At 41.8% G+C, this 109913-nt stretch overlaps 2 protein-coding genes across 3 annotated transcripts; both read right to left on the bottom strand.

Annotated features, from left to right (window-relative positions):
- Window positions 1-37698: 37698 nt before the first annotated feature.
- Window positions 37699-39432, bottom strand: fndc10 (fibronectin type III domain containing 10). The gene has a single exon (XM_060852286.1). The coding sequence runs from the start codon at window positions 39097-39099 to the stop codon at window positions 38320-38322; it is 780 nt and encodes a 259-aa protein (XP_060708269.1). The 5' UTR covers window positions 39100-39432; the 3' UTR covers window positions 37699-38319.
- Window positions 39433-49212: 9780 nt separating this feature from the next.
- LOC132833760 (Golgi integral membrane protein 4-like) lies at window positions 49213-108674 on the bottom strand. 2 transcript variants are annotated; one of them, XM_060852289.1, is made up of 14 exons: window positions 108271-108673; window positions 97084-97158; window positions 90275-90324; window positions 84316-84369; window positions 79961-80111; window positions 78955-79037; window positions 73651-73812; window positions 71954-72190; window positions 66055-66215; window positions 63253-63497; window positions 58551-58645; window positions 55918-56064; window positions 54597-54668; window positions 49213-50821 (listed from the first exon to the last, which is right to left on the bottom strand). In XM_060852289.1, exons 1-14 carry the CDS (start codon window positions 108455-108457, stop codon window positions 50705-50707), a joined length of 1836 nt encoding a protein of 611 aa, XP_060708272.1. In that variant the 5' UTR covers window positions 108458-108673; the 3' UTR covers window positions 49213-50704. The 2 variants fall into 2 exon arrangements, with proteins under 2 accessions (XP_060708272.1, XP_060708273.1); XM_060852290.1 differs by lacking the exon at window positions 73651-73812 and having other exon boundaries at window positions 108271-108674.
- Between the last annotated feature and the right edge of the window lie 1239 nt (window positions 108675-109913).

The following is a 109913-nucleotide window of genomic DNA, read 5'->3' as shown; positions in this document are numbered from 1 at the left end:
GCCAGAAACATCGATTCTCCTGCTCCTTGGACGCTGCCTGACCTGCTGCGCTTTTCCAGCAACACATTTTCAGCACATATTTATATTGACCAACTCCAATTTCACACCCCCTCATCACGATCTTCCTCACTGACCTATCCAAACAAATCTTGAATATTGCCACTTTTTCTGCCTCAAGCAAATAGATTTAACCAACTATCTTTCATTCCTTACAATTAATCTTATATCTATAACCATTAGCTTATTAGAAACAGGCTGTTTCCACATACCCTGTCACAGCTTTCATCATTTTGATATTTCTATCATAGCACCCCATAACAAGTTCATCATTAACTCAGTTTAAATCTTTCATACTTTTCATATCTTGATCTGTAAACCAATAGTTTTTCTTGAAACAACTTTATCAACCTGTTATGGTGTCTCTAATGTCTAATCAGGTAATCCCTCTGATCATCAATAGCACTAATAAACAGCCACTAAAAGGATGATGACTGAAAATGTACAAAATCTCATTGATCTAGGCGGACTGGTACTGAATTCCATCTGCCCAAATCCTCCTCTTATTAATTTCAGTTTTATTTAAGTCTTCTAAATTATTAACAAAAACTTCTTTTTTTGCAGTGAATAGAAGTAGCCCATAATGAACATAGGGAGACCGTAATGCTGGAGATCAGAGTTGAGAGTGTGTTGCTGGAAAAGCCCAGCAGGCCAGACAGCATCCGAGGAGCAGGAAAATCGACATTTCGGACTGGTGCCCTTCATCAGGAATGAGGCATTCAAATCTCACTGTTGGCAGATTTAATTGAATTCTATAAAAAGCTGGCCTGATGGTAAGTATTGCCCTTCAGGGGAGGAAATCTGCCAGTCTTATTTGGTCTGGCTCATGTGAATCTGAAGGGATGGACAATAAATATTGGCCTAGCTATTAATGCCCATGTTCCATGAATGAATTACAACAAAAGTGAGGAAAATGGCTTGATAGGTTTGAAGGATATTGTACAAAAAGGTATGGTGAGAAAAGTTGAGGGATGCTGAAAAGCTAGGCAGGATTGAAGGGAATGATATGAACACAGGGTCAGGCACACCACTAGCCATTTTCAATTGCCTTGAACTCCTACACTCACTTTTCTCCTTTCCTGCAATTTTTAATCCAATTTGCCATTCTTCATTGAGATATTTTCAAATCAGTCTGTTCAGAGATGTTATTACACACCTCCTGGAGTAGGTGGGACTTGAACCTGTGGTTCATAATCCAGAGCCTTTAACATCCTTCATTGATTCCATACTGCTTAATTTTCTGAAGTTATCTTCTGTTTCTTGTTAAAGGCTTTTCTTAAATACTTTGTACACTACATCCAGTGGATTATATCCATCTAGCGGAAAGACGCCATTCAGCCTGCACCAACTCTCCAAAGATTAACCCACGCCCAACCTCATACTTACCATTGCTAATCCACCTAATCACAACGGAATAATTTAGCATGGCCAATTCACCTAACCTGCAGACCTTTGGACTGCAGGAGGAAACCAGACCACCTGGTGGAAATCCATGCAAACACAGGGAGAACATGTAAACTCCACACAGATAGATTCCGCTCAAAGCTGGAATCAAACTTGGGTCCCTGGCACTGAGGCAGCAGTATTACATACTGTGCCACCCATTTTAATAAAGTACAATGAAAGGGACATTAATAGCTATTACAAAGTTTGAATTTAGTGTACAAATTGACAATTCCATCCACACAGGTTTACGTTCTGCTTTTAACAATTCTGCCTTTATTGGTTTATTTACAAATACACATCTTTTCAGCATTTATAACATTTTTCCTAATTTCCTTTGCTTTCCTTCTGTGCTTTCAACCTTTTATTTTCTCTTTCTCTGTTTTAATATTATTATTCTTCTTAGAAGTTCCCCTTAAACTATAATTAAATTTGAACCGTATTTATATATCATGGGACTACTTGTTGCTTTCTTCTTTAATAAAATGTGCTTATTCTGTGCTTCTCCAGTTTTTCAGATTAAAAATATACCACAGCTGCTTTGCTGACCTGTGTGCTAATTTTTCTCCTTCCACCATAGCTCAATGGCACATTTCTATTATCTGTCAATTTTGTGTTTGAAATGTTAGAATGTAGATAGCAATGTCAGCCTTCTCAACATATCTAAAACTCCAAACTAGTAATGCCATTGGGATTCTTGTAAGCAGTAAAGGTTATTTGCAAAGGCTCCTAAAATAAAACGCTATGTTCTTTACCCATTAACTAACCGATTATGTATGAACCGATTAGTGTTTTCCACTTCTAAATAATTAGTGCAGAATTTGAGACAATGGAAACCTTCAATCAATTATCTCTAAATTAGATTGTGAAAATGTAGTAACCGTCAATGCAGCAGCTCTTCAAATTAAATTGTTCCTCGAAATCAGATTATGTTAAAGGAGTTCTGTTCAAGCAAATACATTCCCTCTCCCAATGTAGATGGATTAAAAGGAGAGAATTTTTTTAGTAGTCTGGGCCCACTGAACGCAAGACCATGCTGCACTTTCGCTGATGGAGCATTTCAAATTAATCAGCCAGAAATGTAGCATTGTTCCTTTGTATAACCACACAAGGACTGTGCTGACTCAGCCATCAAAATTCCAATAAGATCTGTGATAAAGCAAGATACATTGTGGCTGGAACTTACACTCCTACCAGATCCAGTGCATTGTTGCAAGAAGGCTCCCTTCCTCTGTGAGTGGGAAAGAACCTGCTCCAAAAATGTCACTTCTTGCATTCCTATCTACAGTATTTGGAATCTAGTTTTGCTTTGAAGGGAATAGATTTGCTTTTCAGCTAAATATAATTCATCATCTTCAGAGAGTGATAAAGTTAAACATAAGAATGAAGGAACAAAGTGAGACAGGTAGTGATAACTAATGAAAAACAGCATTTCATCCTGCTGATTGAGGTAGTTTCTAAGATTCATAGATCTCCCTCTATACTTTTTTACAATATGTAGCAGTAGGAGTAGGCCATAAGGCCCACTGATGCTGTTCTACCATTCAATGAGAGAATGGCTAATACGATAATCCTCAACTCCACCATAACCCTTGATTACCTTACTGATTAAAACTCTGTCTATCTTAGCTGTGTAGTAAAGAATTGCACAGTTTTAATATCCTCTGAAAGATGAGATTCCTCATTATCTCTCTCTTAATTGAGCAATCCCATACTGTAAGATTATGCTATCTGATTCTAGACTGTCCCACAAGAGAAACAATGTCTCAACAGCTACCCTGTCAAGCCTTCTAAGGATCTTGTATGTTTCAATAGTTTGCCACTCATTTTTCTGAACTCCAACCTGTTCAATCTCAGCTCATATGAAAATATATCCATACTCTAGACCAACCTAGTAAACTTTCTCTGGGCTGCTTGCAATGACAGTACACCTTCCCTTAGATAACAGGACCAAAACTGTTCACAGTATTCTAGGAGTGGTCTGGCTGGTGCCTTATATATTTTAGCAAGACTTCCCTATTTTTATAGCTGAAAATGTGTTGCTGGAAAAGTGCAGCAGGTCAGGCAGCATCTGAGGAACAGGAGAATCAACATTTCGGGCATAAGCCTGAAGAAGGGGTTATGCCCAAAACGTCGATTCATTCCTGAAGAAGGGCTTATGCCCGAAATGTCGATTTTCCTGTTCCTCGGATGCTGCCTGACCTGCTGCGCTTTTCCAGCAACACATTTTCAGCTCTGATCTCCAGCATCTGCAGTCCTCACTTTTCCCTATTTTTATACCCCTTTCCCTTTGAAATAACAATCAATATTCCATTTACCTCCCCTGTTACCCTTGGAACTTGATGCTAGCTTTTTTTGTAATTCACATACTAGGATCCCCTCTCTGTTTCAGGTGTCTGCCATCTTTTTCCCCGTAAATAAGGTTCATATCCTCTATTGTTCCTGCCAACGTGCATAACTTCATATTTTCCCACATCATATTCCACTTGGCAAGTTTGTGCAATTCACATATTTTGTCAATATCCCTGTGCAGACTCTTTATTATCTTTACCACTTCCCATCTATTTTATGTTATCATTCACTTCCCTCATCCAAATCATTGATATATTTTGTAAACAATGGTGGTCCCAGCATTTCCCAAGTTACAGGTTGCCATCCTGAAAATGACCCTTACTCCAACTCTCTTCTATTAGTTAACCAATCACCTATCCAGACTAATATACTTCTCTAACACCATGAGTTCTTTACTAAGTAGGCTTATGTTTGGTACCTTATGTGAATGCCTTTTGGAAATTCAATCAGGTTACTGGTTCCCTTTATCAATGCTGCTTTTTATCTTCTCAAAAATTTCTAATAAATTTAAGGAGCATGATTTCCCCTTGATGAAGCCATGCTGATTCTATTTGATTTATGTATTTCTAAATGCTGTGCTATTACTTCCTTTATAACAGACTCTAACATTTTCCCAATGACTAACGTTTATTTTAATTGACCTATAAAAACCTGTTTTTGTCTCCCTTTTTGTTTTAAGATGTTACATAGACATTTTTCCAATCCTCTGAGAATTTTCTAGAAATCTCAGGGTTCTCAGAAAATTACTATCAGTACACCCTAGGATTCAATCCAATGCGCCAAGGGAACTTATTAATCTTTAGTCCCATTAGTTTCCCTAGGACTTTTTCTCCAGTTATATTTATTTCATCCTCCACCATTGCCGTGATTACTTAGCATTGTTGGAGTACTATTAGTCTCTTCTACCATGAAGACTGATGCATAGTATTTCTTTAACTCCTCTGCCATTTCCTGATTCCCCATTATTGCTTCCCCAACTTCATCCTCTAAGGGGTCTATGATCACTTTGGCGTCTCCCTTTATTATATATTTAAAGTTCATTTACTGCCCATTTTTATATTACTTGTTAATTTAACTTCTAAGTTTATTTTCACCTTTTTAGTCATCTTTTGTTAGTTTTTAAATTTTCCCAGTCCTCTGGGTTATCACTACTCTTTGCCACATTGAATGTTTTTTTCTTTCAATTTGATACTATCCTTAACTTTCCTAGTTAACCATGATTGACTTATCCCCTTTCCAGAATCCTTCTTCCTCACTGGGATATATATTTGTTGCGAGTCATCTGTTTTCTAAAACGTCCATCACTGCTCATCAACTGTGCTTCTGCAAAACCCTATTCCTCGTCTATTTCTTCCAAATCTGCCCCCATTCCTTTCCAAATACTCTTTGTAAAGTTTAGCACAGTTGTTTCTGACCCAAGTTTGTCACCCTCAAATTGGATGCTAAATTCTACCACATTATGGTTACTGTTGCCTTGGGAATCTTTTGTTCTAGGATCATTTATTAAAACTGCCTCATTACCAGATACAAAATAACCTAAAGCTTGGTTGGATCAACAGCATGTTGTTCTATGAAACTGTCCTGAATGCACTCTATGAAATCTTCCTCCTAGCTACCTTCGCCAGTTTAATTTTCCCAATCTGCAAGAGGATTCAAGTCATTAGTCTACTGTCTTTTTAACATGCCTTCATTATCTCCTGACTTATTCTTTGTTCTACAGGTAAGGGACCACTCCCATCTTTTGTCTTCTTCCCCATGTTATTTCTTACCTCCACCCAGATGGATTCTACATCTTCTCATTCGAGATCATTTCCTGCTACCATACATATTCTATTCTGTATAAACAAAGCAGTCCCACACCCCTTTGTTACTGCCTGTCCATCTGAAAATTCACATATCCCCATAATATTTAGTTCCTAGCCTTGATCTCTTTGCAACCATGTCTTCATAATGGTTATGAGATCATACCCTTTAACCTGTATTTGTGCCATTAATTTACATGTTGTGTTTGTACACTCTGACCCTTTCCTTTTATAACTCTTTATATCTTTTGATTCTATTTAGAGACAAAAATTTCAAAATATTAATTATGTCACCATTCATTTCATTATGGATTTATCCACTTATACAAATAAGTTAACTAAAGAATAAGTAGATGTAAAGTTAAATGAGAATAACAATGTAAAATAATTAAGTGTAGAAATGAAAAACATCCATTGTCCTCTGCCTCACTTCTTGGATTACCATTACAAAACCTAGTTATCTAGTTCGGTCAATTTAATTTTATTCCTTCAATTAGTCAATATGGAAAGGATGATAAAGGTGCGGAAATAGGAGTTGGTCAAGAAAACTGTCAGAGAGTGAAAGGAACAACACTTCTCCTTTCTCTTTTTCTCTCAACCCGTCTGATCAATAGATACTACATTTTAATTAAACGACTAATATTTTTAAACAAAGTAAGCTTTGACATATAATCCTAAAAAAAATTCTCTAGATTGGGGAAGAAGCTCTAAGGAAGGAATTATAACATTTTTAATTCCATTCTCTTCTGCTTGGATTTGTACTGCAGTTAAAATTTGCAAATTGTCATTTCTGCAATCATAAACTAACATTCCGTTCATTAAGCTGCTTTTTACTGTTGCCGTAAATGAGGTAAAAACAATGACTGCAGATGCTGGAAACCAGATTCTGGATCAACGAGCAGCGAAATCGACGTTTCGGGCAAAAGCCCTTCATCAGGAAGAATGCTGCCTGAACTGCTGTGCTCTTCCAGCACCACTGATCCAGAATGTTGCCGTAAATGGACAGCCTGCAAATATACTGCCACTGCCCCCTACTGGCACTATGGAACAATGCCGATGAAAATATTCTCACGGCTTCAATTGGGAACGAAGTGATCAGACTCCCTCAACAAGATGACTAAAACGTTGAGACAAATCCTGATTTCACTGACAGTTCAAAGAAATGGTGGAGCCAAAAACTGAGCAGAACATTGAAGTTGTGATTAGAATTGTAATCACATTTTAAAGAAGCAAATCTAATTGCTGTACTCATTGTTTGAAAATTGGCTCATATTTATACAGCTGACATGTTGAATCAGGTCTACAAATATAAACCACATAATTTGCTCCCTTCCTTCTCACTCCAATCCCACAATTTATATCACTGCTAAAGGTTATGACAGAATTACTCTGAATATCCATCATGGGAACAGACCTTTCAACCCAGCCCATCTGAACTGATGATGTGCTTCTGTAAAACTTTTTATTCCTACATGTTCATGTAAGTGTCTGATTTTCTTTTGAAAGCATCGTGCAACTTGCCTCAAATTACTTCCTGTGGTTGCAGATTCTACATTCTAACCACTTTTTCTTCTTGATTTATCGGTCAATGTCTTGTAATTATGTTCTCTAGTTCTGTATTCTCCCATAAATGGAATAATTCTTTCCACATTCACATTCTCCATGCCAATAATAATTTTAAAGACTTCCAAGAGGTTACTTTCAAGTCATCACTTTTCTAAAGAAAATTGCCTCAGTCTACAAGCATAAGTGATTATAGTTCCCAATAGTTATAATAGCCCAGTTCTGGTACCATCCCTAAATATTTTGTTTGCAATTTCTGTATTTTTATTTTATTTTTATGTTATGTAAACTAGAGCAATGCAGGGTAATCAAAACCAAAGTCTTATACAAAATTAACATAACTTCATCATTTTTGAATTCCATTCTTCACCATTTATAATTGTTTGCTGATGTGCAATCTGCTATTAATATAATGTTCACCTTTCTCTCTAAATTTCTTGCTCTTCTACAATATTTAGTTTCTTATTTTCTAAGGTATCAGTGATATTTCTGTTTTACCCCTCCATCTGTCTATGGTAAAGCCAATTTGTCTGGTCCGCCAGTTTTCTAATGTTTCACAGTTGCTTTCTTCAATTGTTATGTGCATTTTCCCAGACTGGTATCACTCACAAATTTTTATATTGAGTTACTTAGTCTTGAGTTTAAACAATTAATAGAAATTATGAATAAATGTCCAAGCACTGATGCTCAGGAAAAATTATTTTCTACCTTCTTCTAATGTGGATAATTATTCTTTGTTCCTCATTTCAATTTTTAATCATTGATTTAATGTCATTTCTGGAGTTCTGAAAGTGCACTTTTGGTGCAGGCCATCAGTCACATATCTAGAGCTATTTTCTAATGCCTAGCAACCTGTCAATGAGATATAATATATGGCCTTGAGGAAGACTTGATATGGTTGTTATGCCTTGCACTATTGCAAATGTGTTACTAGAATCCGAGATACAAATATAGACTATTTAACCCCTCATGACAGTACCGGTAGAATTTTCCAATGAAGCTTATTCCCTGTTCTTTCTCCACATTACCTTCATGAGGTTTATTTATCGAATTTCCTATCAAATGTTATCATTCAATCTGTTACTCTGCCCTTTCAGGCTTTGCATTAAGATTTTTGTAATTCCTTATCTAAAAATGTATTTCCTTGTGTCATCTCTGTTTGGACTTGGAGGGCGGCACGGTGGTTAGGAGGGCGGCACGGTGGCACAGTGGTTAGCACTGCTGCCTCACAGCGCCAGAGACCTGGGTTCAATTCCCAACTCAGGCGACTGACTGTGTGGAGTTTGCACGTTCTCCCCGTGTCTGCGTGGGTTTCCTCCGGGTGCTCCGGTTTCCTCCCACAGTCCAAAGATGTGCGGGTCAGGTGAATTGGCCACGTAAATTGCCCGTAGTGTTAGGTAAGGGGTAAATATAAGGGTATGGGTGGGTTTCGCTTCGGCGGGTCGGTGTGGACTTGTTGGGCCGAAGGGCCTGTTTCCACACTGTAAGTAATCTAAAAAAAAAAATCCTAGTTTCTTACATAAGGATTTTTAAAAATCACAGTAGCTTCTTTATTAGAAGTTATCTGTCATTTCTGTTTCCCAAGGATCAATCTATCTAAAGAGATCAAGTATTACCAAGTGAACTCCAACATTACCCCAAGAGCATAGGGGTTATTTACTGTGCCGAGGTATTTCTTGTCCTCATGTATCAAAGGAACCATGAACACCGATATTCATCTTTATCTGGCATTTATGTGATCCATAAAATATATAGAAAATGAAAATTGTAGAATCCAAGAGAAGATAGAGACTACTTGTTGATAAAGGTAACATGATGCAGGTATCAGAAATATCTAAGCCCAGTGTCAAATATGTACTTAAGATTATATCCAATGAATTGAGAGATCAACTAAAGCAAATAAATTGGAGGAGGTGGTTCAACAACACCTCAGCAGATGGAATACCTTTAAAGTTGTTATGCTAAACCTGCAGGCTAAATATATTTCTAAAACTCACACAGTCAGTAATGTGACCCTAAGTCAATTCATGACAAATTAAGAGATAATGGAAGGAATTGGCCAGCACAAATACTCAGAAAGGCAAGGTTTAATGAATGTAATCGCAAAGAAAAATCTGAAACACATTAAAAAAGGTGATGTTTAAAGCAAGAGGAGACCTTAACATTGTAAATAAAGCCATGTGTGATTGTAAAAAGAAATCATTAACATGACAGCAAGAGAGCACACAGAAGAGATGAAAACTTTAAGTATGGAAACTGGTTTGAAAATGAACATGAAAAACAAAACTCTAGATATTCTAAATAACCACCTCCTCCATTTGCAAAGAGAGACATAGCAACTCACCACCACCTTCTTGAGGGTAACTAGAGACAGGCAATACATGCTGGCCAGCCATCAATGCCCACATCCCACAGTAAATAATTTTTAAAATCTCCAAACAAAGACTTCACAAATAAACTAAATGGGATTGAATTGTCTTGGAACACAGAGTCATATTGTCAGCTGTATAGATTGTATGAACAAAATCTGTGAGTTCCTCATTTTTGGTGCATAAAGTCAAAGGATTAATGAGAGGCAATAGAAGCCAGAGGAAAAGTGCTGAGGTTATCTTTGCTCTCCAGGATGGTCTTGTAGTGGGCTGACTTGTTTGCAGAGAATGAAGCACATATTTTGGTCATACCAAATCTGACAACGGCCTACCAGACCAGTTCAGCTGCAAGTACATTAGAACTTGTGATCCTCAAGAGTTGAGAGAGCACAGCAGTGGCGCCTGTGTCAACGCAATTGCAAGGCTGGAATAAAGTCTTGGTTTGAAATATTGAACCTAGAGGTAAGGAAGTGCTTAAACAGGCTAACTAGTACATGGAAAAGTGTATTGGAAAGTGGAGGATCAAAGGCAAGTAAAGTTGAAATTTGGATTGTAAATTGATATTTAATTTACTTTTCATGAATGTAACGGTGAAAGTGGTGGGACTGCATGACAGAATGGCTTTGGATGTGGGTGGCATTGGATTGTAAAGGATATGAGAAATTGGTTTAGAGTTCAAGACTAGGGTACAAAGAGCCCAGGTGAGATGGTGACATATAAGCAATAAAGAGGAGTTTATCTTAATTAGGACATTAAAGTATGGGAGATTGGTGACTCAATAGGACAGTAGGTTACCGGAGTTGAAGTGAAGCTTATAATTACCAATGATGAGAGATCACTCACTGCAAAAGATTCCAGTAAGTGTAAAGGGTATTAAATGGAACGCCATTCTCTCTCACTCTGCTTTTCTATGATCCATTTACAGCACAGAGAAAAATGGATTAAAAGTAAACTTCACCAGAAAAGCTCTGTCTGAATGTACGTGTTCAGTGATTAGAACATCTGAATTTGTTTGTATACTGGGAATGTCAGGTGGATTTAGCCTCCGACTTAGCTTGAAAGGAAACATAACTTGATGAATGGTCTCTTTTATTCCAAGCCAATATGAATGCCATTTTCTGAGAATGACCTGCCACAGGCACAATGAATTATCCTGTGTGAGAAATGACGTGTGCTTAAACAACAGACCCTGTGGGACCTCAGAGAAAATGAAAAATTAAGAGTGAGCTTTTAATGAAATTAGCCCTGCCTTATTGAGAACACTGGCAGATGGAAACGCTTCTCCTCAAGCAAACACAGACTCATCTAAGTGAACACAAGTTATTCATAGAACACATTATTGGAAACAACATCAAATGAGAGAAGCAGGCCTTGCACAATGAACGGCTCAGTCTGATTCACCATAATTATTAAGCCCAAGACAAACATTAGTTTTTCTTGTTCTTATTTTTCTAGATATTTTGTTCCCTTCATGTGAGTGCTTAGATTTTCTCATTGATTTCACATTAAAATGTTTTTTTTAATTGTCAGTATTGTTATGGACTAGGCCAGATCACTCAAAACACTCTTAAGCAGGCAGCCCAGACCATAACTTTGCAATTTGTTTTGGTAAGTGTACAGTGAAAATTACCCAGGGTAAGTTACATAGGGTGACTACTAGGTTTTAAAACAGACAGAAATTTATTCACAAAATTACACAATGAAACTCAAAGAACAGAATAAAGTACTCTACAGAACTCAGTCTGTGCAAACTAGACTTATTTATGCTGTTCCAAGTGGACACAACAATCCCAAAAAGCAAACCCCTTAAACATAGTAAAAATGAAACAAAGGCTTACAGGTCCAACTAGTTCTGGACTGAACTGCTCAGCTAGAAAGCTGGCCATGCCCTCCCCATCTTCACTTATACAGGTTACCTCTAAAAACATAAAAGCTTTGGCCTAAAGTCTCATCTATTTATGTATAAACCAAAAGACCTCTCAATACCCTTTAATCTCTATACCAAACCAGTCTAATTGGAGTCGGGGCTGTTTATGATCCCTCTGAAAAAAATCAAGGATACAGTATCCTTGAGAAAAGGAACAATGTTTTTAAAAAAAAAGGACCATCAATTTCAAGTGATGTAGCTTCATTTTTAAAACCCCTCAAAAACAAACTGGTTAGTAGTCTAAAACACACATACACACTATAACACCAATATACATGCAAACATGCACAACCACATGCGAATTCAAGGTGTGACACACCTGCCACCGAGTGCCTCTGTATCTCATTCGAATCTCGATAACGCATCAACAATCACGTTTTTGTGACCTGCCACATGCACAGTTGTCAAATTGAATGGCTGCAACAACAAGCTCCATCTAAACAGTTTGACATTGTTGTCCTTAAATTTTGCACAAACATCAATTGGTTATGATCAGTATATATGATTGTCTCAGATGCATTGCTGGTAATATAAACACTGTAATGTTTTAATGCCAACACCAAGCTCAAAGTCTCTTTCTCCACTGTTGAATATTTCTGTTGATGAACGTTCGATGTCCTGGAAAAGTACCTGATGGGTCTTTCTATTCCCTTGTCATCCTCCTGCAGGCGCAAACACCAACACCCACATCACTGCATCGATAGCCACCTTGAAAGGCTTCATGTAATCCGCTGTGGCTAATACCGGGGCAGTGGCTAACACAGCTTTTGGGCTGTCAAATACCTTTTGACAGTCCACTGTCCACTGAAACTTGTTGCGCTTTTTAACTATTCGGCAAGTGGAGCAGCCACATTGCTAAAATTTGGCACAAACTTTCGGTAAAATCCACTCAACCCCAGGAACCGTAGTACTACTCTTTTCGTCGACTGTGTGGGAAATTCCCCAATTATTTTTGTTTTCACATCCCATGTGGCCATTGATCCGCGTCCAATAACATGGCCCAGGAAGATGACTTGGGCGTTGGAAAATTCACTTTTAGCTAGGTTTACCACCAAGCCTGCCTTCTGGAGTCAATCAAACAATTCCGATAAATGCTGTAAATGTTCTTTCCATGAGTGACTAAAAATCACCAGATCATCAATATACACCACACAGTTGGGTAATCCGACAATGACCTTATTAGTTAGTCTCTAAAATGTGGCTGGAGCGTTTTTCATACCAAACGGCATGACTTTGAACTGATTTAGTCCACTTGGCGTCACAGAAGCCAAAATTGCCTTTGCTCTCTCTGACAGAGGTACCTGCCAGTAGCCTCTGAGCAAGTCCAACTTAGAAATCTAAGTTACTTGTCCTTCCTTTTCAACACCGTGGAATTGGATATGCATCAGTCTTTGTAATGGCCTTGATTTTGCAATAATCTATACATAGCCGTTGGGTACCATCTGGCTTTGGCACCATGACTATGGGTGAGCTCCAGTCACTGTAACTTACTTTAATTATGACATCTTGGAGCATGTGTTCTATCTCCTTCTAAACCTGTGCCAACTTTAGAGGGTTATGCCTATAAGGATGTTGCTTAAATGGAACAGCATCTCCTATATCTACATCATGCACAATTAGGTTAGTACTTCCCAGTTTATTTCCATATATCTCCCCATGTGATAGTAATTACTCTTTCAGATCATTTCAATTTTCTTGTGGAAGGTAACTCAACAATTTATCCCAATTTTTGACAACTTCGTCATTGTCCAATTTGATTTGAGGAATGTCCAATTCAGAATCCTTTGAACTCGGTTATTCCTTCTGTGCTGTAATCATTAACACCTCCTCCACTTGCTTTCTTTCCCTGTCAAAATACCTTTGAGTATATCCACATGACACACTCTGTGAGATTTCTTCCTGTCTGGAGTCCTTATCAAGTAGTTCATCTCGCTCAATTTCCTCTCGATTTGATAAGGTGGCTTTTAAAGGTGACTGAAGCTGGCTTTTAAAGTTTAACCCCCTGTTGCTGGAAGTAACACCAACACCTTATCCCCAATGGCAAAATTGTGAATTTGTTATTTCTTGTCTGCTTCCTGTTTCAATGTATGCTGTGATACTTTTAAATCCTGTCTAGCCAACACTCCAGTTCTATTTAGTCATTCTCTAAAATTTGACACATTGTCCAAATGTGTGGTCTCTGAATTCTGACTTATTAATTTATCCTTGATCAATTTTAATGGTTCACTTACTTCATGCCCAAATATTAATTCAACTGGACTGAATTTGGTCAATTCATTGGTGCATCTCTGATCGCAAAAAGTACAAATGGAACACCTTTATCCCAATCATCTGCATAATCCTGACCAAAAGCCCTCAACATAGTCTTTAATGTTTGATGCCATCTCTCTAGCATTCCCTGTGATTCTGGAGGATACACAGTAAATTTGAATTGCTTTATTCCCAAGTTATCCATAACCTCCTTGAATAGCTTGGATGTGAAGTTTGACCCTTGATCTGACTGGATTATATATTGGCAGTCCTTTTCTAGTAAAAATTTTGATTAATTCGTGTACAACCCTTTTAGCTGTGATGTAGTGTAATCGGATTGCCTCTGGAAATCTAGTCAACGCATCCATTATTGTTAATAAATACTTATTCCCAGTTTTTGTTTCAGGTAGGGGTCCTTCGCAAGCAATCAAGACTCTTGTGAAAGGTTCCTCAAATGCTGGAATAGGTATTAAAGGTGCAGGTTTTATTACAGTTTGTGGTTTTCTGATTAGCTGGCATGTATGACACATCTGACAAAATTCAACTATGCCCTTATATAGTCTAGGCCAGTAAAAATGTCTTTGTATTTTACCCTATGTTTTCCTCACTCCTAAATGACCTCCAAGTGGTAGCTCATGTGCCATTTGCAGCACCTCCTTTCTATACCCTACTGGTAAAATAATTTGATGAACCTCTGCCCATTTCTCATCTGCTTGAATATGTGATGGTCTCCATTTCTTCATTAAAACATCATTTGTTACATAATAACACAGAGGAATGCATTCACTCTCCTTCTCTGTATATGCCTCTTGATATAACTTTTAAACTTTCATCTTTCTGCTGTAACTCAATCAGCTTAGCAGAGATAAAGATACTTGCATGTTTACCAATTTGCTCCTGCTTTGTCCCACTTATCTGATCCAAAATAATGTCCACGATAAAGCTATGTCAGCTTACTTATCTGTGCCTTTTGATCTCTCCTGCTACAGCTTGTGCCTCTGTGGTCTTATGACGACACAATCTGGGAAGATCTCTGAATAAATGCCTTGCATTTCTTCAGTTGCCTGAGTTTTGACTGGTTTTTCAACTAGAATAGGCAGCATGCCTACAGGTGAATCAGCTACATCATTTGCAAGGACAAATTATATTCCTGGAGCTGAGAATTTGATCAATACTGCTACCATAGATTCTCCACTCTTCTCTGGACTATCTAGCCTGACTTTATATAACTGAGCACTTTTTGCCTCACCATGAATTCCTGTTACCAGTACCTTTTCAGGCAATAGTCCTTCAGGAGTACATATTTCCTCATCTTTCAGCACCACAGACTGAGAGGATCCTGTGACCCTTAACATTGTAACCTCTTTAACTGCTACTCCTGGCCCACGTGAATAAACTTCACCCTTGCATGTACATTTTTCAAGCAATCTTGTACACACTGAGGCAGTTGTCTAACTTCCTTGTGCTTTTTGTTACTAGTCCAACAAAACTTCCAGATTTGTCTGGTTTTCCTACAGCTGGCTTTCTCCTAGCCCACCAACACTGTTGTTTCATGTGGCCCACTTTATTACAATGAAAACACTGGAGCTTTTTAACTTCGTTGTCCACATCAAGGGTTTCTTTTTTACTCTGTCGCAAGTTCTCCTTATGACCTTCTCTTTGCCCCAATTTCAATCTCTCATGGCCTGAAATTGATCCTGGAAGCCAAACCATATTTTATGGACCAGCTCATAATCTATCAACCAGTTCAGTTGCTAACCTTGCCATTTTAACTCTCGGCTCTTCCACATTAAGCTTACCTTTAGCCTTTATCTCCAGCCTTTTAAGCTGTCTTCATTGTTTAAGTGTCAATTTTTGAAGTTCAAGCTCTCTCTTTTTCTTTCTCTTCTGCTAAAGCCCTTCCTTCTTTTCCTTTCTCTTCTGCTTCTAACCATAACTCAAACTGATTCATTTCTGCTGCCCTTTCCTTATCCCTCACCTCTAATTCAAGGTGCTTCATTTGCAATTGAATTTTTGCCATCTCTATAGATTCTGATGGTTTCTCCAGCAAGTTTAAATGCTAAGCTACTGCTGTAATTATCTCTCCTTCCCTCTCAGAAGGAGGCAGCACCAATCCCAGCTTGTCTGCTCATTCCCGCAACTGGTCTTATTCACCTTTCGCAAAACTTCCAAAGTCACTGCATCCACTTTGGGCAACTGAAAGAGCCACTACTATCCCAGGTTTTGTCTACCCAACCAAACTAACACCCAAAATAAATACTCTAGCACCCACCACTCACTGTTTAAAGTCCTGCAAAGAGCCCCCAATCTGTTATGGACTAAGCCAGGCCACTCAAAACATTCCTAAACCAGCAGCCCAGGCTGTAACTTTGCAATTTGTTTAGTTAAGTGTACAATGAAAATTACCCGGAGTGAGGTAGCCGGGTTTGACTATCAGGTTTTAAAACAGATAAAAGTTTTATTCACAAAATTACAGAAAGAACAGAATAAAGTACCCCTACGGAACTCAGTCTGTCCAAACTAGACTTAATTATGCTGTTCCGAATGGACATAACAATCCCAATAAGCAAACCCCTTAAACACAGTAACAGTGAAACAAAGGCTTACAGGTTGAAGTTAGAAGGGCAGAAGGAGAGAGAGTTTGGCAGCTTGTTCCCACACAGCCCACAGCTGAACTCTCCAATTAGTTCTGGACTGAACTGCTCAGCTAGAAAGCTGGCCACACCCCCTTGATTTACACAGGTTACCTCTAAAAACATAAAGGCTTTGGCCTAAAGTCTCATCTGTTTACGTATAAACAAAAAGGCCTCTCAATATCCTTTAATGTCTGTACCAAACCCATCTAATTGGAGCTTGGGGCTGTTTACAACTCATCTGAAGAAATCAAGGACACAGTATCCTTGAGAAAAGGAACAGCTTTTAGAAAAAAGGATCAGCTTTGTGACAGTAAGCTCCAGTGAAAGTACATTAGAACAATATTTGGCCACAGCCAATGTTTCCACTGAAACAGATGTGGGCATTAACTGCACTACATAGTTGGTAGGCTCAAATTAGCTGATACACACATAATACCTACAACATAAATGACTGACTTACATTTAGCTGTATTAAATCTTATGATTTCATGGTCTAGACAGGTGTGTACAACAGAGTTTCTAGAGCCACACATTCTGTAATACGTACCATTATACCACTGGATATTAAGCCCTGTAAAACCTCCAGCTACTATTTTGATCTGGATATTACCTCATTTTGAATCTTCAACATGGATTCACCTATCTCATCAAGGATACCCAATGTTCCAACCAGGATATCAGAGCAGCAACTTACCACTCTGATCTAGGGCATTACTGGTCCATAAGCCAATATCTCACCAGACATTCATAGGAGATCATCCCATATTGACAAGCAAGTCAGGAAAATGTAGACCCTGAGTTCCTTTCTGATGGTGCCTACATGTTGCTGAGAACGGCACCTACACCAGCTATGCTGGGTCTATCAGGGTTGTATCCAGTGGGAGTAGTCATAGAATTCACTTGGATACATCTTCACATTCTTTCTTGGACGTGAGAAGGTGAACCCATTGGCTCTTGCCCCCCCGCCACCCACCGCCCCCCCCCCCCCCCCCCCCCCCCCCCCCAACTCAAGCATGGAATTTCTAAGCAATTTTAAATCAAAAATTGGCATTTATCGTAGTTTTCTCAGCAAAATAGATTGGCCTATGCTCCTTTAGAATTATTCTGCCAATCTGACTATTGTATTAAATGCCACCCTTTCCCAAACATCCAGTCATCATTTGCCTGGGCTTTGAAGTCCAGATCATCAGGGTTCAGAATTTATCTGTGGTCCTAGAGCTTCAGGCTAAACAACCACAACTAAAAGAGAAGAGATAATCTAAGGGCGAAATCGATGGCAGAATGTGCTACCTAGGCGTACAGACCAGGTGGAGTTTTATTGTCCCAGCATTACAGCAGTTGCCTTCAAATGCTCCTGGATTAGAAATAATAACCAATGATCCAAGAATCCAGCCTTTCCTGTCAAGTGGACAGGATAGACCTCCGTAGTGATATCTACGATAGTTGAATTGCCTTTAAGAACTTAGTGTCTTGAATGAAGGCAACTTGAAGATTTGAATGAACACTAGCATGCAGTAAATATTTCAGTAAGGTCTGACTGGGAGAGTTGGGAGATGAGCAGAAGAAGATTGGTCAGTCCTGAAGTCTGGGTCATGCCTCATACAGGCATGAAGATATTACAAAATTTGAAGGTGTATTTTTGAAAAATGAACACCATCTTTTAAAATCGCATAATGCCATAGCATGTGACTTTGGTAATATTAGCTTCAGACAAGCAAGTACCTTATTAAATATGAACAATCCCAGCCACTTAAGTCATTTTGCTAATGATGAACTTTAAACAAGCTGGTGTAAGATATCCAGCTGAGTCATCTTCCTGCCTACTGTGAACAACAGGCAATTGACAGTGGTTGCATGGCCATGATTAGACTAATGATTTTTTTATTTTGGAGTTTTATTGATTTAAAATTTCATCACAGAGTCATACAGCACGAAATAGACCCTTCGACCCAACCAGTCCAAGCCGACCATAATCTCAGACTAAACTAGTCCCACCTGCCTCCTGTTGGCCCACATCCCTTCAAACATTTCTTATTATGTACTTACCCAAATGTCTTTTAAATGTTGCAAATGTATCCGCATACAACACTTTCTTTGGCAATTTGGGGTGGCACAGTGGCTCCGCAGTTAGCACTGCTGCCTCACAGCACCAGGGTCCCAGGTTCAATTCCAGCCTCGGGTGACTGTGTGGAGTTTGCACATTTTCCCCTGTGTCTGCGGGGGTTTCCTCTGGGTGCTCTGGTTTCCTCCCACAGTCCAAAGATGTGCATGTGAAGTGAATTGGCCATGCTAAATTCATGCGGGAGATGGGTCTGGGTGGGTTAATCTTCGGAGGGTCGGTGTGGACTGGTTGGGCCCAAGGGCCTGTTTCTGCACTGTAGGGAATCTAATCTAAAACAAAAGTTCATTCCACATGGGAACCACTGTGTGAAAAAAAGGTTGCCACTCAAGTCTTCTTAAAAATCTCTCTCCTCTCACCTTAAAAATGTGCCCCCAAGTCTTTTAAATCCCCCATCCTTCTCTATACCCCTCATTATTTTATAAATCCCTGTAAGATCACCTCTCAGCCTACGCTGCAGTGAAAAGAGTCCCAGCATGTCCTCATAACTAAAGTCCTTCATTCCTGGTAAATCTCTTCTCCAGCTTGATATCCTTCCTATGACAAGGTGATCAGAAATGGACTCAGTACCGAAGGCCTCACCAATGTCCCATACTCAAAGTTCTGAGCAATGAAAGCTAGCATGTTAAACACCTTCTTAACTACCCTACTTATATGTGATGCAGACTTCAAGAATTACATACCTGAACCCTATGTCTCCCTGTTCTACAACACTGCCCAAGGCCCGACTTTTAATTGTATAGGTCTTGTCTTTATTTGTTTTACCAAAATGCAATATCTCGCATTTATCCAAACTAAATTCCACTCTTCAACTCTTTGGCCCAATTGATCAAGATCTCTTTGTAATCTTAGATAACTTTCTTCACTGTCCACTATACCATCAATCCTGGCGTCATCTGTAAACTTACTAATCATGTTTTCTATATTCTCATCTAAATTATTTATATAAATGACAAACAAAAGTGGGCCTGGCACAGCTCCCTGTGGAACACTGCTGGTCATAGGGCTCCAATCTGAAAGTCAACCTTTCACCATCACTCTCTGTCACCTGCCATTAAGCCAATTTTGTATCCTATTTGGCAAGCTTAATCTGAATCCCGTGTGATGTAACTTTACTAATTACTCTACCATGTGGAACCTTGTCAAACGTTTACAACTTCAGGTTCATCTGCTAGCTAACCTCCGAGTAATTCTACTGCAAAAAAACTTTGCTGTGTACTGAGTTTAGTCTGCTCCTGCCAGGCTCCCCTTCAGCAAAAGCACCAATCCATCTAGAAAACTACAGGCCTGCTATGAAACAGAAATCATTATAACTTGCAACTGTATTTTTCCCCACCTTATTTATACCTAATCTTTGTTTGTTTGGTAGTGTCTGATATGTTGCATCACCACATCTGGAGCATATGGGTGATAATAAATACTTTATTTATTTTTAAACTCACAAAACATTATGCTGGAAATTGTTTAAATTGGGACAAAGCACCCTAATGGTAAACAAAACATTTGAGGAACAAATAATATAATACCCTCAGTTCACAAATACACAAATCAAATAAATAGATTAAATCATAAGATTTAGAATGAAAAACAGGCCCTTCAGCCCATTGGACCATCAACAAGACCATAGCTGATCTGATAATCCCACTTTCCTGCATTTTCCATTGTCCTTTATTCCCTATTGAATTAAGATCTCAGCCTTGAATGTACTTAATGATCCAGTCTCATCCGCCCTTTGCAGTGAAGAATTCCACTGATTCACTACCTTCTGAAATTCCTCCTCATCTCTGTCTTAAGTATGTGAACCTTTATTTTAAGATTATGCCCTCTGGCCTTGGACTCTCCCATAGAGGAAACAACTTTTCCAAATCTACCCTTTCAAGTCCCCTAAGAATCTTGTGTGATTCAATAAGTTTGCCTCCTATTCTTCTAAATTCCATAAGTACAGGTGCAACTTACTCAACCTCTCCTTATAAAACAGTCTCTCTATACCTGAATCAACCTCGTGAGTCTTCTCTGGCCTGCCTCCAATGTCAGCATTTCTTTCTCTGGATAAGGGACCCAAAACAATTCACACTATTCCAGCTATGGTTTTACTAGTATCTTGTGTAGTATTAGCTACTTTCCATTGAAATACAGGCCAACATTTCACTTACCTTCCCTATTACCTGCTGAACATGGATACTAGTTTTTTTTGTGTGATTCATGGATGATGATCACCAAATCCCACTCTTCCATAGCTCTCTACAGGCTTTCCCCATTTAAATAATTTTCAGCTCCTCTAGTCTCCCTGCCAATTTGCATAACCTCATATTTCCCCACATTATATTCCATCTACCAATATTTTTGTCCGCTTACTTAACTTGTCTATACCCCTACTCTTTGTATCGTCACCACTTGCCTTCACACCTATTTTTGTGTCATCTGCAACCTTAGCTACAGTATATCCACTTTCCCCTTCCAAATCATTCATATCTATTGTAAATAATTGTGGCCCAATATTGGTCCCTGTGGCACTGCATTACTTACAGGTTGCCTCCCTTGTCTAATCCTCTATCTATGCTAATATGCTACCTACAGCACCATGGGCTCTTATTAAGTAGCCTAATGTGAGGTACGTTGTCAAATGCCTTTTGAAAATCCAAATATATTACATCCACCACCTCCCCTTTATATGGCCTGCTTATTACCTCCTCAGAGAATTAAAGTGAAATTTTAAGGCGTGATTTCCTCTTCATGAGGCCATGCTGACTCTACCTGATCATATTATGATACATGATATGTATTTCTAAATGCCCTGCTATTACATCCTTTTTAATAGACTGTGTAGAGATTTTGCTGCTTCAATGTCATCCAATAGCCTTGTGATAAGCAATACTAGTTTGTGCCAATGATTAAATGCAGCATTCCACTGATCCCTGACCTGGTAAAACATGTTTGGCTCTGGATCTTGTTAAACTTTGGATTAAAAATTGCCAGTGTGATCATTTTCACAACCTGAACCTTTCAGTCATTCTGTCTGTGATTTAATCAGAATGACAGCAATGCAGAGGTGTTTTCCAAAATAATATTTCATTCAGAATTTCTGGCACTGTTGTCTTGAGGTGAATTTGGCAACAGCAACAATACTGCAGGCGCAGGGTTTATATTTACATTAGGAATTCTGTCAACACAAGCAAATATTTGATGAATTGGAACAGTTCAAGTCTGCAGTATTTTATTTCTTTTGAGTATTAATCAAATTCCGAAGAAATAAGTTTGCTTTCTAAACTGTACCTTGTTGCCTGTCTGTGAGAGATACATACATAGATGAAGATACAGTGGAGACACTTAGAGCTCTACAAAGCGACAATTAATTTATTAATTCTTAAACGAATAACACATACTTTTAACTACTAGAGATATCTCAATCACTGTCTTTCGCTTCCCTAATTTCTGTAACTAAACCCAAACGTTATTACTTGGGCAAGTTTGCAGCTCAACAGGCTGAAACTACTCAGTGTCTTCATCACGCCTCCTGATGTAGGGTACCTCTTTCACAAAATTAATTTTCAAAGTATTGTTGAACAAAAGGGATTTCTTCAGGCTCTTTATACATACAAGTCTCTGTGCCATGTATATGCCTTATTTGGAATTTTAGTGACCAATTCTAAACATTTTGTCCAAATGCGTGTCTTATTTGGATTTATCCATGCACATGAGCAATCCTGAATGTTTTGTCCAAATGTGTATCTTATCCGATATAGCCAGCAGTTCCTGATTTCCTGTAGTTTTAGCTCTTAGCAGATCTGACTGATACAGTGTAATTCCATTCACAAAGCAGCCCATTGTTAGGCCTCTTACCAGTCCCTGTTATCTTCGGCCTTATCCAATGATCTGTAGTTGTTTAAGGCAGCATTACTCTTTCCAGAGAATATTCTGTAATTCTTGTTTCAAACACAATTATAACCCTCACCAAATCTTATTGCTTTAGGGCAGTATAGTTCCTGGGCTAGATAGTAAACCTTTGTAGTCTTAGGATATAAGATATGTTTAATTACATACAAATCTACATGAGCAGCATACTAAGCATTATACTTACAAATTTAGTATAATCTATTATAAATAATTCCCTCGGGATCTCCAGAGAATATTTGATTGATGTTCACATGAACTATTGCCATCCAGCAGTCTAACAAAATTGAACTAGTGTAACTAAAAATCTCTCCAACTGAAACAAATGCCCCACAAGAATTCCATTGCTATAGAAACAGGGCAAGCATGAAAGCCAGTTTGCGGTTGGAAAACATATTTGTGTGAATTTCAACCTGTATACGGCAAAGGTCTAATCAACTTATCTAATTCCTTGATTCCACTAGGGCTAGCTGGTTGAGGTATACTTCACCTCGCGGTGAGCCATGTGGGGAGACAGTGTGCAAGCACGGATACTCTGAGGTACGGTTTCATGCAGGCCTGACTGGGAATCTTCACTTGACACTCATTTCCACAGTACAGATTCCTGTTCTTAGGTAGCTTCCCCACTGCTAATCTGCCAGAGTTTGTGTCTCTATTTACTATATGCTGCAATACAACTCCCTTGACCTTGACAAATGCTATACTAAAGCTGTGTAAATAATCCCAATGATCCATTGCCAATTCCTTGCCTGGAAAACTAATACCCTCACCATCCAAAGCAGTTGAAAGTTAAGTGGAACTTTACCCCACCCGGATCTTCTTTGTAAGCCTCCATTCTGTAGGTGGACAGAATGTTTGCCCACTGACCATCAGGCTGATTATATAAATAATAGCTTATGTCTTATTATTGACCAATGAATATTGAGAGAGAGAATAGTGGGATATGTACATAGTAGATGCGTTCATTCCAGCTTCATACAATTTGTCAAAAACTCGTTGCTATGCAGTTGACAAGGGCAGCGTTATGATGCATTATGAGGCATAATCTGATCTTTATTACCCTATTGATTCAAGGATTGGTGCTGATCCTTGTGATTTGCAGTAATGAATACTTAGCATTCTGCAGCAATGTTCCAATCAAAAAATAATGTTATTTAACGCTCAGAATTCTGATTCCACCCTCCAACAGCTCCCTATTGCAAATTCTCTGCGAAAACCTTTTGTTTTAGAATTAGACAATAGTAAAGTACTGTAAGGCCTGTGTATTGTTTACTTTATTGCTTTTTAGGATTGTGCAGTGAAATGAGGAAGAACTGTTTTCAAATCAGTGTTTTGGAACAATGGCTACATGCTTTGAAAAGCAAACAAATTGGCATCCATGGCAAGCATTGTAAGTAGTTATTTGTACAAGGAGTAATTGAAGTGGTTGAAGATGTATAAGAGATGAGGAGTTCTGTATTCAGATAAAACTGGTTGGTAACAAGACCTTGATTCGTCTATGGACTACAGACCAGTTACTGATAACAAGGGCCTGTTGCTTGCCAACAACTCTTGTGATTCATTCTCAGCTAACTGGACAGTTTGGAGTTAAGAGGAAGCTCAGAAATGGATTTGATCTCCACTAGCACACAAATGGTCTCTCTTTCCCTGCAGTTAATATTCATTTAAAATCCGAAGATAAAGCTCATTTTTCCTTCCACAATTCATAGAATCCCTATAGGGTGGAAACAGGCTACTCAGCCCAACAAATCCACAGAGTATTCAAATAGCATCCCAATCATACTCACCCTCACCACCACCCCCAACCCCCTCCCCCCCAACCTTATCTCTGCATTTCTAATCCACCTAACCTACACATCCCTGGACACTGTGGGCAACTTTAACAAGGCCAACCCACCTAACCTACCCATCTTTGGACTGTGAGAGGAAATCAGACCACTCAGAGATAACACAAGCAGACACGGGGAGAATACTGCAAATTCCACACAGTCACCCAAGCCTGGAATCACACTGTGAGGCAGCATTGCTAACCAGTGAGCCACCATTCTGCCCCATGCTATTTTGTAAGCTTTTAAATTGATAAGACAGAAACAAGACCTTTATAAGCTAGCCAGCTGCTTGGTAGGAGAATCTGAAGAAAGATGACAAATCAACGATGTTCTGACCAGCATAAGAATCATTGCAACAACCCGCAAACAGAGACCACTGAACTGTGTCTAGATTTACTCTCCCCATAACCAAATTTTCCCTGTTTGCATGTGTATGTACGCATGTGTGAGAGCATGAGCAAGGAAGCATTTATAAGGAAATTAGCATTTTAAAAATTAGTGTTACTAAGATGGCTTCTAACTGTTTACCTGTAGCAATGCTGTTATGCTTACCTGATCTTTGAAATAGTTTAGTAAATGAGTCAGTTCAAAGGCAATTAGGGATGGGCAACAAATGCTGCCTTTGCCAGTGACAATCACATCCCATTAAAGAATAAAGAAAAGGAATAAATTTCAGCTTGCATCGAATCTGCATAATACCTGACCTGGAAGTGCTAATTCACAAATAGTGCCAAAAGCTTAGTTTTTATTTGTTTTTGAATGCTTAATTGGTCCCTTAAAATTGGACTTAAATTGATTAAAAGAAACACAATACCACCAAAATCAGAATTCACTGTTTCATTAATCTGCTGTTTACCAAACCACACTTGAGATTGATTGGCACCCGATATTCAGACATTAGCATCATGCGCAAGATTATTGGTCAAATTCCTAACACGAGCAGCTGCACACAGGTCAATTCGCACGTGAATGCACTTTCAATGACAGGTATTGGAAAACCAAGAGGATAATTACAAGGAAATGCAGTATTTAAATGAACCCTTAAGTGATTTCAATATGCGTAATTAAGGGTGCTCCATCACTGAATGAACTGTTATCTACACAGATACATTTTGATGAGCAGAGATGGATTATTCATAGCAGCCAGTTCACAGACCAAGTACTTCACTCTCCCAGATGATCGAGAGCTCATACTTGGCTCCAGCTGGCTGGTTTGGATTCATGTCAACATTCAGGACTCACATTTTCTCAACATTTGTTTTTTGGATATGTTTCTGTCTCTTTCTCTCTGACTTACAGATGATTAGTGTTCCATTTTGCAGCCCTAGCAGGAGCTGAGAAAATGGGATGTGTCTCATTTTCTGAGAAAGCCAGATTTAATTGAATCCAGAGAGGGTTCAGCATCTTTACAAAAACAAATTCCCTAAAGGGTATACAATTATTATACAGGGGATTGTGACTTTGACTAGATTATAGTCAGGGGTTATCATGGTCATTCAGCTATCGCATTTACATATTCTTCTCCTGATTGATGGGGATGATGTAAAAATAGGACCAGAAGCCAAATACTTAATGTTATTCAGAAAAAAAATATGAAACAGAGGCCCTGGCTCTCACATTAATGTAAAAGATCCCATGACACTATTTCAAAAAACAGTGGGGTTATCCCTAGTGGCCTGGCCAATACTTATCCTTCTCTCAACATCATTAAAACATTTAATATCATCATATGGTTGTTGTGGGAGCTGCCATTCCCAACCTCACTTCAAAAAGGACTTAATTAACTATAAAATGAACTTCTGAAGTTATGAAAGCCAATATACAAAGGCAAGATATATATTTTTCATTGAGCAAGCATTTCAGAAATCCTATTTAACTCCCCATTTCCTTCATTTTTAGTGAGCTTTCATTAAAATACATAGAAGAAAGTAACCAATGAGATTTATTAATACAGCAACATCATCTCTTATTGGTGCAACAGAACAAGGGGCTATAGGGTCAGTTGAGCAGTTTGTTGCTGAGTCATCTTTACCAGCAGGACGAACAAGGTTGAATAAGAATGTGTTACAGAGAGGTAAGATGTAATCTGGGCTTTAGTTCTGGACTGACCCAACCCAAGGAAAAGACTTTGTCTATTTACCTTATCCATGCCGCTCAAGATTTTATAAACCTCTATAAGGTCACCGCTCAGCCTCAGACGCTCCAGGATAAACAGCCCCAGCCTATTCAGCATGTTCCTGTAGCTCAAATCCAAAAAATGTGTTGCTGGAAAAGCGCAGCAGGTCAGGCAGCATCCAAGGAGCAGGAGAATTGACGTTTCGGGCATAAGCCCTTCTTCAGGAATGAGGAAGGTGTGCCAAGCAGGCTAAGATAAAAGGTAGGGTGGAGGGACTTGGGGGAGGGGCGTTGGGAATGCAATAGGTGGAAGGAGGTTAAGGTGAGGGTGATAGACCGGAGAGGGGGTGGGGGCGGAGAGGTCGGGAACAAGATTGCAGGTCAAGAAGGTGGGTGCTGAGTCTGAGGTTTGGGACTGAGATAACATGGGGGGAGGGGAAATGAGGAAGTTGGAGAAATCTGCATCCATCCTTTGTGGTTGGAGGGTTCCTAGGTGGAAGATGAGGCACTCTTCCTCCAGCGTCGTGTTGCCATGGGTTGGCGATGGGGGAGTCCAAGGACCTGCATGTCCTTGGTGGAGTGGGAGGGGGAGTTAAATGTTCCGCCACAGGGTGGTTGGGTTGGTTGGTGCGAGGGTCCCAGAGGTGTTCTCTGAAACGTTCCGCAAGTAGGCGGCCTGCCTCCCCAATGTAGAGGAGGCCACATCGGGTGCAGTAAATGATGTGTGTGGAGGTGCAGGTGAATTTGTGATGGATATGGAAGGATCCCTTGGGGCCTTGGAGGGAAGTGTGGGCACAAGTTTTGCATTTCTTGCGGTTGCAGGGGAAGGTGCCAGAGTGGAGGTTGGGTTGGTGGGGGGTGTGGACCTGACGAGGGAGTCGCGAAGGGAGTGGTCTTTCCGGAATGCTGATAGGGGAGGGGAGGGAAATATATCCCTGGTGGTGGGGTTTGTTTGGAGGTGGCGGAAATGACGAAGGATGATACGATGTGTCTAGAGGTTGGTGGGGTGGTAGGTGAGGACCAGTGGGGTTCTGTCCTGGTGGCAATTGGAGGGGAGGGGTTCAAGGGTGGAGGAGCGGGAAGTGGAGAAGATGCAGTGGAGAGCATCGTCAACCACGTCTGGGGGGAAATTGCGGTCTTTGAAGAAGGAAGCCATCTGGGCTGTTAGAATTGGTCCTCCTGGGAGCAGATGCGGTGGAGGCGAAGGAATTGGGAATATGGATGGCGTTTTACAGGGGGCAGGGTGGGAGGAGGTGTAATCTAGGTAGCTGTGGGAGTCGGTCAGTTTATAGTAAATGTCCGTGTTGAGTCGGTCACCCGAGATAAAAGTGGAGAGGTCTAGGAAGGGGAAGGAGGAGCCTGAGATGGTCCTGGTAAATTTGAGATCGGGGTGGAAGGTGTTAGTGAAGTGGATGAACTGTTCAACCTCCTCATGGGAGCACGAGGTAGCGCCGATACTGTCATCGATGTAGCGAAGGAAAAGGTGGGGGTGGTGCCAGTGTAGCTGCAGAAGATGGACTGTTCCACATATCCGATGAAGCTTGTAGCTCAAATCCTCCAATCCTGGCAACATCCTTGTAAATCTTATCTAAACCCTTTCAAGTTTCACAACATCCTTTCTGTAGAAGTGAGACCAGAATTGCACACAATATTCCAAAAGTGGCCTAACCAATGTTCCAAACAGTGGCAACTTGACATCCCAACTCCTATATTCAATGCACTGACAAATAAAGGAAAGCCTACTAAACACCTTCTTCACTATCCTATCTACCTGATATTCCACTTTCAAGAAACTATGAACCTGCACTCCAAGGTCTCTTTGTTCAGCAGCATTCCCCAGTGTCACAATACTCATTCCTTTTACAAGGTTACTATGTCCTTGAGTATTTTTTCACAGAAGTACTAATGACCCAAGGTTCCATCATGTCTGAAGTTTGACTGGTTTGTTAGGGCCTTTTGTTTACCCTAACAGATAAAAGCTCCAGCCTAGGACTTACATGTCTTAAAAGAAACTGGCATAATCAGAGAGGGGATGGCCAGCTAGCTGTGTAGCTAGCCTTCATTTAGATGAGAGATTTTTAAATTCAGTTCAGAAGTATGTGTGGAAAATGCTGTAGGATCTTCTCTCTCTCTCTCCTCCTGACTTTGCAAACTCTAAACTATCTGTGTCATTTTTACTCTTTGTGCTAAGGGATGTGTGTACTGGGACTATTGCCAGTATTTTCAGAACAGCATCACTCAGTCAGGTTTGGATAGAACAGGTTATCCGATATTCTATTTTCTGTTCTTTGTGTTTCATTCTGTAATTTTGTAAATAAATTCTGTTTGGGTAAAACTTGGCAGTCCGACTAGCTAATTTACTCTGGGAATATCCACTATACACTAAGCTAAAACAAATAGCAAAGTTACAGTCTGGGCTAACTGCTTAAAAATGTTTTGAGTGGTCTGGCCTAGTTAATAACAGATTGGGGCTCTTTGTGGGATTTAAACAGCGAGTGGTATGTGTTAAGTGTCTTTTATTTTGGGTGTTGATTTGGTTGGTTTAAACAGCGCTCGGAAAGCAATGGTTCTTTTGGTCACCGAGGAGGTTCTGGAGGTAGAAGAAATTACCTTGAGGGTTTTATAAAAGGCAAGTAAGACCAAGCTGCAGGAACTAATAGTCAAACTGTGGTTGAATTTACCTTTTAATGTGAGGAAAGATGAGATGATTTCACCAGTAGCTCAGTATTTAATTTGCTGGAAACACCATCAGGATCTGCAGAAATTGCAAGAATTCAATTGCAAATGAAGCAGCTTGAGTTAGAGGCAAGAGAGAAGGAAAAGACAGCAGATATACAACAGTTTGTATTATGATTAAAATCAGAAGAAAACTCAAAGGCATAGTAACCTTGTAAAAAGAACCAGTGTTGTGACACTAGGACCTGGCCATTGAGTCTATATGTCCTGCCCTGATTGGCCTTTCCAAAACGCAGCACCTCATGTTTATCTAAATTAAACTCTGTCTGCCATTCCTCAGCCCATTGGTCTGTTTAATCAGGATCCCGTTATACTCTGAGGTAACCTTCTTTGCTGTCCACTACACCTCCAATTGTGGTGCCATCTGCAAATTTATTAACTATACCTCCTTTGTTCACATTTAAATCATTTATATAAATGACAAAAAGCAATGAATTACTTGCATCATGTCCACATTTGCCCATCCTGAATTATATGTCCCTCACAATAATCCATATCAATCATTCAAATAATCTGCTCAAAATGTACTATCACACTTACCTTTTTTTTTAGATTTTCCAACAATTTGAGATGGTAGCAGTTGGAGAGAGGGCTCTGAGTTAACAGGGAGATAAAGCCTCAGGGACAGGAATTAACCAGATGTAGGTGGCTCATTCAGCTTGGCTTCACCATTTGGGACCTTATTGTTGAATGTCCCCCCTCCACTATCCCAACAGATCAGCTTCTCCATTTGGCACCAGACAGGCAACCATATTATTTGAGAGCTAAGAGGCACTGTATTTGGTCTGGGTGAGGGAGAACTGGATCTGCGAAGCTGTGGGTCCCGTTGGCTTGGAGTATTTATCATTTATCATTCTTCACAACTTCATCTGTTTAATAGTTCTTGGAGGGAAATGAGAAATCAATTCCCACTCCCAGCAAGTCCTTCAACTGTTGAGACTCTTAGAGGTTCAGTGGTTTAAGTATATCGCTCTCTGTGGCACACAACCAGCAACTCATTCTCTGGGTGAACAGAAGAGACAGTGTAAAGACAGCTGATTTGATGTGGAAGATAGGGACAAGTTGATAATGTTGGCAAGTATGAGACAGTGGAGGGCATTGATTGATCAGGGCTGAAATCAGGAAATGTTAAGAATGTTAGGTACGACGGCATCAGGGTGCTAGATGGAGGAGACACTTGAACAAGTCAGAGGGTAGGGGATCCTGAAATCAAAAGTGTGGAGGAGGGCTAAGAAAAGCTGGAGGGTGGGGTGAAGGGGAAGAAGAAAGAAGTGGACTCACAGAAGGAAGAGACAACACAGCCAGTTTTCTTTGATAAATGCCTCTGAAGTAGTACCTGAGGTACAAAATGGGAATGATTGACACAGATGTTTGTTGGATGGGAAAGTGCACAGTGAATTGGTTTTGAAGCCTTTCTGGATGATAAGAAACATCAGAGCTGGTGTCAGCCTTATAATCACTTCATTCTGTTTCACCATTTAATAAGCTCATGGCTGATCCTTGGCTTCAATTCTACTTTTCCACCTGATCCCCAAATTCCTTATTCCCTTACGGTCCAAAAAGCTATTAATCTCAACCTTGAATATACCCACAATTGAGTCTTCATAACCCTCTAGGTACAGCATTCCAAAAATTCACAAACACTAAGTGAAAAACATTCTCATCTCAATTCAAATACCCTTGTTCTGAGATTCTGACTCCATTCTTAACTCCTCAATCTGGGGAAACTCAGCATCTCTTTTGTCAAACTCTTTCAGAGTCTTATATGTTGCAATTAGATTACCTTTCATTCTTCTGGTTTCCCAAGTGCATAGGCCCATTCTATTCAATATTTTCCCATGGGACAAACCTCTTAACCCAGTGAACCTTCCTTACACACCCTCAAGTCAAATAGTTCCTTCCTTAAGTAATACCACCAAAACTATACTCAGTACTTTAGGTGTGATCTCTGCTAAGTCCTGGACAATTGCAACAAGACTACCCTATTTTTAATACTCTAACCCTCTTACAATGATGTTCAAAGTACCATTTGCCTTCCTATTTGCTTGCTATATTTACATATTAAATTTCCCTGCTTCTTGCACACTCAAATCACTATGAATACAAGATTGCTGAGATTGCACCAAAGTCTGCTCCATTTTCAGTTCTCTTGCTCAAATCTATCTGCACTCAGTCTCCATCATGTCTTTGCTAAATATTAGATAACCCATTAAAGTTGTAACCTGCTATAGTGGTATATTCACAGGTCATCATAGGGAGGCATTGGAAACCAAGAATGCAACAACATTGGATAAAGCAAAATAATAGTGAGGAAATTTATTCAGTATGCAGTTTTTAAAAAGTTACAGAAAAGTATCATTTTATGTTGAAACAAATATAAATCTTCAACATACCTCTGGCAGAATAATTGCTTCACCCTGCAGCATTTGTATAAGATCTTGAGAGGATTGGATATGGTACACTTGGTGCAGGCAAAAACTAAGAACACAGTTTAGGCTGTCTTTAAGTTTATTCACACTCTGAGTTAGATAGATTTTTGATAGATGAGGGAGTCAAGGGTTATGGAATTCAGACAGGAAAGTGAAATGGAAACTATAGAGACATCAACCATTCTCTTATTGAAAGGTGGAGCAGGCTTGAAGAACTAAATGTCCTACTCCTGCTCTTAAGTCTAATGTTCAGAACTTTCTCTTGGAATGTGGATTGTGATTTAAAAGATGTAAATACATTTCATGAAAAACTTTGTAACAATATTAAAATTTTACAGGGATTAAATTGAGTTCAGCACCTTACCGCCTCATAATTTTGTTCATCTTAGATAATATTACAAATTATTAACATGTGATTTAATATGACATTAAAAAAACAACATTATCCTGTTTTTATCTGCTTGCACTAAAACCCATGAGATATTCATTTTACCCATTCTTGTTCACCCATCAGGAATGACCCTTTACTCTCATCACGGCATCAATTATTTATAAAATAGTTCATGTTTACCCGGTATTGTGCAATCCAGGCATTCATTGAAATACCTTATTGGTTACTGAAAGATTCTCTGATGTCAATTTACCTTTCTGTAATTTGAATGTGTTCTTGTTTGTCAGTTGTGATTTACCTTGAAATATTGTTTCAGATCTGTCTTTCTCAGCCTTTTTACTTTCTTGGTCGCTTTTAGTGAGTTGTTCATTAGGGAGAGACCCTTTCATAATCAGCAGACAGAAGAGAAAAAAAATAGGACTGCATCAGAAAAGCAAACCTAATAGATGTACTCAAAATCATGAAGGATTTAGTCATGGTCGATAGGGAAAAGCAATTTTTGGCGGTGAGTCAGTAACTCGAGGACATAAATGACAAAAAGAATGTAGATTAGCAAATTTGTTTTTCACAGTGAGTTGTTCAGACATCAATGCCCTTCCAGAGATGAGTGGAAGAAGAATTCATCATAAAAGTGAACTAACTTACTTAGCCTTTGCATGCTGCTCTATTATTCAGTAAGATTGTGACTGATCTTTTATCTTGATTCCACCTTGCTGCAGTCCTGTCATTCCCCAGGATTACCTTCCAAAATGTATCTTTGTCCTGATAATTTTAAAGGATGAGCATCTAAAGCTCTATTGGAGATAGGGAATCCAATGATTCACATCTTTTGAATGAAGAAATTTCTCCTCATCTCAGTCCTCATTCTATTTTTTTTCTCTATCCAGAATGTCTTTAGCCCATCTTCAAATCAGCCATGACACTTTTTGTCATCTATTAACCATCACTAATAAATCACCCATGCTTTTCAATTGATTAGTTCGCATGTAAAATCCATTAAGGGGAATGCAGACTTTCCCCGCATCCCCCAACCCCCCCCCCCCACCTCCCCAAAATGAGGGAGAGGTAGAGTGAGAGGGAGGAAGCACCCCTTCATTCTAAAGAGGATGCAGAAAAAGCAAGGAGGCTGAATTAAATGAAAGACAGCCCAGTCCTAGACAGCACTAATGTTCCCAACCTCTGCACTATCTAAGTTTGGAGACAATTACAGGATTTAAAAGGCATCTGGATCAGGAATTGAATAGGAAAGGTTTAGAGGAATATGGGCCAAGTTCTAGCAAATGGGACTAGGTTTGGTTAGGATATCTGGTCGGCATGGATGCGTTCGACTGAAAGCCCCGTTTTGGTGCTGTACATCTCTATGACTCTGTGACTATATGAGACAAAGGTAGCTGGATGGGCAGGTAGTGTTGAGGAAATGGGGAGGCTGAGGAAGGACTTGGACAGGCTAAAAGAGTGGACAAAGAAATGGCAGATGGAATACAATGTGGGGAAAGTGGCGGATGGAATACAATGTGGGAAAAGTGTGAAATTATGCATATTGGTAGGAAGAATAGAGGCATAGACTATTTTCAAAATGGAGAAAGGTTTCAAAAATCTGAAAAACAAAGGGACTTGGGAGTCCTAATTCAGGATTTTCTTAAGGTTAACATAGAGTTGCAGTTTGCGGTTAGGAAGCCAAATGCAGTATGAGCATTTGTTTTAAGGGAGCATGAAAACAAGAGCAGAGATGTACCGCTGAGGCTGCATAAGGCTCTGGTCAGACCACATCTAGAATATTGTGAGCAGTTTTAGGCCCCATATCTAAGGAAGGATGCGCTGGCCTTGGAGGGGGTCCAGAGGAGGTTGACAAGAATGGTCCTGGAGACAAAGGGGTTGTCATATGAGGAGCAGTTGAAGACTCTGGGTTTGCATTTGATGGTGTCTAGAAGGATGAGGGTGGATCTGATTGAAACTTGCAGAATACCGAGACCCCTGTATAGAGTGGACTTGGAGAAGATGTTTCCATTAGTCAGAGAGATTAGGACTGAAGGGCACAGGCTCAGAGTAAAGAGATGACCCTTCAGAACTGAGATGAGGAAGGATTTCTTTAGCGAGAAGTTGGTGAATCTGTGGAACTCATTTGCCACAGACAGCGGTGGGGACCAAGACATTGAGTGTATTAAATGATGTGGAGATGCCGGTGTTTGACTGGGGTGGAAATGGCACCTGTTGAAGGAGCAGTGTTCCGAATGCTGATGGTTTCAAATAAACCAGGACTCTAACCTGGTGTTGTGTGACATCTGACTTTGAGTGTATTTAAGATAGAGATTAATAGCTTCTTGACTATCAAGGGGATGAAGGGGTACTGGAAGAAGGCAGGAGAATGGGGTTGAGAAACATTTCAGCCATGATCGAATGGAGGTGTAAGAGTTGATGGGCTGAATGACTCAATTCTGCTCCTATATCTTACTGTCTTATAACATTACCGACTTCTATGAGTTATATTTTAATCAGATTTTTAATGGTACCAAGCTCAGAAATTTCATAACAGGACTATTGTTCCCAAATATTGGTCTAAGTGCTTTTGGATTCTGCTGAAGGGGTTGCACTGTGGGACTACAACCTGCACCCCAAATGTCTCCCTCTGAAACAGACTCGGAAACTCCAGGAGCAAGCTGACCAGAGCCCAGCACAGTTTGGTATGGATCACTTGAACGTGTATTCTCCCGTTTAGCTCGAGAGTCTTTTTAATCAATCTGTTCAGATATATTATGACATACCCCTAGAACAGGTGGGACCTGGACCGGGGTCTCCTGGCTCAGAGCTAAGGGCCGTACCACTGCATTACAATGGGTCCATTATCTCTGTAATAAAAAAAAACTGCAGATCTGAAACCAATAAAAGAACCAGCAGGTCAAGCAGCCTCCGCGGAGAGAGAAACTAGTTAACGTTTCGAGTCCAGTGACTCTTCTTCAGAACTGTACTCCTAAAACTAACTATTTCTTTCTCCTCAGATGCTGCCAGACCTGCTGAGTTTTGCCAGCAATTTCTGCTTGTGTTCCTGTTGAACTCTGTAGTCGGTATTCTAATGCTTGCATTGACTACAGCCCCTCAGAGATTGGCCATTTGAGTCCCAACTCTATTAATCCTGAGATCACTTTTCCCCATCAGTTAATTGACACGGTCACGTGTATAGATATCTCTTCGGATGGAATCTCGTTTGCTGTTAGCTTCCTCTTTACGTCCATTTGGTAAATCCTTTGTTATCTACCTGGAGACAACACCGCCCGCTTTCTCCGCCAGCCACATCGTCTTCTGCAAATCAGACCATTGGACTGCCTAGTCTTCTCATTTACCAACACTTGCATTGGGTTGCATTGATAACGCGCACTGTCCACAGAAGACTCTCTTCTCGTTGCTAAACGCTGCTTCGAATGTTTAACACTACACATGAATTTAAAACTTTAGGCTTCGGGAAGTGATTAAACCCGTGGGGCAGTCAGTCTGAAAGCAGTAACATCTTTGCATGCATCATAAAATATTAATTCTTATACAAAAAGACCGCACAATAATCAAAGATTAACGAACGCCACTCTTAACAAACCAGTCATTTTAAGGATGACACTTTATTATCCGTCTCCGCAGGGACAAAATCGTCTCAAAGAAACATAATTTCAGTTAGAATGATTTATGAAAATCATTTCACCGCTGAGAGTTAATGCTGGGATTCCAACAACGGGGAACTTTATCCGTTTATAAGTTCCAATGTAACAAATGTGGAGGGAGAGTGATGGTGTTGGTAACAGATATTGAACCAGATCCCCAAAGATCTCCGCACATCGCCTCTCCCGCACTGACAGAGAGAAAAACTGTCAAATCAGGGGGTTAAGGCATAATCTGGATCTAGAAATACATCGCCACAGAAATCAGGGCTGCGAGCTGGAAAATGGGACTGGATAGGCTGAACCGATGGGCTGAATGGGCGCTTGGCCTGCAGTAACACTGGACAGTTTTGGTTATTTGAAAATCTTGGTATTGTGTCGCTCAGCAAAAGAGGAGGCCTGTTCTGGAATACTGTGTGCAGTTCTGGTGTCCCAGAAGGATATTATCAAACTGGAGAGGGTTTAGATGAGATTCGCCAGAATGTCGCCTGGTAATGGGAGGGTTGAACGATAAGGAATGGGACGGATGTGACTTTTGTCACTGGAGCGCAGAAGATGCGGAGGTGACCTGATAGAAATTTATAAGACAATGAGAGGTACAGAGTTAATGGTAGCTGTCGTTTCCCTATGATAGGGGATTCAAGACTAGAGGACACATTTTTCAGATGATAGGAGAGAGATTTTTAAAAGACTTGAGGGTCAACTTTTTTACACAGAGGGTTGTTCGTGTGTGGAATGAACTTCCTGAGGAAGTGGCGAATGCGGGTAGTTACAACGTTTAAAAACACATTTGGATACGTTCATGAAAGGTTTGGAGGGATATGGGTCAGGAGCATTCAGGTGGCATTAGTTTAGTTTGGGATTATGGTCAGCATGGACTGGTTGGGCCGAAAGGTCTGTTTCCGTGCTGGATTGATGACTCTAGCTCTATCATTGGGATCACATTCGCGCTTTCGCTCATCACCTCGGGTTTCTCTTGTTCCGACCGTCTGCCAACCCCAGGATTAATTTCTCGCTTATTTTCCCCATTTCTGACCGGCTCACTCTGCCCGCAGTGTAACAGGGAAACTCTGTCCAACCTTCCTCCCAGGAAACCAGAGGATACGCCACATTTACATCAACATTGTATCAAAAGTGACTACATCTGCAAGAAATTCAGTGAAATTCCGGGATCCTTGTCCTGACTCAGGGCCGTCACTCTCTCCCGAGAGCCACTGGAGATTTGTATTTTAAACACGGAGTTCAGTTGTTTCCTCGGGGTTAGATTAAATTTCCGTTCAGATTTCCCGGATACGAAAAGAATGAAACTCGAAAGTCCATTCCCCTCCCCACCCCTTTCCCAGGAACATAGCCCCAGTGTCAGACTCTGCTGCTTCTCACTAACAGTGTGAGTCTCCGCGCCGAGACTGGGCAAAGTTGGGATTTCTAAACGTGCGAGTAAAAAATGAGGTCTGCAGATGCTGGAGATCACAGCTGCAAATGTGTTGCTGGTCAAAGCACAGCAGGTTAGGCAGATTCTCTATTCCTGAGATGCTGCCTAACCTGCTGTGCTTTGACCAGCAACACATTTCTAAACGTGCAGAAAGAAGTTATCCTGCCTCTCTGACTGTACTGCGCTGTATTGTTCTATGACCCTCGTTCCCTTACACTGTTTCTCACGCTGTCAATGCGCTCTGCGAAATTTACTCAGCGCCCGGGATTCGGGACAAGTGGATCCCTTCGGCTTTGAAACAAAACTAAGATGCTGTAAATCAAACAAAACCAGAAATTGCTGGAGAAACTCAGCGGGTCTGGCTGCACCCATCAGCTGAAAAGTTGATGTTACTTTCCCTGCTGGAGTTTCTCCAGCAAGTTCTGCATTGTTTTATGTGCTCTCCCTCTCTTCCGCTATGGTCCCATTTTCTATCCCTCCTTCGCTAAGCAACTTTCCAGTGTTGGCTTTGATATCTATTCAGTGAGTGCCTGGCCTGTGTCTCTGATGCCTGTACGCTGTGCCTCTCCCTGTTTTGTCAGTATAGAGGTCCTCCCTTCCCTGTCCTCCTCCCAGCCCATCTATCCGATACAACTGCAGCTGTGCAACACGAGAAATAGTCAAACCGAGACCCCTTCAGTTTGAAAACAGCCGGATACTGGCTACAAAGCGCATACAAGTCAATGTTCGGACTTTATTCCCCTCGAACGGTACCTGTACATTTACATGGGACAGATTCTGTTCTCTGAAGTAGAACTTAAATCTTAAAAATGAAACACACACGAGTCGAACAGAATTTGATCCGAACAGGAGATGAACGGTCTCTCGTGTTATCGGTTGTGCTTCTTCGTGTCTGAGAGCGATTGCGGTCCGCTCCTTCCGGGCGGTCAGCGTTTCCAAGGTCGCCTTGACACCGAAAAGGGGGAAGGGAGTCACTTTTGAAGTGGGACACAGCGAGGGGGCCAACTCCAGCTGCTCCCAGTGTTCATTCCAACTCAAAAGTAGAGCCGTCTGTCTGTGTCTGTCGACCTTCATCACCCCCTGGAGTCCTGAAGTTGCAGACAGATCCCTTCTGGGAAAGGCAGGGGGTCAGCAGACTGTGTGTGTGTGTGTTTCTCCCTGTCCCTCCTCAAACTGCAGAGAGAGAGAGAGGGCTGATTCCAGGTGCACTTCCTCCTCTTTGCTTCCCCCTCCTGGCTACTTTTGATGGCTGCTCCTGAAAAAAAGTTTGTGTTTGTTTTTTTTGTTGTTGTTTTTTTTGGTTCCTGTCTATAAATGCGGGTGAGGCGTGTAGATTATGAAGCGGCGAGCCGGTGCTCCTCGCGTGCCCGCTTGGCGGAAGGCCGGCCGAAGGCGGGGTGCATGATATTCTCGGTGATGTAGGCCACCAGCAGGCAGATGATCACCAGCATCACGCAGATGGAGCCCCCGACGGCGGTCATGGCGATGACAATGTCCTGCATGCCGGCGGGCTCGGCGCGGAACTGCAGGCACTCCTCGTCCCTCCGGCCGCCGCCGCCGCTGTACAGGGTGTGCAGGCAGATGCGGTACTCCACGCTGTCGTGGACGCTGCTGAGCAGGTAGTCCCGGCAGGAGACCCCGAGCTGCACGCTGTCGCACTGGAACTGGGTGTAGAGGCCGCTCCAGCTGCAGTTCAGCTGGAAGCCCCGAAGGTGGCGCAGGCTCCGCGGCCGCCACTGCAGGAAGACGCTGCTGTTCGCCAGGACGTTCGCCACCAGCCAGGGGCCCGAGCGGTACACCCGGCAGCTCCCCGGGCCGCAGCGGAACCCGCTGTCCGTGCTCCTGAAGCAGATCCTGCCCCCTCCTCCTCCTCTCCCGTTCAGCAGCACCTTGTAGGCGCAAGTGCTGTCCTCCAGACCGCTGCCCGGCTCCTCCTGCGGCTCCGCCTCGCTGCTCTTCGGCGCCCCGGTCTCCCCTGCTGCTCCTGCCCGCGCTCTGAGCAGCCCGGCTCGGCTGGTGTTCCAGGAGCTGCCGACCAGCGCGTCCCCGTCCTGGAGCCGGGGTTCGCCCCAGCGCAGAAGCAGCAGCAGCGGCGGCAGCAGCAGGAGCAGCATCCTGCCTCCCGGGGTCCTGGAGGGGGGGACGAGGAAAGGCACCGAGCCTCCGCTCTCTCTGTCTCACTCACATCCTCCAGCCTAGGGGCTCCGCCAGCGCCTCCTCTCTCCCTGTATGTGTGTGTGTGTGTGTGTTTGTATAAGGGGGAGGGGGTCTCTGTCTCTCTCTCTCTCTCTGGAGCTGTTGCTTTCTCCTTGTTGCTGCCTCTCGCCTGAGAGAGAGTGAGTGTAGCCAGCCTCTCAGTGATGTCACTGCCTTGACTTTCAGTCCACCTGATGTCCTTGGGATGAGGAAAACAGACACACACACACACACACTGGACTCAAACTCCCCTCCTACTGGGAGCTCCCCTCCCCTCCACTGTCAGGTACACAGACCCCACACCCACCCTCCTCACTCACACACAGCTCCCAGCCTCGTGCCTTGGCTGGATGTTCCTTTCTTCAACCGAATTCCTGAAGTACAGGGATCGTTGCAGCCACACGGCGTGTCCACGCAGCGCAGCTAACGGCCCCAAAAACTCACGGAGTCCTGCCCTTTCCAAAGACTCAGTCCCAACAGACAGCGTCTGCATTGGATTCCTGGGCGGGCTCACGGTTTCAAGACCAAGGGCTCCTCTGTTCCCTTGCCTTCCTTTTTGTTTCAGGAGATTAACGTCTGAATTGGGTCGAACCTTGGAGAGGTGACTTCCACAGCTCCGCCCCCTTCCCCCCTGCAATACCCAGTCCCGGTGCCCCTCACACTTGCTGCAAAACCCAGGTCCAAGTGAGCGATTATCGAGAAATATGGGAGGAAGCTGAAGTGGAACGTAAACACTAGCATGGATTTGTGGGGCCGAATAGCCTGCATGCACTGTATCCTTTTCAGTTCCATGTACCCAGCAACCACACCCGTTCTTTCTGAACCACGGTATTGCACAGTCCCACTCCAGCTCAAACCACCTAGTTCCAGTTTTCCATCAGAACACTCAATCTCATCAAACGATATCTGTTTCACCCAGTCCCACTCTGCCAACTAATCCTTATTGCTCTACCCTTTCCCAATGCACCTCCCTGTATCAGTGCAGCGTCCAATTCCCCTGTAGCAGTCGGTGCCAGTGTCACTTTGAACCAGTGCTTCTGACGATTTTGTTTTCCTCCTTTTGCCTCCCCTGCTTTCGCGAGGGTCTGGCTTCCCGCTGTCCTTTCGTTCACACCCTCCAGTACTTTGCCCAAATGGCCATAGTTCAAGTTCGAGTCTAGAAAGTGTTGATAGACTACTTTATCATAGACTGAAAATGTGTTGCTGGTTAAAGCACAGCAGGTTAGGCAGCATCCAAGGAATAGGAAATTCGACGTTTCGGGCCAGAGCCCTTCATCAGGAATGAAGGGCTCTGGCCCGAAACGTCGAATTTCCTGTTCCTTGGATGCTGCCTAACCTGCTGTGCTTTAACCAGCAACACATTTTCAGCTCTGATCTCCAGCATCTGCAGACCTCACTTTTTACTCTACTACTTTATCATAGAGCTCATCACATCATCTGAGCCTGACGTTAACATTACCAGATGTCCACATACAGACCCACATAATTGTTATAACTCAAAGTGATTGGGCTGTTCTGATAATCTACCCTATTCAGCGAAAGCTCAAATAGTGCTCGGAAAGAGATGAGGACAAAATAATTCCTAAGTAGATCCCAAACCACGTACAATTGAAAGAGGATAAATGTCAAGCTATATTCAGTCGCAAAAACTCATTTGAGGAATAATTAGCCCTCTCTTTCAATACTGCTGACGTCACTAAACTACATTTTCCCATCTGTCACAGAAACAAACACATAAAAAGTGAGGCAACCACAGAGAGATACACCTACAAAGATAATATAAACACACACACTTACCTCGGCACATTTGTACTTTTCATTCACTGAACAGTGTAGGCATGCTGGCAGGGCCTATATTCGTTACTCATCCAGAATTCTCCTTGAGAAAGTGGAGGTGAACTGGCTGCTTGTACAGGCTGTAGTCCATATGATGAGGGTACAGTCCTGTTAGATTGGGGGTTCCGGGAGGTTGACCCAGCAACAATAAAGTCTTCTATTTCTAAATGTGGATTGTGTTTGACTTGGGCAGTTACTTAGAATTCCCAGGGCCCTTTTACCCTTGTCCTTCCAGATAATAGAGGTCAGTGGTTTGGGAGCTGTTGTTGAACAAGCCTTGGTACATCAGATGTGATTCTTCTGGCTGAGACACACTGCTGCAAATGTACACTGGTGCTGGAGTCTGTAAACGTTTAAGGTGCTGCACGGGATTCCTATCAGGTGGATTGCTCTGCCCTGGATTGGTGTGTTGAAGCTGCTTCAGGGTTGTTAGAGTTGCACTCATTTCTGAACCTTGCATATATCTGCACAGAAATATGCATTCAAAGAGAGAGAGAGAGAGATACAAACATGGGAACATGCAATCTTACAAATCTTTGTCTACAAACACAGAAGCATTCGGACTGTTGGCTAGATCTTATTCAGAGTATTATGGTTAGTTGATATTGTGATGAGTGATATATTGGCTTTGAAAATAACCATAGAAGAGCAGTGAGAATGATTCCTGGCTTTCAGAACTACAGTTGCTCAGATATCCTCAATAACCTATTATTTTAAAGATAATGTAATAGAGATCTCTAAAAACAGGGACTATTTTCACTGGAGCATCAGAGGCTGAGGGCTGACCTTCTAGGGGTTTATAAAATCCAAGACAGGCATGGATAACCAAGGTCTTTTCCCCAGGGGAGGGGAGTCCAAAACAAGAGGGCATTAAGGTGAGTGGGGAAAGATTGGAAAGGGACATACGGGGCATATTTTCCACACAGAGGATGGTGTGTGTATGGAATGGAATGAAATGAGCTGCCAGAGGAGGTGGTGGAGGTTGGTACAGTTACAACATTTAATCTGAATCGGTACATGAACAGGAAGGATTTAGAGGGATATGGACCAAAAGCTGGTAAATGGGACTAGATTAATGTAGAATATCTGTTCAACATGGACAAGTTGGACCGAATGGTCTGTTTCCCTGCAGTCTGAGGAGGAGCATGGGACATGAGTTTAAATTTTGCCAGAGGGAGACAAGAATGGATGTTATGCAGGTCTTTTTTTCCCTCCAGAAAGCAGTAAACCTGTAGAATACACTGAAGGTTGACGTAGTGGTTGCTGATTCTCTGTTTGCCTTCAAGAAGAAGCCGGACAAGTTCCTGACTGGAGCAGAGATTGCAGCATCATACAAAACATCAAAGACCTTAGTAGATAACATTTAGTAGTTCACATGACACACGAAATTATTTCAATCGTTTGATGGTGCTGAAGAGATTTTTTTTCAAGAGCCCTTTTCCCCTTATTTTCTCCATATTTTATTAATTACTGGCATTTCCAAGGAGTCTCTGTAATCGTGGGGCTTTTTTTTTGGCGGGGGGAGGTAGGGGGAAATTGGGTTGGGGAATGTGATGAGGAGAGGTGTTAATTGAGAATCATCAATGTTTTACATAAACTAATACGTGGAGAGATATGCAGTTATACATAGTCTCACACATATCCATATGCAGACAGTCATTGATGCAGCTACATACTTGGAGAGGCATACAAATACATGTAGTGTGTGACACATGCAAACAGAAACATACTAACATTCAGATACAGAATTAAAACACACACATGCAGTCAAACACTGGTGGATGCTATGACTCAGATGGTACCTCAGTACCTAGTTTCTTGCTAGATTAGGAAGTTCTGTTTTAAGCAAAGCCATTTATTAAGACAATAAACATTCTATTCTTTTCAGTTATCACCTGAAATCAAAGGAACTTTCTCAGAGGTTCAGAAACCTGACTTGAACCATGCTAACCTACTTTGTATTGGTACCCATTGCAGAGCTCTCTGATTCTGAAGTCCCATTTTTGTACTTTTGAAATCTGCACAGGACTTGGCCATTTAACTATACTGTATAGAGACCTTGTTTTACACATATCTCTATCCATATTTTTGAACTCTACATAATTTGGCTCTATTGTGTAGAACCATTATAGTCTACCTATTCCATTGTAGTTTTTCTGATTTTTCTTTTTATCTGTCAATCTTTAATTTTCTCACATCCCTCCGTGGTCCTCGAGTAATGCAGTTATGCACTTGAGAGTGCAACTTCTTTCTTATGTGGAATTGTTTAATTATTTAAAAGGTAATTTCTAGAGCTGGCTTGATCTTACAAAATTCATTATTACACATAAGCCTCAGTATTTCCAGTATCAATATTACAGACACTGTATAAACCGGATGCTACAAACCTCAGTATTACAATTCAGATGTTAGAAATACCTTCAAAATCCAGGCTGACCCTATCAGTTTTCCACCTTTGTGCTTCCTACAGTGTTTCAAATTCTCAACTGAGAATCAATGCATAACATAACCTTTGCACTGAGGGCTGAATCATACCCAGCACAAAATATTATCCTTCTACATACAACAATCATCTTCCAACTGTTCTTGAGCGTACTGATCCCTGTGCCAATCATAAAGGACTATCAGAGAAGACCCAGTCCTGGCCTCTGGACTGGCACGGCTGATTTTTTTTTAGCTGTCTGGCAAAGAAGCTCTGAAACTAACCATATCACTGTTCCCCTTTGTAAGATGATTTGATAGGCTGGGGATCAAGAGCCAGGGACTATCTTCATCTAGGTTCGTGCTACACCTAAAGTCATCTATCACCTGAATCACAAGGAGAATTTAGTATTTTAGAAGTAGAAGCAGGACTAACTGCAGTTCTGGGTGGGATAAAACTTAGTAAAGAAAGAATAACTGAAAGACACCTAGGAGTGTTTGCTCCTCATCCCTAATTATGTAGTGCAAGTATGACATAGCTAGTTTATCTTGCTGGGAACACTGATGCTGGAGGGTGGAGCTGGCTATGCAGCTAGGAACCATTTCTGGAGTAGTCAGTATGGTGCTGAGAATCGACATCCTGAGTATATGGCTAAGAAGACATTTAGCACACTTCCTTCATTGTTCAGACTTTTGAATATGGGAGTCAGGAAGTTATGTTGAGGTTGTACAGGACACTGGTGAGGCTTCTTCTGGTGTACTGTGTACAGTTCCAATCGCCTGGAAGGATGGGAAGGAATTAGCAAGGACATTATTAAGCTAAAAGAGGATTCAGAGGAGATTTATCAAGATGTGGCAGGATATGGAAGGTTTACGTTATAAAGAAAGGCTGGAAAGCTGGGACCTTTTCATTGGAGCATAGGAGTTTGAGAGGTGACCTTGTGGAGGTTTATGAAATCATGAGGAGTGTAGATAGGGTTAATAGTAGGTATCTTTTCCCTAACATATGGGTTTCAAGACTAGAGCCTAAGGTGAGAGGAGATTTACAAAAGGCTTGAGGGGGAATTCGTTTTTTGCACAGAGGATGATTTGGGTGTGGAATGAATTTCCTGAGGACCTTTTGGAATATTGAGTGCAATTCTGGTCTCCCTCCTATAGAAATGATGTTTTGAAACTTGAAAGGGTTCAGAATAGACTTACAAGGATGTTGCCAGGGTTGGAGGATTTGAGCAATAGGGAGAGACCGAATAGGCTGGGGCTGTTTTCCCTGGAGTGTTGGAGGCTGAGGGGTGACCTAATAGAGGTTTACAGAATCATGAGGGGCATGGATAGGGTAAACAGACAAGGTCTTTTCCCTTGGGTGGATGGGTGGGGAATGTCCAGAACTAGAGGGCATAGGTTTAGGGTGAGAGGGGAAAGATTTAAAAAGGGATCGAAGGGGCAACGTTTTGACACAAACGGTGTGCATTTATAGAATAAGCTGCCCGAGGTGATGGAGGCTGGTACAATTACAACATTTAAAAGGCATCTGGATGGGTATGTGAATAGGAAGGATTGAGAAGGAAATGGGCCAAGTGCTGGCAAATGGGACTAGATTAAATTAGATTGGCATGGACAAGTTGGACCAAAGGGTTTGTTTTCCTGCTGTACATCTTTATGACTCTATAAGTGGATCCAGTTATAATGTTTAAAAGACACTTAGATAAGTACATGAGTAGGAAAGATTTGGAAGAATATGGGCCAGGAGCAGGCAGGTGGGACTAATTTAGTTTGGGATTACGTTCAGTCTGGACTGGGTTGAGCTCGTCGGTTTCCTATGACTCTCTCCGGAGTACTCAGAATGCTACTGGGAAGCTCTTGCCTGAAGAAATGGGGTCAGATTATGTTGCTGAATATGTTACAAACAGACCACCTAGATCCTGTCGTAATGCAGTACGAGAGAACCATGATTTGTGGATCAGCATTAAGCCAGGCCTCATTAAACAAAGAGAAACATCATTGATGGAATGTTCTAGAAGATGGAATAGAAAAAGTAATTCCAGTAACATACTTGCAGATATGTCAATGTAGAAGAGGAAGGAACAGGATTTGGGACGGGCCAATAATCATTAAGTATCTATACAGGGATAATTAAACAACTGGAAAGATTAGAGGAAAACATATTATAGTTCAGGACAATGGACCACCTTAAATGGCAGGATGTTGTACAGGGGGAAGTGCCAGTTTGATTTGGGGGCTGGCAGTAGGGGGGGGGAGGGAATGGATGAAAGGTGTCAGTCTCTGACCTCATGACATGATGCAAGTCCTCTTGCATGTGCCATTGTTACTGACCATACTACTGGAAACTTTCATATTCTAAAGCTTGTTATAACATCACACAATTGCAGATGTGAATATTACAAACCCAGCCCTAGAAACCTCAGTATTACAATATTCCAGATTTCAGTTCTTCATTGCTATTCTATTCTCTGGGAATTTATCAAAGCATAGAACATATTGTCACGTATGTGGAGGAACAGTGAAAAGCTTTGTCTTGCGAACAATACAGGCAGATCACATAGTCAAGTAGCATAGATAAGTAAATAATAGGTGAACAGCAGCAAAAACAAAAACAGGCAAATATTAAAAGGTTGAGAGTCCATTCAGTATTCTAACAACACCAGGGTAGAAACTGTTTCAAATCCAGCTGGTGCGTATGTTCCGGCTTCTGTACCTTCTCCCAATGGTAGAGGTTGTAGAAAAACATTGCCAGGGTGGGATGGATCTTTGAGAATGCTGGCAGCCTTTCCTGGACAGCGGGCCTGGTAGATGGATTCTATCGATGGGAGGTTGGTCTTTGAGAACTGTCTCCGATCTTGAATGGTACAGTTACCATCCCAGGCAGTGATATATCCAGACAGAATGTTCTCAATGGCGCACCTATAAAAGTTGGCAAGGGTATTCACTGTCATGCCAAATTTCCTCAGCTGCCTGAGGAAGAGGAGACATTGTTGGGCCTTTGTAACCAGTGTGTCCACATGAAGAATCCAAGAAAGCTTGTTGTAGATGACCACTCCCAGGAGCTTGACACTCTCCACTCATTCCACTTCTGTGCTGCTAATGTGTAGGGGGGCGTGAGTAACATCCCACCCAAAGTCAATAATGAGTTCCTTAGTTTTGCCTGCATTGACAGCTAGATTGTTCTCAGTGCACCATTTTTCCAGGTCTACCACTTCCCGTCTGTAGTCTGTTTTATTGCCATCTGAGATTTGACCGACTATGGTGGTGTCATCAGTAAACTTGTAAATGGCATTAGTCTAGTATTTGGTGATGCAGTCAATGGGTGTACAGTGAGCACAGTTGGGGGCTGAGTACACACCCCTGGGGGGCTCCAGTGTTGAGTGTTAGTAAGGATGAAATATTATCCCTAACCTTCACTGATTGTGGTCTGTGGGTCAGGCAACTGAGAATCCAGTTGCAGAGAGTGGGGCTTAGTCCGAGATCACTTAAGTTTAGGCTGGGGGAAAAGCTGTGTTCCTGGTTTGGTAGATCTTGTTTGTGATCTATTTACACAATATACACCAACTCCAAAAAGATTCCAGGCCCCGAAAGAAAGCCCTAAAGATTGGAACTTGTACACTGAATCGAATTCCTGCCAGGTGATGTAAACTGGTTAGAGGGGCTTTGTAGTTCAGTTCTCTTTAACTAATCTTGCACATAGGTCAAATTTCCAACTTCAACCTCATATCTAAAACCAGGCTCAGCAATGCAGTGAGGATGAAATTTGAAATGCATCCAGTGGGAGGATGGCATCCATGAGATCTCCCAACAACTCTCCCCCATAAAGATTTGAGCGTAATTCTGGAATGAAAATATCATTGTAAGATATATACCTAAAGGGTGATTATAAATAGGTACGAACTAAACACAAAATACTGACAAACAAATTTGTAATAAGATAGTTGGAATACTGCAAGAAAGTTTAGTGACAATTTTTTTTAAGTTAAACCCAGGTTGTTCGAGGCTTCCTGTGTAACGCTTGATTAAGAAGCCTGCACAGTTAAGACTTTTTAAACTAAAGTCCTGACCCGCTGAATACTAAACATCACATTTATCATAACAAAGCTGTTAGCCATGTTCTGGATGACATAACGGTGACCGTGAACACTCCAATCGTTGTGACAGACAAACCTCATCAAGCTCAGCGCTGAGAATTCATCTTCTGCGGCACATCTAAACAAAAACCAAACCACAGTGTAACACCGTGGATGCTGGAAATCGGAAATGAACACAGAAGGTGCTGGAAAATATTCACCAGGTCAAACAGAATCTGTGAACAGAGAAACCAAGCATTAAGGGTTGGTGGCCTATCATCAGAACTGACTCCTCCTGAAACTCACCATAACACTGCCTCCGAAAGAAAGAAATAACGACCATTCGGCCCCTTGAGCCGGCTCTGTCATTCGAAGATGACAGAATGAGTCCAGTTAGGTCGTGGCCTGACTGTAGGGGAGCTGCAGCTGCTAGTGGAGAATGGTTTCCATGTGTAACTGTATTAAATAGGATTCCTAAATCACTCTGGAGGATCTTTGCACATTCTCCCTGTGTCTGCGTGAGTTTCCTCTGGGTGCTCCGGTTTCCTCCCGCAGTCCAAAGATGTGCAGGTCAAGTGAATTGGCCATGCTGAATTGCCCATTAGTGTTAGTGTTAGGAGAGAAATGGTCCTGGGTGGTTACTCTTCAGAGGGTTGGTGTGGACTGGTTGGACTGAAGGGCCTGTTTCCACACTAAGGAACCTAATCTAATCAAAAAAAAATCTATTAAGTCATATGAAAAAAAAGTGCTGGAGAAAGGATGTAAGGTATTTTTAATTACAGTGTGGAAATTCAGCCTTCCCATAACCATCACAGATTTACTAAGCCCCCTCAAATCAGCAAATTTCAGTATTTTCCTCTGAATTACTAAATTTAGTTTGTTTATATTTTGAGTAATAAATGCAATTCTAACAGACTCTAGTCGAAAAGCATAACCCCACCATTTGATAAGTCATTTTCTCTTTGTTTTCCTCGATACTCTGCTGGCAACGTGGCCCCGTTAAGTTGCTATATTCTGTCTCCTATTTGGAACATATCAAATATTTTCCAAAAAACCATCTAAACATATCCACTGCATTTAATTAATTTATCCTGTCTACAGAGTCATATTTAAGAATGACAATGTTCTTTAAATAAGACAACTTTTAGAAGTCTGTTGTCTGGCCCAATGCTACTTTTCAGTGCTTAGATACAAAACTTTGTGTCCACCACTTTCTTCTGTCAGGATTTTCAGATGTAAACCATCAGGAAAAAAAAATTCATATGTACCTTAGTTTCAGTAATGTATTTAGCACCAACTGTTCTGGACCAAATTCTGTTCATTCTACAATCCAAATTTTCATTTTTCCCCACAAAAACTAAGGCAATATCTTTATTTAGCACCTCGACTATTTTATTCATTCCCAACTGAAGTCCCGTGTCAAAGTAAACTATTCTGTTAAAACTCATGCCTAACTGGAAACCCTCTCCAAACTAGTACCTCCTTTTTCACAATATTTCCCCATATTCTTCTTAAATCTCTCTAATTATCTCTTTCGTTGTGCTTCTTTATTCTTTAAAAGTTGTCCTGGTTTTGATATTTGTGTTCTGACAAGAGGAGAAACATACAGGAATTTTATTAAGTGGTGAGATATGAGTTAGATAATTGTAAAATTAGTTACAATGTTTCACACACTAAACATACACAGTAATTGCCAGACTGTACATGGGCAATGACATTTTATTTCGATTGTTTAAAAAAAATCTCAATATTTGGATTTTGTGCACAGAAATTACACAGCATAAAATGTCTGAGATTGCAGATTATAAACACTGATGTTGAAGGATCTACAAAGTTTTGTTGTGAGGCAGTGTCTGCTCCACAACGGCTGCAGAAGGCACCTAGTTTTTGTCACAAAATTTGAATTTTGTGCATATGATACATTCCATGTGTCTGACACACACAGATTTATGTTATCGAGTGCAATTTGTATCTTGCTAACCGTCTTGTAGTTACCCGAATATCACAGCTACTGGCTAGAATCTGTCATTCGATCCATTTAAAACACTATCTTCCTTTCTAATGTTGGGAAAGGAATATTAAAACATTTTGGTTGTCTCCATCATTCAAAAATTGAATCAATCAAAGCCTCTCTTATACCGTAGACTGAAGAGATTAGTAGATGTACCCAAATGCACCAAGAGGTTGAATAGAATTCATTGCACCGAACCAGATTCTGGACCCCTCAGGCCAGCTCCACCAGCTGATTGTGTGATACTCTCCTATCCCAGGTAAACAATGAATTTGTGCTGTTGCCAGGCATAGGAAAGAGACAGACATCACGAGGCAGCAGCATTGTTCTATGGCTAAAAGTTTAAATGAAGAAACCCAGATGAATGTCAGGGATGTCTCAGCAAGAGAAATAGCAGTGTGAATGAATAATCTGATGACACTAAATTTGAGTTTAAGAGCTTGTAGCTTCTGGAAGAAAGGAGGAGGACAGAAAGGAGTCCCATCATTTGAATTATTGGGAAACAATAAGCTGAGTCCAAGCATGTACAGATAGGTTTACCGTCAACAATATTGCAGGACAGAAAAGAACAAATTCTGCTGGTCTGTATTTGTGTTGTTATAGTACCACATATTCTATGGGATAGTACAGTCTCCAGATTTCACTGAATCAATTGCACAGAATATGTGCAAGTCATATAAAGTTTTCTGATACTCTTAACATAAAAATATCCAATATGTAACATGCTGGGCTACAGAACAATGCAAGTCAAAATATGACACATTCATTATTTCAATGAACTCATTATTTCACTGAACTGACTGCTTATTTATCCTTTCTAGTTCACTCAAGGTGCTGCCATTAACAAGACATTCTTCAGATGTCCTTTGCCCATCCCTGGAACCGAATGTTCACCACAGTCCACCATGTTTACACAGATAATATAGTGAGGCAAAGCAGAACATCTCCCTGCACCAATAAGTCCATCAAATGTCACTATTGGACAAAATCACTGTGGTCAGGATGGCTGTCAGGAGGTTAAATGCAGTTCGGGAAAATGTAATGTTTAGATACCAGAGGTCAGCCTCAGTCTTGCACACACCATGAGACAGGATCCTGCTTTCAGTCTGCAATTCTTCTCACCAATCCCTCACTTTTGAAACAAGAAATGATCCCATGTTTGCGCCACTGAAATCAGTCCCTTCAGTATTCTTCTTTATTGGCCTCATCATCTGGTACCCCAGCATCCTCTTCATTGGCTTCTTGGTGAATGAGTTCAGGATCTTCATGGTCATCCTCCATTTCCCCTCCATTGTCCTCCTATCCCAAGAAACAAAATAAGATGGGAACAAATTCAATTGGAATAGTGTCAAGCCCAAGTCCATCCAACAGTAATGAAGTGAATGTCAAAATCTGAATGAAATAAGGAACTTTTTTTTTTAAACTGATCGTTTTTTCAAGGACTGTGTACTTTACACAAAAACACCTCTTACATTCAGACGCTTGCATTCTAGGTTTTACTCCAGTCCATGTTACAGCAGACTTTATAAATCAAAATGGATTTACCATGGAGGAGGTCATTTGTCCTGTCCCACCTGTGTTATTCATTACTAAAGCAATCAAATATTAATTCCAATATCCTCTGTACACCCCAGATACCTGTACCTTACTCTGCCTCAGCTCATCAGTTTTGCCAGAAAGAATGTCATGGTCTCTACCTTGAACACAGCATAACAAAGCATTCCACACTTCTAACTGCTCTTTACAAAAATAACATTTCTCCTAGCTGCTTTCTGTGATAATGTTAAGTTGATGGTGGTTCGTCATTGATGTTTAATGACAGGAAGAAGTCTTTCTTTATTGAATTTACTAAAATTTTTAACTTTACGAGCTGGATTGAACTTATTGTTAGCCTTCTATTCTCCAGTGAAAATAGATCCAATTATCTCACGTCTCCCTTTATAATTGTAATTTATCATCCCCTGCAGTGCCCAGTTCTCTACAGCTTTTAACCTACTCACACTTTGAGGGAATTATCTAGGCAAATTCCTATGCTTCACATTTTATCAATGTTCTTCAGGGTCTAAGTAAACTCCAAATCATAATTTTTCAGCTTTCCATTTCTCTATCCTAAATTATTACTACTGTCTGGATTAGAGTGGAGCTGGAAAAGCACAGCAGTTCAGGCAGCATCCGAGGAGCAGGAAAATCAATGTTCCGGGCAAAAGCCCTAAATAGAGGGATTACAGCATCCCTCTATTCCTGATGAAGGGCTTTTGCCCGAAATGTCGATTTTCCTGCTCCTCGGATACTGCCTGAACTGCTGTGCTTTTCCAGCATCACTCTAATCCAGAATCTGGTTTCCAGCATCTGCGGTCATCGTTTTTACCTAGTTGATTGCTATCACTGTGTCAATTTTATCAACCTGTTTATTCTTAATTTTTTTAAACAATCTTTGTTGTTTGATAAATCCCTTTGTGTCACTTGCAATTTTTAATATTGTAGTCCTTGCATTGAAATCCAAACTAATGCATGCAGAGAGCAAAGCTGGACTCAAACCAACACTGACTGCTGGTGTAAACCACTTTCAATCCTTATTCATTCCAAGCAACAGTCATTAGCAAAATAGAAACAGCAAGTGTTTAGAAAATAAAAAAAATCAACATGCCTGACAGCATCAGTGGAGAAAGAAACAGAGTTCACATTGATTCCTGATGAAGGGCTTATGCTCGAAACGTCGAATTCTCTATTCCTGAGATGCTGCCTGGCCTGCTGTGCTTTGACCAGCAACACATTTGCAGCTGTGATCTCCAGCATCTGCAGACCTCATTTTTTACTCGAAGAGTTCACATTGAGTCTGCTATGACTCTTCTTTGAGTTTCAAAGAATACCTGCTGAGTTTCTGCAGCTCTTGCTTTTTATACATCAGATACCCAGCATCTCCGGGATTTCATTTCTGACTCATTAAAAAAATCCTGGTTTCCTGTCAGTCAGCAACTCCATCCATGCATCTGCATTTCCTCATACCATGCATGACTCTTTATAATGCCTTATGCCAATCGATATATTTCGCATCTCAACTTCTGAGTTATGTTGCTGTCATTATTTCCCAAGTGTTCACATATTCTGACACCTGTTACCTGCTTGATTTCATTTTTCAAGACTAACTCAAGCACAAGGATCTAGGAAGTAGTTTTTAATGCATTCTAAACAGTGTCCACTATTTGGATCACCTTCATCACAGGCTATAATACTGTCCTATTTCTCATCCATATCTCTCTGAAAGATCCATAGGTTCTTCACAAATCCCAAATCGCAATCATAGAGTCAATACAGCACTGAAACAGACCCTTCAGTCCAACCAGTCCCTGTCAAACATAATCCCAAACTAAGGTAGTCTCACCTTCTGCTCCTGGCCCATAATACCTCCAAACCTTTCATTTTCACATACTTACCCAAATGCTTTTTAAATGTTGTAATTGTACCTACATCTATCACTTTTTCAGGAAGTTCATTCCATCTTCTGTGTAAAAAAATTGCCTCTCAAATCTTTTTGAAAATTGCTCTCCTCTCACCTTAAAAAAAATGTACCTCTTAGTCTTGAAATTCCCCATCCTGGGAAAAGACAACTACCATTAACTGGATCTATACCCCTCATTATTTTATGAACTTCGCTAAGGTTGCATTTCAACGTCCTACACTCCAGTGGAAAAAGTCCCAGTTTATCTAGTATTTCTTTATAACTCAAACCTTCCATACCCAGCAACATCCTGGTAAATCTCTTCTGAACCCTCTCCACCTTAATAATATTCTTCCGATAATTGAGTGACCAGAAATGGACAGAGTATTCCAGAAGAGGTATCACCAATGTCCTGTACAAACTCAACATGACTTCCCAACTCCTATACTCAAAGGACTGAGCAACGAAGGCAAGTATGCTAAATGCCTTTTTAACCAGCCTGTCTACATGTGACACAAACTTCAAAAAGCTATGTACCTGAACCCCTAGGTCCCTCTGTTCTACACTACACAAGGCCTTACCATTAATTATATCAGTCCTACCCTTGCCTTTTGTAACAAAATGTATCTCCATTTGTTGGAGAGTTTGTAAAGCATACCAAGAACATACTGTTTTCCTGTTGAACCTTTTAAATCCTATGTTGTACTAATCCTAAATGTCCCATGTTTTAATAATATTCCAATCCAATATCCCTGGCACAACTTTTATCTCCTGCATTATTCCCTTCTGTTTACCATGGGTCACTGGCATATTAGCAACAATTGGTAATTTTCACTCCTGAAATCTGTCCAGATTATCTAAATGCCTGTGTATGAATAACAGCACACGTTTCTGGGACAAATCTTCTCATCAATCATCCATTTTAATCATTTCTTACTTCAGTTCAGCCAAACTCTTATTCACAGCATCACTTATCAATACCACGGTCCTCAGTCATTACAAATCATAAATGGCTTAAAATCACAACCAAACCATGTTGAGGGATTGGGAGTGACTGAGTTTCTTTTTCTCAATTATTTCAGAATTGGAATTTATTCATTGGATTTTAAACATTTCTGAACTCATCAATACAGAGGCAGTGTCCAGCAAATTAAATCAATCAAGAATTTCAGATACAAAATATCTGAAAGTGCTAAGCCATCTATTTATACCATACTAATTCACAAAATATGCTAATTGGATTTGAGCTGGACTGCATAAGGTTCAGGTGGGTGGATATTCAAATTAAAGGAATTTACTCCTAGATCTGCAAAAGATATACCCTTTTCCTGAGACCCATCTTGATCACAGTTGGAGCATTAGATTTTAAGAAATGCAAAGAGCCAGATTAAAAAAAAAAGTCCAACCACAATGAATTCTTTGTGAAGAATTCTTAATATTATCTGTATTGGTTCGCCTGTTGAACGTGGAGTTCCGATGGCATGATCATGGGGTCTGACTATAGCCAAAGTGGTTCATGAATATTGCTGGTGCCTCCAAAGAAAGTCTACCTCAGCCCAAACAGAGCAAATCCCCTATCAATTAATGTCACTAGCCTTTGACTGAAGAAAAAAAAAGCCTCTAGGTATTGCTTACATTCTCTGTCTCCTCATCTTCCTGATACTCGTCCACAGCCTCATCTCCTTCCTTACTTGCAACGTGAACACCCTGGAGTTAGAAAAGGAAGAGAAGAAATTTGAAACATACTTCTCCATACTCACTAAGCTGGAGTGATTTGTGATCTTATATATGCCAGGAGGAGCATTAACCTTTGCTCTTTCCACTGAGTAGATCAACCACTGATTAAAGTTGCAGAGAGAGGGTTGGGTTAATAGGCTTCATCTACTAAACGGTTTGATGAGTGTGTGTGTGTGTGTGTGTGTGTGTGTGTGTGTGTGTGTGTGTGTGTGTGTGTGTGTGTGTGTGTGTGTGTGTGTGTGTGTGTGTTGTGTGATCTGGGAGAACTGGAGAGTGGCAAATACAAGCGAGGGAGGGAGTGAGGGTAGCAGTTAGAGAGAGTGTACAGACAAGGAGCAGGGGGATGGGGGTTGGGGAAATAGACAGGAAGACTCACAAACAAGCAAAGGGAAAAAGGATATGGCCACACGTTGATTACTCTTTTTTTTCTCAACAGTTTGTAGAAAATAAACTTCAGCATTGTATATTTGTCACCATTTCCAGCACAGCTTTCTGAACAGATAATGAATCAATGGTGATGAACTGCTGCCTTGTCTCAGATTTAAGATGATAAATGAATGAGACATTAGCATTCCATGCAGCTAGTGCCAGTGTAAGTGCACAGACCTGCTACGTGAGGCTCTGCATGCAGCTGTGTGCAATGTTTTCCACCTGCTCCCCTGCCTCCTGCATGCTGCAAAGGCTCCATCCTCACCCGATGACATTAGTGAAGACAGAAGCTCCCTCTGGGCAGGATCACACAGCTTCAGGCAAACCTAAACACTTCACCCAAACCTACAGCAAACATGGCAGCACCAGAGGCCGATATGACATGGAGGAAAAGGAGACATGCTGTACACAATTTCCTTTCGAGAGAAGTTAGGGATGGAGAATAAATTTAGGGTAGGCAACGTTCTAATAGTTTTATCAACAGATTATTAAACTGACAGGCAAATCCCGTCAGGTTTACTAATGTCCTTTAAGGAAGGGAAACTGTCATCCTTACTTAGTCCAGTCTAGATGTGACTCCAGACCCACAGCAATGTGGTTGATTCTTAACTGCCCTCTGGGCAATTAGACACAGGCAATAAATGCAGGCCTGGTCAGTGACACCCACACCACATGAATGAGTATAAATACAGACCTCCCCAATGATTCCCACACCCCCGAATGAATGAGTAAAAATACACAATGGTGAACATTGGCTTTGAAAATGTTTCGGCTTTAGGCTTTCACCTACCTTTGGAATGGATTTAATGAGGAGCTGCTGCTCCTTCAGTCCTGGCACCTTCCCCGCAAAATCTGGCCTCTCAAGTTCAGCTTCCTCAAACTCATCTTCTCCCTGGTTATTGGGATCCTGAGCTGGATCCTCATCGATATCTGGGATCTGAAGAGATGGCAGGTTAGAACTGCACTTAATGATTGAGAGCAGGAAAAGCAACGAGAGCTTTCTGGCAATATGTCTGTTGACAGCCCACTCTCCCAGAGATATTTGAAGAGGTTTCAGGAACATTGCTGCCTTGACAATAAAATCCAAGCCATGTCTATTTTTCCTGACAACTCTGTAGAATGAGATGCACCAATGCAAGTGCTGTTGTTGCTGTGTGACAATCTTGAACTAGGTTGCAGAGGAATTAGGTTGCAACCTGGTGAAAAGGCACAAAGATCTAAAAGGGTTAATAACGAGGTATGCCTTATGTACTACCCACTATAATGCAATAAAATACATCCTGTTTCATACACAAGCCTCTTATCATTAGAATTCCAAGTGATATTTCTTGAACATCCAAATGCAAGCAGTCCCTTTAGATCCCTAACAGGACACAGGATTGTGGCAGTAAACCTACCAGATAGCTCACAGGACATGATTAGAAGTGGTGAGGCTTCATCTCATAACAGGATGTTGTGGCTACTTTCAGTTGAAGGAATAAGAGAGGAGCTGGGTGTCTAAGTGGATCCCAGAGAAGATTCTCAAAGAGAAGGAGAGAAAGGCATTAAAATTGATGAGGGGCTGTACCACAGAGACACCACGTAACAATGGTCTGGTTTTTCTTTGGTACAAAGTAAACTTCTCTCTGAGATTGGAGGTTACATCATGTTATAAGTGAGTCTGTGACTGGTTCAGCAGATTCTCTGGCTAACCAACCACAGAGAAGTCTCATTTCAAACATCTCATGTGATACAACAACAACAACAACCAACCGCCACAACAACAACAACAACAACCAACCGCCACAACAACATCAACCATTTACATAGCACTACCTTTGAAGCACTACAACATCCCCAGCTGTGGCATACGACATGTTAGTGAGTCACGTTAGGAGATATGAGGAGGCTAGGTGACCAAGGCTTTCACAGGAGGCTTCAAAGAGGCGATTGAGCTAATGGGCCAGAGAGGTTTAGAGGGGTAATTCCATTGCTTTAGGGCACTCAGAGATGAAGGCTTGGCCCTCAGAATGTGGACTGATAATAAAACAAAAATCAATGTGATCAGATTTAAACCAAAACTCAGCTTCGGTAGACATAATAGGTAGCAACAGATAACTGCTTTTTAATATGAAAATACCTAATATTTTGGCAGTGAAATGGGTAGACAGGCAGCATTTCAGATCCTTTCTGCCTCGTTCATTCTAGCTCCTGCAGTTTCTGTATTTCAGGCAACTTTTCACGTGGGCGAGTTTAGCTCATTGTGGGTCTCAGGGGCGGCTTCTCGCCTAATTTACCTAAATGAGCTTCTGATGGGGAGTTCAGGAGAACAAACAGAGAACTGTTCCACAAATTGGTTTCGTTGCTGGATTCATCCTGTGTTTCACTTACACCTTCACAAAAATCTGAAGAACAGACCTTCTTTAAACTTAAAACAAAGATGAGAACTTTGTGAATAATGCATAAACAAGTGAATCTCTAACATATTTTCTGACAGTGATCTCTCCAAAATTCCTGCAGCTTTCCAATTCCGCTCACTTGCATAACCGCAACTTTAATCATTTTAATCATGACCCACAGCCAGTCAAATCCTACAGTCTGGGAACTCCTCACAAAAACATTTCTCTCCTCCTTTCAGACTCTTCTGAATCTTCTTTGCAGGGGAGAGACAAGCCCAAACTAATTTAAGACAGTCCTGAGAAGAAATTTCTTCTTTCAGAAGGTCATTAATCTTTGGAATACTTTACCCCGAGAGTTGTACAGACCGGGTCATCGGGTATATTTGGGGCTGAGTTAGATAGTTTTTTTGGATCTACAAAGGGGGAGTCACAATGGGGGCAGCAGGCAGGAAAATGGAGCTTAGCAACAACTAGAGAAACCAAAGGAACGCGGCAAGTAGGTGGGTAGTAGGCCAGTTAGCCTTTTGAGCTTGCTCTGCCGTTCAACCAGGTCATGGATAATCTTCAACCTCAATGCAATTTCTCTGCACTGTCCCCTCTCCCTTGATATCCACGATCATATTGAAAGGAGAAGCAGGCTTGAGGGGCCAAATGGCCTACTCTTTCCCATTTCTGTTTCTCAAGTTCTTCAAAATCTTTTTCAACAAGTTTTCATTCACCTGTTCCTGGTACCTCCTTATGTGGCTCAGTGTCAAATTTTGTTTGACAGTACTCTTAGTCCTTCGTCCCCTAGTCCCAAAGCATGACGCCTTGGGACGCTTTACATTAAAGAGACTAATTAAACACAAAGTTGCTGTTCCTGGTCTTTTAATACCTGAAGTGTATTCCTGGTTCAAACTGACATAACTTCACTGAAGTTCCATGGCAGCTACTGCTGCCTCTGAGCTTGTGACCCCAAAATTTCAGCTCACCGTCCCACCCGAGGTCCCGACTCCCAATTTGGAAAGACCTGGAACAGATTTTTAAACACAGTCAGGGTACTCACCAGTGGTTCCTGTGCAATCATTTTATTCCTAGAAGTCATGGTGTGCATTAAGAGCTTCTCAGCATCATTTTGATCTGCTGTATCCGACTCATTGTCTAAAAATAAAGACCAAAACAGAAACAACCAGATTGCAAACCAACAAAAGCCCAGCAGGTGGCATTACAAGTGTATTCTAATGGAGCAGGCAAAGAGGGGAAGACAGAGGCCAGGATTAGGGATGAGAGATCTGGGCTTGTACAGGGGGAGGGGAACACATGGTGCTGGGTGTTTTAACCAGGAGTGGAAATTGAGACAGAGCCAGGGAAAAGGGCGAGGGAAACAGGAAGGGAAATGAGATGACAGAGTGGAGCAGAAAATAAGGTGACTAGTTCAGAAAAAAAGAGAGATGAGGGAGTGTTGAGTTTATCATAAACGTGAATTCAGTTTGAAGACATTCTTACTATGCCAATATGTTGGGAGAGACTGAAATGGCAAAGCTCTGTAGAAATTATGTACAGGCTGGACGGTTTACACCTGAACACAACTGGAACAGAGTTCCTATTTCCTCAGTTTCAATTCAAAGAGTAAGGTGGTAGAGCTGCTTCTTGGAATGAGGCGAACCAAATAGGCCAAGTGTCAATGGGGAGAACTTTTGGAGGGATAGTAATCACAATATAATCAGGCAATAGTGCACAACAATATCACAAATGGCACCAGCATAGATCCTGGATTTAGAAATCAGGCACTTTCTTTTGTAAGAATGGATTATGAGCAGATTAAGGATTTTTTAAATATGGTATGCCCATGTCATGATTCCTGAAAGATAAAGATTGCAGTTGCTATACAGCGTTCATGATAATACTTGGGGATGAACTTGACAAAAGAATCTAGTGAGAAGTTACCTTCAGTGGCCAATATTGATATCCAAGACATTGTGAAACAGCATAGAATATGTCCAGCTATAGGAAAATTGCCACTAGAACTTTTGCAAATGTATAAATTGCCAGCTAGGGTGTGGCAGAGGCATCAGATTGATTGCACAGAATTTGAAGGGGTATTCATTGCGATTGATAGCCAAAGTGGTTGATGGATTTCTGATTAATAGAAAAGAACTTGAGAACTCCAGATGTTTTGTACAGATTAATTACTGCTGAAGGCTCCCAGATTACATTGTGTCCAACAGTGACCTCAAATTTGTTTTAAAATCAAATTTCATGGAAATGCTACTAGGGTAGCAACATATCATTCAGCTTCAAATGGAGCAGTGGAGTGCAATGTGTAAATTGCTAAACTTGCACTTTGTTTCAATTTGTATCTAGCAATTGTTTTAACAATCTTCAGATGTCATTAAACAAAATATTTGCTAGTTTTGAGATTAATTTATTGTAACACAACTTGCACCATGACTGGCTGAACATCAGCAGAACTGCTTCTTAGAAGATAGCAGAGCACATTGTTATAAATATGGCTTCAGGATCAAAAACAGTCAGTCGATGAAAAACAATCCAAACAGAAAGAATCATGACATGAAAGAAAGGAATCTGAAGTTGAACTCAACTTAGTTAAATTGAAACATCAAATATGGGTGTAATGGCTACCAAGAAGAGTCATGAAAAAAAATGTGATCCTCACACAATTTAGTCAAGATGCTTGGTAATGGAAAAATTAGATTTGGACATTTTGATCAAAGTTTTATTTTAAGAGGTTCATAAAGTAAAAGGCAGTTGGGAAGAATCAAAGGAATATCATGGAGAGTTGGGCTTTGAGAATCACCGTCATATGGTCACGCGTACACACCAGAATAAATTGTTGGGGTTTGAATTTCTACAGGCTGTACTTTGTCTTATGTTTATTGTGCAAGGATATCAGTGGCTACCATTACTTAAGGGCATGCGATCAACAGAAAGGGGGTTCTTTTATGGGGAAAAAAATAAGATGGACAACTTCTTAAAAGGAGATGAAAACTGAAAACTAGATATTCAGGGGTAAGTGACTTTTCAAAAGGACAGGCGGGAAAGAAAGGATGTTGGGGTAGCTCAGATATTTTGGGATGGAGTAAGTCCAATTATCTTGGATCTGAAGATGTAGAATCCTTATAGGTGGAGGAAAGAAGTAACAAAGAGAAAACAATATTAGTGGGAGTAGTCTAACACCAAACAGTAGCTATAGGATAGGCCAGAGAATATATCAGGAGAGAACAAGGACACGTACAAAGACGACACATTAATCACAGGTGACTTATCTTCACATAGACTGGGAAAGTCAGAAACACTACATGATGTATCATTCAGATTTACACTGAAAGGAACTGCATGTGCCCTGAAAAGAACATGACTGAAACAGTTCAGCGGGAGGTGGGTGGGTTGGTATGAGTGAGGAGGAGGAGGAAAGTGAGGATGGGGTCATAGTCAAGACCATATAGTCATACAGCATGGAAACAGACCCTTCGTCCCAACCAGTCCATGCTGAACATAATTCTAAACTAAACTATTCCTACCTGCCTGCTCCTGGCCCATATCCTTCAAAACCTTTCCTATTCATACATCTGTCCAAATGTCTTTTGAATATTTTAATTGTACCCACAACCACCATTTCCTCAGGAAGTTCATTTCACATGTGAACCACCCTGTGCGTAAAACATTTGCCTCATAAGTCTTTTTCAAATTTCTCTCCTCTCACCTTAAAAATGTGCCACCTTGGCTTGAAATCCCCCTATCCTAGGGAAAAGACAACTACCATTAATATCTCTCATTATTTTGTAAACTTATATCAGGTAGCCTCTCAATCTCCTATACTTCAGGGCAATGACTGGTGATGGGGCAGGCAAGCGATGGGTGATTGTGTGGGAGAGAACTGCGCCCCCCCCCCCCCACCCACCTCCTTCCACAGTTTCCCTCCCCCAACAGCCACCCCCTCCTCCCTCCTTCACTCCCTTTTACAGGCACTTCATTCCCTCCTCCACAGCCCCAGCAAGCTGAAAGCTGAAGCTGTTTAAGTGTGCGTGTTTGAATTTAAGCAGTGCATAGTGCACATGCGTGTGGTGGGAGTTTACTCCTTCTGTTTGTATAGAGTTTCAGATTTAAGTTTCTGATCTGGCATAATCATCAGTCAAGATGTCCAGTCCTTAAACACTTTGAAGGTTTCACTGTGAGCTTTACATTCTAGATGATAAATTTTAAATGTCTAAGCAAGTCCCCTCTGGACAGTCTTTTCTGGAGATGGTAATCAATCTCAGTCATTGCTTATTCATTTGAGTGTTTCTGGTGGAGGGCCAACTCGAGGGATGGGACTGGAGAAGATTACAGAAGTAGAATTGAAGATTGCGACATGAAACGGACACTCTGGCTCTTATACATGGAATATAAGGATCCCATGGCACTAGTCAAAGAGGGCAAAGGAGTTTTCCTCAATGTCCTGGTCAACACCAAGGCTAATAATTTGGTCATTTGTCTCGATGCTGCACAAGGACTTGGTTTGTACACAAACTGAATTCCATGGCTTTACACAATGGTGACAACAGGTAAACAGTATATCATTGTTAAGGAAATCCTTTGGGATCATTTTCGTTATATAATATATAATTCTACATTGAATTTCCAGCACTAAACAGGCCACTAGTCTGACTGTTTTTTTAATCCTTTAACCTTCTGTGTATTCAGCTTCCCTTTAAATGGACCTATTCTATCTGCTGCAAATGTTCCATAATTAAATCTCTCTCTGGGTAAAGACATTTCTCCTGAATTCTCTATTGGACTTTTAGTGATGATCTCTAGTTTAGGTTCCACCCCCGCCCTTGTTTACCTTAATGAATCCAATAATAATAATAATAATAATAATAATCTCAATTATGTAATCCGTCAGTCCCCTCTGTGCTTAGTAGTCAGTCACAATGTCACAGTGATGTTTACATAAACTCCATTATAAGAGTGGGAATCAATGGAGGCGAGGGAGGCTGATGAATGATCAAAATCTTCCATGAAAGATAACAACAGGAAGTCTAACATGAGATTCAAGATCTGCCAAGTATTAGAGGTAGATAGATGAGTCTGAAGCTACTGGTTATCACCACAGACAGCATTCAACTCAAAATGCACAAGCTATGAGGAAGCTGTGACTCATCTATACCAGATGTCAGTAAGTTGAATCTCCAACAAATGTTCCCTTAAGCTGCATGGGTGAGCAGCCATGCAATCAGGAATATGCTGCACACAGGGTACACAGGTTGCCCACAATAGCAACCTTTCATTTTAGTTACTCACAGGTGTAGCTAAGCGTCAGTCTAAAAAGGGACCATGCAGTGCAGAGAACCAGCTACAAACTGCAAACATCAGCTGCCATCCTGGGGAATAGATTGCCAAGTGGTTAGTTTCCAGGTTAGAACGTTGAGGGGACCAATATCAAACTGTTAGGACTCAGATGGGAAAAGAAAGAGTAGCTTTTTCTGAGGATGCACTAGCTACCTTGAAAGAGATGCAAGTGATGGCAGTCTCAATGTCAAAAGTATCCAGCTATGTGTGAAAGAGAGGGAGGCGTGGGGAGGAGAAGAGAGAGAAAGAGGGAGAAGGATAAACTGGATCAGAAAAGGACAGAGTGGGAGTGTGAGAAAGAAGAGCAAGAGAAAACACAGAAGAAAAGGGACACACTGTTACCTCCTTTTTTTTTGCCTGGGTTATTGTTAAACTTATCAGAGTGAATGCTGGCATGGACAGCAGTGGTCCCCTACCTGCCTCCTCCTCCTCCTCCTCCTCCTCCTCTTCCTCATGCTCAGGCTCCTCTCCCACTTCACTCACACGGTCTGCATGCCGGTTGGTGTTCCCATGTCCTGGACTCCACTGCCTCCTGGTGACATGAGATGGGACTGTTGGAGATTCTCGATGATTCTGCACCGAGGGGATTCGGAATTGATCTGTCTGACCACGCAGTTTAAAATCATTGCCCGTGTTCACATCATTAATAATCTCGTCCCACCTGCCAGTGAGATGGGAAGAAAGTGAATAAAATGGCAGTGACCCAGTTAAACAATGCATCAGGTCCTCAGAGATGCTGTACAGTACAGGTCACTTTAGTTCACAATCATAATGACAATATTGTGAAGGAAGAATTTGTTACCATTTCAACGTAACTATTTTTAAAATTTGCCTCCAGCAATTCACTTTCTTCTATCCTACTGCAAGGTACTGAATCATGCTGTGGACAAGTCCACCTTCTGGTACCAAATCAAGGGGCTCATTATTCAAGTGGGGGTCTCGACAGCAAGTATCAAAAAGGTGGCTTCATACTGGAATCCAAGCTTCTCCTGGAGTGCCACAAGGATTGGTGCTGGGTCCACTACTTTTCATAATTTACATAAATGATTTAGATGTGAGCCTAAGTAAGTTTGCAGATGACACCAAAATTGGAGGTAATAGACAACGAAGAAGATTACCTCAGATTACAACAGGATCTTGACCAGATGGGCCAATGGGCTGAGAAGTGGCAGATGGTGTTTAAATTTCAATAATGTGAGGTGCTGCATTTTGGGAAAGCAAACCTTAGCAGGACGTATACACTTAACGGTAAGGTCCGAGGGAGTGTTACTGAACAAAGAGACCTTAGAGTGCAGGTCATAGCTTCTTGAAAACGAAAATGAATCGAAGGCAAATTTTAAAAATAGGTATGTTGAAATGGTAACAAATTCTTCCTTCACAATATTGTCATCATGATCCTGGAAAAGAGTGACCTGTCATGTAGATAGGATAGTGAAGGCGGCATTTCATATGCTTTCCTTTATTGGTCAGAGGATTGAGTACAGGAGTTACGACAGTACAGGACATTGGTTAGGCCACTGTTGGAATATTGCATGCAATTCTGGTCTCCTTTCTATTGGAAAGATGTTGTGAAACTTGAAAGGATTCAGAAAAGACTTACAAGGATTTGCCAGGGTTGGAGGATTTGAGCTATAGGGAGAGGTTGAATAGGATAGAGCTGCTTTCCCTGGAGCATCGGAGGCTGATGGGTGATCTTATAGAGGTTTATAAAATCATGAGGGGCATGAATAGGATAAACGGACAAAGGACAAAGTCTTTTCCCTGGGGTCGGGGGGTCCAGAACTAGAGGGATTAGGTTTAGGGTGAGAGGGGAAAGATATAAGAGAGACCTAAGGGGCAACATTTTCACACAGAGGGTGGTACGTGTATGGAATGAACTGCCACAGAAAGTGATGGAGGCTAGCGCAATTGCAACATTTAAAAGGCATTTGCATGGGTATATAAATAGGAAGGGTTTGAAGGGATATGGACAGGTGCTGGCAGGTGGAACTAGATTGGGTTGGGATAGCTGATCGGCCTGGACGAGTTGGACTGAAGGGTCTGTTTTCATGCTGTACATCTCTATGATTCTATGACTCTATAACATCAACACACGGTTCACATCCATGTGATCACAGTTTTTCTCTCTCCTTCTTCCAAACCAGAATCAGAGGATTCCAGCAATATTCCCCTTCTCCCAAAGCAAGCACCTTCCTGTCAGAGTAATATCAAGCATCGATCATTTATCACTGAGCCTGGGAGACGGGGATATTTATGGTTATTTATAGATTGTAAAAAAAACCACACTCACATGGGCAAACACACATGGAAACAATGAAATCAGAACTAATAAAGCACAAAATCATATCGAATGGAGATTTACTATGTATGAATAACTGCAGATTATAGTGTGTGCCAGTTAGGATAGAGTGGTGGCTCTATGTTTCAGAGGAGTTGCCAGTTAGTGATCAAGAAAAGGTCCCTGTAGGGCCCCAGACATGGGTACGGGGGGTGGGGGGGAATTACAAGTCTTTCTGAAACAAAAACAGAAATTGCTGGAGAAGCTCAGCAGGTCTGTTCTGAGGAAGAACTGGTTCCGAAATGGTTTCTCTCCACAGATGCTGCCAGAACTGCTGTCTTTGTTTCTGATCTGCAGTTCTTTCAGTTTTTATTTAGAAGTCTTTGGGACTTGGGCTAAACTCCTGGCTGATCATCCCAGCCAGCTGCGATTGAAAACGTTATTGCCCGTTTAACATACTCCCACATCAGAAACCACAGGACAGAGTCTTCAGGCAAACCAGGTCAGCCAAGGTTCTGGAAACATGACACTCTCAGCTTCCCGAACACAAACCCAGGAGCTTCCACTAAATCAAAACTACTTGTGAAAGGTGCTGCACCCAGCGAGAGCCCATGTTCATGAGACCCATTCCACAGGCAGGGTTAGTGTCAAAAGGTGTTGTAATATCACTTTAAGAGAATATGCAAATAATCAAGGAACCTGATTATAAAGTATCGTGTGATCAGCAGCCAGTTTGTGGTGTGTAGGAGTACTAATGCTTGCTAAAACCCAACAGAATACCTGTTTGTTGAAGTCTTTGAGTAAATCAAACATACTTATAGTTTACCAACCCTGCGTGGGTGCATGATGAGTTTGGGTAAAGGAATTCAGCAAGGCAACAGATAGGATCTATATTCTAACAGGGGTCCATGGAGGAGATGGCTGTCTTTGGAGGAGGTACCTTTTCACCTTGTCCGGCCGGCTGATCAGATGATTCTCTGACTCTTGCTCATTGGTTGGAAGATGCTGTTGGTTTCCAGCAGCGGGCTCTCCCTCCAGAAATATGTGATCTTGTTCAACATGATGGGTTTGATCCACCCCATTGGCCGTTACCTTTGTATTCTGTGTCAAAGAGAAAAACAGGATGCTCATAACCAGATCACTGGGAGTCTCCTGCTGCCCAGTATCTGGGAGTGAAGAAAACTATTGAGCACATTTCTGCAGATTACTGCACCTCAGTCAAAAGGTGGAATAGCCTCCCTCATGCAGTCTCTCACCTCTTGCCTCTTCTCTCTCTCTCGCTGTCTCACACACTCACACTGTCTGTCTCCTACCTCTTGCTCCTTCTCTCAAACTTTGGGACAACACAAATTGGAAAAAAACCTGCATGTGTTGAAAACCTGAGACAAAAAAAGTAAGTTGCTGAAACACATCGGTGAGTTGGTAGTAGAGAAACAGTTAAACTAATCTTTGAGGTTAAACATCTCCACCTTAAACACAGATTCCTCTGATTTCCCTGACCTGCATGAAGTAACCAGTAATTTCCCCCAAACTGGCTCATTAAGAGTAAAATTAAATGTTTATTTAGTTCCGATTAAAATGTTATTGTCCATTCAGAAATTCATTGTAGGTAGATTGGTGGCTCATGAAAAGGTATATGAATGAATAAAAATGTCTATAAAAAAAAGTATGGCTCTGATTAAATAATGTAAGAAACTATACTTCATTTTAAAATAAAGCATTTAGATTAATCAATGATATCTGTAAAAATTTGTTAAATTTCTGAAGATCCCTAGATTTGAAGCTGCCTAATCGTTACAGTTTAACATGCCTACACCATTCCAAAAAGGGAGGGCTGTGGACAGTAAAACAAGATCATGCTACAAAACTGATAATTTTTTTGAGTGAACGGAGCTAACTCAAAGTTTGTAATGACATGCGTCCCTCAGAATTCCAACGGAGAGACTGGCATCACTTGGACTAGTGACCATTCAGAGAAGGTTCACCAGGTTGACTCCTGGGATAAGGGAGTTGACTTATGAGGCAAAATGGAGTGGATCAGGTCTATACATATTGAAATTTATAAGAATGTGTGGTGATCCTATTGAACTAAACTAGATTCTGAAGAGGTGCATGCTAATTTAATTTATTCTTTCATGGAATGTAAGCATCACGGCCCAGCATTTTTGCCCATCCTTGAATGGAGTTGCTTGCCAGGATGTTTAAAAGGCTGGTTACGAACCAACCACAGTGGGATGGGAACCTGAGGGAGGAAATACAAGAGAGGAAAACAAAGATAAAGAAGTAGAAACCAGAAGTTGAAGCCAGGGGAGAAATAGGACAGCACCAAAGACAGCCTTAGTACAGAAATGTGTAAAAATGCAAATCTAAAGTTACTGAGGTGCAAATACTCTATTCTTTTGGATAAGCTAGATAAATTAACAATGCAGTAGTTATAAATGGGTACAACATGGTTGTAATTATGTAGTCATGGCTACAGAGTGACCAAAACATCTAACTGAACATCCAAAGGTTTTCTGAGATGTTATTAGTGAAGGATGAAATGAGTGAGAAAGGATTATGGTGCTGAAAACCTCGACGTGGAATCAGTCTAGGTGCTGCTAAGAAATGGAAAACAGGACAGAAAACGTAGGAAGGAGTTGTCCATAGGCCTCTATAGTAGTGGTAAAGTAGGGAATGGCATTAAACAGGAAATTGGAGGTGCAATCAACAAGGGTGGTACAATAATCACGGGTGACTTTAGTCTATGTATAGGTCACGCAAACCATATTAAAAGTAATACTGTGGCAGATGAATTCCTGGAATACGTAGATGGTTTTTGAGACCAGTAAATTGAGAAAACAATTAGGGAAAAAATGATCCAAGATTTGATATTGTACATTGAGAAAGGGCTAATTTAAGAATCTTGTTGTTCAGGGTTCTTTAGGGAAATGTGACTATAAAGATGATGGAATTTTAATGGGATAGAAAGTGGAGTAATCCAATCCAAAACTAGGATCCTAAATCTAAACAGAGGAAACAACAAAAGGTATTGAAACAGCTCCACAGAGGCCAGTATCCCATCACCAAGTCGCTCTTTATTTATTTGTGGAGAGTTGCTGACGCTGGTATAGCTCACTCAGAGGCAGCTCTCAGAGTAAGTGTCGAGCGTGTGGTGCTGGAAAAGCACAGCAAGTCAGGCAGCATCCAAGGAGCAGGAAAACTGACGTTTCGGGCAAAAGCCCTTCATCAGGAATCAAAGGGCTTTTGCCCGAAACGTCGATTTTCTTGCTCCTCAGATGCTGCCTGACCTGCTGTGCTTTTCCAGCACCACACTCTCAACTCTAATCTCCAGCATCTGCAATGCTCACTTTCACTTCTCAGGGCAAGTGGTCCAACTATAGCTAATGAAATAAATTAAGGATAGTATTTGATCCAAAAAGGAGTCTTATAAGAAGCAAACCTGAGGATTGGGAGCAGTTTCCAATTCAGCGAAGAGATCGAGTAAGAGTGGTTACATTGCAGAGGGACAAACTTGCAATGAACATTAGCTTCTCCATGAGTAAAGAAAAAAAGTGAAGAGGAATGTAAGTCCCTTACATTCTGAAATGGGAGAGCTGATAAGGGAGAACAAATAGGAGACACAGCAATTCAACAAATATTTTACTTCTGTTAAGTATGTAAGTTAGCTGGCTGAACTGGAAGGTTTGTTTTCAGATGTCTCATTATCCTACTAGGTAACAGCATCAGTGAGAGTCGCCAATGAAGGGCTGGTGGTACGTCCCACCTCTCTATTTACAGGTCTTCATTTCTTGAGGTGGATGATGTTATTTTCGGTTCGTTTTTTTCCAAGGTGAAGTAGATAGGGTCTAAACTAATGTGTTTATTGGAGTTCTGGTTAGAATGCCATGCCTCTAAGAACTCTCGTGCAGGTCTTTGTTTCGCCTGTCCCAGGATGTGTGTGCTGTCCCAGTCAAAGTGGTGTCCTTCTTTGTCTGGAAGTATAGAAACTAGTGACAGTGGGTTGTGTCTTCTGGTGGCCAGTTGGTGTTCATGCCTGGTGGCAAGTTTCCTGCTAGTTTGTCCAAGGTCATGTTTTTTACAGTTCTTGCGTGGTACCTTGTAAATGACATTAGTTTCGCTGGTGGTATCTAATGGATCCTTTAGGTTCATTACTCGTTGTGTAAGTGTGTTAGTAGGTTTGTGTGCTACCATGATGCCATGGCGTCTGAGTAGACTGGAAGTTATTTCTGATGTGTCTTTGATGTAAGGTAATGTAGCTATAGTTTTTGGTCGTATGGTGTCTGCTTGTTTGGGTTTGTTTCTGAGGAATCGACAGATTGTGTTTATTGGGTCACTGTTTTTATTGAAAACGTATAAATATTTTTCTTCTTTTTTCTGTAGTTCTTGGGTGCTGCAGTGTGATCTCAAAAATTATTAACATTTTACTTCTGGCTTCAGGGAAAAAGTCACAAATAACTTCTCAGAACTGTAAGGGAATCAAGCCTATAGTGAGAAGGAGTTATTGAAGGAAATTAATACTGGTTTTAAAAAGATGCTGGATAAATTAAGCTGATCTGATAATCGAATTTACAGGGTACAAAAGATGACATCCATGGAAATAGCAAATGCATTGTCAGCTCCCAAAATTCTGTGGATTGTAGATTCTTGGAGGGTTGCAAAAGTACTCCCACTGTTTCACAAAAGGAGAGAAGAAAAATAGGAGTATTACAGTCCAGTTAGTCTAATATCAGGAATAGGGAAAATGCTGGCTATATAAAGGATGTAATAATATCAACAGGATCAGAAGGCCAACATGAATTTAAGAAAGGGAAATCACATTTGCCAAATGCACTGTAGGATTTTCTTTTGAGGATGTTACTAGTAGAACAGATAACACAGAACCACCTGATGTGGTGTATTTAGATTTCCAGAAATTTATGGATAATGTTCCACTTAAGAGATTAGTGTGCAAGATAAAAGTACATGAAATTGGGAGTAATATACTGACACGAGTTGAGAATTGGCTGCCAGATAGGACCTAATTCATAGTGGAAGATGAGTGAAGTATTGCAGTGCTTGTGCTCCAGGTATTCACAAAACCTCAGCGATGAAGAAACAAAATATTTCCAATTCTGCAAGGACACAAAACCACTTGGAATTGTGAATGACGCCTAGACTGTAATGAGGCTGCAGCGTGATTACACAAGCTGGGCAAGTAGGGATTTACAAGCCAGATGCAGTGTGACATGGATAATTGTAAAGTTATCACTTCAGTAGAAAAACAGAATGCAGTAGCAGAGTATTATTTAAACGGTGAGAAATGTTGATGTTTAAAGAAAGCAGAATGTTCTTGTACACTTGACACTGAAAGCATGCAAGCACAGGAGGCAGTTAGGAAGGAAACGGCTTGTTGACCTTCATTGCAAGAGGGTTTGTGTATTGGAGCAAGGATGTCTTACTGCAGCTTAACATAGCATTGGTGGGACCACATCTGGAATATTGTGTAAAGCTCTGGCCTCTTTGGCAAGATATACATGCCATAAAGGGAGTTTTGTTTTATTCAATTACGGGGTGTGGACTAGGCTAGCATTTATTGCCATCTCTAATTGCCCAGAGGGCAGTTAGGTGTCAATCACGTTCCTGAGAGTCTGGAATCACACATTGGCAGATTTCCTTCTCTAAAAGGGGATTAATGAACCAGACACGTATTTCTGGCAATCAACACTGGTTTCATGGTCACCATTCGACTCTTAATTCCAGATTTTTAAAAAGAATCGAATCTAAATTCTACCATCTGCCACGGCAGGATTCGAACCCAGATTCCCACTAGGTTTTCTGGATTAAATCAGCACCACACTCTCAATTTCTGGATTAGTAGTCTAGCAGTAATACCACTAGGCCATTACTTCCTCATAGTGCAGCAGAGGTTCATCAGATGGTTTCCTGGGTTGGCACATTTATTCATTGAGGAGAGATTGGATTCACTGAGCCTGTATTCACTGGAGTTTAGGAGAATGAATGGGGAGATCATTGAAACATACAAAATTCTAACAGGGTTGTACAGACTGTTTGCAGGGATGATGTCTCCTATGTCTAGGGGCACTAGAATGGGGTCACAGTCTCAGGATGTGGGACAGGCCATTGGAGGACTAAGATGCGAAGTAATTTCCTCACTCAAAGGATGGTAAACATGGAAACTTCCCTAACACAAAAGACAGCCAAGTCACGGAATAAATTTTTAAGAAAGAAGTAGATTTCTAGAGGCTAAAAGGTATCAAAGGATTAGAGAGAAAAATATGGCATTAAGAGGGATGATCAGCTGTGATTACACTGATCAGCACAGGGCATTCAGTCCATCGAACCAGCTTTGTTTCTTTGTTTTTAATGTCGCTGTGGCTCTGGAGTTACGTGTAGGCACGGCCAGGTAAGAATAGTAGATTTGCTTCCTTCGAGGATGTTAGTGAACCAGATTTATTTTTGTGACGATCAATGATAGTTTCATGATCATCATCACAGAGACAGATTTTAATTGAAAAAGGGACCGACCCCTCCCCTCCCTGTCAGGCTTATCTTATTAGAAAGACCACTGTCTTCCCTCAAGATATGCTGTTCCCCACCCTATTATCCCGCTGTACAAAACTCCATTGCAAAATGACAACTTTAATATTTCTGAAGGACCAGTTAGATCCACTCTCCCATTTATAAACTCGCTGCCACTCCACCCACTCAGTTCTTACATGCCCTTCACCCCTCCATTAGCCACAACTCTTGGACTAGTGACATTTACCCCAACTCCATTCCACTCCAACCAACTGCAGACTCTCTGCCCCTGCTTGCATCAAGGTTTGAGCTCTCACCTGCCTGTCAGGCTGGAGGCTATTCACTGTCCTGGTGAATCGCAGCACTCGATTGGCTCCCTCAATCTGCAGGCTGTTCGAATCCCATGCTGGCACGTTCCTGAAGCCAGCATGACCCTGTGGCAGCTCTTTAAGCTGGTCCTTCACCACAGTTTCTTTTGCTTCTCGCCCACCATCATGCTGGGAGGTCAGCGTTTGTTCCCCCATGCTCACCAACCTGTCTCGCAACCACTGTTCCTATAACAGAGACATTCAGCGTATGTTACAGTAAAATGGGAATAAATAGGAATTTCAATGTATATTATACATGGGCCTCCCAATTTTACTGGAGCATGGAATCTGATTCAACCTGGAGTCACTTTACCTCAGTACAGCCTGTAGCCAAGAGATTAGGGGTTGAAGTCCTGCTAAAGGATTTGGGTGTTCACTCAGACAGGGGACAGGGCTATCACAAGGAGCTGAGATCCACATGCCAGCAGCACTTTCCCCAGACTTAAAAGGCCAACTTGTAACCTTCTGCATGATGAACATCACTCACACCATCTCAGACAGCACCTCTTAACCCTGGTAACTCGCAGAAGTCTCAGTTTGAACCCTCTGCCAGTCAGAAAGTGGGAGCCAAGGAGAGGTGAACTAAAAGAGATGAACCAGTCGGTGAATAGGGAGTGGCATCACGGGAAAGTAATGGGACGAACTGAACTTGGAACAAGCTGAAACAGCCATGTTTCCCACTTTTTGTCACCAATCACCCTGGAGTGAAAATCTTCCCAAGATCAAAAGAAGCAAATGATGGGACTGGGCATCCTCTGTCACCTTCAGATGTCAGGTCAATTCAGTTGTTAACTTATGGTCGATGGATTTGAGTTAAGCTAAGCTGACAATTCAGTGCAGTCCTGAGGACATGTTGTATTGTCTGATGTGTCACCCTTCAGATGGAATTAAGGCAAGTTGTGGTTCTGATGGATACTAGAGCACTGAAGGGGTCAGGGTTAGCAGATGTTAAACTGGGAGGAGAGATCGACAATGAGCCAAGGGCCCAACTGTATCCAAACTGCCTGTGCAACCTGAAGATGGGACATCAGGAAGTAGAATCCCATTGAAAAATATACCCAGCTTCAGATGCCCCAGCATTTTACACCAAGTCACTGCAGTGCAAGGAGGTGAAAGGAAAATGGAACAAGCAAGCAGGGCAGAGAATCAAATGTTCAGCCTTTGCCTAAAGGGTAGATGGATTCCTCATTGCAGAGGTCACTTGTACAATCGAGAGAAATATCCCAATTCTCTCAACACCAATAAAGGTGTGGAATAAGAAAGATGCCTAGCCTTGACTTCACCGCCTGGGTCCGGGCCTGCAATCCTATTCCCTTCTTGTCGCTGACTCAGATACGTCTCTGGGGCAACATATCAAATCCAGGCCAATCCACCCCACATGGCAAACACTGAGCAAGACAAAGTTCTTGAAAATCGGAGTATTTATTTTGAAACAAAACAGCATTTGTCTGATTCTTCCTTCAAGTTCTTCTTGTTAAGAATTTTGCTAACATTACCAAAAAATATTTCATACAATGCAGTTACCAATTTTCAGGAACTTAGTCTTGACAATAGTAGGATTGCTCAGAGCTTTGATTTGTCATTAATCTTTGTGTCATTCAGCAACCTTGAATTTTATGAAAGATTTTTTCTTAGGTTAGCTGTACCTTCTGTTCAGTGACCTGCGACTGGTTTCTGTCAGGACCCCGGGGATGTTCTTGTCGTGCCTGATTCTGTTTCTGCAGTGTGCCTGGATTCAGTCCAAGATTTTTGAAGCTTGGCATTGCATGAAGAGCTTCCTTCAGCTGCCTGTACTCTTCCACCTGACCCTGCAGGAAGAGTCAATCGCAAAAATACCTGACGAGGATCATTGAAAAAGGGGCTGAGGCCAAGGTTGGTACACAGCCATGTTCAAGACCAGTATTCACTGCTGGATAACAGCGGGGATCTGTGTGGAGTGAATCAGCTCAGGAACAGCCATGGTGGGATCTTCCTTTCAATGTAAGCCAGATTACCAGATCACCACAGACTGAACAAGACTAACAGAAAGGGACACCGGCTATTTCTTGACAACCAAACGGCAGCGCATTGCGGGTCTTTGCTGAACTGTTAGAAGTCAGCTCGTTAGCACATTTGTGCAAGTAGTAGCAAGGCTTCAGATGGAAAATCGTCCTGTACACAAGGTTAATGACTGAAAGCCTTAATGTGTAGGTGTTGTTGGGATGTTGTTAAAGAGATGCTAAATTAAATACTTCTCGAGTGTCAACACTACAATGTAGATTTAAGAAGAAAAAAAAACACAGGAGTGAAATAGGATTGTAATTGGGACACATTTGCCTTCCATTATGTTCAGCATTATTAAGAAACAGAAGACAAACTGGGATAATGCTTGACTAGAAGAATAACCCAATGGCTAGATATCAGGTACAAAGTTAAGACTGAGTCACTGTAAGGATGTCAGGAGCATACTTCTCATTGATCAATTATTATAAATATTTGGGTAAAAAACGATTAGTTGTTGACTACAGGTGCACTTCCTAGGCCAAATGTTGGAAACACTTCCTGCAAAACTGAACAAAAAAGGACACCTGCCAGAGGTCTTTGCAATGGCCAAGGGGAGTTATTTGTCAACAGGAATAGAACTTGTCAACAGCCATTAGCTAAGGGGCTCTCACCAGGAGAAAGACAAGGTGTCAACAGTGGATCACCTACAAGGAACATTGCCAGTCAATCATTCATTGGCATTGATTTGGGGGTTGCCATAAGAAATCTAGATCAGTCTAAGAATAGAGTGTTACAGCTAAAGACAATCGCCTTAAGAGAAAAAGTGAGCATGCTTTATTTAAAAGTTGTTTTCAACGGAGAGCAATCAGCATCAGTTGTGAAGTTTACAGAGAGAGCGAGAGAGAGAGAGAGAGAGCACGAGAGAGAGCGAGAGCGAGCGAGAGCGAGAAAAGCACTCATCAAGTTCCTGAGAAATGTGCAGCTACAGTACTTAAGGAAGACTGGGAAATGAGAGTTGAAGCTACTAATTGATTTTATTTTTATGTTAGAGTTAAGTCGATCAAGTTAAAATCTTGAAGAATGGGTCAAGAGAAGACCACAGAAGTCTTGACATCCTCAGAAAGACAGACGAACCCATGTTGGACTTATGCATTAAACCATACCTCGATAGTAGAATGTTAAGTATTAAACTTTGTTGATGGGTAAATGTTATTACTTACATTCTAAGTTATTGATTGTTCTTTTTGCCAATAAAGTTGATCCTCCAATATTTTCTTACTCTGTTGTTTTGTATAGAATCCAAATACCAATCTGTACTGCAACCCAGCACCACAACCTCATACCTATACTGTGACAATGTTTCCTAACTGTGAGTCTGCATCCCAATACTGCACTGGAACTGCAACACTGAGCCAGAATTCTAGCCATGCAAGATTGCGTCGGGACCATGGCTCTGCATAAAAACACTGCACAGGATCCAAGCCATGCATCACCACAAGAAGTCAGAAGCACAATGTTGCATTACAACACTGCGCCAGAACAATAGCCATGTATCACCTTCACCACACTGAAACCACAGCCATGCTTTGCAAAACTGCATCAGATCTAGAGTGATGCATTACAGCTCTGTACTGGAACCACAGGCATGCATTACAACAATGAGCCACATGTACGGCCATGCATTACAACACTGCATTGGAACCATAGCCATTGGAACACTGGAATGAAACTGCAATAACAAATCATAAAATTTCACCAGAATAGTAAATCCTGTGCTGCAACACTGCATCATACTGTAAACCTTTAATCACCAGAATGTATTGCACAAAGTTGCCCCGTTTCTTAACAGACCCCATTCTGTAATGCGATGGTGCTGTGCTGAGATGCGAGAGTCATGTAGAATTTAACCACCCCCTTCCATTATCCTCTCTTCCATTGGTGTAAATTTAGGGTTTTTCAATTCATGGAACTCCCTACAGTGTGGAAGCAGGTCACTCAGCTCATCAAGTCCACACCGACCCCCGAAAGAACTTCCTGCCCAGACCCATCCCCCATACCCTATCCCTGTAACCCTGCATTTCCCATGGCAAATTCCACATCGCTTGCACATCTCTAGATGAGATGGGCAATTTAGCATGGCCAATCCATCTAATTTGACTGTAGGAGAAAACCAGAGACCCATGCAGACACAGGGAGAACATGCTAAATCCACACAGTCGTTCAAGAGTGGAATCGAACCCGGAGCCCCAGCGCTGTGAGGCAGCAGTGCTAACCACTATGCCATGCCAACAGATTCCTAGTCTCGGACAAAATGTATTCTGTATTTGATGATTACTAAATAGAAACATGAAGTGAAAGCCTTTTGAATACCACTCATCAGGACTGACACAGCGAGAACCCAAACTTGGAAATGGAACACCACTTTATATAGCCGATTGGTTGGACCATGATTGGAATGGAGACATAGCATGAACTGTCAACTTTAGTTAACAGATAAAAAATTCAAACCAGGCAGGTAGACTTCTGCTTCGGACTGGAGTCACACAAGATAGACGAGGCAACGGCAGCACCTTTTTGGTGCTTAAAGAGATACCAGTAGATCATTTGGGATTTTATGGCATAAAATTCACTAAAGAGGAGGAAAACAACTGCAAACTGCCGTTCCTAGATGTCACAGTAGAGCGAATAGCCAATGAGGAATTTCAAACTAGTGTCTGCAGGAAAACAACACATACGGATCAAATATTGAATGACAGAAGCAATCATTCCAACCTCCACAAACAAAGCTACATCAGAACATTATTTCAATGAGCCAACACACACTGCAGCACAGAGGAACTACGCAAGGCAGAGGAAAATTACCTATACCGCGTATTCAAAAAGAATGGGTACCCATCGAACACAGTCCGCCGATTTCTCAGCGACAAACCCAAACAAGCAGACAAAACACATCCAGAAACCCTAGCCACTCTCCCCTACATCAAAGACATCTCAGAAATGACTGCCAGACTGCTCAGACCTTTTGGCATCATGGTGGCCCACAAACCCACCAACACAAAAAAAGCAGCTAATGAACTTGAAAGACCCAATACAGACAACAAGCAAAACTAATGTCATTTACAAAATACCTTGCAAGAACCGCAACAAACACTACATTGGACAAACAGGCAGAAAACTAGCCACCAGGATATATAAACATCAACTAGCCACAAAATGACATGACCCTCTCTCACAAGTATCCTTACACACAGATAAGGACGGACACCACTTCGACTGGGACAACACATCCATTCTAGGACGAGCCAAACAGAGACACACACAAGAATTCCTTGAAGCATGGCATTCCAACTGAAATTCTATCAACAAACACATCGAGTTAGACCCCATCTACCACCCCCTGAGGGTATAAATAGAAAGCAGGAATCATCAGTGCTTTACCCAGAGGCCCACTGAAGAGGTTACCTAGTGGGGTCACAAAACATCTGGAAATGAACCTTCCAGCTCAGCGAGCAAACCTACACCTGAGCTACAAATCTTCTCAAATCTCACTACAATCCTTTACTGTCAGAATGGTTTGAGGAGGCAGAGGGTCTGCAATACCAGACTGAATTATTGGAGGACATAGCCTTTAGGGTTGGTGGGGATGGGAGTATGGGGTTAATGTTCAAAACTGGGAATTTTCAAAAAGCGGGTGGGCAAGTGGCCAAGTGGAACACCACGAAAGCAATTCAATCTGGTAGGATAATGGAACAAGTATCATGCTGGGTGAGCAGCAGTTTCACAAGATTCAGCGTTGGGACAGCTGCCCATGTTCATAAAACCATAAGACATAGGAGTGGAAGTAAGGACATTTGGCCCATCGAGTCCACTCCGCCATTTAAATCATGGCTGGTGGGCATTTCAACTCCACTTACCCGCACTCTCCCCATATCCCTTAACTCCTTGTGAGATCAAGAATTTATCAATCTCTGCCTTGGAGACATTTAACGTCCCGGCCTCCACTGTACTCCATGGTAATGACTTCCACAGTCCACCACTCTCTGGCTGAAGAAATTACTTACATATTAGGCAGTCTGCCAATATTGGAGACAATCCTCCCAAGGAACTGAATGGAGACATTGGAGGAATTTGGCACAGAGACAAAACATGCTCAGGGTTAATAATTTAAATCAGTTCACGACAGCAATGGTTAATTTAGCAAGGGGAGGGGCCAGATGTAGTTTCTGAGAAATTCTTCAAATCTGTTCCTGCTTTACCAAACTTGCAGCAAAGTAATGTGGGAGTGGATCCAAAGATGTTCCCAGCCAGGGAATCCTGAGAAATGAACAGGAGAAATTCACAAAAGGTCCTTAGGTGCATCTTCCAAGCCCATGGCCACTTCCACCTTGAAGGTGAAGATCCCCAGCAGGTTTCCCTCCAAGCCACTCACCATCCTGACTTGGAAATATACCATTGTCCCGATAGTGTCACTGGGGTCAAAATACTGGAAATCCCTCCCTAACAGCATTGTGGGTCTACCTAGCAAACATGAACTGTGTGGTTCAAGAAGGCAGCTCACCACCCCCATCTTAAGGGCAATCACAAAGGGCCAATGAATACTGGCCAGCCAGTGACACCCACATTGCATGGATGAATTTAAAAAGGTAGCAGAGTGGAACTGAGAAGACTGCTGAAGTATTCTGGACTGCGGTAATGATCATTGATCTGATGAGGGAGCAGTGCCCCAAAAGCTAGTGCTTCAATTAAAACTGCTGGACTATAACCTGTTGTGCGATTTTTAACTTTACATCAAACTATAATTACATTGAATTATGCAACTGTGCTTATGAATCTAATTTCATGAGGTCCTTTCATAAAGTCAGAGTTGAGTTTGTGTGTGTGTGGGGGGGGGGAAAAAGAGAGAGAGAGAAAGAAAAAAAATGGGCTTCTTCAGGGGAAATAATGTCACTTGTTCATCACCCCTTTACCTGTGCCTTGGCAAGCTGTTCATGCATGTCCTGATGGGCTCTCCGCAATTGCTTGCTCTCATGTTTCAGCTTGTTAATGGCATCTGGAAGGTAAGGAAATAAAAGACTTGTCAATGAGGAAACAGTAGCAAGAAACCAAAAGACAGCAAAGAGAGACAATGACCCAGGTAACAGTCCAAGTCTGATGACAGAAATTACAACAGTCTGGTAGGCAGAGATGGAGGTGGCATGTGTTGGTATGAAAAAAAAAGTAAAAAATAAATAGAAAGCGAGTGAGTGAGAGAGGGAGAGAAAGTCACATTCCCTCCCACTGACTCACATTCTGGCTTGAAAAAAAAGCCAATGACAAAAGTCACCCTCACATTCCAATAGCTCAAATACACTCTTGTTTCCAGCGCTGAGTTCTGCTGAAATAGTTGTTAAACACAACAAACAAATCATCTCTATTCAAGTTCAAACAGTGAAGCCAGTGCTCAATGCTTTTTTAGATTTTGTTCTGAAGTCAAAAAACACAAAATCTTCATAAAACAATTTGTCCTCCTTTTGGAGCTTTTCTCCTGCTGCCTAGTTCCCAGAGGAAGATTCTAACAGATAAAGCATCGTCACAAGGTTCTGCTATGTCCAGTCCCATGGAAGGTCACAGTCAGCATCACGTTCTCAGGTTTACAGCAGGTCACATGAAAGTGCTTAAAAGGAGGACATTTACACAAATCAATTCACATTCTCTTCCAGCCGCTCCCACAGAAGGGTGCTTTAATAAGTTTTTATACAAGTTATAAACCTGTTCATGATCAGTTTGCTATATTAAAGATCCCCTACATGACTACAACAACAGAGAGAGGGAGAGAATGTGAAAGACAGCATGAAGGGGAATGAAAGAGAGAGAAGTCACACACTCAGACAGGCACATTATGTTGTAGCGCAATACGTTATTGGACAGATATACATACAGCTCTGAGGTCAGAGGGTCCCAAGAGCCGTGGCGAGTCAGACACTTTCCACACACCTTGTAAAGTGCCAATTTCTAGGTCTTTCTGCTGATGCAGCTGCAGGTAGCGCTGGTTGTGGGTCTCTGCTGCTTTCCTGTGCTCTAACCGAAGGCTGTTGTGCTGAAGCTGCAGATCCAGAAGCTGTTTTTTAATTTCATCGTGCTGGTTCTGTAAAAACAGCAGTCAGGGTCACATCCAGGATCAGTGTAAATATTTCACTCTAACAGCCCTGAGCATCAACTGTAGCACCTCTGCCCTGATCTGTCTGTCTTTCAGGGAAGGAAATCTGCCATCCTCACCTGGTCAGGTAGGAGGCTGGAGGAACACGCAAGCCAGGCAGCGTCAAGAGGTGGAGAAGTCAACATTTCGGGTATAGCTCTTCTTCAGGATGGGGTGGTGGGTGTAAGGGGAGCTGCAAATAAAGGGGGTGGTGGGGCCAGGGTGGTAAAGCGGGAATAGGTGAAGACAGGTAGAGGACACAACCTGGTTGGTCAATGGGAGGAATGAATCCGGTCGGTGGCAGGGAACAGTGGAAGGGATGGGGACAGGCTGGGAAGAGAGTCGGGGAAGGGAAGTTATTTGAAATTGGAGAACTCAACGTTGAGTCCTCCGGGCTCTAGGCTGCCCAGGCAGAAGATGAGATGGTGTTCCTTCAGTTTGCGGTTTGGTTCGTTGTGGCAATGGAGGAGGCCAAGGTTGGAAAGGGAAATTAAAATAAGTGGTGACTGGGATCCAGTCAGCCCCTGTAGGCATAGCTGAGGTGCTCGGTGAATCAAGCCCTGACGTTTGGTCTTCCCGATGTACAGAAGACCACAGCGGGAGCAACTGATGCTGTAAACTGGGTTAGAAGAGAGACATGTGAACCTGTCTCCGCTGGAAGGACTGTTTGGGGCCCTGGGTGGAGGTGAGGTGGGGGTGGTTTACCAGCAGGTTTTGCATCTTTTCTGGTTGCAGAGAAAGGTACCAGGGGTGGTTTGGGGGAAATGGGTCAGTGGGGAGAGTGGCACAAACCAAAGACTGTCAGAGGGAATGGTCATTGTGGAAGGCAGAGAGGGTTGAGGAGGGGAAGATGTTCTTGGTGGTGGGGTCTAGTGTGGAGTTGCTGGAAGTATTTAAGGATGATGGTTGGATGCGGAGACTGGTGAGGTAGTAGGTGAGGAGAAGGGGGAACTTTGTCTTTATTGTATTGGGAGGGGGGTTCAAAGCAGTGGAATAGGAAGTGGAGGTGGTGTGGTGGAGGGGTGTCTGGATGACAGAGGGGGGAAAAGCACGTTGTTCAAAATAGATGGACAGTTGGAATGCTCACGTGTGGAATGTCTCCTCATCCGAACAGATGCATCGGAGGTGGAGGAATTAGGAAAATGGGATGGAGTCCTTGCAGGATACTGAGGGAGAGGTGGTGTAGTCCAGGTAGTTATGGAGTCTGTAGGTTTGTAGTCTCCAGATGGATGTTAACTGTCACCAGACATAGAAATGGAGACGTCAAGAAAGGGGAAGGAGGTGTCCTAGATGGACCAAGTGAATTTGAGGGAGGGTTAGAAGTTTTGGGCAAAGTCGAACTACTCCAGATCAGCCTGTGTGCAGAGCGCTGCACAGATGCAGTCATCGATGTATTGGCAGAAGAGTTGGGGTACAGTGCCGGTGACGGTATTAAAGAAGGACTGTTCGATAAAGCCAAAGAGACATGCACAGCTAGGACCTATCCGGGTGCCCATGGCCACTCACCTAATTTGGAGGAAATGGGAGGAGTTAAAGGAAAAGTTATTGAGGATGAGGACTAGTTTAGCGAGGAGTCGTTACCTAGTCTGGCCTATATGTGACTCCAGACCCACAGCAACGTGGCTGACTCTCAAATGCCCTGTGAAATGACCTAGCAAGCCACTCAGTTGTCTCAATCGCTACTAGGGATGGGCAATAAATGCTGGTCAGCCAGGGACGTCCATACAAAAAACAACTTTACCACATCATAGCCCAGGTAACAGAATATTGAACCAGAAACTGGAATGAATGGACTGTGATGTGAGCAATCTCCAGCAGATATCTTGATCAGGACAGGAGGAAGGGGAAGATAATAACCAGAGAGAGATATTCAACTCCTGAAACAAGGTTTTAGTGACCTTTGCTGGACACTGAGGGCATGTGGGTGCTTGTGAGAACAGGGCAAGGGTAATCCTAAATGGCCAAGCAGTTCACTATCTCATCTCATATACCATGATGGACATTTGGATGAGGTTGTGTTGTAAGGAGTGAAGAGAAAGCTGTCCAAATAATGCTGGCTTTTGGATTATAATTTAAGATTTAGTTAATCTGGTATTCTTGGAGACTTTTAACAAAGCAAGTATTTTGTGAAGTTTAACAGTAGCAAGAAACCATTAATATCCATCTTTGAGAAGGTGCCATTTTATGATAACACAGCCAATCTGAAGCCATTTTATAACTCTTTACATATGGCTTATTATATAATTAGCAACCAGTCAGAAATGTATGGTTGACAAAGTAATGTAGCTCAATTAAACTTTAATTGAAGTGATATTAAAACATTTACATTATTTTAAAAACTAAGGCTGGGTTACATTTTCAAATAGCTTTTAGATTAAAATGTGCTGATTTACTTCTGTAAGATTCTGCTATCTTGGAAGAACACCGAGTCAGATAAAACAAGCATAAAATAAGATATTCTAGTCTTAATATCTCAATGATAAAACTGGACAATACTTGGTCGTGCAAATTCAGATGGCCAAAGGTGGAATGTAGATAATAAAGAGTGGTCTGAAACGACAATATATGTAAGCAGTCAGTCAATCTTCAACTAAAATGGTCAGGGGTCACATGACATCAGGTTATAGTCCAATCAGTTTACCTGAAATCACAAGCTTTCAGAGCATTGCTCCTTCATCAGGTGAAATCTCCGGATGAAGGAGCAGTACTCCGAAAGCTTGTGATTTCAAATAAACTGATTGGCGTTCTGTGACCTCTGACACCAGCACCTCCACATGATTCATCTAAAATAAACTGATAATTACATCGACAAATTATAAAGTTTGCAGAAAAATTATCTGAGATGAACTTTTAATAATTTAAGGGATAAAAGTAAATGTTCCCCACAACATCCTTGCTAACTGGTCACATGCTGGATGCTTCTAAAAGGTAGAATCTGAGAGAATTGACGTCAATAAGGTAACTAGAGAAAACTACAATTTCATATCACCTGATCACATGACTAAAGCTGTACTAGACTGTTGATAAATTAACTTTTTCTTTTAATAAAACTGAACAGCTTTGCTGCCCTTATCTGAGGGAAGATATCTGGCATTGAAGGCAGTGTCACAAGGCTGATACCAGGTATGAAAGGATCATCTTATGAGGGGAGGTTGAGTAGGCTGGATCTGTGCTCATTGGAGTTTAAGAATGAGAGACGACCTTATTGAAACATACACAATTCTTGGGGGGGCTTGACAGGGCAGATGCAGAAAGGTGTTTCCCCTTATGGGAGAGTTTAGGATGAGAAGGCAAAATCTCAGAATAAGGGGTCACACAATTAAAGCAGAAACAAGGAATTATTTCTCTCAGAAGCTAGTGAACCGGTGAAATTCTTTACCAGAGAAGGCTGTTGAGGCAGGGTCATTAAGATAGACAAGAGACAGCAACAACGCAACAAGAAAAATGAGGAGCATGAAACAAAAAACAAAAACAGTCGAGTGAGATTCAGAATAGAAGGTTTTCAGGTGGAAACAACAATCGGTGTTCAATTATCACTCTAAGCTACCTCCACGGGGTCATCCTGCTCCAGCTAACACTGACAGTGGGTAATGTGGAACAAATCAGTTGCAACTTGTACAATAAAAGGGCAGGTACTTTGTAAAGCACTGGCTCCAGGCAATTGCCACAGGACCCTCTGGAGTCCATGAAGGACCTTCTTTCTCAGCAACACACGATGTGTTGGGAATTAGGCTGGTATGACGCAGTTCCTAAATTCCACACGTGAATGCACTTTTCACAGAATCTCTAGTGTAGAAGCAGGCCATTCAGCCCATCAAGTCTACATTAACCCTCTGAAGAACATCTCATCCAGACTCACCACTCTACCCTATCTCTGTAACACTGCATTTCCCAGGGCTAATCTACCAAATCACCTGGTAGAAACCCACACAGACACAGTCACCCAAGGCTGGAATCGAACCTGGGTCCCTAGCACTGTGAGGTAGCAATGCTAACCACTGAGCCAACATGCTACCCATTTGAACCTTCAACAAACAGACTCAGTACAACCAATCTTATTGACACAAGCTCATCTTCCAAAATCCCACAGGCTTTGCTGTTCAAGAAGAAATGCAGATTGGTCAATGGTTCCAGTAGTTAAGGTGTCACTCACCTTCAGTATCTTATGCTGGGAAGTTAGCGCACCATACCGGTTCATGGCATCTTGCTGCAAGAGAATTAAACAACAACACCTTCAAAATCAGCAAATAATACAACACAGAAAGAGACCATTTGGTCTATCAAGTCTGTGGAAGGTTTCAGAAGAGCAATCTTGTTAGTTTCTGATGAAAGAACAGAACTCCGAAAGCTCACATTTTCAAATAAACGTGTTGGACTATATCCTGGCGACGTGCGATTTTTGACTTTGCCCAATCCAGTCCAACACCGGCACCTCCACAACATTCCATTTCTCTGCTCTGTCTTGATTTCCCTCCAACTATTTCCTCTTACGAGCTTCTTTGGAACCCCCGGCTTTCCCAGAGACAGCAGAAATAAGCATGGGCCAGATGGTATACAGAGGCATGTCCTCCACAACCAATCTAGTCCTAAAATAAAACCAGTCATGATAATCATAGACTTGCCTGTGACAAATGGACTTTTCTCAGTTCGATTGCAGTTTGAGTTGCATTTGTAGTTTGAATTGTGACCCTTTGTTAGTCGGCCACATGGATCTGGCTGGCATAAGAGGCGTGTTTAGTCTGCACTCTTGATGTTGCTCTACAATTTTTACACTAACTTTTCTCTGAGTCTGCTGCTTCTTTAACTCCACCTGATTCAACATTGACTAATGTCAAGATCTTAGAGGAGTTCCATCAAACTCCTATTTATATTCCACTGGAGACAATACTACAATTCTTCCATTGTTGTCTTCTCAGCGTCTCTGGCCTCTGCCAAGGCCAGTTAAATCATTGTATACTTCAATCATCATTAATATATGCATTTAATTTTCCTAACTAGTGGTATTGTATCAACCTTCTTCTGAAAACTTATTTCTACAAAATCAACTTGGTTACTCAATCAAAATAATGATCAAATTCAAAAACAATCTGACTTTAAATCATTCTTGACTTTCATTTATTACTTTTTCAACAATTAGTTAATTTTCTTCAGAATTACTGCCTTCAAATGTTTTCTAAACATTTACATTAGGTTGGGTTTAATCCTCTTCCCCTTTCTCAGCAGCAGCGGTACACTGTTTACAATCCCAAAGTCCTCTGGCACTAGCTCCATATCTAAGGAGGATTAGAGAATTGTGGCCAGAGTCTCCACTATTTCTATCTGTATTGCCCTCAGACACCTTGAATGCATCTGATCTGGACCACATGGCTATTCTACTTGGACTACTGCCAATCTTCGAAGTAACTTCTCTTTATTTATATCCTTTCCAACATCATAAGTATCTTCTCTCTTGCTGTTACACCAGCAGCAGCCCTTTCAGATAGCTTGATGGATAGATAATTGGTTTATTAAAAAACCATCACGATGACAGGTGCAGAATTGTAAATACAATACGAATAAGTAAGTAGCAATTCAGGACAGTTACAATTATTAAAATATAAAATAATAAAGGATAACGCAATTATGATAATTTCAGCACATGAATAGTTATATTATGGCTTTCATTAATTTACAGGCGAGAAATGAACAGTTTACTTTGTAATAAAGTTCATTTATCATACATTGTCAGGTTGATTTCATTGAATCCTCAAATCATTTACAAACTGTTTACGAGCTTGACAGAGGAAATGTTTATCTACTTTGTGCTAATATACTATAAAAAGCTGCACTGAACACCATACAATGCCACCATGCACAGAGTCCTATGTATATAGTCACAGACAGTCACAGCCCCCTGTTCCCCAGCCTTCCCTATGCACAGCTTCAGTTCAATCCAGATCTTCCTTACAGCCTCACACTTTTTTTTGTGAGCAAAGTACAGTTACACAGAAAGGAAAAGTGTCCTTGGTCAAAAGGTATAAAGGTCACTAGTTCAGCTACTGTGTCATCACATGAACTCAACTGTTCCAAACTCTGCCCAAACAGAAGTTTATTTGAAGCCTCCCCATCTCCCTTGTCTGATCTCCAAACTGAATCCTTGAAGCTTGACCTATGGAAATCTGCAGTTAATTTTCAACTGGTAAAGACCAGAATATAATCTCAGACACAGTTGGTCACAATACCATTTGAGGTTTAAGTCCTATTCTGAAGTAATCATAAAGTCCAGATTGAGACAACAGTATAGAACTGATTGGTAGCATCTTCGAAAATGCATTCTTAGGAACAAGCATGGACAATTCTGTTCCATTGACCTGTTTTACTAGTCAACCAGATCACCACAAACATAATCATTTCAACACAATCTACCCACTTTGATTCTTTATTTCTCAACAATAGTGCCATAATAGTGATGAAATATGGACAATTAATTTCCAATTTTCATCATCTGCTTTTAATACCTGGGACTTCATGGACTGAAATGGTTTTGGAAATGTAAACCAATCACAGTTTGAGCCAAGCTCGAGGAAATCAATGGTGGAATAAACAATACAATATGAACTGAAATTAACACTTATCAAAAATGACTGAAACAAGTCAGACAAGAAGAAACTCCCATCTCCTGTTTTCAATTTACACTTCTATGTTAAGGTTCATTTGTTGGAGATGGAAGACTCCCCCTGCAATTACCTTGTTTGGATACGATGAATCTAGACATCAGAATATACTGATGAACTATTTCAAACAACTGCTTTAGTAACACTTGGGAATATGGATATTTAACAGTAAAAGTTGAAGATGCTCTCTTTCTTTGCTCTTGGTCATGAGGACAAAGCACCACTGACACCACAATTTGGTTGAATATTCAAACATCAAGAACTCAAAGATTCACATCTATTATATCATGCTAACCCACCATGGTCTTAGGTTAATGCCTCATTCCTTCAGAGCACCCTAACAACTTTCAACTGCATATTCTTTTATCTTCCCTTTTGAATTAGACACCAACCTCTTTTTAATTTTGTACTTATGTTTGTTTGTGCATGTTTGGTGTCAGTCATTTTTTTTCCTCACGGTTAAAAAATGATAAAGTTCCTTTCTCACTTGAGAAAAATCCTGTAATCAGCTCTTTAGTATTTCTGGTGAACTACATTATCACCTTGAAAGTGGAGTCGCAGGTCGATAGGATAGTGAAGGCGGCATTTGGTATACTTGCCTTTATTGGTCAGAACATCCAGTATAGGACTTGGGAGGTCATGTTACGGCTGCACAGGACATCGGTTAGGCCACTTTTGGAATATTTTCTGCAATTGTGGTCTCCCTCGCATTGGAAGGATGTTGTGAAACTTGAAAGGGTTCAGAAAGGATTTATAAGGATGTTGCCAGGATGGTGGGGTTTGAAATATAGGGAGAGATTGAAGAGGTTGGGGCTGTTTTCTCTGGAGCATTGGAGGCGGAGGAGTGACCTTATAGAGATTTATAAAATCATGAGGAGCATGGATAGGATAAATAGACCAGGTCTTTTCCACAAGGTGGGGAAGTACAGAACTAGAGGACATAGGTTTAGGGTGAGAGGAAAAAGATATAAAAGGGACCTAAGGGGCAGCTTTTTCACAGAGGGTTGTGCGTGTATGGAAGCAGCTGCCAGAGGAAGTGGTGGAGGCTGGTACAATTACAAAATTTAAAAGGCATTTGAACGGGTATATGAAAACGGTATAGTAATCCTAGAGAGCCAGGTTAGCCACCTAGAGTCACAGGTTCAAATCCTGCTAGGATTCTGGTGGAATGTACATTCAATTAATTAGTAACATCTGGAATTAAAAGCTAACGTCAGTCATTGTGGCCATGAAACCAGCTACAATTGTAGTAAAAATAAATCACCTGGGCTCACTCTTTGGAGAGGGAAACGTGGTCTGATTCCAGACCCATAGAAATGTGCTCAACACTTAACTGACCTCTGAAATAACTTAGACAATAAATTAAAGCATTAGCCAACGAATAGCTCAAGCACCAATCAGAAAGTACTAATAGCAGCACAGGTGGGAGACCTTGTGGGCAAAGGGCGGAAAGAGAGAGAGGGGAGGAGGAGGAGGAGGAGAGAGAGAGAAAAGAGAGAGAAGAAGAGAGAGAAGAAGAGAGAGAAGAAGAGAGAGAAGAGAGAGAGAAGAGAGAGAGAAGAGAGAGACTTGTATGATGATGGATGGAGACACAGAGGAAGAATGAAAAGAAGAGAAAAGCACATAGGCTGGATCCAACAGGTTACTGGTTGTTGGTTCAATATCTCATGTTACTGAGAGTCTCACAATGGAATCTATGTTAGGATAAAACAAATCCCAAACCCCTCTACCTAAACAGCACACCCAGAATTGGCAGTGAAACGGAGTGGAGACGTTGGCAGAGAAATGGAGAGAAACAGGGAGAGCTAGAGGAACAGGCTACGGGGAGTGAGGGGTCAATGTCATGCTCCAGAATCAGTCCTGTGCTCTCTTACATGTGGGAGACCTTGTGGCCAAAGGACTTGTCCTGACTTTCTCACAGGCTGCATTAAGCCCAGTATCAGTTCCTGATTGCTTTGGTTTGTGGTTACTCCTCAACCAACCACAAGATAATCTGTTAGAATCCCCAGGACATTTCCTCCCTTCGAAGGTCTGGATTTGATTCCTGTCACAGAGACTCTGTTGAACAGCTGTCAAGTTTACTGTTTTGTTTCTGAGTGGACAGCCCAGGCAGCATGTGTGTGCAGTCTCCCAAAAACCAGAATCTCCTTCAGTGTGAGGCAAAGGCCCAGTTCGCTAAAAAAGAATGATTCAGGACCCCTTGAAGATTTATTCAGTTCGAGGGCGTACAGCTGTTCTGTAAATCTCTGGTTTAGCAGTGTGCTCATAGCCACTACTACACCATTGTTCAACATTCAACCACACACACAGTCCCATCAGAGAGAAATAATGACAGAATAAACTAGGCCTGAGCCAGAACAAGTTCAAAAGGAGCACAGCAATACCTCAGATTTGAACTGCAGTTGAGCTGGACTTCAATCGCTGCTTAAATATACACCTCCCATTATACATTGCATCATTACAAAAGGAGCTGGGAATGAACCACAAACATTGGGCAGATGACAATACAGTGAAAGAATCCTCAGCTCACACACACCAGCATGAGCATTAGCTTAAAAAAAAATCAGCATTCACACTGTCTCGATGTGAATTCCAGAAGCATTGCCAATCAAACTTGAAGATTCTTTCATTTAATAACCAAAGCTCACTAAACCCACCAGTGATCTATTTATAGTGAAGTCACATTACCTCAATGTCACTTCTGTGCCAGATATAAACCTCATGAGTTTTTAAGGGCTTTTGAAGTGCAGTGATATGTCCCTGCCTCTGAACCAGGAGTTCAAGTCCCATCTGCTCCAGAGGTGTGTCAATAACATCACTGAACAAACTGATGTGAAAATATCTACAACCAAACTGGAAAGGGTTTAGAAAAGATTTAGCAGAATGTTGCTGAGAATGGAGGGTTTGAATTATCAAAATAGGCTGGGACCTTTTCCACCGAAGCACGGGAAGTTGAGGATGGCCTTATAGAGGTTTATGAAATCATGAGGAGCAAGGATAAGCTGAATAGCAAACATCCTTTTCCAAAGGCAGGCAAGTGCATAACTGGGGACAGATTTTTAAGATGAGGAGAAAGTTTTGAGGGGGACATGAAGGGCAATTTATGGAATGAACTGCAAGAGGAAGTAATGAATGCAGATACAGTTACAATATTTAAAAGACATTTGGTTAAGTATATGACTGGGAAAGGTCTGGAAGGATATGGGACACATGCAGGCAAGTGGGGCTAGTTTAGTTTGGGAATATGGTTGACGTGGACTAATTGGACCGAAAGGTCTGTTTCCTTGCTACATGACTCTCTGACTCTATAACACAAGACACTGCTAAGAATAAAAACAGTAGGATAAAAGATAATGTGAATCAGATTATGGTGACTAGGTTTGTATTTTGAAAGCCCTTTAGATGGTAGAAATTTGAAGATAATCAAGATATCAGTTCTAGGATACTGTCATCACTGACCTTCTCCTTGTTCAATGACTCTTGAGCTTCCAACTTATAAACCAAAAAATCTGCAGAGAGAGAAGAGAAAATGAGGAAGAATTTACATTCAAACTGTCACAGGAAGATCATTTTAATATTCTAAATATTACACTGACAGTCACCAATATTCTGACACTGAATCACCATTCTGAAGAACTGGTGCGGGGGTTGAAATTAGATGGAAGTGGATAATCTCACAGGAAGCTATTGCTCAAGCTGCTAACACTAAGCCTGCACCTCACAGCACTCTCCCCACAATTCTATCACAATAACTTGCATTTATGCAGCATCTTTAACATAGTAAACCTATGCAATTCTAACAAGACTAGGCAGGTGAGATGCAAGAAGCAAGAGTCCAGAACCAGGGGTCTTGATTAAGGAGAAGGAGGGAGATGAGGAGAAATGTCTTCACTTAGAGGATAATGAGCCTGTGGAATTCATTGCCACAGAAAGTGCTTTGAGGCCATTTAGTGTCTTTCTAAGAAGGAGGTAGATTTAGCTCTTGTGGTCAAAGGGATATGGGGGTGGATGGGATTTGGGTTTTGAGCTCGATGATCAGCCACGATCATATCGAATGGCCAAGCAGACTTGAGGGACCGAATGGCGTACTCCTGCTCCTATTTCTATGTCTTTATGTAAAGTGAACAAGGAGGCTCACAGAAGTACCTGTATTTTCAAACAGAAGATGACTTGAGCGAAAGAGTGAAGTGTCTAAACATGAAAATTTGTTTACATGTATTTCGAACTGATAGTCTACAGACAGAGAAGTGAAAATGAGGAGGAATTTAGATGGCCAGAGGCCAACTTTGAGGAGCAACTGAAAGAGCAAGGTTTTGGGCAGGAATTCTGAAGGTTAGGGACCCAGGCAGGTGTTGGCACAGCCATTAATGGTGGGAAATCTCTTTAAAATGGAAGTCCTGATCTGATGAGGAGCCAACCAGCATTGTGTACAACAAACACCTTCATTCATCTGGGCTCATTAGCATTTTGGAGAGCTGGCACACAGCAGGAGTGGGGAGGTACAAACTCACAAGGAAGGCAATTGCACAGAACGAGTGTGTAAGGCTGACACGAGAGATAGGCAACACTGTTCTCTGAGTGGTCATTGCGAAAGCAACAGTTCCCTGGAGATTAGCAGCCCTGAAACAGGCCAAGAAACCCAAAGAACCTACGTCAGGGTTTATTTTAAACATGTACCTCCTCCCACCCTACATCACTGAATGTCATTAACATAACCTTCTGTCCCGTTCTCCCATATATTTATTGAGCTTCCTCCCTCTTCCGTACATCAACGCCATTCCCTTCAATCGCACCTTGTGGTGAAACAAAGTTACATATTCTTGTCACTCTCTGGGTAAGGAAGCACATTCTGACTTCCTTAGTGAATTCATTAGCAACTAACTTATATTTATAGTCCCAAATTAGAGGTGTTTACATTTCACTACAATGTGAAGCAGGGATCTTATAAGCATCGTATCCCATTTGCCTTTCAGATGGCACTGAGCTTGCTGTGAACTCCCCGAACATCCTGTTGCAAGAAGCAAAACTAACAGATCTTCCACCTGAACACCAAGGGAAGTGTCCTTCAAACTTGGCTTAACATGTTCAGAGAATTTCCTTTTCAAACTAATAAGGAAATGCGTACTTTATGAACAACACGTCATGTCCTGTGCAATGTGGGACAACCAGGAAGGGCGGGCAATAATTTAACACATGTATTGGGACATAGAAAATAAATGGAAGGAAACATTGTGGAGTTTAACCTTTTGTTTGCGGAACTTACCCTTCAAACACTGATATTGTACAGAAACTGCTGGCATGGGAAAGGAAAGGGATTGCAGTTATATTGCAACACTCACAACCTTTGGACATTGCAGAAAGTTCTCGAAAACTAATGAAGTAAAGTTGTGGTGTGGTCACAGTCAGAAAACACTGCAGTCAGTTTAAACACAGCAAGAACCCTCAAGCAAGCAATCAGATAAAGGAGCAAATGGGTCGGTCTTTCAGTGACTTTGGTGGAAGGATAAACATCATTCAGAAAATCAAGGGAACTCCACTATTCTTCTTCAAATAGTGCCACGGGATCTTTCTATGTCCATCTGAGGGGGCAAATGGAGCTTCGATTCAAAGTGTCAACCAGAAGATAGTACTTCCAATGTTACACCATTTCCACCATGACACGTCAACTTGGATACTGTGCTCAGGTATTTGGGGCAGGGTATGAACCCACAACTGAAAATGTGTTGCTGGTTAAAGCACAGCAGGTCAGGCAGCATCCAAGGAATAGGAAATTCGACGTTTCGGGCATAAGCCCTTCATCAGGAGCCCGAAACGTCGAATTTCCTATTCCTTGGATGCTGCCTGACCTGCTGTGCTTTAACCAGCAACACATTTTCAACTGTGATCTCCAGCATCTGCAGACCTCATTTTTTACCCGAAGATATGAGCCCACAACCTTGCGGCTTGGAGGAAGCAGCTTTGCCAAGGAACCAAAACTGACCAGAGACCCAAACAAAGAGACTGTCACAGCCTTGAGGATTCTCCACCCAAAAGGAGCTGTGTTGGACAAAGTCTGCTACTCATGGGAGAAGAGGGGAATTAGGACACAGAGATGAAACCAACTGAGAACGTGACGAGTAGTGTTCCTCATCTTTCCCAATGACTTGGACGAAGGAGTAAAGAATTTCAGATCCAAACTGGCAAACAGTAAAGTAGGAAATTACAGTAAGTTGTGTTGATAAGAATAGGATATGGATGAGAAAAATAAACTGTCTCAAATGAAATTCAAGATAATTCAGTGAAAAATAATTCTAACAATTACATTTGACAACAGCTCCTTGAAAGAGGTGTTAGGTTTTGAATTGATCTAATTTCTGAAGCTTCTTCATATCAAGCCTGCCAAAGAAACCAGAAATACAAAGGGCTACATTTAAAGTATACCATAATCAGAGCTGGTGATGTGGCATATATATTTAAAAGCTGTTTAATTCTCTCTCACTGTAGAATGTCACACAAGATGATGTTTTTAAAAAAAATTATACATTCAGAGAATGTGGGTGCTGCTGCATAGGCCAGCTTTTATTACCCATTCCCAATTTCCTTTGAGAACTGGGAAATTAGTTGCCACCTTGAGTTGCCTCAGTCCATGTGGTGGAGGAGGTACATCCAGGGGCTGGTTCCAATGCTTCCAGTAAGCTGCACGGCTGCTCCACACATGCATGGCGATCGGTGAACAGACACAGATCGCAGCAGTGACTCCTGGTTCCAGAGGTCATTACCTCACACAGATCCATTAGAGGGAATACTGGCTGGGACAGAAATCATGGGCCTCTGTGCTGCTCCTAGTCTGGGTTCTGGACCCCCAAGCCAACCTCTTCCACATGGCCTGGGCACTGGGCCCTGGTTACTGTTGGGAGGAAGTTCCAGAATTTTGTTGCAATAGCAATATAAGAAAAACAGTTTCAAGTCAAGATGTGTGTGGCTTGGAGGAACATTTACAGCTGAATAGTATCATGGGTGGCTCAGTGGTTAGCGCTGCTGCCTCACTGCACCAGGGATCCAGGTTCAATTCAACCCTAGGGCAACCCTATCCAGGGATGTGCAGGGTAGGTGGACTAGACATGGGAAATTCAGGGTTTCAGGGGTGGAGTAGGCACTGAATGGTGGCAGGGTGGCTCAGCGGCTGCCTCACAGTGCTGGCAAATGTTGGTTCAATTCCAGCCTCAGGCGATTGTATCTGTGGAGTTTGCATAGTCTTCCTGTATCTATGTGGGTTTCTCTGTGTGCTTCAGCTTCCTCCCACAGTTCAAAGATGTGTGGGTTAGGTGGATTGACAATGCTAAATTGCCCCACTGTGTCAAGGGATATGCAGTTTGGGTGGGTCAGCCTTGGGAAATGCAGGGTTACAGGCATTGGGTTAGGGGGTGGATCTGGGTGGGATGCTTCTGGGAGGGTCAGTGTGGACTAGCTGTGCCAAACGGCCTGCCTCACACCAAGGGTCCTATGATTCTCAGACATCTGCTGCCCCTGTCCTTCTGGTTGGAATAATTTCCCAACAAATGAGGAGATACAGCCAATAAAAGTTTTGATTTGGAGATGCCAGTGTTGGACTGGGGTGTACAAAGTTAAAAATCACACAACACCGGGTTTATTTGGAAGCACTAGCTTTTGGAGCGCTGCTCCTTCATCAGGTGGCTGTGGAGTATAAGATCATAAGACACAGAATTTATAGCAGAAGTGGGGTGCCCTGTGTGAGACTGTCTGTGCCACAGTGGTCAGACTGATTCTAATCTAAAAAGGAGATTTACAGAATCTTACGTGGATTCATGTAGTTTTTGAGCAAAATAAAATGTAATTCTGCAAGTGCAAATTCACCCCACAAACTTATATGTGCGTGTGCGTGAGTGAGAGAGTGTAAAGGGGAATACATCTGAGAGGGTGCGTGAGTGTGGGAGTCCACATATGAGCCTATGAGAGAGGATCTGCATGAGTGCACACGCGTATGTAGGACTGTGCGCACGCGTATGTAGGACTGTGCGCACGCGTATGTAGGACTGTGCGCACGCGTATGTAGGACTGTGCGCGTCTCTATGTGTGTAGTGCAGTGGGGTCACCTGTAGTGTGACATGAACCCAAGGTCCCGGTTGAGACCATCCCCATTGGTACCGAGCTTGGCTATCAGCCTCTGTTCGGCCACTTTGCGCCATTGCCTGTCCTAAAGTCCGCCTTGGAGGATGGTCACACAAAGGTCCAAGGTCGAAGGTCCTGGCAACGGATGAATGAACGCCGCGCAACAATCAACAGACAGGAGTGTTCCTGCCCAGTCGGAGAACAGATCAGCAATCTGGGACATTTGAACTTGAACTTTTGGGTGACCGCCTTTCAAGACGGACTTTGGGACAAGCAACACGCACAGAGGCAGAGCAGAGGCTGTTAGCCAAATTCACTACCAATGGGGAAGGCTTCAACCAGGACCTTGGGTTCATGTGACCCCAGATGACCCTACTGCACTACACACACACACACACACACACACACACAGACACAGACACTCATGCAGACCCTCTCTCATACACACGCTCTCTCCAATACGCTCACACGCACCCTCTCACAGATCTATATCCCTTTACTCTCACACTCATACACACACTCTCTCACAGACACTCATAACACCACCCCCTCAACACACCCACACACACAAGTTTGTGGGGTGAATTTGTACTTGCAGAATTACATTTTATTTTGTTCAAAAACTGCATGAATCCATGTAAGATTCTGTAAATCTGTTTTTTAGATTAGAATCAGTCTGACCATTGTGGCCTAGACAGTCTCACACAGGGCACCCCACAACTTCAATGCATTATTTGACACCAATTGTTAAAGTTCACTTAAGAATGTAGCTTTAAAAAAGTTCTGCAATTTATATATGGAAGAATTGAAACCAACATATTCATTCTAAAAGATGAGAGACTTAACAAACAATCCAGATCTTTTTCATTACATAATATCAGACATCACAGTATAAATCTTTGCTATAAATTCTGTGTCTTATGATCTTACACCCCACAACCACCTGATGAAGGAGCAGCACTCAGAAAGCTAGTGCTTCAACATAAACGTGCCGGACTATAACCTGGTGTTGCGTGATTTTTAACCTAAAAAAAACTTTTGACGTCCTCTTGTTACAGTAATATGTGTCCACCAGGTGGCTCCACGTTGCAGTGTCACACAATTCAATGGAATTGATCTGCAGCAGAATAAAGCCTGGGTGTTTACTCTGAACGCAGAAACCCAGGATCAGTCTTGCCTTTGTTCCTCACCCAAATATAGACATCACAAATGTCTCCAGTTCTGTATTATAATCCTATAATTAGCTTAATGTCAACAAAAATACATACTGACTACATCAAAAACCAAAACATGTCTCCTCCCATCCAGCAGACAGGGATAATGGCAGCCTGGGTGATTTCTCTATCCTACAGCACTGACCAATTCCCAATAGGAAATACTTTACTGGGCCTCACCTTGGGGATTCTGTAGCCCAGGTAGAGATTAAGCTGGGGAACCGGTGTTCCATTGCAAAAAAGTGAGAGAGTCCAGTGTTAACAGCATTTCCCATCGCCTCAAACATTCCCATCAGGAGTTCAGGATAGTTTACACCTTGGCTTCAGTTAACTGCACATGGACCAGGAGTAGATCTGGAACTTTCTCTATGACGTAGCGCCAGAGGGGCTGACGCAACTATCCCCATGCAGTCAGGCAGACTACAGTTTTCTCAAAACATCTAAAAAATTGGAGCTTTCGGTGTGTGATGTTGAGCAGGCGACACACTCAGTTTTACTTCTTAAAGATAAGAGAATCCCTATACAGTGTGGATATAGGCCATTTAGCTCAGAGTCCACATAAACCCTCCAATGAGCATCCTGCCCAGACCCACTCCCCTTGCCTATCTCCGCAACCCGGTATTTCCCATAACTCACCCATCCCTGGACATTGTGGGCAATTGAACATGGTCAATCCACCTAACCTGCACATCTCTGGACTGTGGAAGGGAACCAGAGCATATGCAGGAAACCCACACAGACAATCGCTTGAGGGTGGAATCAAACCCAGGTCCCTAATGCTGTGAAGCAGCAATGTTAACCACAGAACCATCGTGGAGAATTGGTGAAGAGCTAACCTGATTGAACTGAGGAATGAGTGGGTTATTCCCAGGTGAAGAAGTCTAACACAGGAAAGGAACACGATCCTGCAGAGAAATAAACAATAAACCTGACGGCGAGTCAAACCTTCTTTTGTCTTTTTGTGCTCCCCTCGTTCCTTCTGTAATGAACGCTCCAGTCTTGATCGGTGCTCGTACACCACTGCAAAAAGAAACAGATGTTACTGGCCAATCACCACCATGTCAGCTCTCTAAACACCGCACTGTGCACTGAGGGCAACACCACCCCTCCAACTCCAATCACACAGAACCCTGTGCATTCAGTAACCCCACTGCTCACAGCCTCTTCTCCTGAAAACTCAGGCTCATTCACTCCTGAGGAAGAAAAAGTGGAGACAATGAGCCGAAGGGCCTCATGTTGACAATATGATTGCAGGAAGGAAGGAGCAGGGGGTGAGGGAGAGGGCAAAGAAAGACAGACAGAGACACTGGGACGGACAAAGGTGTGGGTGGGGTGGAGATGTGAGAAGGCAGGTAGGGAGAAGGGGAAAGGGGAAGGCAGACATGAAGAGGAAAACAGGAAGAGGGTAAAGGGGAGGGCACAGAGAGAGATGGGGAGAAAGGACAGGAGGAAGCAAGAAGGTTGAGAGAGGATGAGGAAAAGTTTGGAGACTGTGTTGGTAGACAGCGAAGGAGCAAAAATGCAAGGAAGCAGCTTCCAGGGAGGGAAAGTGAATCAGAAGTAAAAGAAAAACAGGTGCTTGAAAGGAGTGGAGAGAAAGTGGGTACAGCAGTGTAGGTTGGTGCCGAGAGTAGAAGATTTGCATGGGGCTGAGTGGCTACCAATTCACTCAGCTCCCTGAGACAACACTCGCTAATTTGTGACAGCAAAGTGCAAGACACCATTGCTTCAGAGTTTGAGCAATTTTCATTAATGCTACAAGTTTTAGTTGAGCTGAATCGTTGAACAACATCACAAATTCTTGAACTGATTACACTGTTTTGAAGGTGCTATATAAATGTAAGATGTTATTTAATGCCAGCCCCAACAAATGTTTAGCAAATAGATTAAATTAGAGGTAAACAGGTTTGTGTTGCACATCTGATAATAAATCCCAGCTGTAGGTTGACACACAAGGGTCAGATTTTGATCTACTTAAGGTTCGGCCCTAAATGCTGATGATTGCACTTGTTTTTGACCCCAATTCCTGGCACATTACAGTCTGGACCCCATTAAAACTAGGCTCAGAGTTATTACATGTCACAACTTGTTGCTTAATGGTTCAGAATGTGAACATTGCTGAAGAGAGTGACACATTCCCATGACAACATACATTCATACACAGCGACTAGTTCTGTGTAACCAGTTGGAACATAGTCAAGCCTTGAACCTTCCTTGAATTACCTGGGAGTTTGGGAAAACTACAGCTGCCCATTGCTTTCCCAATGTCAACTGCTTGGCCAATCAGAGTTAATTTGCCAGCCAATCAGCACCTTTCTCTCCTGTGGCAGAAATGGTTGTGACCACTTCTGATGTGGCATGCTTGCTTTTTTGGGCAACACAAGAAATGTTGACAGCATTCTCCCTCCTGCTCAACGCATTGGTCCTGGTCTTCGAAGCAACTGTGAATTAAAGCATCGCAAATCACTGATCTGCCACTGCCAGGGAAGAACTAGTCCAGGAACAATTTAAATGGATCCGATATGCACAATGCAGACACCAGAATGATTGACATCAGATTAAAGAGCAGCACAGAGCCAGGTGGAAAAGAGAATTTAAAAAGACAAAAGCGAGGCCCAACATGAAATGTGAACAGTGATGGAGTTCCCCTTCTCCTCAATTCATACCCTTCTGCATTCAAAGGATCATCCTCAGCCATTTGTACCATCTCCAAACGCACCTTTCCTCCACTCCACATTCCACGGGGAGTGTTCCCTCTGTGATGTGCTGGTCCATTCACCCCCACACCCAGCTCAGAGCACCTTGCTGTGCAATTGCAGCAAGTGTAACATTTGCCAATTCTCCTCACTGCCCAAAGTCCCATACACACCTTCTGGGTGAAGCAGGGTTTTACTTTGAGCCATAGGGATTTACAGCACGGAAACAGACCCTTTGGTCCAACTTGTCCATGCCAATCAATATCCTAAATAAACCTAGTCCCATTTGCCTATCGCCCTCTAAACCCTTTCTATTCATATACCCATCCAGATGCCTTTTAAATATAATTGTACCCACCTCCACCACTTCCTCTGGCAGCTCATTCCATACACGCACCACCCTCTGCGTGAAAACGTTGCCCCTTAGGTCCCTTTTATGTCTTTCCCCTCTCACCTTTAACCTATGCCCTCTAGTTTTGGACTGCCCCACCTGAGGGAAAAGACCTCATCAGTTTTCCTATCCATGCTCCTCATAATTTTACAAACCTCTATAAGATCACTTCTCAGCCTCCGACACTGCAGGGAAAACATCCCCAGCCTGTTCAGCCTCTCCCTGTAGCTCAGATCCTCCAACCCTGGCAACATCCTTGTAAATCTTTTCTGAACCCTTTCAAGATTCACAACATCTTTCCGATAGGAAGGAGACCAGAATTGCACTCAATATTCCAACAGTGGCCTAACCAACATCCTGTTCAGCCACAGCATGACCTCCCAACTCCTATACTCATAGCACTGAATGAAAAAGGAAAGCATACCAAATGCCTCCTTCACTATCCTATCTGTAACTCCACTTTCAAGGAACTATGAACCTGCACTCAAAGGTCTCCCCATGAAAGGCTATTGCCGGAAACGTCGATTTTCCTGCTCCTCGGATGCTGCCTGACCTGCTGCGCTTTTCCAGTATCACTTTAATCTAGACTCCGATTTCCAGCATCCGCAGTCCTCACTTTTGCCTATCCTTTTTTCAATCTAATCTACTTTATCTGTTGCTCACAATGCAACATCCTTTATATTTTTGACACCAAATGCAAACTGTAAGATCACTTTGCAGAGCATTGTTTGGATAAATGGCCCCACCCCTTCCAGTTGTTTGCAATTTCAATAAACCATCTTGCTCGCCTGTCAGTGTTTTGCAACGTTCCAACAAAGCAGAACAAAACCTGAAGGAAGAGCACGCCAATTTCCAGCCAGGCACTTTACTACCTGTAAGACTCAACATTTGAGTTCAGCAACGTCACAGCAATTATCTCAGCCCTCCATTTTTGTTACAACACCCCATCTCCTTCCCCAATCAACCATGTCTTGTCTTTGCTCTCAGCAGAGTAGACATTTCACACCTATCACTGACACATAATTTACATCACTGTCCTTTCCATCTGCTCTTCATTAGGACTCCCTGTGTCTTTTTCTCTGGGCACCCACACCATCCAATGCATGTTACGAAAGTGCTCACATTTCCAAAGGACTTTCAAAGGGAAGCGAATCAGACTTCAGAACTACTTTCTTTAACACCACACATACACAGGCTGGAAGTCAAGGCTTGAGTGACGCTTGGCTGTTTTTTTTTTAAAAGATCATTCTGTGTTCTATCTAAGCCAAACGTGTCCAGTTTCCTCCCACAGTCCAGAATGTGCAGGTTGTAGTCCAACAGGTTTTTTTGGACGCACTAGTTTTCAAACGGCTTTCTTCACCAGGTGGTTGTGGAACAGAAATCATATGATACAGAATTTATAGCAACAAGATTGCAGTGTCATTGGAATGCTCCATAACCACCTGATGAAGGAGCAGTACTCAAAGCTAGTGCCTCCAAATAAACCTGTTGGACTATAACCTGGTGTTGTGTGATTTTTAATTTTGTGCTCCCCAGTCCAACACTGGTACCTCCAAATCAGGTTGGTTGGATTGGCCATGCTAAGTTGCCCATAGTAACCATGTGCAGTCTCGGGGTATCAGCCATGAGAAATGCAAGTTATAGCATTAGAGTAAGGGAGTGGGTCTGGGTAGGATGTGCTTTGGAGGGTCAGTATCTCTTCAAGGAGCTGAATAGCCTACTCTCACACTGCAGCGATTCTATGTTTCTAGGAAAATAGTGGAAAGACAGCACCCACACTCCAGAAACCCTATCGGAATGCTCAAGTGTATTGTAAACAACAGAACCTGTTGGATAGGCTCAGCAGGTCTGGCAGCATCGGTGGAGAAAAATCACAGCTAATGATTCAGATCCAGTGACTCTTCCTCAGACCTGAAACATTAACTGATCTCTCTCCACTTTGCTGCCATATCTGCTAAGAATTTCCATCAATTTCTGTTTTTGTTTCTGATTTCCACCATTCACAGTTCTTTCCATTTTTAACCAAAGTGCACTGTAAGATATTTCCATCTTCAATATAACCTGAGTGACACTAGCACTGGAACAGAATCTGTAGGACAGGAGGATGACAGACTTAAAAGGATGAACACAGATACATGGGCAATCATAAGAGTTTACCAGGATATCAGCTACAGTATGGTCACAAACTTATTCTTACAGCTGTTTATCCACATTCCCATTCTTAACTGACAAATCTGGATTCACATTTGTCCCAGCTTTCAGAGCAAGCCCTGGATATTAACTATCTCAAACTCAAAACCATCAACTTCACGCACTTTATCTAAATCCAAAACCTTAATTCAGCTATAAATCATCCTTGAAGTTAAAGTCCGAGAGGAACATTTGATTTTCGCATGCTGGATGTTAATTGTGTTTAATTGTATATGGGTGGAGAGCATTAATTGGAGTTTCAATTAAGCAGATATAGAGACACTTACTGAAACTATGTAAGTGAGTTATGTGGCGCATGCATGCAATGTTTCACTGTAAATAAACATTAGACTGAGTAAAGATTGAGTCTGGTTTAATTTTTCACTGTACAACTCTCTGGAATAAAACACTAATTTCCCCTCAGATTCTGTTAAGTGCCAGAAATGTGGTGTTGGAATGTTATTGTGCTGCTCCACACATCTCAAAACTGCAGTATGAGCTGAACAGCGTGATCGGAGATTGCTGCAGAGCATCTGGATCGCTGCATAAAACGCAGCACTTTTCCAACTGAGGCTGTCAGTCTGGAGTTTGGAACCCACTTCAAACAGAGCTCGTTCTTTCCCATTCCCGGCAAGGTGCTGGGAGGTTTTCCCAGGCTCTATGAAGATGGAAAAATGAAATATCAAATTGAAAAAAAGTATTTATTTGAATAATAACTATGGTGAGGAATCTTTAAAACATAGATATAAAGAAACACTTCAATAAACAGCAATGAAGATTGTCTTATACTTCAGACAAACATCTGAAACTTGTATTAGGTTTTATTTGTTTTATTAAGTGGACAAAGCTAATCTCAAGCAGAGTGAGTGAATGCAAACAGTTTGTTCGTAGAAGTGAACACAACCAACCAAGGGAACAGACCTACAATAGTCATTTGGGATGTGAATGAATGCAAATTATACTGAAGTTAACATGTTCATCTCTTTCCCTATTCTACATTGTTTTTGAGTTCAAAAATAACATGGTCATTCAAATATATGCTACAGTATTTGGAAACAGTTTGTTTTAGCACCTCAGTTAAATATAACAAATCGTCACATGAATATGTTGGACACACGAGCGGCACGGTGGCTCAGTGGTTAGCACTGCTGCCTTACAGCACCAGGGTCCCAGGTTCAATTCCAATCTCGGGCAACTGTCTGTGTGGAGTTTGCACATTCTCCCAGTGTCTGCATGGGTTCCCTCTGGGTGCTCTGGTTTCCTCGTGCAGGCCAGGTGAATTGGCATGAGGTGCATTAGTCAGAGGGAAATGGGTCTGGGTGGGTTACTCTTCAGGAGGGTTGGTGTGGACTGGTTGGGCTGAAGGGCCTGTTTCCGCACAGTAGGGAATCGAATCTAATTTGTCAAATTATATTCAAAGCTCTAGTTTCAAAATGAATCATTGACATTAGCCAACCATAAAACAGTACAGGAACGACCAGTCAGTCTTATTACCTTTATTGACTTGACATCTGTTTATTTGTTTCCTTATGGTTCAGATGTTATTCCGAGAATTTCAGAAGGGAGGAGGTGGTTTATTCAAGTTTACAGTTTAAAATACCAGTGGTTTGAGGGGAGGGACAATGCTACAGCATCTCTTTATAATTCGCCTAAAGCTTTATCATATCACAATTGTTCTTTTTTCATTCTTGTTCATTTTTATACAACAAACTCAATTTGAATCAATTAAAAAACAATAATGGAAACTTCTGGAAAAGCTCAGCAGGTCTGACAGCCCCTGTGGAAAGAAATCAGACCTAGCATTTTGGGCCCAGTGTCTCTTCCTCTGAACAAGTGCACTTCTGAACATAGTTACTGTTGCAATGCAGGGGAACACAGCAGCTAGTTTGTGCACACAACGTCTCACAACTAGCACTGAGGTAACAGACAGTATTAACATATTGGTTAATGGATAAATGCTGACCAGTTCTGAGGAAGGGTCACTGGATCTGAAACATTAACTCCGATTTCTCTCCACAGATATTCCTGAGATGCTGCCTGGCCTGCTGTGCTTTGACCAGCAACACATTTGCAACAGATGCTGCGAGACCTACTGAGCTTTTCCAGCAATTTCTGTTTGTGCTCCTGATTTCCAACATGCATAGTTTTTCAGTTCCTATTCTGAGTTAATTAGATCTTAGTTACTTCTACAGAGTATAAAATGAAGACTTTGCATTCTGTGGAGGAATAAGTGTAGAAGGTGATCCAAAAACATTAATCACATGGCAAGCTTGAACAAGACAATAAATGGGGAAAAATGAATTTATAAATCTGGAATCGTTCAGCTAATTAGCTGAGTTTGCCTACTCAGCTCAGGTTGAAACATTAGCTGCAGACGTGGGGTCAGCTTTGGCTTAGAAGGTAGCACTCTCACCTCTAGAATGGGAAGGTCATGAGTTCACGACACAATCCAAAGACTGCAGCTAAAGAGTTAGACTCCAAGTGGGGTGTGAAGGGAGTACACATTGTGGGAGGTACTGTCAATCAAATAAGAGCTTAAACTGAGGCACCATCTTCCTGCCTGGTTATTGTAAAAACTCCAACTGGCACTATTTTGAATACAGGGAAATATATGCTATTGACTTGGTCAGTTTTTATCCCTTTACTGATGTCATTCATGCTGTCTGTTACCTCAGTGCTATTTCTAAGACAGTGTGCAGAGAATAGCTGCTGAAATCCCCTGCATTACAACAGTAACTAAATTCAGAAGTATATCATTAGCTGTTAAAAGAGATTGTAAAGGCGCTACATCACATTCCTCCCCTTCTGCTCCTGCCAGTCATTCAGACAGTGATACAACTGCCCAAGCATAGAAGCTCAAAGACGCCAGTTTCAGATTACTCTTTCAAACTAGTTACTCTAAACTAAAACTTCGCCAAATAAGGCTTCAGTAAAGTGATTCTTTGCCCTCAATGAATAACTGAGAAAGGAAGAATACAAGGTAGTGCTGATAAACCTTAACTGCAGGACACCTCAATAAACGTCCCCTTTTCCAGGATGCACCCAACATTCCTGACTCACCACAAGGCACCGGCACCTCAACATTCTCACCACCATGGACAGCACCAAACACCAAAACATCCTGTAAATATCAGCCCAATGTAAAATCACCTTCTTAGAAATTACTTAAGCCACTCCATTCACTCTGAAAAGATCAAACTTCAATCCTACATGTACTGAACAGTGGTCAGACTCCAAAGAACAAAGATCTAATCCATGATAAAAGATAATGCAATTTGCTTCTCACTTGATTTTGTCAGTAAACAGTTGACTATTTTTGTAAAGAATGTGTACAATATTCTAGTCTTCTGCCAGAGGTGTGAAAGATACCCTGCCTGCTTAACATCCCCACTGCCATTTTTTTCCCAGTGAAGATGCTTCTTCTTTCTGATCTTTTGCTGCCTCCTTCAATCTTCTATCATGGGCCTGTTAAGCATGTTTGTTCCTCCTGAAGACACTGACAGATCTGCTGTTTATTTCCAATTGTATTAAATCTGCAAATTTCACCACAGCAATTTCTTTGGATTTGGTACCATCCCTCCCTTATGTGACCCACAAGTCCTTTCTAATCCAGTGGATTTTGGTGCTTAATGGCAAGTTAAACAATACAGAGACAAAGATAATAATGAAGAACCCTTCATCCACATACCAGCTATTAGAATATATCATGTACTGTCTCAAGAACACTCCTCTCTTTGGTGGAAAGGAGGCTGAACAAACATACCATCCAAATTAAAAACAGATTGCAAGCAACAACCAATTAATTTATATAAAATATATGAAAAAAATATATAAAAGTAAAAAAATGTTTAATATCAATCATTGAGAGAAAACATTCCCTCCACATTTTGAAACCTTCACCATATTAAACAGTTTTTTGCTACTGGTTGGAAAATCTACACAAATCCGTGACTGGGAGAAATTCACTCCCGCTCCATTGAATCTGAGATGAATAGAATCCCTACGGTGTGGAAACAGGCCAACAAGTCCACAATGATGGTCTGAAGAGTAACCCACCCAGACCCGTTTCCCTACCCTATTATCCTATATTTACCTGAACCTTCACATCCCTGAACATTATGGGCAATTTAGCATGGCCAATGCATCTAAACTGCACATCTTTGCACTGTGCGAGGAAACCGCAGCACCCAGAGGAAATCCAAGCAAACACAGGGAGAATGTGCAAACTCCACACAGGCAGTCACCCAAGGCTGGAATGGAACCCAGGTCCCTAGCACTGTGAGGCAGCAGTGCTAACCACTGTGCCACCATGCAGAAGGCTATAATTGGTTGACAGCATGCTTCAGTCAACCAATGGCCAGTTCCTATCTACAAAAAAAGAGTCAAGGAAATTTGTAAGTGTCACAACTAAGTCTTCCATTTCACTTCAACATCAGATTAGATTCCCTACAGTGTGGAAACAGGCCCTTCGGCCCAATCAGTCCACACCGACCTTCTGAAGAGTAACCCACCCAGACCCATTACCCTTCGACTAATGCACCTATCGCTATGGGCAATTCACCTGACCTGCACATCTTTGGACTGTGGGAGGAAACCAGAGCACCCAGAGGAAACCCACACAGACATGGGGAGAATGTGCAAACTCCACACAGTCGCCCGAGGCTGAAATCGAACCTGCAACCCTGGTGATGTGAGGCAGCAGTGCTAACCACTGAGCTACCGTGCCACCCTGTATCTGCCTGGTTAGGTCCTCTTCCCCTGCTGCACAAACTGCACTGCAATAACATCTTAGATCTCCAGGTGTAGCCATTGGCCATTACTCACAATGGCACAAATTGCAAATAATAACTCTCCTTCCTATGACTGATCTTCCCTTTTGTTCTTCCAAACACTTTCCCTTCTTCTGTGCTTCTTTAAACCCCTTTCCATCTCTAACTTTCCATAGTTTTAAAATACAATTAATTCTGTTTTCTTTCCACATGTTAGTAGGTATGCTGAATTTCTCCAGCACTTTCTGCAGTTATTCCAAATTTCCAGCATCAGCCATCTTACTTTTGTATTGCTTTTAATTTTTTTTTTATGAAATATATTCCTTGACAGGAAATGCTACAAAATGATACACAGACCCCAAAACACAGGCTGCCATGATTTATAATGATGGGTGTTCATGATGGATTGACACTCTGAACGATAAACTGTTAAAAAGAAAAAAGTCTTTTTGCTAACATTTTGTGGGGTTGGAAGTCAGGTCATTGTGTGCAAAATCAGCCAATGAGACATATTTTCAGAATGTGAAGGAAATTGTCTCATTAACTGAAAATGTCATGCATTATAGTTTGATTATACAAACTATAAATATTTCTAGTATGTTTCTGGCAGGAATGAAAACACAAGTCTAGAAATATGACCAAAGCTAATATTTTTACTCCAGACACAATCCCTTATGTGATTGAAACGGAGAGCAGAATTGACTAACATTGGAGTAATGCTGGCTGGTTTACATCCCCTCACTACATACAGCACTCTACTCACATTGATTTAAACTTAAATATCCTTTCTTGAAAAGGGTGGAAAATTGATCTTAATCTTTACCCATACACAAAAGGTTCCTCCGACTGTCCAACTGCACAGAACCCCTCTCCTAGCTTTTCACGCATGTTTAAAACACAAATTAAATCAACCTATTCACATGCATTACGACACACCTTTGCAATAAGTGGGATTTGAACCCAGTACTTCTACTTCAGAGACAGGAACGCTACTACTGCTACACACAAGCCGCCAATTTTTTTGATACTTACAGAAAGAGTCAAATACTTGTATTTAAGTTCAGTTTGACAGCACACTGAGGGTGGGTTTAGCCTGCACAAAAAGTACAAATCTGCCTTCCCTCCAGCTCATACCAAGGTCACATTCACACTTCTAGCGCCACTAAGTCTGTAGAGTCAACAGAACTGAGGAGGTAAGGGTTCAGAACCGCTCCGTGTACTCATCCACAAAGAAGCAGTAACCAGTCAGTGAGTCCAACAAAGGGCCAACGTTACCACCACCAAATGCTATTGATCAGGTCATTGACAAATAATTTTTCTCCCCCAAAACTATTGCCGTTCCTTTCACCGAGGTTTTCGAATAACGAAAATATTTAACCGGTTAGATTGGCAACTTTCAAAATTCTGAATAGGTCCACAAATTAGCGACCGCAAAAACTGCCTGGCCGCTGGCTTTTGACTGGCGAAAGGATTAGGCCCACCCCAGGGTGTGAATCGGGCCGAGCACATTTGCCCCCCCACTCACTACCCCCCTCCTGAGGTGACAACTCACCGAGACCTGGGGACTAAAACCAACTGAAACGTCTGTTGGTTGATCAAATAAATTCTCTAAAGCCACCCGCCACTTTCCAAACTAAAAGCATGAGGCGAATCTCAATCTCTAGAAAAAAAATAGAAGAGTTTTTCATCTTCTCAGGAAGATTTTGTATCGCTTTTCGGTCGGAGGTTTTGATGTAAATGGGACAACTCTGAGGGTACAAGTTGATGTGAAATTTAACTTTACTGGAACTCAAAACTTCTCGCAATGAAAGAACAAGTAGCCCGGAGAATGTAAACATACAAAATTAGTATTTACACTGCTGCCTCCTTCCCCACCCCCGTTGTGTAAGAGACAAACTTTTCACCCTCATTCAATCAGATGCGAACAAAGTATCTTCGCTCTGTCTGAATCAAAACAAAGTTACTCCGGTCCAAAATGTTACAATCACCGGATGCCTCTTAACCCCGCCCTCCATCATTCCGTTTATTCCGCTGTGGCTGCAATGTTACAAACTCCAGTGGAAAGCAGCTCTCCCAGTACACCCACCTTGTAACTGAGCTGAGACGGATTCGTGCTGTTGCTTGTATTTCTGGGCCAGTAGTTCGGCGCCCCTCACGTTCTCCTTCAGGTGGATGTAGGTGTAAAACCCGAATCCGAAACAAAGTGCAACTAGGACGCAGAATCCCGTCTGGAGCATTCCCTTCTGTCTCCTGGAACACATCCCATTGCCCATACTGGAAGAATTCAGATCCCTCTATGCAGCCACCATTAGTCTGGTGTGCTTCAGTAGCAGGGAGTTCCCCGTCCCCCTCTCTCTACAGATACTTGCCCCCCGGCTGGACACTGAAATAGTAAGAAACAAACTCGCTGTAACCAAAGCGCCGAGACCCAGCTCCGATACATTGACTTGATACATTTAGGAAGTAGCGAGATTGACACAGAAACTAACCAATAGGCAACCCGACGCTGACGTCGCGTACGCCCCAGCAACCAATCAGCTCGGGGCGTGGAGGCAGGCTTTCTCAAGAGAAGCGGGGCCTATTTGCTGTTTTCTTCAATTCCGAGGATTTTGTCCTGTTTATGTTTCGTGCTGTTAACCAATGTTTTTAAAATTGCCATGCACTGTTCATCCCATCTAGCAGCCTCCAACAGTGTCGTGCTCACACTGAAACTTTGCACTCCAGTACAGTTAGTCACTTAAAACATTGCAAGACCTGACATGCGTTCCCGACTCTTCGAATCCATGCGAGTAGTTTTCTTTAGAATCAGTTTCACCTGCTTCCTAAACCACTCGATGAATTGTGATAGTTTGTATCAGAATGCGCGAAATGTTTGCAGTCATGCAGACAGCAAATACTGGAAATACACGTTGGTAGGTCAGTAAGTTGTCACTGATCGTCAGGGTCAGACTGAGTAATCAAGGTTGGACAAATGTTCGCTTTTCATCACTTCAAGTGTTAAACTGAGAGAATTCTCCAAAAAAAAATGACTAGAATTAATGTAGTGCGTTTTGTGACCATCAGATGTTTCAAAATGTTTTCCAGACAAATAAGTACTTTTGGGGTGCTGTAGGAAACATGACAGCCAATTTGAATACTCCATAAACAGCCATGTGACAATGAACAGACAGTATGCTTTTTGATGTTGACCGACGGATCCACATCCAGGACATAACCTTGCCCTTCATCAAAACCATGGAAGCCAGAAAACAAGGACGATAGAGGCTCAGTTCAACTGCTTTCCAAAAGGCAGTGCTTCCAACCCTGCAGTGCTCCCAATGTATGACACTGAATATTAGGCTTAATTATCTGAGCTCAAATCCTGGAATAGATAACCTGTCAACATTTTACACTAGCGATATGAGTAATACCATCTGAGTCATGTTTTCACACATATCAGAGTAAAGGTTAAGATTAGGATTTTATGTAAAACAGTTGGGAAAAGGTCATTCTCAAGGCCTGCCCATTAAATAGAGACATTGTAAAGTGCATACATGGATTAGGCATTAGTTTAATGTCATTTGGTTTAAGTGTTTTTGGGGTATTTTTGTAATTTATTAATTTGTTCTGTGCTAGTACAATAGCTGTTTTGTTTGCAAAGTTTGAGAGTGTGTGATTCATGCCTCTTGACGTTTTGTAGACACATTGTACATTGTAGTCTTTTGATAAAGAAATAGCAATGAGTCAAAG

Source organism: Hemiscyllium ocellatum, chromosome 37 (genome assembly GCF_020745735.1).
Source record: "Hemiscyllium ocellatum isolate sHemOce1 chromosome 37, sHemOce1.pat.X.cur, whole genome shotgun sequence".
NCBI lineage: Eukaryota > Metazoa > Chordata > Chondrichthyes > Orectolobiformes > Hemiscylliidae > Hemiscyllium > Hemiscyllium ocellatum.
This window is presented reverse-complemented; position numbering and strand designations above follow the sequence as displayed.

What these genes read in the sequence shown, in the direction of transcription:
- fndc10 (XM_060852286.1), bottom strand. Translation starts at nt 39,099, where the DNA reads ATGCTGCTCCTGCTGCTGCCGCCGCTGCTGCTGCTTCTGCGCTGGGGC.
- LOC132833760 (XM_060852289.1), bottom strand. Translation starts at nt 108,457, where the DNA reads ATGGGCAATGGGATGTGTTCCAGGAGACAGAAGGGAATGCTCCAGACG. An exon ending in AGAAATTGGCACTTTACAAG is followed by an intron (nt 79,038 to 79,960) that starts GTGTGTGGAAAG and finishes CTTACCTTCCAG; the next exon opens with ATGCCATTAACAAGCTGAAA. An exon ending in AAGATGAGGAGACAGAGAAT is followed by an intron (nt 50,822 to 54,596) that starts GTAAGCAATACC and finishes TTCTTGGGATAG; the next exon opens with GAGGACAATGGAGGGGAAAT.